The sequence below is a fragment of the Lepisosteus platostomus genome, chromosome 4, assembly GCF_059453375.1.
Source record: "Lepisosteus platostomus isolate fLepPlt1 chromosome 4, fLepPlt1.hap1, whole genome shotgun sequence".
Lineage (NCBI taxonomy): Eukaryota > Metazoa > Chordata > Actinopteri > Semionotiformes > Lepisosteidae > Lepisosteus > Lepisosteus platostomus.
The window spans coordinates 18909131-19053309 of NC_142614.1; the positions used below are offsets into that span (position 1 = coordinate 18909131).

Consider the following 144179-nt stretch of genomic DNA (forward strand, 5'->3'; position numbering starts at 1 on the left):
ATTTATGAAAAGGGAAATACTAAATTTACAGTCTCCTTCTCATATCTCCCCTCTTCCTTCACAAAAACACAGAAACTAAAGGAAAAAGAGACAGGTACAAATATAAAAGGAGTTGCAGTAAAATACTAATTATACTAAACAGTCTCTAGAAAGCAAATAAAAGGTGAAAGGCCAGTGCTATCAGGTTTCATCTGAATAGGATACTGGTGACAGATCGAAATGTATTGTGTAGAAGGGAGGCTCAAAAAAAGCCTGACATAAATGACATAAACTAGTAAATAGTGCAGAAATAGTGCAGAAAGGCCGAAATTGAGTTAAATACATTGTTTTGGCTGTGGAGCCTTGAGAAAGATAAAGTATAATGAGCTGGGGTATGGTAAAAAGAAAACTGAAGGGTAAAAATGGGTGGATAATGGGTAAAAGCATAATTTAGTGAAAATATGAGGGACAGATGACAGGGAAAATATTTGTGGTACCCAGCGGTCACGCCAACCAGCCATTAGAGAGCAGTAGCGCTCAAGAGAAACAGGAGTATCAGATACCCAAAGTGTACATTGCAAATGCTTGGTTTCATTTTTAGTAGTTTCAGATTGTTCTAATGTAATTTGAGTATCGTACAACTATCTCAGAAAAATTCTCGGAGCTTCTAGAAACGTTTATTATTTTACGGACAAAAGTTACCTCATATAGGAGAACTCATACATACTTGATTCATAAAAAACTGTTGTTGTTTTTTCAGGGGAAATAAGTAGATACTAATTCAAAATCCATTGAATATACAGCATGTAACACTGAGTACAGTGTTTATTAATCATTATTATTTACATTAATACAGCCTTTTTCATCTCAAAGGATCCCAATGGGACATATGATATATGGGAGGAGGGCACTGAATAGCATCTAACACCTGGGAAAAGTCTGTAATCCCTTTCACAGTACGTTTTAAATACAGTAAAATACTTTTCTAAATTATAGTAATGACAAAATACTTTGCAATATTATTATTGTAAGGTGTTACGGGAGGTGCAGTGTCTTCATTAATACTAAATTAAAACAGCAATGAAGAGGTGTAAAACCAAAGTGACCAATTAAATATTCATATATCAAATGAAGTTTAATTAGACGACAGCACTTGAAATAAACAGACTAATCTTAAAATTTAATGAATAAATTTCGGAAATTAAGCAAATAAACTAAAGGCTTATACGCGAAAACATTAAATATTTCATTTTTTGTTTAAACGAGAACTTAAAACGTAGCTGTATGTGTTTCTTACAGTTTCTTATATTAAACTTTTCCCTAACAAAAGAAGAACTCCAAAACTACATTTTGAAAGCAAAGAGTCAGCGGCTCGAGTGTGCAGCTGAAATACCCGTACTAATCAATTCTAGAATAACCATTAAGTTTTTAAGTTAAGACACATTTTAACATACTTAGACAATTACAATGCAGCACCCAGTATTGTGCTACAGTTCACGCTGCCCTTACGTTTCGTATCCATCGGTACCTCCTCTAGAAGGTGGGCTCAGGGCTCTGACGCACTGTTAGGCGTTGCTGCAGCTCCAGTCTCTCGGCGCAGCTACAGCTGCAGTCGGTGAAGCTAAGGCGGAGGGACTCAGCAAGGGAGGAACACGGTACATGTGTTACTTTGGTCGGATCATTTCGTAAATCTGCTAAAAACTGGACGGAATGTGAATGTCGTGGTACCGGAGGACGCGCTGGCGGTGCCAGGCGACCTGCCTGCCGTATTCAGTGGACTGTTCAGGTTAATTCTCCTCATTCATTGAGGTAGGCTTTTTTTCTGTTCTCCATGGCGCAGATGAAAAGGATGCGAATATTCTTGTTTTTGCCCTGTTCATATCATTTTATGATAGAAAAGCGAGGCGTTATTGCCGCTCGTAATGCCTTTGTTTCAATGACGATAAATGTGTAGAAGACTCGAATTGGGAAGGAACTGGGACAAGTAATCATGCTGCCAGGATAATAGATGACTACTCTCAATGAAAACAAGGAGGAGGGGTCTTAGTGAAACCATGGCTGAGAAGGAGAACAATCTGAAAACAGCCAGGTTGTGGAGAGATGCTGCTCTGCGCTCCAGGAAGCTGAGAAGCAACCTGCGCCAGCTGACCCTGAGCACCAATAACAACCAGAAGATCACTCTTCCAGAGAACATCAATGAGATAGAAGTCCTCAATCTTGGCAACAACTCTTTGCAGGAGCTGCCAGATGGACTGGGGGCCACACTTACCAACCTGCGCATTCTGATATTAAGGAGGAATAAATTTACCTATGTTCCTTCAGCTGTTTTTGAGCTCAGGCACCTGACGGAGCTGGATCTAAGTCACAATTGCTTGGGTCACTTTTCTGAGGAAATACATTGCTTGAATAGCCTGAAAAAGCTGTGCATCAGTCACAACAAAATCAAATCTCTGCCAATGCAGATAGGCATGTTACATTGCTTAGAGGAGCTGGATATTAGTTTTAATGAGCTGCGCGAGCTCCCTTGCTCTTTTTCCCAGCTGAAAAAGCTCAGAACACTGGATGCAGACCACAACAAACTCACTCACTTCCCAGAGGAAATTCTGTCACACAATGACCTTGAAGAGTTGGACTGTTCAGGCAACAGGTTTGAGGGATTGCCAGGTGGAATTATGATGCTTCAGTCCATCAAAATCTTGTGGCTGAGTAGCACAAGAATTTCCACTTTGCCTGAGACATTCTGCAATCTGAGAAATTTGGAAAGCCTAATGCTGGACAATAATTCTTTGAAAGCTTTACCACAGGCCTTTGGAAAAATGCAAAGACTGAAAATGCTGAATCTTTCTTCCAACTCCTTTGAAGAGTTCCCTCTGGTTATTCTTGAGATCTCTGGTTTGGAGGAACTGTACTTGAGCAGAAACAGACTGACGCTTGTTCCAGAAGATATAGGCAAGCTATGCAAACTTGCCAATTTGTGGCTGGACAATAATAAAATTACGTACTTACCTGATTCCATAGTGGAGCTTGGGCAACTAGAAGAGCTGGTATTACAGGGTAACCAAATTGCCATCCTTCCTGACAACTTTGGAAAACTCTCCAAGGTTAATATATGGAAAATTAAAGACAACCCGCTCGTGCAGCCTCCTTATGAGGTGTGCATGAAAGGCATCCCTTATATAGCGGCCTATCAGAAAGAACTTGCACATTCCCAACCTGCTGTGAAGCCGAGGTTAAAGCTGGTTCTGATGGGGCTAAAGGATGCTGGGAAGACTTATCTGAGACAATGCCTCATTACAAAGCCCCAGGACATGACTGTTGGAAATGGAAATAAAGGGATTGACGTGACAAACTGGACAGCAGATGCTGAACGGAGCCTAACCTTTATTGTGTATGATTTGTCCGGAGCGCAAAGCTATGATCTGATAAAGCCGTTTTTTCTTTCTCCAGGTGCTTTGTACATTCTTGTTGTCAACTTGAAAACATATGTATCCAGGCATTTTAATACTTGTGTGGGGTACTTCTTGCATCTTCTTAGTGCCAAAGTCCCACACGGTGTTGTGTGCATTGTAGGGACTCACACCGATTTGTGCGACGAGGTGGAAATTGAAGAAAAATGCCTGGATATCCACCGGCAGATTGCCCTCCAAGAAAAAAGAGACACGGAGTTCTTACAAGGCCTGGTGGAAAAGGTTGACGAAGCTCTCAACCAGGACTATGACATGAGGAATTCTAGCCCCCATGTGTTTTACTATGGGGTCTCTGACAGAAACCTTCGGCGCAAGAAAGCGCAGCTGCAGTATCTACTTAACCACCGTCTCCAGATCCTCTCCCCAGTCTTCTGTGTCAGTTGTGTCCGAGACCTTCGAAACACACAGAGGCTGAAGGAGAAGCTCATGTCAGTCGCCGAACATCGGGAAATCTTCCCCAACCTGCACCGGATCCTTCCGAAGTCCTGGCAGATGCTGGAGGAGTTGCACTTTAAACCCCAAGATCTCTGGCTGTCCTGGTGGGACTCCGCCAGGCTGGGACTGCAAGCTGGACTTACAGAGGATCGTCTGCAAAGTGCTCTCTCTTACCTGCACGAGAGTGGAAAGCTGCTCTACTTTGAAGACAGCTTGAGCCTCAAGGAGTATGTCTTCCACAACCTCCCAAAGTTCATCGACATCCTCAATGTCTTCTTCCAGAGGGACGCTGTTATGCTCCTGGAGAAGCTACTCTGTGAATCTGTTGGGGACCAGATGAGAGCCACCCAGCTCCACCACTATGTGGAAGGGTTCCTTCTTCATGGCCTCCTGCCTTCACACATCATCCGGCTGCTCCTGAAGCCCCATATACGGACTCAGCAGGACCTGCACCTCATCCTTGAGCTACTTGAGAAGATAGGCCTCTGTTACTGCATAAACAAGCCTAAGTGCAAGCCTCTGAATGGTGCCACCATGTGGTACATGTTCCCTAGCTATGTTAAAAATGAGGTGCCACATGCAGAAGCCTGGATCAATGGAGGGTCTGGTGTTTCTGGTCAGCTGTTTTCAGTGGAGCAGCTGCAGATTGAGTACAGCTTTCCATTTCTTTTCCCCCCTGGCCTTTTTGCCAGGTACAGCGTACGGATCAACACCCATGTGGTGCAACGCTCGGATGGCAAGTACCAGATATTTGCCTATCGGGGAAAAGTCCCTGTTGTGGTCAGCTACCGGCCTTCTCGGAGCAGGCTGCAGGCAGAAACCTTGTCCATTGCCAGTCATGCCTCTTTGCCAAATATCTGGACAGCTTGGCAAGCTATAACCCCTTTAGTGGAAGAGTTGAATGTCCTTCTCCAGGAATGGCCAGGCCTTTACTACACTGTGCATGTCCTCTGTTCCAAGTGCCTTAAAAGAGGGTCACCTAATCCCCACACTTTCCCAGGTAGGTCTGATTGGCAAAGTCTGTGCAGTTATTTGTGTTTTATTGCAATTTGTTTCTGTTCATTACGCAAGGAAATTAATTAAATTCATAGAAGTAATCAGAAAATGTCAAGCCTTTTCATTGTCAGTGCTCAGCTTTATTATGGAAATCACAGTATTTTGCAGCCTGGACCCTCTAATGCAACACACTTCATAGCAGTCTTTAGCTTGGTCACGTCCGTTTATGAGTATGTGCCCATTTGGAAATGAAGCTTGACAGTGTAGCCATGATTAGTCTGTTTGCTTAGCTGAAATCAGTGTCTCTACTCAGCGTTGAAAGGATTATGTCTAGCATTACAGGCAAGCATATTGCATAGGTACTAAGTGTTACACTGTGCCATGAGAGGATGCTCATATCTGACACTTCCAGGACATTCAGACTGAGAGAGAAACAGATAAATCTGGCAGAGAAGGCTGTTTTTTTTTCTGTGTGCCTGACATATTCACTGGCACACATCTGGCTTCTGTCCTTTAATACAAATTTTCTCAAGACTGGTGTCTAACACAAATGATGAAAAACATAAGGCAACATAGGAAGTAAAAGTTAAGGTGAAATTTAAAATGTTGTAGTTTTGTCTATGTATTATAGCCTTAAAGGTTCTTGAGGTGTTTTACATTGCACTGCAGGAATGTTTATGGTAATTTGAGATACTAGCACTAATAATAATACTTCTAATACTGCTGTTACTACTGTTGAAATTAAATTTTCTTTGGCCAGGCATTACATAAACATAAGAATTCTTCATTAATTCTAGTGGAGTATTTCTTGCACAATAATAAGGTTGCTTAATTTGAAGGGCGTAAGAAATGTACTGTAAGTGAGCATTTTAAAAGTCAGCAATGATATTTTGGTCAGTACATTTAAAAAGTGCCTACACCTGAAGATGGCTTAACAGCCTAAACATTATATATATATTTTTTATTTTTACTGTTCTGTATGAAAAGAATCTTTACCTATTCCTTTACATAACTTTACATTGAAACAAACCCTCACATTCATATTTGTCAACACATTTCAAGAAAACACCATATTTTAAAATTACAGTTATAGGTATATATTTAGTTGAATAAAACATATAATTACTTGAATTTACTTGGTACTTGGTGTTCCAGTCTGAACTATACTAAAGGGAAAATTGTTACATACATAGAGTACATGAGCTTCTCTTCCAAAAGTAGGCTGTTTGAAGTTTGCTTGTGGTACATTTGTTCGCAGTATACACTTGGGGTTCCACTCAAGGGTGGCGGGAGTGTGGGACAAGCTCCACAGCCATGTTGTTCAAACTGGAAACCCTGGTTCTTTTGAAGAAATGGCTGGATGAGATCATTTCAATTAGCTTTTAAAAAAAAAAAACAACAACAAATGAGCTGTCTGAACCAAATGGCCTTTGCTCATTAGTGAACGATCAGATGGTTGTATTTACTGACATTACTTACAGTATGTGCCGGTGTTGATACATTACTCTTTAGAACTCTGCTTGGAACAGCCTTGATAAGGGTGAGCAGATCACATAGTATTGCTCTGTTGTGCTCCCCACAAGGCTCTTTATTTACCATAAGGGAGGTTTCATAATAGAGAGTACTGGAAATCATCAGGGCACAAACTGAAGAGATTGCACAAACAATAGATTCAGGTGGTTTCTGGTCATATATTTGAAAAAGAATTTTGCTCACAAATGATATCCAGCATAACTATTATTCTAATGGATTTTACATATGAGAGATGGAGTGTTTTTTATCCAGCAGTCATTGAAGGTGAGAATTAGGAAGACAGTACTGTGAATGTGCTAACCATGCTGCAACAGCAGGAGAGCTCAGGCACAGAACTTCAGTCTGCTGGGCTTCCTTGGTGCTGCAAGAATTTTCAAACTCCTTGTGAGTTGTCTCCACACTAAGGACAACTAAGAACCTTGGTTGAAGTTGGAATGCTTGGTGCCTTAAGAATGAGTCTCTTAAGGCAATGCTTAGTTGTGTGTCTGTTGTTGACAGTTTAAAAGACTTTGTGTCAGAGTTTTCACTGTTCAGCTCCAAGCAATGCCCGCCCTGCTTGTATACTCTTAAGTAAAATCTTTGTGATTTTGAAGCAGACTTCAAAGCCTTTAAAGACACAGAACCATACTCCTGACTGGAACCCAGTTATATATCATCACTGCTATTTGAAAACATCTTTACAGTTGCAAGACATTAAGCATTTAGATATTATTTGGATGTGTAAATTAATAGGTAGTGTTATTTTGTCTTGTCACTATACAAGGCAAAGCAGCAGGATATAATGCTATACAGTGTTTGTCTGTTTGGCTAAAGATATGCATACAATTTTTTCCTTTGTTGTTCTAGTTATGATGTCATGGCCAGTGTCATAATGCAGATGCTATTCCAGAAAGCCTTGGTAAGATGATATCTGTTTCAGGAAGCTGCACAGGCTGACGTGTCTCCCAGGGTGGAGAGTGGAGCACTTCAGTCGGGTGTTCCCTGGGGTTATTGTGAGAAAGGCAGGAATAATTGGTCTGTTCTGGCACAGGCATATAGTCTTTCATTTCACTCAGAAATCCTAGAGTCCTAGGAGTTTAATACAGTAAACTCCCTATAAAAGAGGACCTGACATAACACAAGTCCTCAGTGAAGCTACAAATCAGTGAAGGTTTGTATTTAAGTAAAAATACTAATAGATGCATTAACATAATAGGTTATATGTTGGGTTAATAAAGGTATCCTAGGCCTGATACTGACAGTGGCTGGCAGTCCTAGATGGACTTGGCTTAACCTAAGACATACTGTAAGCTTGCACTAATTACTCCAGTCCAGCTGCTTTTCTGACTGGAACATTACCAGCTCTAACTTGGCAGTGAAACGCATGTTGCCATGGGGACCTCTTGAATTTTGCCTGCTGATAAGAGTTCTAACAGCATACGACAGGCCAGAGACTGTTGAAACATAATTGTTGCCAATAGAAACACAATCAGCACAATGAAAGTATGCAATTATGAAAATAGGCAAATATTTTGAAACATTGCGATAAAATAAAACTAGTTATGGCAATCAATATTTGTTGCCTCACAACAAAAGCTAAACATAACATAACCTTCCAACCTAATGATTAAATTATATTTTATTGTTCTAATCTAATTATTTTTTTTAACAGTTGAAGACTCCTTTTGATTGATCTTACAGTAACAGTCTAATTCATTTTATTGTATATATTGGTTTTTTTTACACCTTTGGATAACTAGGTTTTGGGTTTGGGCTGTTCTGTGATCCATTTGCCAGAAAATGGAACCACACCGAAATAAGCTTTTTTCAGAGTACTTTCTTTAGTTTTACAAAGAGCTTTTCACCTTGCCTTAGTTCAGACACCAAAGGCTGTAATGAGCAATGACCAGGACTAATGGAACAAGTAGAGTTCTGGTTTCAGAAAATGGTGGAGAAAACTATTGTCATACTGCAAAGGTTGAAACTGCTTATTGCATCCTGAATGAACTGTAGAAAAGGAAAGCATTGACTACAAACTAATCAACTTTGCTCTGAGAGTCAAAACACATTTTAAACCTCTGGCTCTTGTGTACCACTGTTTTTTAATACTTTTTTTAGCTGTGGTGCAAAACATTCCAGTTTTTTTGTAATATTACATAAAATTAAGCAAAAAAGGTGAATGTCTAGCAAAGTACAGAAGTAAATCTAAATTGGAACAAAATAATCAATTTGAAACTCCTGACTTTTTGTGTTTCACTGCGAGGTGTAAACAATTTTCTTTTGTTACTGGACAAAATACTGAACTGGCATTTTAAACTATTAAAACCCTGGTTTGTGGGTGCGAGGTACATCATTCCGATTGTTTCAGTAAAATGCCTGCTTTGTCTTTTAGAGAAGTACCTACTAGAGAAATACCTACTGTACTGTATTGGCATACTGGGACTTTAAAGATAATTGACGAGATTGCACAGTTAGAAGGAAACCTTTATGTAACCAAATGAGTTAATTGACAACACATTCTCCTTTACTTTGTACAGAACAACATTTTACTGGAGCATTTTTATCAATGTACCTTGCTCAAGGGTACAGCAGCAGTAATGTACCTAGGAATTGAACCAGCAACCCCCAGTAACAAATCCAGAGCCTTAACTGCATTTTTAATAGACTTGCTGTACTGAATCTCTTTGCCTTTTGTGATGTTGCTTGTACATGTGAAATACTTTAACAATGCTCACTTACATCAAGAGATTGTTTTAATTATTTTGTTAACCCTGTAATTTCAGTGCAGTGAACTGTTATGCAGTTGCACTCATTTATGATGCATAAACCCTCCTGTAATTGTTTCATTTTTTCAAGTTCCAAATTCTCCTGATAAATTATACAATGTCCTCTTTTATATAATTTAAAACTTTCTTTGAAAATTTGCTCCTTTGATAGAGGAGGTGTTAGTGTGCATTTGCACAAGTAATGTTTCAGTGATGTGCATGGATGTTCTGTATTTTGAAACTTAAACTTCAGAACTGAATCTGTTGGCTACTTTCCATCTCTCTGAGGTCATGACATTCCAAACTCCTTCACTCTCTGTCTCTCTGTAATACTGTGCTGAAAAGCCTGACTAGTGTGGGCCATAGCTTTGAGAGTCTTTGTGGATTAGTTCATGTCCGGCTCCCTGTCTGGTTGAAGTCAATTGGAATAATACAGTTTGCAAGAAAGCTTTAACTTCTAAGCTGAAAAGAGCTGTGCAATGTATCTGTCTGTACCGCTGAAACTAAGGAAAAAATGGTGTTTCCCATTTGGACACCAACGATATACAGTAGATCGAAGAGGAATTCTGAATTATGTGATGAGGAAGTCAAGAAATCTAAAACATGTAAAAAGTTCCTAATGAAATATATGTAGGCTCAAAAAAAGTTAAGTTAAAATTGCAAACAGTGCACAAAACTATTGTCATAAGGAATAATATTTTTTGCTGTAGAGCAGATGTTATAGGTACATTCTGTATACTGATTTGCATTTGTCAACAGGGCTGACCAACAGGAGTTCTACAGTAATTGTCACATGCTAGTAGTGTGTGTGGCCACCTTTAGAAGGAATGCAAGCTGTATACACATGAATTAAGTTGCAGAGACTGACCAATGTGAGGTCCCAGTATGTCATTATAGCATTGTGCAGCCAGGCTGCCATCAGTCACTACAAGGGGAGATCTGTGGCTATGAACACTCTGTCAAATTAGTGGTAGGGCACTGACTTAGTCCAGGACTAATTAGTCCAGTTGGTTCTTTTCTGTGGATGTTCCCAAGCAGGGTGCTGTTGTGTCTTATGTCTGCTGTGTTTCTGGGTTAGGCACCAGTAGTAACTATGACCCTCAGCAAGACAAACCAGTTTCTGCAAAAGGATGGATGGAAAAGCCTGCAAGGAATTTCATTTTTAAGGTGAATTTGTGCTCTCTTTTCCCTAGAGCTCTCATTTAATTTACAGTAAGACAAGACTGAGGTCGGTTAATGTCCATTTTGCAGTCTGGTTCGTCTTCCAATGTGTCATCCAAGAAGAGGTTCATTTATTAAGTCTGAAGAATAAAAAATGACAGCTGGCTAAGAAAGAGGCTGGTTAGTTTACTTTAATAATAGGTTTTTTGAAGTGGAAAAAGCTGTCTATTCCCAGAAATGATGCTGAGTTTTTGTAATATTTTTGTGTCTGTAAGTGAAAAAATGTTTTCTGGTAGTTCATGTAGTGTTTAAAACCACGGAATAGCTGCAGTTGTGATGAAGTTCCCAAATGGCCTATACAGTATACATTTTCCCCTTTTTTCCTTATTCAAATATACATAAAGGGCCTGCAAAGAGATAGTCAAGGTCTAGGGCATGCAGAGTAATATCATAGAATAAGCCTTGCTAATTACAAGCTGATGGGAGAGATTGTCAGTAGAAGTCACACTGAGCGAGAGTCACATTACATTAAAGGTCAGGTCTGTAGGCAGCAAAATCCACTCTTTGCACTCATTCCCCTTTCTCCTAATTAGCCTAGTTGACATCATTTGTGTGTTTTTAGCCTTGGCCTCATGTGGCCTGCGTAGGAAATCCCCCCCCACCCCCCCTTGTCAGCAGTCTTTACTGAAAAACCCCCAACTGAATCAATTAGGATAAAAATACAAGTGTAATCTCCATATGAGAAGCTCCAGACTGGGTGATTATCCACTGTGGGCTTTGGAAAATGTGAATAAAAATTCTGCTATAGGTCAGATTGATGGATTTTATTGCAAAAATGTAATAATAATGTATTTCTGAACACATTCTGCTACTCAGAAGAAACAACAAGCAATGTTTTTTTGTTGTGCCTCTGTGTTTTGAGAGTGGTATGTCTCTACAATGGACTAACGTCCTGTCAGGGTGTATCCTGCTTGCAGGCTCTGGCTCCCCTGGGACCCTGAGTTGGAAGAAGCAGTTAGAAATTGGATAGATGGATGGATCTTGATGGGTTTTCTTTGGCCTCTCGGTGTACAGGGTCTGTGTCTGTGTGTCTAAGCTGTTGTTTCACAAGTATAGTCACTCTCTTTTCAGGCAGCTCATTTTACAGTGACAGTGCATGTATTTTCATAATAGAATTGCATCATTTGTGAAACTAAAAAAAATGTTGTGCAGTAATTTTACATTAAACGATTCTGAGCAGGGACTTCAATACTGTGTAGATCCACTCAGTTTCCATGTCTTACAATACGACAATTCTGCTGAAGCAGTGAAACTGACATTTCTGGGATCTCTTTTATTTTGGCTGAGACACCAGCTTAGGCATTTGTTCAGTGAAGTCAAACTATTTCAAGCAGCGCATTTTTAAAACAGTGGTCTGTTACCACGGCAATGCAGTCTCTCTATGAAACATTTTCAGCTTTACGCTCTTTGGATACATGAAGTAAACATAAATAAAAAATGTCTATCAATATTACAGCCAGAGGCTAAATAAAAACTTTCCTCAAAACAACACTTCTTAAAAAGAATACATTAATGCATTGAAAGTAGAACCCTTACTGGAAGACTGATTTATACTATTTCTGTAAAAAGTGTGATTTCCAATCTCATGTATCAACAACATGTAGAACCCCCTGCTGTTAAAAGTGTAGAAAGTGATCTGTAGGTTATATAACTGGTATTTTTTTAGAATTAAGCAGTGAAAGCACACCATTCATTTAATCTAGTACAAGTCACAGTCAGATGTGGCATGTTGCTACTGTATAGTAGTATGGCATGAGCTAAATTGAAAATGCTTTTTTTTTAATTACCAGACCATACAATCCCTTTTATGGCACATTTCTTGTCTGTGGGATTTAAACATTTCCTTCAGCTTTGATTTACATGTTTTCTGTCTTTCCTGTCCTCATTGTTTTGCATGTAGTCAAATTGTCAACTGAATTAGTGAATTACAACAGATGAAGCAGTTGCCGAAGTGACCATAATTATGTGAAGCAAAAGCACTTCCACAGCGCGTGTTGCAGCTGAATGCATTCACTGAGGGGCCATTCCTTGTCAGCTACCCTGACTGTATTCCAGAAGCCTCACACCTCACAACCTCACCATTTCAAACGCACCAGAGTTGCATATGAATCAGGCAGACCTGTGTTGAATGAAATTCATCAGCTCAGGGTAGTGGGGGATAACAGTGTGCTCTGACCATAGTTCGAGTGGGGGTTGGTAGAGTTGTCTCTCTGGTGTGTTCTAGGTTAGCGAGTGGAATGTTTGGAATGGAAACTGACCCGAACGTGCTCTACCCCCACCAGCTGCAAGCCTTTTCTTATTTTAGTTGACATATCTTGTTCAGAAATGGAAAAGTGCCATGCTGGACTGTCTTGGATCTCTTATTTTAAGGAATAGAGTACACAATTTTGTCTCTTCTCAAATCTCTTCTGACTCTCTTGGTACTGTTAGTTGGGTTAAAATGTGATTAATGGCAATTTAAAAAATCTAATGCTCTGCAGAGTAAGAAATGTCTTATTAAAATATACTTCATACGTAATCAAAGTTACATTTTTCTGAATTATATCCACATTAATGTTAAAATAATGTAAATCAGCCTTTGTTCCTTTCAATTCTTTTTTTATTTGGTCTTTTTGGTAATTTACTGCTTCCTTAAATGTTTTTCCATTTACTATGTATTCAATGAAGGTTATGAAGACAAAGTGCTTTCCATAAAATAGAACAACTGTTCTTTATTTGCACAGTGGGGGATCTGGTGTCAAGATTGCTGTTGTTGAGTATGAGCAGCTAATGACACCTGCAGTAAGAAACCTGTATGTGTGTTGCCATGGGAACAGGGCCTGTCTGTGCTTTGAAAATGAAGGCCTTGTGTTGGCAGCATATTGTCTCTGTGTGTCTGGAAGTGTTTCACAGAAAAATACACCTTGCTCTGGGTTTTTCTCCTTTATCTCATGTCTTTTTTTATAGGTTGAACTACTTAAAGCTGTACATTTTTAATAAATTGCTTCAATACTCATTCTGAGTGTAAACAGTATTACAAACCTGCTTGGCTAGGGAACAGGTTTAGATAATTATTAGTTTAAATAGTCCTGAAAGTACCAGATTTCTTTTTACATTTCTTCTCTTCCAGATTCTGATTAGGTCAGGTTTTACTTCATTTAAGCAAACTGACCACATATGATCTCCCAGAGATGAATAAAAGGAAAGGAAATCTTCCACTTCAATGTTCTTTGAGCATACTCTTGCTTAAATGTTTTCAAGATTTTTACTGTGCTATTTGTTGTTTTAAAAAGAAGATCTCTTACTAATAATCCATGAGTTACAGTGGTGTGAAAAAGTGTTTGCCCCCTTCCTGATTTCTTATTTTTTTGCATGTTTGTCACACTGAAATGTTTCGGTTCATCAAACAAATTGAAATATTAGACAAAGACAACACAAGTAAACACAGAATGCAGTTTTTAAATGAAGGTTTTTATTATTAAGGGAAAAAAAATCCAAACCTACATGGCCCTGTGTGAAAAAGTGATTGCCCCCTAAACCTAATAACTGGTTGGGCCACCCTTAGCAGCAACAACTGCAATCAAGAGTTTGCGATAACTGGCAATGAGTCTTTTACAGCGTTGTGGAGGAATTTTGGCCCACTCATCTTTGAAGAATTGTAGTAATTCAGCCACATTGGAGGGTTTTCAAGCCTTAACCGCTTTTTTAAGGTCATGCCACAACATCTCAATTGGATTCAGGTCAGGAACTAGGCCACTCCAAAGTCTTCATTTTTTTTTTTCTTAAGCCATTCAGAGGTGGACTTGCTGGTGTGTTTTGGATCATTGTCCTGCTGCAGAACCCAAGTGTGCTTCGGCTTGAGGTCACGAACAGATGGCCGGACATTCTCCTTCAGGATTTTTTGGTAGGCAAAAAAATAAGAAATCAGGAAGGGGGCAAACACTTTTTCACACCACTGTATATGGGGCTATAGGCAAGCCTCACTGGTATTCTGGATTCCTATTCATTACTAAAGTCATGTCAACACTTGGAGTTGGATTTTGTTTGTGCGTCTGCAGACATGAGGAAAATTAAACTGCTTACTTGCAGACACTCTATTGAATGGTTGTTTGGGTCTTCTTCATTGGCTTCTAACTGTCAGACATGAGTAAACAGCCTCAGTGGTCTGACATTTTTGTGTTGGTCTGGCAAAGTGCTGAGCTGGGATCTGTGGCTCTCACTGGCAGTCTGATTCTTTTCTTTGTTCCACTGAAAGCTGCTGTAGACTGTATTTAATTATATTGACAAAATGAGACATTTAACACTGCATGTTAGCTCGGTGTAATTAAGTGCATTATCCCTAATGTACTGTATGTATCTGAAATAAATAAAAATGTCCAGGGTTTACCTTTCAATGGGAACAGCTTGGATCCATATTTCATCTCCTTGAAAACGTATCAGATGTTGTTTTACCCTGATTTACAGTACCTCCTCAGAATGGATGTTATGCCATCACAATAATCTTTACAGTTCTGAGCCTTTGAAAATTTAAAAGCCTTTTAAATTAATTTAAAAGTTAGGAGGAGTAGGGCTGATATTTTCTGGATTGGATTAATTTTAATTAAAGCAGAACCGTATTAAAGTCTTATAAAACTTAGGAACGACAGGTGTAGTTGTAATGTCCCTACAGTATGTCAGCTCACCATGCCTGTTGGAATTGATTTACAAAAAGTGCAGTAGGTTCTTTCTTTCTCATTCTCTTCTAAAGTGCATACACAAAGGAAATGCTAAGCTTTTTTTAGGAAGATACATTGTTTGGCGTTGTCTTCTGTACTACATCCCCTACCAGACTGTACTACATTCCCTACCAAAAGGATAAATGTCACGATAAGAACATAAGAAAGGTTACAAAGTGAGGTCCGTTGACTTACTTAAGGGAGCTACCAATATTTTTATGTGAACTCCAGTCTGTAGGCATTAGCTTTTTGCCAAGAAGAATAAAAATTGCATTGACTGAGTTGTTTGGCTATTAACACACCATGTACAGTATAACATCTAGTGTTCACTCTACATCCTGATCATTGTTTTATTTCTGTGTGAAACTTTGCTTAAAATAAGGTCTTAGCTGCATTGGAAATTGACTGAAGAGAAAAATGTACAGGAATGAATAGGGTGGTATTTAAGCCTGGTTATTAGAGGAGTGGAAGAGAAAGTTAATATCAGGGTGCACAGAATGGTATAAAAATAATCTTCATTCAGCCGCATTGGAAAGGGCTGAACTGCAGACATTATGTTACCCTGAGCTGAATGGAAGTCCACTTCCAGCCTTCTCTAATATGTACAGTAATATCTATAATCTATTGAAATTGCCTTTAATTAGCAGCATTAATGTGGGATAAGATTGGTACGCAGAACTGTATTATAGAGTGGACTGACTGCAATTGAAAGTGAATTGGTTGTCATAAGCTAATGGACTGGTTGGGCAAAATGTCTGTGCACAGAACTGCTGATTTCTTACAGTTTGATAAAATCTCCACAGCCAGTGATGAGGCCATTTCCAGATTTAGGTTGGCTGTGCCAAATTCCTGACCTAAACTCCACTGAAATGTGTAATGAGCTTGATAGGTACATGGGATAGTATGCTAAAAAATCTCAGAGAATGTGAAATTGTGATGGCTAACAAATGGAGATAATGTAACGATAAAGATAGACTAGCATGCCAGCAAAGCATTGTTTTATATAGATTCTTACTTTCCAAATTATATACCTCTTGCAACGTTTCCCTTTTACATGAGGGGACAGATTGTACACAGAACAAACAAATTACTTTGCTTGTTAGTGTGCTTGAGGTTTCATCTGATAGGCTGGATAATGCATGAAAATCTGAATCATTTGGAAATCTGGTGGTTGCCTTTTGCCTCTGTGAATTTAGCTTCTGAATTCTACAGTAGGTGCTGAACATCACTGAGCTCAGCAGACAAAGCATAAAAATAAGACAGGATGGCTATAATATCTGTGCTTTAATTTGAGTACTTTTAGTACCTGAAGACTTTGTTTAATCCAACAGATTTGTTTGAAGTGCAACATTAATTTTCTTCTCATTACTGTTTGGCACTTTCGTTTCCAGTATTGTAAGTTTTTACTCTCTGTGATATTTGTGGTTAAAAGGCAGAACATGAAAGGATAACATATTACGTTTTTTGCACATTAAACACAATTTTGACTTTGCAAACTACTTACTAACAGTCACAAAGAACAGTTCATTTCTGTCATCAGATATCAATGACAGTAAAGAAAGTTCACCACTAAAATAATTTTTAAGGACTTTCGAACCTTGAAGTTATTTTTATTTTCATTTTATTCAGATATAGAAAACAATAACAATTTCTCTCTATACATTACATTTTTTTCCAAATTTAACTCAAGAAGGTTCTTGTATCCTCCCATAAAACAAAATTAGGATCATATTGCCATGTATAAACTTCTTCTGATGTTTTAAGTAAATAATACTATCAATACATAATAATGTTTATGTTGATGTATATATGTGTGATATAGCTAGCTTTCTTTTCCACAGTAATTATGGCTGATATAGCAAGATTGTGGGTGTTTATTGACATTATGTTGTGTTAGAAACTGTCGTTTAAATACTGAATTTCAACCAGTGCAAAGCACGGACTCTGATCTTAAAATAAATGTTGACGCCAATGTGGGAGGCCAGATCACAACTGGCTGAATAGGATAGCTTAATTTCTTTTTTATGCTAATCATTAACTCTCCCTTTCTTTCCCCAGATGGCTTTGGTTTTACTTGAAGCTACATCTCTACCGGACATAATTTATTTCTTTTTATAGCAGCAGCCTAATTTGAGCCTCAAAGCCATAGATTTTTTTGTTATTATCTATTTTGAATAATATACCGAGTTTCAAAGGAAACATTAACTGCAACAGATTAAAATGGGTATTATAAAGATATTGGCAATCTTTTTTGTAGCTGGTGCATTGACATTATATTGAAGAGAAATGACATAGGTAAATTCATATGCTGATTAACATCTGCCGTGTGTGTGTGTGTGGCCACTGTTGGAAGTAAGAAAGCCATTGTTTTACAAGCAGCATGAGGGCATGTGTTGTTCAGCTGGAATCTTGCCATGTTAGAATGAGCCTATAGGAAGGGCAGCATATGAGGTCCCAAGACTTGATCGATGTAGCATCATGCAGTCAGGTTACCATCACTGAATAAGTCCAGCCCCCAGCATCCTGATGGCACAGTTCTCTGGAGAAGAGAGCCATACTGTTTGCTTTCTGTGTTTTTCTCCATTCTAGAGATTCACCTCATCACTGTATGCAGCAGTCACTTCAGTGCATCACTATCACTTATGAATGATCATTCTGCCATTCGTAATAAACATTGATGGAATATTAATGGAAAAGTAAAGCATAGTAAGTAATGTAAAGCCACTTGAAGCCATCTGTAAGCATAAGAGGTAGCATTGTACCTGCCAGAGTAGTCGTTAGGGATGTGGACTCATAACTGGAAGGTTATGGGTTTTTGTTCCTAATTGTTTACCTTTGATTAATGTTCTTTACCCTAGCTGGTCTTGTCCACACAGCTGAGTGATTAGGTTCCACCTTACAATGGATAAGTTGTCCATCCAGGGGAGTCTCACAAACTCTTATTGCACTTAATGCTACAGAAACTCAGTTGTACTCAATGCCGATGAGCCTCTAGGATGATTGTGGTATTTATGCAACTATTTAAAAGTCTGAAAGGCCTCTTAATGGAAATATATGTTTGTCAGTTTCCATGTGTGACCATGTTGTGTTTGCATTTATACATATGGAAATACCTTGGTGTTTCAGACGTATCATTGCGGAGAACACTTTGTTGCTTGTGCAGTGTCCAGTTTGTTCTAGCAAATGCTTTCTCTGGAGGTTCTTGGAGTGCCATTGCTTTGTAAAAATTGAGGAGAGAACCTGACAGACAAAGCCATTTACAGATTTATAAATTGGGTAAACAAAAGAAAAAAAAAGCAAAACCATAACAGGATTTAAAAACACAGAATAACTTGGTGTATTATAAGTTTCATTTTTAAGCATCGGAAAAAAAAGATCCATTATTGCTTTTATTAATTTGCTGTTCTCAGACTGCTGACTAGTATCTGGCATTTTCATAATAGTTTAATGAAAGGCTGTTGGACTAATACACTTGGTTAAATAGTTGCTTCCTTCCTTATTACTCAAGTGCTGTAATACAAGTATTTGATCAGTCCCCGTTTTCCAGGGAACCATTCAGGTTGATCACTCAACTGTCTCACTTAGTCTGCAGTCTCGGTTTGTTAATTTTCACTGTTGGCATGTATTCTCAGATGTCTGTGATGGTGTAAACTCCCAATTGTCAGCAAAGCGCACCTGTCGGAGAACAATGTGGATATGATGAGTTTAAATGCAACCTCTTAGTATCTCATTTCTAAATTGCTTGAAATGTTAAGTACTTTTTATGGGAAAAAATGTTTTGATTAATTTCTGATTATAATCTAGCTGTGTTTTTTGAAGAAATGATATTCTTCAGTTTTTGGATTAGGGGGTTCCTTGTCCCCCACTCCCGAGTCTAGTTTTCTGACAGGGTTAGAAAAGAAAGTACCTTTTTATGAATGTGAGTCAGGCTTTTGGAAATGTAGGATTTGGTCTTGTAGCACAAGGCTCACAACATCTATTTTAGATGTAAGAAGAACATTATTATATAGGTGAATCAGAAATACTTTTCCCCCAAGCTCCTTCTGGTTTGTTGTAAGCAGTTCTTATCTAGCCTATGCTTTCTGCCTGGTTCTTTTCCAAAATGGGTATCCCCAGGTTTTTACCCAAATGTTAACAGCATCTCATGACAAACATTTTGTTGTAGAGGCCTGTCAGTGAACTGTAACATTTTTGAAAGGTCAAAATTAGAAGTCTGTAAGGGTTTGACATTGTGGAGGGAAGAGATAAGAAGCTTGAGGTTTAAGAAAGAAGAAATGGGTACTTTTTTCTATTGCAATTTTTCAAGCTGTCTGAGTGAATGTGTTTCTACTATTTAGGTATTTGGCAGGGTGGCCACTAACTGAGAAATTTATATTAAGAACTAAATCATTAGGTGCTGAGGCAAAAAAGCTTTGTAAAAGCTGTGTAAAAATCCTTGAATTCTTTGAATGAGGTGATGATGGTAGTGGTGGTACAGTATGCAGATGTAGAAGAAAATCAGTTTGGCAGTTGATACTTACCTCCAGGGAGCATTAAAGGGATAGACTGAGATACTCAGGGATAACTCTCAATTTGCATTTTACTTCTTATCTGATTTCTGTATCACAGACTTGTGTACTGATGTATTCTATATTGTCAGTATGTGTTTTCTTCCAGAAATTGGGATGATGGTAAAATCTTATGTGGCATCCTCCACTCTAATGCTTAATTTAAAATTGTTCACAGTGTGTATATTTGAACAGTTGAGCACCCTAGCACGGCTACCTACTGCAGACCACACACATTGATAAAAAAGCTAATGAAACAACACAGTGGCTCATTCAATTTGCAACATCTTGTGTTGGAAGAAGCCTGCATTCCTTGTGTCAGAGGATGCTTTTCTGTGCAGTTAAGATGACTGTGGCAGGCCCATGCAAAACCTGACCTGCTGTTATCCTTACTTTTTGTGATGCTGGCCACTACTTTACCAACATCTTTTTCTGTCTCTGGATCTTTCCCATTCTATCAGCTGTGGATTAGCGAAGCTGCCTTTGTAATCCTTTTAGCAGCTAACCAAGGATTTGCATTGCTGTAACAAGTGAATAGCAGGTGACTTACAGTGAAGGAAGCTCAAAACTCTGGCTGCCACAAAATGCCAAGGTCTGTGAGACTGGGCGAAGGGGGAGGGAGTGAGCTGCACTGTTGCAATTCTTTCAAGAAATTATTTAAGAAGTTCAAGAAATTATTTGTGCACTACTACATACTGTATAAGAGGGAACACAGTTCATTTGTCACTGAAATATAGCACCCACCTAGGTTATAGTGTGGAAGCCATTGTACTTCAAAAGCCCCGCTACACAGCTGATTACTACACATATTGAAATAAGAAGGACTATTAAGAGTGACAGATTGTGCAAGCCCGAGATGAAAGTCGATCAGACACCATGGTTAACATCCCTGCATTTTGAGTAATGCCATGGGGTCTTTAATGATCTGTAATGATCAGTTAGAACCTCCTTTTCACATCTTCTCTGAAGGATGGCACTTTGGAAACTGCATCGCCTTTCATCATACTGAAACATTGGTTTGGAAATTCTGGCCCAGAGGGAAAAGTGCCACCTACCACCTGGTTTTCCTTAGAAATCTCTCAACCTGGTACTGATTAGACCCAGCTTTACATAGCTTCTGAGGATCTGACTAGAGGCTACAAAACTGTAATTCTGCTACCAAATACATAACAGTTTTACAGCTCCACCTAACAGCAGTTACACCCAGTGAAACACCCTGATATAGAATAATTTAGTCCTTTTACCTTCTTTATACAGTTCCATGCAAATGTTTGGGATACTTCTATTTGTTGGGCCACATTTTTTTGTTTTATTATACTCTTATTTCTCCACCCTTTCCCCCTTGGTGCTTAAAATAATAAGTCAGTAGATTGGTGCCAGCAGCTTTTAAAACTGCTCCAGTAATGGCTAAAAATTGTAATTTTGGCTTTGGATAATCCAAATCATTTTCTGCTCATTTTTGCCTTTTCTTGTGCAGTGCGAGTAAATCGTCTTACTCTAAAGACACTTTGCAGCTTTAATCAGGCTTTAGACAATTATATAGCAATGTAATTGTTCTTGCTAAAGTTACTAATGAACTCCTTATGGCTGCTGATTTATTCTTTTAGATTTCTGCATTGAATTTGATACATTAAATTATGACATTGTGGTTACTCAGGAAGTGTTAGGCAGCTGTGATCCTAGACTTAAATTTATTAAGTCTTAACTTGCTCGATACTGGGCCCTCTGTTATTTAGTATTTACATGTTTCTTATTGGTCAAATACTAAAATCAAATGGTCTAAATGATCATTTCTATGAAGATTATACTAAAATCATGTCCCTTCTAAATCTGGTACTAAGGTACAGTAGCTGTTCAGAAATCTAATTATGTTTGTCATATAAGAACTTGGCACAATTCTTTTGTATCTTAATTGTGAGACTAAAGTTATGAAGTCTGAAACCTCTCCTCAGTTAGAAATACTACAATCTTAACCTTGACATCTGATGGCACTATGTTTGAGTTTCATTCCAAAATAAAGAATAGGTGGGTTATCTTTGAACCTGGATTGACTTTTGAGTCTCGGAACAGAATATTGTAAAGAATTTGTTTTTCCATCTTGGCAGTGAGTTGCCAGTCTGCGCCCTATGCTGTCTGTGTCTGCTGTGGAAAAACTGGTTCATGCTTGTATTTATTCAAGGATTGATGATTGTAACGCCCTACTTGATGGAGTCTCTAAAACTACACATAACAATTCTGCACATATTGCAACTCCAACTCTAACAAAGCTAGAATCCAACTAGGGTATGCGCAAGTGATCACATTACATATGTCTTAGAGTCCCTGCACTGGCTTCCTGTCAGGTTTTGAGGTACTTACAGAATAGTTCTACTTGAGGTCAAGGCTCTGTATGGTATGGGTTCTCAGTGTGTTGCCAATATATTATCTGTCTAGTTCCCTCCATGTGATTTCTCTCAGATCATTCAGGCTTATTATGAGTTCAGCTGCTTGTTCTGCACACAACGGGTGATGAGGCCTTTGGCTGCAATGTCCCAGAGCTCTGGAACACCATCCCGACAAATATTAGGGACTCAGCCAGATCAGGTGCTTTTAAATCTAGCTTGAAAACTTTCTTTTTGGACAGGACTTTTTGGCATTGTTTCACTTTTTGTATATGCTTTGCTTTCAGTTTTGTAATTTTCATTATGTATTATGGTAAAATGTGCCTTTTATTTTTATTTTATTTTTATTTATCTTTGATTTGATTGCTTATATAGTTTATATCAAACATACGTTTATTATTATTGTTATTGTTTCTGTAGTCATTATGTTTTGAATTAAATTTATTTGCGATATTAATACCTTATGGGGTGAGAGAATAGCTTTACAACTCCCATGTTTCCAAAATGCAATAAAAGCATATTTATGCCAGGTCGCTGAAGTCAGTCTTTTGCTGTTTGTTTAAGTTGCAGATTTTAGGCTATTTGTAGATTTTCTAAACTTGTATTTTTATGAAAGCTGCTCAAGAAATTAAGAGAAAATTAAATGGTTGTTGCTTGGTATATTTAGATACAATAGAAAGGCTGGCTAATAATAAGATTTTAATTACTAGCTATAGGCAGTTCTTTGGAGACATATTGTCACTGCTGGAAATAGATCAGTGTGTGTAGTTGTACCTGCAGATCTTCTCAGTCCTCTGTGGAACACAAAGTTTATTTGCACTTTTAGTCCTTTTAAAAAATAGAACCATATAACAGGATTTTTTACTGCTGTTTTCATTCCTGTGTAATATCTCCATTGATATTGTTTGTCAGTAAGAATTATTTCAGTCAAAGTGTTCTCTCTTTAGCCGAGTACGGTATTTATATTTGAGTACAGTGGTACCTACAGTGCAGAATTTGGCTTTATCCTTGTTTTCAAGGCACATTGTCAAAATATTTTGACGTCTCGGCAGGGTACCTCCTCATTTTTTTTTGCTGCAGACAGAGTGAACACAATGGGGCTTAAGGCTTAATAACATTTGTTCTTGGTAATGATCTCCTGTTGACAGATAAATTCTCTTTACTTGTTTATGTTCACCAGGAGACCAGGAAGAACAATGATCCATGCTTGTTTCAGAGTGCCACATTCCAGATATGTACGTGTTAGGACCTGTGAGTTTCAAGGCCTTGTGTTACATGACAGAAGCAAAAACAGTAGATACTCGTCTCTTTCCTTAAAGGAAGAATAACATGAATGTTTTATGATGAGAGCAGGCCATTCAGGACACCAGAGATTGTGGGTGGATTTCGGTCTTCCAACCTGGTGTAATTACTCCAAAAATGGTTGAAGTGATATCCAAAAATGAAAACATTAAGAAATGTGAAATGGATTTAATGATCCTTAGTCATGCAAAAAAAATCAAACAAATATATTTTGGCTCAGAAACTGGCATTGGGTTTAGAATAAAACATACTTTTGTAGTATCATGATAGAATTGATCATAAATTAAATGCAACTACATTCTTACTATCAGTAGAATGCATGCATTACCTTGAAATGCTTTGATGGCATCCGAACAGTGGGTTGTGTACATGTCTGATAAGCTCTTAGTTAATGTATCTGTTTTCCGTATTTTTTGTATCTTATTTTTTACATTGATTGTGACTGTGGTTCCGTTCTTTGCTCAGGACGTAGGAGTTGCTGCTGAGATGATTAGTGAAAGATAAAGGTAATATCATGACGTGGCAAATGTGCCAATAATGAACTATGCGATAGTTAAACTGGGTTCTTCAGAGTACATGGGAAGGGCAGATTCTCTCATCACTCGTCATGGTAATCAAATCTGAGCTTTAGTTAAAAACAAATGCACAGAGAATTGCAAAGTACACATTTAATAAAATGTGAACCAGATGCAAACATTTGAAAAATTCTCGTGTTATGATATTTCAGTCAAATTAGATGGAAAACACTGCTTAACCAAAGAAAGAGTGGCTATCATAGGACAACAAACAAAGCAATGTTTTAGCGATCAGTCTATGAGTTCAGTGAGTTTGTAATGCTAGTTTCCATAACAACAGTGACTCCCTGTTTTCCAAAAGTCACTAATCAACCTTAATTGAGCATATCCTGTAAGCAACCATTATGTAGGAGAAAAGTTGTTTTTCCTTATTTGTAGCTATAGTTTGGAATTTTTTTTAGATAAAAAATTAAGCACTGTCATTTTGCACCTGTAGCTTTAGATGAAAGCCGTTGAATTCATATCCCATAGTCTGTGAAACCTTAGGCATTAGGCTTGTGAGATTTCCTGATGCCATCACTGACAATGACTTGTATTCCTCTGGACACCTATGATTGTCAAACTGCTGCTTTGTCTCTTTTCTTGCACTGGAAATAGGGAGTGACTGTCAGTTTCACTTAGTAGACACGCTACTCTGTGACCTTTTGGTCTCATTTCTGTTTACTTTTATGTCATAACAGTTGAGTTTTTATTACGTTTATCATAAGAGTGATAAATGGGAAGTAGGTGGGTTTCTGCATTACAATGGCTTCTGTGAGGGCTACAGAGCTCAGGGATAATTATAGACTTGTGTAAATACTTCAATTGCAACATAATTTGCATGCCGGATCCTAAAGATATTTTTAATTAAAGAATGCTACTAAAAATCTCTCTGAGCCAAAATTCCTTTCAGAAACTACAGGCATTGTTACTGGTGTTTTTGTAGCCCCTTGTGGGAGAATAATTATGTTGGACATGTGATTGCCTATGTTGAGCTTCTTTGACAAAAGCAGTGCTGAAATTGAAAACAATAGAGAGCCAACATTTCATTTCAATGATTACCTTTCAAAAATCTGTGATTTAAATATGGGTCATGGTACACCATTTCAGTTATATTCTAGATTTGTTCAGCATAGTTTAGGAATGTAATGATATTAGTAATGTAGAGATCTCATCAAATTATATATAGTTGATCATTCATAGAAATCGATTTTGTTCAAAGTCTTTACAGTACATTTGCTTTATAAATTTAAAAAAATACTTTTTAAAGCTGCATTTTATTGGTTATCATCCATTACAGAACTTACTTAGCTGTCGTAGAATCAAAGCAGATGCTATGCATATGTGTAACAGTACTGGAATAGTATTTCTATAATAAAACAATCAATACCTGTTGCTTCTGGTACAAAACAGACAAATGTTATTTCTATGGATATAAAAAGCTATTACTTTTCCCGGTTATACAGAGACAGATAGGATTTTCAAACCTTTACCAGGAATCAGCAAGGGGACTGAATTAATGTGGATCTGTGTGAATTGAAGCTTCTTGTAGAGAATGTATATGGTGAAATACTGTTTGAGCAGAACATTGTGAATCTACATTTTCATTACCAGATATCCCATTAGTAGTGACTTTGTACAGACTTTGAGCCTCTAAAAACATCCTTTCTTTTGATTAGCCATACAGGACATTGGAAAGATCACTAAAAGAAGCAGACAGATTTGTCAGCCTAACTGGAAGTATAAATTTCTTCTAAAGCATTTTATATAATACTGCTTAGAACATCCAAACCATGGTTAAAGAAAAACTTAATTGAACTCTTATATACTGAGAGTGTAGCTAGAAGTGCCAAGAACATTGATAACCTAATTTAGCCCATTTCTGGGTAATAATCAAGGCCTACTTCACCCATGACACTCTCTTCTTACGTACAGCACAGGCCAGAAAACACCATCAGAGGGAAGGAAGCCTGGAACTAATCATCTTCTTGCTGGAAAAAGCAGCTAAGGAATTACAAAAAGCCATGAACTTGGAGAAAAAATTGAATCTGTTTTAGCTTTTTTAATTCTTCATGTCAGACTTTTCCTTTCTAAAAAGGAACTATCAAACAAACTGTGGAATAAATGCATGTTTTCTTCCTGACATCATGAAAATCCCTTTGAAGTGCTGGTGTGGTTATCTAAGTTTGCTTTGTTACCAGCTCCGACCCACTTCTTTCAGAGAAACCATTACTTTTCAAGGGCATGCTGGCCTGTTTCCAGGGTATTCCTGCATGCTGAAACTTACCATTGTAGCTGTAGTCGGTTACAAGGCTGAAAGCAGGAAAAAAGGAAATGAAAATTCATTATTTTAAGTAGAGCTGTTTGTTGAATTCTCAGTGGTTTTCAAGTGCCTCATTTTGATAACATTCTTGAAAAAGTGCAATACATCCAATAAAGATAAAGAACAGTCCTCTTTATTATTCAATAATCGATTGAGAAAGGATTTGGGGTTAAATTTACCAGGGAATTTAACATCACTGTGACACTCTTAGAATTTTAATTTTGGTTTTTTAAAAACATTTTGTTTATTTTTTTGTGTGCCCTTCATTTCATATTATTTGATTTTTTTGTTAACTGGCTGTCCCTAGCTTTCTAATACAGATTCCCCCCCCCCCAAAAAAAAAAATCATCACTATTATAGACATAAAGTAAAACTATCTTATTTTATAGGGGAGAGAATATTATAGTATTTCAATCCTAAAAGACCTTAAAGCATGATCTAATCCTATTGCTGGCTGCAGAATAACAGGGTTCTGAATGAGAAGTCTGTATGAGATTATCATCTTTCTTTCTTTGCTTTTTGCTATAACAGCCTCAAAACTTCTTTTCAGTTTCAATCTGGTACATTACTGGACAAATTGAAAACGTGGAGCATATTTTTAAACTCTATTACTTATTAGTGAAAGAATTCCTAGACAAAAACATGTCTGAAAGTATTTGTATTCAGTGTGTTTGTCAAACTAATTGCCCTTTTCTTTTATGGAAACTTTGCAAAGGGAATTTTAAGTAGGATTTTTTCAGAAACGTTACTGTTGAAGTATTGCTTCAGATGCTTTTCATAATGTGTGAAATGTTTAGGTCGAGTTCAAGCCACAGGAATTCTATGAATCAGAAATTCAAATGAGGTGACCAATGATGCATATGACGTCCTGTAATACTTTACTTTTGTCACACTGCATGCTTCCATGTTCATTACCTTGTGGATAGCTGATGTTTTACCAGTAAATTAGATAGAATCCAGCACATTCCAATGAGGAATTGTATGATTTGAACACTAAAGAAGTACACCCATTCCTTGATTTATTAACGTCTGGTTTACAGATTTTCGCTAGAGCGAAGCACGCATTTTCATACCCAGTTTATGCAGTTGCAATGACATGCTCACAATGAAGATCTGCTCTTTGTAGCTACTGTAAGTGGAAAATGCCATCCTCAGACCAAGACCTCTGTCTGCAGCCTCCAACAACACAGTTCTTCAGCTCCTTTGCCATCTTAGAATTTCTGTTTATATTGTTAACTTCTACCTGGGATACTTAATTATCATAAACAAGCAAGTGTTTATACATTGATGATTTATTGCTCTGTTAGAGTAAAAATAAATAATATTGGGTTATATTCTATATATCGACAACAAAACGGAAGACTTGATATGGAAAGTAATGGGAGTTTCATTTACACATTTCAGAATTTGCATTCATAAATCAAGAGATAGGTGTCCTCAATTCCATGTTTAACAAAAGAACTATTTATTAACTTGCAGAATGTATGACCAATATCCGTAGTATGTATGTTGGAATTTCTGGCTCTAAGATGTAAATAAATTATTGTATATAATCACTAGAACTATATAACTCTAAGACTAAGAGACAATTCAAATTATTCTAGAACTGTAGTACACAAAGTATATTCTGTCTTTCTAGTCAGAAAAAAGTAAGTCCCTTCCCTTTTTTGCTGGCAGGATCCACAGCACACATTCTTATTCTTCTTCTCTCTCTCCCCTTTTTAGGAATAATCCAGTGCTCAAGTATGCTGCCTGGTTTATAGAATAGTCAATCGCACAATAACTTCTGTAGTGAAGAATTCAACAATTCTCCTATAGTGTTTCTGTGTGTACACCATCCTAGAAATACCAGTACCAAAGTCTGCTATGAATTATGAGTCTAAAAGCTTTGAAAGGAATGTAGTTATTTCTGTACTGCTTTGTAAATGCGAGAGCTCCACTAAATACATACTGTACAGCATCTGTTAGTAACTGTGATTGCATTTATGTACTGGTCTTTTCTGAGCTTCCCTAAGAATCATTGTTAGATAATTCTTGTAGGAGATTCCTTTTTAGAATATTCAATTTAGCCTTGTCAGCAGTAGTGTACGTATGCTCACCAATCAGGCCACCTGTTTTGATTTATTTCCTTAATTACTAGGCCATGGCCTTGATTTAAAAGACTATCAGAATTACTTCGTGACAATACAGTACTGGAGTCAGTTATTCATTACGTTTATGTTTGGGATTACACTCTTGAACTTTAAACAAATCAGTGTATTACTTGAAAGTATGAATACTTATGGATATTTATGAACTATTTTATCAATTGCAATAGTTGCTAAGATAATGCACATTATAACTTAATTAATTTGCTGGCAGAGATCACTTACTGCTAAAAATGTAATTGTGTGCTATAACCTTAATGCTGAAAATAGAATGTGTCCACTTGGAAACCTGCTCATTTCTCCAATGCCCTCAGGGGACCAGTGTCTCATCCAGGGACAGTGCAGTCATGTGCTCTCAGTCCTTATACCCTCTTTTTCCAGGAGAGGTTTCTCAGCTTGGCCCAAACCTTACCAGCACTGGCAGCCTACTAATTTTGGGACAGGTTTTATGTCTCATTAAAAATATGCAGACTTCATAAGATCAGGGACTGTGATGCACATTTTTACAATGAAGAAGGTTGTTGTGACAACAGCCTCGTGTACGGTCATCATCGTTGTTTCCTGGCACTGTGTCTAGCATTAATAACTGGTGGTCTGTGAATCATTATTTCAAAGCCTGGCTGTAAATGGAGACACTACGAGAGCACGTTGTACTGTGTCTAAGTGCTCCAAATGATATAGTGATATTCTAAAACAGAGTTTCTTCCTAAGGACACTTGTAACTGATGTGGATATATAAAGAGTTTACCTATCTTACTTTATAACAAGTATTATAAAGTACTTACTCCGTCTCTTTATAATGCAGCATATTGAAAAGTTGTAACATTTTTATACGCATCACTCAGAAGATTATTATTATCGTTGTTTGTTTAGCAGCTGCCTTTAGCCAAGGCAACCTACTTTACATTCAAAACTATAACTGTGAATACTAGAACTATAAACAAAAGACACTCATAAATTCATAAGTTGAGAAAAAACTAAATTCATAAATTGAGAAGATTAAACCAAACTTTAAACAATACCATACAAGAGACACAAATCGTTTCGTTTCAACATTGTGAGGAATCATTAGTTCTAAAAGTAGAGTCCCTATGAAAGGGACATTTAAGGTACAGAAATAAGGGTAATGTTCTTCACTGCTGAATCTTAGGATCTGTAGTTGCATTCTGAACCCAAGAAGGTGCTGGAAGGGGTCAGAGATGGTACAAAAGAAGAACAGCCAAGTGAGCAGCAGAAGAAGATGAAGCGAGAGGAGAAGAGGCATAAGGAGAGATGAGACAGTAGAGTTTAGATTAGGACGCACAGGGATAGAGACAGTGGCAGGTAAGGACAAGGATCTGAAATCTGATGTGAGCAGATAGGCAGAGTTTTGTATGAACTGAAGGAACCAGGGTGAGATACAGCTAACCCCCGAGATATCAGGAGGAAAGTAAAATGAAATTATTTGAACAGAAATAGAAAACTTCTTTGAGTAGGACATCATTGTATAATAAACACAAATTCACACATTATTTGTGGAAGTATTAATTAAACTTCCTGATTAATAGTGTCACACACAGTATTTAAAAAGTTTCACATTTATTCTTCTTGAAACTAACTTGTTTGACATAGCTCGGAGATTTCTCAGGTATGAGGACCTTTAAGGACTGAGGTACAAACAGCTGTCGCTTATTACTTTTAGTACTATAATCCCTGTTTTGACCAACACAGCATGGTTCAAGGGCTGGTTTGTCTTTGCAGCACTATTAACAGAAATCCTTCTTATCAGCAGAGAACATTATGATTTATATTTCTCTTATGTAACCTTTATTATATGGCTGGAAAGGTTTCTTCAGATCAGTGAGGTTAATCTAGGTTGGATTAATGAGATCCTCTAAAGACTCACGAAAAGCTGTTATTCTGGCTATGTTTGGATTTGGTACTGGAAATGTCACAATTAATGTTGTTTTACATTTTCAAATGCTCTCTAATTGCCATACGTTGTCCTCTCTATAGTCCATTGTGCATTTTCTAGCCTACATTAGAGTGTGTCTTTAGGATAATGCTTGCTATTGGCAGGTTTTTAAAGGCGATTATATCAGGCAAGACTAAGATAAAGCAATGAGGATAATAGGAACCTAAAGGGTACTAATTGCAATTCCAGGATTTTTTTTCAAGAGGTTATATACAGTTTATTTCATTTTTGACTTGAGTGAGTATTATTCTTGATTATTATTCATAAATTGCATTTGTAGTTTGTAAAAGTAAAAATAGACTTACTGTAATTTGCTGTATGTAGGTGATTATGACAACACTGTTATGTGCTTTGTAAACATGGGCATTTAACTGTGGCATGCCATGATCGAGCTTTTGTCAACATAATAGTAATGTTGGATATGGTTGTTCTCTTCTTCTGCTCTTCTTTTCACTTTGACTTATTTTTTTTATTAAACGTGGAAAATGGGACACTAGTACTGAGATTCATCTTAAGAACTGAAAGGATGTAAACTTACTAGTAATTATTTCTTGAAAATTACTGCAAATGTTCATGCTTACTATATACTTACAGCAAATCATTCAGGTGCTGTATATTTGTCACATCCAAGCACTAGGTTTTGCTTCGTCTGTGTTAATGAGGAAAGAAAATGAAATGGTTCTGCAACAGAAAAATGTGTTTGTTATGATTTGCATAAAGGAAAAGGGGTTAGTCTAAATTAGTCTATTGTGAACAATGATTTGCCAGAGAAATAGCAAATGTGCAATATAGGCCTATCTTAAAAAAATGATGTAGTCCTATTTTGTTGAAAATAGAGTTTATGCAAAGGTGAAAAAAGTGTAGACTTTGTACTGGCGCAAAAACATTTACAGGCATATCCTGGAAACAGCAGTTAATAAAATAAACAATAACCGAATAAAAAAATAATTTACCCTAGAAATTGTTAATTGTTAATTGTTTTAGCTATAGAGGAAAATAATGTTTTTCATATTTTTTCTCTCAAATGCCCTGTGTGCTTAACAGCTCTGGAATTTCAACGACTGACTTTCTACTGCAATGTAGACTTATAGTTTTCTTATTACTGTACATTGTTTGTAATGGAGCTCTGGTTACTTTTAAAAGTTCCACAAGAGAAGGTACAATACGTCATACAAACTTCATAAGCCTTGCAGACCCTGCAGACTATTTCAAGATTCAAGAGCTTGGTAGTTCTTGGATGTCTGATGTTAAGGCATAAAACTTCTGAAACTCACAATGGAGGCTCTCCTTTTCCAGCTGGACATCCTGAAAATGTCTGCCTGCTGGCGACAGATTGGAAAGCCTGCCTGCCTGTGGGTCATGCTCTGGCTTTTCCTCATGGGCTGGCTTTACTGAGGCTGTGGCCTCTGAAATCACCCATGGAGTTTCCTCTGTGCTGTCAGGGTGCACTCTGACTAAGACCTCAGAGCTGAAGGCTTGACTGATTAGAGGAGAGTGTCACCTCCATCCCCCTGGCATGACTCTGACTTAGGGTCAGTGACCTTGAATCCTATTCTTACTTCTCCCTGTGTTTCTCTTGCTGCACCTTCAAAGGAGAAGTGACTGGTGTTACCTTGAATAAAAGATGTTCCTCCTCATGTTAAAGTGACTTGGCTTCAGCCTCAACTTTTTTTATAATGGAATTAATATGATTAAGTTTGCCAGACTGCCTTTGATTTGAAATTTTTTACATGCCAGAAAGCGGTTTGTATTTACCCATCCATCCATTTTCATAAAGCTCTACTCCTGATAAGAGGTCCAGCAAACCAGAACTTATACTACAATCACAAGGTCCAAGGTTGGAGCTGAGGGCAGGACTGCTCTCCTCTTGGACACGATTTAGATGTTGATTTAACCGATAAACCTAGACAGCATCTCTTTGAGAGATGGGAAAAGGCCAGAGCACCTGGTGAATGATGATCTTGGAACTGCAAGGCAGCAGATGCAATAGCCTCAACACTTTGCTCACTTTATCTATAAGAAGGAACAAGACCTCTTTCAAAGCTAGTGGCTCGAGCTGTTTGCTCGCTGTGGGCATAACAAGACTTACAGGCACCAAGGTGGGTGGTTTTATTTTGCAACTGATTTTGCCTGCAGCAAAAACCCAGAGTTGTAGCTGGCAGTGAGGGGCACCTGGGGCTGGTTCACCATGAATAACTGCTTGGGAAAGACTCCAAATGTCTTGACCACAAATAATGACCCACCCAACACACCCCACCCTGCCTCCCACTTCACAAACAGCACCCCTACCCCTTCAGGCAGAGGGCACCCATAAAATGTTGTGTGAAATGGCACCCCTACTTGAGAGGTACATATGCATTTATATTTGTACACCAGAAAGGGTCATTTTTACTCCATGTACACAAGAACATTAGTCAACATTTGCCTGTATCCACTACATTATTTTTAAACCATCCACAGCAATACTTGGTACTGGATAGCAAATTTAATGTGCATCGTGTTCTACACACAAAAGTATCTATATGCTATTTCTTATTCAAAGTATCCTAAAAGGACAAGATCAGTACAGATGGCCAGCTAGAACATGCTCTTGATTTTAATTGATCTTTACTTTATTCTTCCATTGTCCATTGGTTATGTAAACTGCTGTGGACTCCTTGAAGACTTGAATTGTAAAAGTGGGTTGCTACTCTACTTGTGCTTCATATTAAAAGCTTCTGCACTGAAAATGTCCCTGTGCCTTTTCCAGAAAACCACACTCTGTAACTGTAGCACCTTTGGGAATTTCAGATGTGTGAGCTTTTAGCTGTCTCCGCTTGCTGCGGTAGGAAGAGCTAATTTTAGGGCTACTTCCTTTCTTGTCTGTCGGTTCTGCAGTGAGTTAGGCCAGCTTCTCCAGTTCTTTCATTTATTAAGTTCAACAGAACTAGGGAACAGAAGGAAAAGTGTGTGTGTGAGAGCTGAGTGTAAAGAAATTCTGAGCAAAACGAGATGTTGTTTTGCAGTGAATTGTTTTTTTTTTTATTTTCAGGTTTTCCCGACCTTTTTGGACTTTTTAAAGGTTCATTAACATTTTTACATACTATAAAGGGCTGCACAGTGATTAGCATTGCAGCACTGGGGCTGGGTTTAATTCTGCATGGAGTTTGCATGTTCTCTGACCACTTGGAGTAAAGTCATACAGTTTTCTCCCACAGTCCAAAGACATGGATGGATCTTTGCCCGTTATGCGTTCCGGCACCCTGTTGCTGTTACCATAACATTTGGTTTTTACGGGACATGGTTGTTAGCCTTGTGCCCAACCTCCAACATGGAGGACCTGGTGCCCGACGTGGGACACAAACCACTACCCTGAGATTATGAGTCTCATGCTCTACCAACAGAGCTAGCCGGGGCACCTGCAAAGACATACTGGTAGGTCAATTGGCTTTTGCGAAAACTGACTCTGGTGTGAGTGTGTGTATGTGTGTATGTGTGTGGCTGTGTCTGCCCTGCAATGGATTGGAGTCTTGCCTAGGTTGTACTCCACCTTGCACCTATTGCTTCCCAGGACAGGCTTCCCTGTGTCCCTGTATTGTGTAAAGTGGTTAGAAAATGGGTGGATGAACATACTATAAGCTTGCAGTAGGTTGTTAAACTGCCAAAATTCTATTGGTAGTACATTGGGGTGACTTCCAGCAGAAATGCAATTGAGGCTTCTATGATGCTGAAATCTGAGCTTTACTGGCACTGTGGTTTCTGTTGAAGTTATAGACATGCTTTATCATCAACCAAAACCTGAAGCACTGTTTTGCAGCCCATCTTGTGCCATGAGAGGTTTGCCAATGTATGGATTGTAATTATTGTGCTGTAGCGGCCAACGTAAACATTGAGAACTCACCTAAGGGTATAAATTTAAGTAGTTTGGATTCTTCAGAAGTTGGATGAATCTGGCGTAATAGGGAATGTCTTCACTTTTTTGTTTAATTTCACTCTCTGAAAGTACTGTATAGAATATGAAGTTGGTTACTTAATAAAACTTTGATTACAGTCCTTGTTTAATTTTAAATGCCATTGTTTTAATCAATTGAAATGTAATAATATACCTAATAATATTTCTATATGGTAAAATGTACTGAATTGAAGCTTGATTTAATTGAATCCCATGCTTCCTAGTAATCTACTTTCTTTGAAAGAAATATCCAAACTAGATCTCCTTCAAAACTTCACAAATATGTGTGTTTCTCCAGTCATAGTTACCCATGCCTCACTGATGAGCTCTAGCAAGGTAGAAGCTTATTAAATCTTATTTATATTCAAGCTGATGATTCATAGCAGCCTGTTTTATTTGACAGAAACACCCACCATATTCTGTAAAATCTCTTTCAAAACAAAATGTACAACAAATGCTTTGTGAAAAGTACAGACCGTATCCTACAAAATTACCAAGACTGCTACGACAGGAACACCTACAGTATGTTCAGCCAATTATAATTAAAACAACTTTTTTTTTAATTGAACAACTGCATTGTAGCTGAGGGGTTTTGTTAATGTTGCCTTTCAATTTAAATCACAGATTGGCATAGAAAAATCTTCAGGCTTCTCTACCTAGGCTACTGATAAACCGCAAACATCTAAACTTGCAGGTGCTCCTTAGAGGATTGCCTTTTTCAATCTGTGGGCTTTAACAGCCTGCCTGTGGCCTAGCCATGTTCACCAGGCCTTACACTGAGGTTTCTATGGTAACCCCATTCGCCAAGCCGACACACATCTGTTTTCATCACCACTGACTTCTGCTGCTTAAGAGCCACCCAGTGCAGTGACTGGTTGAATTATGGCACAAAGACCTCAAGCTACAGTACAAGTCTTACAAGCTGCCCATGTTAGATATGGGTTGAATAAACTGTTATTCACAGAGGATTATCCTAATTAATAATGTTCTTAAAATTACTGACTCTGGATAAAGATGGTTGTTTTTGGGGTGGTTATAGTTATGTGATCTATTTTTTTCCATCCATTTCTACATATAAATTTGTGTTGATATCCTGTATTTTTAATTATTATTCCTATATGTGCTGTGGTCTACATGGAAAACAATAGCAGATTACTGGGATCAGTTTCTTTTAATTGTTATATTATTGTGCAGGTATTTGATTGTATTGAAGTGGTAACACTTTGTACTTTTCTGTGTGACACTGACACTCTCTACTGCAGTCGCACGTAGTGCACTACAGGCACCCCTCACTAATAAAGCGATTAATGTAAGAGTCAAGTAAAACAATTTATGTTGAAATAGCAAAAATATGTAAGTGAACACCCCCTCACACACTCTTTAGGACACTTTTAAGGCCAATCCATCTGCTGAATGAATGAGCCTGTGAAATACAACAATCGTTCTGTTAATAATTTTCATTCCCTAAGTAGATTCCAGTGCAGGGTCTTTTGAGTGGAAATCAGACAGCTGTTGGGAAATCTTGTTAGGTTATATAAGTTGATTGCGCAGCATCTTGCTGTGTACCACTCAGAGAAATAGGCACTAAGCTGTGTGCATGTTTGTGTGTGTGTGGGAGGTGGTGGGGAGAGGAGGTCCCCATCATTCCTGGAGGGGTCCAGGTTCTCCCCTCTTTGGACTGATGAACGCTGAGGTGACCTGGGCTGTATCAGTCAGGGTTGTATCGAAAAAGATAATTCACCTCCCACCTTCTCCTTCTCCTCACCAATCCAACAGGCCAGCAGTCAGCTGTGCTTAACACTCTGTCCTGCTAATCCCCCAGATGAACTAATGCCTTCAGCACGCAGCAGATGCTCAGACCCAGGTTGTAGCTCATTTAGTAGTTGTGGCTCTTACCACAGCAGCCCCGCCTGACCCGTTAGCCCGTGTCTTCATTGTGACTTCAGGAGGCTGAGGTTCCTAGCAGTGTCTTCCATGGAGGTCCTCTGGATCGGTACTCCTTTATCCATGGTGACTACAGTATCTCAGACTGCCTTGGAGAAAAAGAAAACGGAAAGGAAAGTGTTCCCTTCAACGGTCCACCCCCATCCCCTAAAAAAGTGACTGAATGTCAGTATTTTAGTAAGATGATTTAAAATTGTGATTGAGATTACTTTGTAAGTTTTAAGTAGTATTTCAATAGTAGAAATCAGTGGTTAGTTATTTTCGGAAAAGTCTTAAATAATTAGGCAAGCACCCCTGGGCCATTTGACATGGTATTAATTTTTGTGAGTTTTATGTTCTTGAAGTATGTGTCATATTTATGCCAGGGTATTTTTTAATTAAGGCTAAGGAAGATTCATAACTAAGTGAATTCAAAGGTTAATCCAAGACAATGGAAGATTACTCCTGTTGTCTGTCTTTCTGGAGAGAAATGACTGAGAATTAATACATAACGGAAGCCCGTTCAACAGGGCTCTGTCTGTCTAGTCCCAAGAATGAATCTGTATCACAACCCAAATGTGTCAAAAAAGCTCCTTAAATCAGGTGTTTGTAGCTTGAGATGAGAGAATGAGTAACCACAGTCACTGGAGCTGTATTTCATTGTTGTACATAAACTGATGTGTCCTTTAGGATTTAACTGAGACAATCTGTTTTCTCTGCAAGTTCCCCTGGACAGATCACATTGGTGCCATTCCCATGTTACATGAATCATGTAGTTCATGTGTAACAAATGTATGTTAAAGTACTCGATTTTTAAAATATATTTCACACATTCAGAAGACATACTTGGTGCTGCATGTGAAAAACAAACTGAAAAATGAAAGCCAAATATTTAGCTACCTGAGACTGTACAGACTTGTCAACAGTTATCAACAAAACAATGTTGACACTTATTGCTTTTAAACCATTTAATGTAGCTTACTTTGAAGTATGGGCATTTGAAAGTAGTCCCTGCCAAAGCAAACTAAGTTGTCAGACAGAGTTTATAACGTGGCCCATCCCTTTGAAAACCCCTATATTAGAGGGAAAAGTTCACTTCTGACAGATTGGTAGAGCTGAATATTGCTAAATGAAAGTACTGCAGCCGATGTATTCTCCAAGTATGACAGTGCAATAACAGTCTAATATTGAAAGTTGTAATTGCCTTCAGTGCAGCATAATATAACTTTTGCTATCATAGTTACATACTGTAGTATCATCTGAATTCGTTTTATAACATTAAGTTTTTTTCACCTTAACTCAGAACAACATAGCAAGCAGCTTTTGAAAACTTACAATTCTTTGTGCTTTTGTTGTTTTGTTTTGTTTTTTTTTGTTTTTTTTTGGGGGGGGGGTTCTGCCTTCCAGAGCTTGGACAGTATAAAGCAAAGGGAGTTTGACCAGAACACTGATGGAAAGAGGAAAAATGAAAGCGTCTTTTTTCTCTCTTTTGTTCTGTGTATGAAGGGGGGGAGTTGCTTAGACTGACAGGGACTTGACTTTGATCTTCAGAGCATGGCTAATCACCTAGCGAAACACTAAAGAAATCCAGTCCACTGGACTCTCAACACAGCTTGGGAGGGTGATGAATGGAATGACTGTGCTTGTACTGCAGTTCGAGTTGGTTAGGCTTGTGGCCAGATTGTCTCTTCAGCTTTTCTTTTGTGGCCTTTCGAAATTGTTTTGATAACACCTGCACAGTGTTTGATCAACCTCACTTGCTTAAAGATCTCACTATGTTAAAATATCTAATGTTTCAATCATTTAACTGTCATCAAGAGATTGAAAAGAGTTTTGCCATTAGAAAAAGAGACCAACCCATTGTTTAACAGGCCTTGCCAGAGTCTACTTCATGGAATCATCTGGTTTCTTCTTTTTCTTCCTTTGGTATTGTAAACTGACTATTCTGAATTAAGAATGAAATCAATTAAGTATCCTGTCAACCACCAAAGTTTTACAGCCTTTGACCGCAACATACATTTTACAGGTAGACTTGCTTTGATGCAGTAAGCTGCGTTAGCTTCTTTTACATTGATGTACATCAATTCTGTTACATCTCCATTACATCCTACACTTTGCCCTGCAGGGACATCTCTCACTGAGGCTTAGAAAAAGACCTTCACAAAAGACCTTCAAAAAGACCTTCACATTTGTAGGGCCTTTTTCACACTGTTGGAAATTACGAAATATACGTTTTTAATGCTGTTTTTAAGTGGTTACGTTTTTAAATGCAGTTTAGTTTGGTAAAACTGAGAGTCAAGCAAGAGTTTAACTCTGCATGGTTTACACGCAAGAAGGATGGCATTGTTTTTACAATGTAGTGACTAACCAGAAGCAATGACGAGATTGAGTATCAAATCTTGCCACACCCAAAATCCTCCATTGTGAAACATTTTGATAGAAGGTATTATATTCTTTAAAATCATATTAAACATCATACTGTACTTAATATTATCCTTCATAACCATTCCCCTAATCTTCTAGGTAAAAGAAAAATCCCTATAACAAATGATACAATCTTTCTTTTATTGGAATAATAAAATAATAAATAATAATAATTGGAATTTATTGGAAGCCTAAGTGTGATTCTGAAAAACTGGCTTAATGGGCGGAGAGGTGGTGCCTGTGGCTGGAAGGTTGCTGGTTCAAATCCCGCAGCCGGCAGAGGAATCCTATTCCGTTGGGCTCCTGAGCAAGGCCCTTAACCCCAACTGCTCCAGGGGCACTGTACAATGGCAGACCCTGCGGTCTGACCCCAGGCTCTCTCCCTATCTGTGTGTCTGTGTGTCTCATGGAGAGCAAGCTGGGGTATGCGAAAAGTCAATTCCTAATGCAAGAAATTGTAACGGCTTAATAAAGTGATGTTGTTGTTGTTGTTGTTGTTATTATTATTATTATTATTAATGTACAGTATATAGAAAGGAGGAGCACTGATGGGCTGGTTTGGTTTGTCATAACTACTGATGTAACTGATGACGTCTGAAGGTTCCAGTGACGTTTTGCTTACTTCTGTTGAATCAAATATCTTCCATACTTACTGTATTTGGGGATGCTCTACCTTGCAGCAATGTATAATGACCCAAAACATACAGCCAGTGCAACCAATGAGTGACTTTCCCGATTTAATTATGTATTATACATGCTGAAGAAACCACTGAAGAACACCTAAAGACCAGGAAAGAACTCATATTGGCTGTAGCAAAGCATCTCAGATGATTACAGTGTTTGGTGAGCTCAGTGGGTCACAGACTTGAGGCAGTTATTGCCCCAGAGTATTACTGTATGCAATCAGCTGTATGGTTTTTACACTCTGAAATGAAAAGTGAATTTGTCCCAATACTGCATAATTAAATACCTATGATGATTACAAAGTCTTTTTGTTCTAATATATGCATGGAACTGCACAAAAAATGGAAAAGATATCATATTATACTTAGCATTCATATTCATCTAGTAATCACAAACTGTGTTAATACACATGGATTAATGATAAATGATAAAACCACATGCATTTATCAAATGTTGGACAGACCAGAAGCAAAAAATGATAATTTATATTTTCTTTTGTTTCCTGTTAATTTCACTCTCCTGATGCCAGATTAAACGTTTAAGCAAACACAAAGAAAGCACGTTCTGTAACAACCCCAGCTGAACTGAATGAATTGTTGCAGGCTGTGGTTGTGATGTGCGATTGGTTTCTGATGCTTTGCTAAGATTCTATGTTCTCAGATGAGATCTTGCACCCTGCACTCATTACACCCCTCCTGTACTGGATCGTACATTTCAGCAGTTTTCCCTGTGGGGACTGGTGTCAGTGTCCAAGCACTTTCTTTTACAAGCGAAAGTATCAGTTTCCTTTACCATGCAGAAAGGTCAGTTCTCATATGCCAGACCTATTTATATCTAGAGAGTACATTCTAGTTTCACCTTTTGCAGCAGAATACATTTCAGAGGTGTTAGAGGGTGTTATAGGTGTCCTTTGTCCATCTTTCTGAGGGACGCATTCAGCATGGCAGTTTGCCAGGGTTTTCTCACTGGTTGGGATGATCCGAGCCAAAGCACAACCCTAATTTGCTTTTCCTGCACACTTCCTCCCGGCAGCCTCCCTAGAAGTTGTTTTTTTTTTCCTTAGTTATTTTTGTGTGGAATTCAGCAAGCAAAGCAAAAACTGTAAATCTGCAAATCAGGCAGAATAGGTGAAGTGAACCTTGGTTACTCTCCAGGGCTGGTTGGGAAGTAGGCAGAACCAGTGCATCAGACAATTTTTTTTTTGCCTCTCGTAGATCTGTAGAAAGAAGCTGGTAATAAGTTTGCTATCTCATATGGTTTGTGTAGCCAGAGATGTTTTGCTTTTCCTTCTTCTAACAGAAAACCTGCGCCTTGTCCTTTAAAGCAGCGTTTAGACGGTAGCTGTTAGCAAACGGTGATTATCTGCTTCTTGGAATTTTTTAAGTGTGCTTGTAGATCAACGTGAAAGCACAGAATGTCCCAGAAAATGAAGGCTCAAGCACCTGCACTTGCTCTCTTTCTGTTTCTGTCATTTGGGAAAAGAAAGGACCAGGATGTGAATTAAAGCCCTGGAGCATTGCTTTTGTTCACAACTGGGGCTCACATCGAAGGAAGGAAGTCAGCAGTTGAAACCATGGATGCCATTGTTTGGTCAGCATGTCTCAGCAGAGAATAGACTGACCTTGGAGTTGTATTTTTTGCAGAAGACGGTGCAAATTCTGTTAGGGGTTCCTTAAGGCAGGAAGTCTGCTGTCAACATGAGCTAGAACTAGGATTTTTGTTTTCAAAATCACAAAGGCAGCAAAGTAAAAATATGTCTTTCCTTTTATGGCATTGATTGCTCTCCTGGAATAAGGAATGTGAGGTCATGTTGGTGCATTGTTCAGCTGGAATGAAGGAATGTAGTACATTGTAATACCTGGTAGCAAGTTAAAAAACAAAATTAATTATTGATTCTTGCTTTGATGCTTGAGCTAGTTATTGTCTGTCTGGAAAATCACCAGAGTTTTATATCTCAAATGGAAATCACTGTTTACACATGGAGAATATTCCAGTCCCTTTGCAAATCTGGCCTCTATGAGCAAGTGGCAGGAAAGAAGCCCTTACTGAAAAAGATTAATCTTCAATCACATATGAGATACATGGCAGTCATGAAGAAGAGGGTTTTATGGTGAGACAAAAATTAAGCTTTTTGGTCTTAATGCAAAGTGTTATTTCTTGGTGCAAACCCAACACAGCACATAACCCTGTCGCATCATTCTAGATATCAAGCATCTTGTAATGTAGAATATGGGATGCTACACTTTAGAGTGAACAGAGTGATAAGAAGCATCTGAAACTGAATGAGCACAGTACAGACGAAACCAAGAGGAAAACCTGCTTGAATTGCCCGAGAATCTTAGCAGGATAATGATCAAAACGTTTGACAGAAAGTTAGACCCCTTGTTACAGCCTGTTTGAATGTCCAGGAGTGGCTGAGTCACAGCCTTGACTTGAATCCATTAGAAATGGAGGGATTTTGCTGGACGAATGTGCAGACTTTGCATTACCTCTCTAAAAGACTGAGAGCAGTAATTCCAAAGGTGTTTCAATCAAGTATTGACTTTAAAGGCTGAATTCTTAAAAAGTCAGTGAAAATTCACTTTTTATTTTCATTTCAGGTTTTGCTCACATTCAGCAACCTTGATATATAAGTATTCAGTTTGATTATCATATTTTTGAATAAAACGTTTTAGTTTTAAATATAAATTATATACATCATCACAATTTCATAATATTGGTAGGAGGAGAATACCTTTTACAACACCTGTTGTGGCTGTTGAAGAATATAATATTCTGAAAATACTGACATAAAAAATTCCTGTGATGCACTTTTGTAAGCAAGAATCTTCAGGTGCTCAAAGGGCTGATGGGAAGTCAAATTATGAGCACAGTTAAGCAGTTTGAAAGTGATATTTCTTCTGCCTTAGGAGTACTTTAAAGTTATTCAGGACCTGACAACTAGACCATTTTAAATTTACAAAGACAATCTACCTATAGAAGCATGGAAGCTATTGACATTCTAAATATAATTTCATGACCATCACCTTCATTCCAAAACAAAATGTATTTCATGTGTACCTACCTATTCCGTCACAAAAGGGACTGTATCATAGGAAATCTTCATCCTTGAGTTTAAATATTCAGTCTACATTCCCTATACCTTCCACTACGCACCATATTTGCAAAATCCAAATGTTGAAGTGGAGATCTCCCTGAATTTTGATGTAATTTTCCTGACCTCACCCTGCACAGCCTTGCATGGTTTCTTTCTTTCTATGTTTACTCTCTGCTTTGTTGTTGATTAAACATTAATCCGTTTTGTATTGTGTGGTCTAGACGCCTTTGTCCAATTGCCATTCAAACGCAGGGATATCCAATGTCAGGAAAGTCCTTCTGCTGAGGCAGGGAGCAACTGGAAGGTCAACAGCCCAGATGCGTTTTGCGATGTAGAGGACAGATGTTTTAAAAGTTGTCACATGTTGTGTAGTTATCTTGGCAATCTGATTCAGCATAAATAAATACACTTTGCTTGATTTCCTCGGAAACCCCCAAAAGAAGAGAAGATCATATATATCACTTGTTTTGTAAATCAGCCAATTGCAGCCACTGTATCCTCTGCATTAATGCATTCCTCCTCTGGCTTCTTTCATATACGGTACTGTGGCCAAGGAAGCATATCTGCATCATTACAGTACAAAGCCTTTGTTAAAATCTTATAGAGAATAGCCTTAACTCATTAGCTACTCTCTCTCCAGTATCACTACAGATATCTAAAAGCTTGATCAGCATCGGATTTCACAACAGTTTTTTGAAGGCACCATATCTGGGGGGAGCCTCTGATAGGGATGTGTCAAAAATAATTGCCTCAGCCCTTGTTATGGCCCAGAAGGTAACTAATGGACCCTGTGAGGCCTTGAAAATCAAGCTAAAAGAGATATCAAGATAAAAGAGGTTCCAAGAGGAAAAGAAATAGAGTATATGTGTGAGATATCCAGTTACCGTTTCCAGGTTTCAGGAAAAACAGAAAAGATAATTGGTTGAATATATTACTGTGTCTATTGTATCATTTGTTTAGAGAATAAATTCATATGCAACCTTTGCATGAGCTTGAGTTTATATAAAACATTATAGTGCTCCAGATCGAAAAAAGATTAACAGAATATAGATTTACAACTAACTGAAAGACGGCATCAAGAAAACTGCAGGCTTTACAAGCCCTGTAAAAGCAGAGCAGGCTGTGTCTCCTGGCCTTTTGTGCAGTGTTAACTTGCAGTGCCTTAGAATCCAGGACCTTTTCTTCCAAAGCACAATAGTTTTTCTTGTCCTGTCTAAACCAAGCCAACTGTCTGCGTTGTTGCATGCTGCACCAAGCGAAGCTGAAAATACAGTACAGCGAAGTTCATCCTGCTCTGAATGGACCGTTTTCTACGGTGGAGTGCATCTTCTGTGAAACCATTCATCTGTGCCAGGGTGGAGAGAGATTAGATTTCCAGGCACTGCATAAATAATAAAACTGCTGAGTTATAAAGTTTTCTTGTGTTAGAACAAAGATTTGGCAGATACCTGTCCCTTGTTAGTACAGAGATGTAAATTACGGGTAAGTGATGAGACACTTGATGCTAATATACAGTGCATACAGTGCAAATGTATTCATGCCTTTCCAATAATGTGTCTTTTTTGTTTTAATTACAGATGATGTATAGATACTTTTTAAAGTGAATATTTTTAATCACAACTTTATGGTTCAAACGGAATACTTTTTCAGCTTGCTGTAAAAGATACAAACACTCGTTGTTTGCAGTGAGGCCTAGTTTTTCTAAAGTTCTCTGTGCATTTGATGCTTGTGAAAAAAACTCTCTGTACTGATAATGTGCTTATTGAATCACCTGTAATGGTCTTTCACTTTAATTTTGGCCCTGGACTAGTTTCCAACAGGCTACAGCATCAGTCAAACTGAAGAGCACAGCTCTGGGATTAATAACAAACAGCTTTGGGGCAGTCATTTTCAAAGATATTTTTTGATTTACACTGTTTCTTTTTTTAAGCTGTTTGACAGAAACCTGGGGGTTCACCCTCTGTCTTCAGAATTTAGCATCCTCTAGAGGCACAGTTTGATTATTTGAAATAAATTTAATTTAGTTGTGAAGCATACAATGAAAACATTAAAGCTATTTGAGATTGTTGAATCCTTAGGGCCTAAAATCAATTTCAGCAAAGTGGTGAAAACTGAATATCTGTGAATATCACAAAAAAGATTACACATTTTTACTGTGCATTCTTGATGAGCTTTCTAAGTTCAAAACATATTGACTATGTAAATAGCACAGTTGTACAGTTGTAATTCAGTTGTATGTCTACTTCCCAAACACATTTAGTGAAACTTGAATTGCAAATTGTCTACTTTGTGCTGAACAGAATGCAATACAAGTACATTTATTTTTATGCGAATCCTAGATATTTGAAAGGTTTTCTAAAGTACTTTTCTGCCTTATGGAAAAAGTCACAATAAAAACACTTTGAAAGCTTTCTTGTATTAAGAACAGTATTGTGTCAGGGTTTTGGAAAGTACATTCTACAGTTGGTGACAGCGTAGTTGTGGTAGCCTGTGTTATGAACTGAACACAGCATGTAAGATGCTGTTATTTTATGATTTGGCTGTAGTTAATGTCTTTTCATCTTAGGATAGTTACAGTATGTGATGTTCCATCTGAGTGGCTTGTGTAAATAGCTTAAGGGCAGAGCCAGGAAATTGCCCACCCTAAGTAAACTAGTCATGAACAGTCTCAAGCTAACATGTGAAACTCTCTCACGAACCATGACTCCCTTTTGAACAAAATACACAGTGTACTCCTAAAACTCTCTCTTCTAGTGTTACTCTGTGTAATACTGATAACCTCTTTTTCCTTTAAAGTTTAAAGAAACAAGAAAAAAGGCAATTGTTCATTGCAATGAGAATGGTATTTTGGCGCCCCCAAGTGAGCTCTCTGAGAATAATAACTAACTGTAGATTTTTTTTTCTCTGTAATGTACATTGTAAGAATTCACACTCACTATACAGCCTTGAAAAAATAATTTAAGATTTCTATTAAAATGGTTTATATTCCTAATGTTATTTTAAAATAGGTGCATATGGCATAGAGATAATATGTATCCAGTAGAACACCCAACCACAAGCTGTGAGAAATAAAAATGTCATTACGTGAGTATTGATCACATCACACTTCTAGCTCAGTCATGACAGATTTGAATGAAAACTCATCTTAAATCTTCAGCACATGGGGGTATTGATACTGATCTGTTCAGTTTTAAAACATTGACTCATCCTGAGTGTGTCAAAGCAACACAAAGCAATTGACCATTTCTGATGGAACAGAAATAGCATACAAAAAACACTGCATCCTTGATGCTTGGGAACAAAATGTATTGTGCTTTTGTTCGATCGAAATACTGTAAATAAGCTCAGAAGGGTGTTCTTTGCCTGATAAAACAATTAATAATACAGCTGAGAAGAATCAGTATTAGATAGGGCTGTGACATGGCATAAGGTTGCATCCTGCTTTGCTTGGCTCTGCTGTCTTTACTAAAGGCAGAGAAAATCGGTTTAAATCACAGTGTCTGGCAGCAGATGTCCCCTGTGAGAAGTAAGACTCTTTAACAATTTGTATTGCTTCAGAATCATTAATCTATAAACTACTATGTCCTAGAGAGTCGTTTGCAAACAGTGAGAAAGTTTATCGGGGGTGTAGCTTGCCATTCTGAGCATACACTGGGAATTCAAAGGGAAGGAATTCTGTAACTAATGACCCCATCTTGCCAGCCTGCAAAAGCAGACTTCATCCTCAGAAAGGATTGGACTGCTAGCCTATAATATGGATTTTGTCCTGTCCCTACTGTACTGTAAATAGTTCTTGAGGGACCGTAGAAATGTTGAGGTCTTGGTGTTTATTATGTGTTTTTCTAATTCTGTTAGTTAAAGTTGCAAAACAATCCTATTGTGCAACTACCTAATGGCCTTCTGTCTAGAGGCGTTTGTTCCGGTAATTGAAACAGTAAAGACAAACACGTAATCCACTGTTTTCATTTTTTAATAGTTTCTGTAAATCAAAGATCCAAGTCCGTATGGTTTTGGGTCTCTTAAAAATGATAAATTCCAAATGCTTTATGTTTCTCAGTGAGAATGCAGTACCCTAAATAGGAAGGGTTTTTATACTGACGTTCCCAGTGTCAATCTCTCATTCCAACTTTGCGCTTTGATAAAATGCAAAAGGTGATTATGTCCAAATCGACTCATTAAGAATTTGCAGTTTAAAATGATTATGCTGTGGTTTCTGGCATGTGGCTCGTATAGAACTTGAAATATTACTATATGCCTTTGATTTATACACATTTCAAATATATAGTGTTTTACTTGAGATATAGTGTTTATCCTAGAATTTAATTTCTTTTTCTTGAGGCCCTCTAATGAAGGTTGGAGTTTTTGCAAGGACATTTTTGTAACATTAAGAAGCACAATCATTCTGAAAAGCTGTGATGTTGTTCATGCTGTGTCGAGCCATTTCTCCTGTCTTTCACATGATAGACAGTTTCAACAAAGATAATAACATCCAGTTTGTGTTAAGTAAAGTGAAGGGCCTACTCCCATCAGGCTGTGCTCTGCGCCTGACCTCTGCTTTTGTCTCTTTGTCTCTCAGGGGAGCTGCTGAGCCAGCCCAGGCCAGAGGGAGTGACGGAGATCATCTGCCCAAAGAACGGATCGGAACGTGTCAATGTGGCTCTGATTTACCCCCCCACCCCCACCGTGATCAGCCCCTGTTTGAAATGAGGGTCCCCCAGCTGCAGCTCCTCCAGCCCCTCGCCACACAGCTGCCCCCCATGTCAACATGTCAGCCCCCTGTCAGCACCGGCATCCCTGCAACCAGCACATCACTGTCAGACCAAAGAACAGCACAGCTCCACTCCATGTAAGAAGACACAGGACAGCTGATCTGGTCTCTTGCCGAGTCGGCTTAACTGTCGGGGATGGGAGTGCATATTGAATTCTGGACTGGATTCCTTTAACTTGTCATTGAAAGTCCAGGATAACCCGAATGGCTATCCTGAGAATTAAGATGAGTGGTGATTCTCTGATGCTCAATAACAAGCATATACAGTAAATTTCACAATGTTTTCAGTTTCAAAAACGCATGTAAAACAAAACTCATGACATGTTATACTTGTAGTTAGAAATCAATACTTGGCTTACAGTTAAACACCTTTAAAGAGGAAAGACAAGTTATTTTCTGGAGAAATCTCCTTTTTAGCAGTCTTGAGCAGATAAACATTGCAGGTTAAAATGGTGTTTCTGCTTAAGTTTGCATGGAAGAATTTTTTTCTACTGTACTTAACTATTTTTCATATTACATGGATTTGCAATGAAATATATTATTTTTTTTAAATTGTGGCTGGTTGTGTTTCTGTACAACACTTTGTGCTTTGGCAGTAATGGAATTGTCCATTTTCCTTTGAATATGAGCAAGAGCTTACACACGCCAATGTCAGTTGGGAGAGTGGCACACAATATAGATTTTGTAACTTATTTTGCTTTTCCTTTCTTAAAAGGGTATCAGAATGGCCAGCCTTATGGATGCCTACGTATTATGCAAAAGGACAACAACAAAACAAACAAGACTGGGAAGCTGACAATCCACGAGCGAGTATCGGGCTCTGGTGGAAGCATGGACCCTCACCTCTGTTTCAAGCCAGACCAGCTGGACAATTCTTGCTGCTTTTCCGGCCTCACGGTCATCACAACTGTTGTCCCATAATGTTGCTCTACAACAACCAGGCCGAATAAACAGTGAGGCAGAAAGAGGAAGATGCAGTTGGGTGTATGTTATTTTTCCTGTGGCTTCTCAGGGATTAAGTATGTAACAGAAGCGCACTTGAAAGCCATATTTACTCTCCCAACATGGTTGTCTTAATGTGAAAGTGAGCAGATCATTCACTGAAACAAAAGCAGCCGGGGGTGGTGATGGTGATAGTGAAGAAGGGGTTCTTTTCCAGGAAATAATGTAAAAAAAGAAGAGAACAACAACAGTGGGCCTGTCCTACTGCAGCAGTTCTGAAGGACATACTGCGATGTACAGAACTGCAGATACCAGCGAGGTGGGAAGTTCTTAAGAGGGCTGGGATCAGAATGTCAAAAGATTTAGTTCAGGAAGTCTGAACTAAAGGACAGATTTAAAACGTCAGTTGGTTTTTTAAGAGTTTGTAAAACGGTCTCCTGATCCACAAAGCAAATCCTGCTTTTCCCTTACCATATTGTAGTCAACAATCCTGCAGGCTGCATTCCCAAACTCCAGGGCTAAATCTGTGGGGCTTTAGCAGCCAGGTTCATCACATACTCTAATTGTCCTGTTAATTCTGGTGTGAGGCAGGACTAATCAATATGCACTGGCGTCATGGATCTGAGAAATCATGTTGAATTTCTATATAATATATTTAATCTCTAATAATGTCCTCATGATTCTTGATATCAATTCTCAAGCCAATCCTGCTATTGTCTGCAGACAACAGCCTTGATAGAGGAGCACAGCAGCTGTTTCAGCTGATTCAAAAAACATTCAAGGGAAGCGATAGAGGGGAAATCGAACAAATAAGTAGCACACTCTAAAGTAAATATTTTAGCAGGACAGAATTTGGTATCCTATTGTATTTGCCCTTGACACTGCACTTCACATGCCTTTTAAATTGTTCACTCCATTGACAGCATTTTATCTAGGAGCTTCCTTTTCCTGTGACACCTTACCGAATGTTAGTTCATGAGTTCTTGTCTGAAGGATTCTTTTTAATTCGATAAGTGTCCTGTTGTTGTAATGCTCCTTGCATTTGTTAAGTATTTGCTGCTTCGGGATTATCAGGATTATCAGCCCAGACGTCCAGGATAGGCCTTGGGGCTCACAGAGAAGAGGGGAAGATGATGTGGTCGCATACTCTGAAACGTGTTCCATGGCCACCTCCAGTTCCTTTTCAAGCTCCTGGTGGCAGACAGGTCATGGAAGTCACTGTTGTGTAACTGCCTCAGTTAGCTAGTGGCACAGTCTGGATACAAACCAGTGAACTCTAGTGTCTAACCAAGAATAGCCTCAATGGCATCCTTACTGGCTGATCCACGAAGAGCCCCACCATTGCTCTCATTTATACCCTTGGTTTTTCCTTTAGCGTCTGCAGATTCAGGACAATCTGTGTGACTGTTGTTACTCTTCTGTCTCATCTCTTACATTTGCTGTGGTGTCACCAACCTGCTAATAAAGTCAAGGTCAGGAAGAAGTACATTAGTTGGGCAACAATTTTGAAGTACAGAACCACTCACCTGAAGTAATGAGTGAACAATCCACACAACTCCACCCTCCCCCACCATTATTCTGTCAGGGGATGCTTCTGTTCTGTGTTTTAAAAAACGTCACCTTTCACCTTTCAAGGACAAATGTGGGCAGTTGTGATTTCATTGCCTGTCGAACTGCTCTCTTTTCAGCTTGCCACCATAATGGAAAGAAGCTAAAGGGTTACTGAGTGCAGAAGGGCTGGGCTCAGTCTGGATGTTGATTGCCTGGTTCCTGTGGTTCATTATGATTTCCTTTCCCCTCTTCTCTACAAATGTGCTGCCCACTGTAAGCACCTGTTTTTGGAAAGATTGTCATAACTAACTTACTTTCCTTTCGCTGTGTGTTTTCTCCTGTGCTCTTGCTGTGCAGTGACTGTAACACATCCACTCCACTATGACAGGAAATTGAAAAATGCTTAATTGGACCTTTAATAAAGAATTTACCGCCGTCAGTTACAATACTGTCAGAGTCTGATAAAGGGCAGTGAAAGCATAATAAAACCATAGGAAAATGAAATGCAAATAAGGTAGTGTTCCCTCGTGCAGAGGAAAGCTCCAGTAAGTGTAATATTATCCTTACATCTACTATAATTGACATTTTTTTACAAACAGGGGCAAAAAAATGTTGCAGATTGAACCTGAACCAACATACAGACATCTTAAACATATCATGTTCCTGGGGAATGCACAGGTTTATCTTTAAATAGATTTTTCATTTTCTTTCTTGTTGCTTTGTGTATCAGTGTGAATCAGTATTTTATGCAACAGTGGACTATTGCATGAAACACCGTTCGAAGTTTCACTATTTCCCTCAGGTGCTTCTTGTGTTTATAAGATTAACACAAAGCGGCACAACGCATTGAATCTCTAATTTAAGAAATAGGTAATGTTAACATAATTTCATATTTGTGGTGTTTTATGCAACCAGTCCCAAGGGCCTAAAAGTGCAAAAAGATTAATGCGTTAATGAAAGCAACAATACTGAGGCTATTTATTTTCCTTTATTTTGTTGCTGAGATGTTTTATTCTTTAATTAATTAAGCTTTTATTTTTTGTACCTGTTTTTTCTTTAGTCTGTGTTCACAGAGAAACAAACATCTACTTTGTCCTAGGCTAGTAGATTTTTTTTCTAATCATTTCTTTCCCAAGAGGGAAGTAAACTTGTAAACAGTATGTAAAGTCAGGAAAAACTGTAAAATTTGTATGTAATATCTTTATTTTTTTAAAAAACCTGATTGACACATTTAAATCCAGCTGTATTCAACTTCATTAAGCATTAGTAACCATACAATGTTATGCATGGGTGACCAGCTCAGACGCAATTTTGTATATTGCTATTTTTATAGCTGGGGAGGTCGTTTCACTACAGTTACTCTGAAACAAAAATGAGCACCAAATCCAAATAAATATTTGCCTTTCATTCTCCCCGTTCTGTTTTACTGTGTATCATCACTGACTGATAAACAAATCTGACATGTCTCTACCTTGAACAAACTTTTGGTTGGTTTATTTTATTCATTTTCCTTGACCTTCAGCTGACAAATAAGGTAATTTGCAGAGTGCTATGCACAATTTGTGTGTGAGCTGCAATGTTTTTAGACCAATTCTTAAAATCTCAATTTTTGAAGTAGTAGGCTCATATGCTCTTCTTAAAAAGTTGTATTGGCATTATTGATATTATTTCAATTTTTAATTCCAATTTTCTTTAATTCCATTGATACTAAAATATTCCTTTCCAGCTTTAATTTTTAGATGACCTGAATTTCTTGAATTGAACACCAGGGATATATCAAGAAATCAGACACCACTGTTTATTAACAGAACACTTTTTCCTGGTACAGTAGGTGCCCATAGCAAAAAGGATCCTATTCCAGAAGCACAGGGCGCAAGGCCAGACTGCACTCAAGACAGGATGGCAGTCCATCACAGGACACACTCATGCATGCAAGGCCAATTGAGGGACACCAATTAAATTATTGGGTGTGTCTTTAGGAGGTGGGAGGAAACCGGGCACCTGTTAAAAACTGTTATTTTATTTCGTATCTTTGTCATTTCCTAATTTATGTCTTCGGTGCAGTTTTAGCACACTCGTTATATGTCCTAAATGAGCTCTGGGGAACATTAATTGACAATACTATGAAAAACAACTTTCTAAAGTATATTTATACTGAGGGTCTCTAACTTCAGTAAAAAGGCCTACGCTATCTCTCTGTGACGGGATGGTGTACCATTCAGGGTGCATCCTGCTTTGTGCCTACTGCTTGCAACAGGCCAGTGTCTTCAAATGTCTGTAATAACATTCCCATAAACTTCAATAATTAATTCATCAAACTCTATAGACTCTAATTGCGTTCTGATGATGGGTAAGAGTTTATAAATTAATGGACAATACATTTGCCCAATAAAGTGCAAATGAAAGTTTAAAGCAAAGTTAACTGAAATAAAAGTTTGCCAAATTTTTTATTTTTGTGTTCACTCAGAAATGTTCATCAAACATTAAATATTGTCTGCAAGCAAATGAGAACATTTACTCAAATCAGGTCAGAATCAGACTCATTACCAAACTGTTGACCAATTTAAGAAAGTCATTTTGCATTCATAGGTGTGCAATGTCCTTTGCTCCCCATTTCTAACACACTGTTCAAGCGATCATTTCTTGATACCTGGAAGAGGTAAATCATATGAGGGAGGCTGCAGCTTTGTCTTTCAGGTCAGGTAAGTCTCAATGCAGGAATTCTGCCAGCCTGCTAGACTCCATTAACAGTGCTGAGAAGGTACACCACTGGATTGGGGCCATGAGGATTACTTTAATTAGATAGACCAATATAAAATAGCTAATCGCACATACCTGCCTCTCTTGACCTTCATAATTCTTAATCTGCGTCGAGATATTTTCTCTGGAGTTTAGCTGACAATTACTAGGAAGTGGTGAAAATATTCAAAAGGACATTAATATATTAATATTCACATACATTTCACAGAAATCATGTTCAAAGTTCTTTAAATAACATGGCTGGGCATTCTCAAATTCTCTCTTATAGAATATCCATTTTTGTGTGGGACATTATGGGTATATTACATACCTGTCAGTCCTGCAAGTCAAATTTTAATTGTCTTCTTTATAATTTTACCAAATATGGATATCTAAATGAGACTTCTTGAACTGTTTTAATCTACAAAATAATATAGCCAGCTTTAAATTAAATAACAAACTTTATCATTTGTAATCAAATTTTATTCACAAGTTACCAAGAAAGCCAAGGTAAATGTTACATTAAATTCTTATTATTATATTTTCGTTGTGGGTGACACTGTGACTTAAAGGATGCTTGAAGCAATTCTGAGATTGCTATACTGCCGCCTGTTGGTGGAAATCATTCATAGTCACAGTACAGTGTGTGTAGTACTTGTATGTCATTTGGTTTGTTAAAAATGATTGTTTCTACTTTTATCTTAACATTGTTTTTAAAAACATATATCATAAATTGATTAAATATTTTATGTATATCCTAATGCAGGGTATGTGAATTTTATTTTTTCATCACACCATAATTGTCTAGCTAGATGTTTATCTTTTTATTTTTAAAATTTTATTTTGATTTCAATGTTAGGTACTACAGTTGTAACATATTTCAAAACCACTGGAAAAAAACATTTTTTCCCTCAAACTGCCTAATGAGTTGGCATATTCAATAAAAAAAAGCTTTTAGTGAAACTAAAAACACAAGAAACGGAGACTCTTGCATTATTATGTATGAAACATTTTCCTAGATATTTTCACAATGTACAATACCTTGAATATTCCTGTAGTACAAAAAAGTACAAGGCAGTAACAAAGGCAAACAAAATGTAAGGATATATATAGTAGATTTAAAAGCACAGAACATAAATCAAGAGTTATTTTGATAAAATTCTCCAATGAATTGGTATCAATTAAGTGTCATTCTGAAAATTGTGTACGATTATGGTCACCACATTATAAACAATATTTGCTTGTCTGGAAGTATTACGGAGCAGAGAAACCTGATATGTTCCCAGGCTTGAAAGAATATCATACACTGACAGACAAAAAGAACTGAACCTTTTATGTATTGAACAGAAAAGACTCTGAGGTGACCTGATTTAAGTATTCAAAATCCTCAAAGGTGCTGACAAAGTCAACCCAATGGGCTTCTTCAGAATCAACAGTGGAAATGGATATATAGGATGTATATTTAAAACTGAAAACAGGAGACACTTCTTTGAATTACTCATTACAAAGGATTGTGGACAAAGTAAGGAAAGCCTACGAACAACGAAACAAAGTAAATGGGCCAAATGATCTCCTCTCATTGTAACATTATATTGTAATTATATTGTAATCATTATATTGTAATGAAATTCTCAGACATACATCAGTTTTTTTTACAATAGTTATTAAACACAAATTTCTGTAACAATATTACACAGCACAATAACAATAAAAACCTTGATCTTCTTTTTTTATTTACTGTACTGTACGTCCAAGTGAGACTTGAAATACTATACAGCAGGTATCATTTGGAAGAACATTGTTTACTGTACTTCAGTTACACATCAGCAACATAATATAAAGTATCAGTTTTTTAACTGTCTTTAAATTGTAGTTGACAAGGCATTTCTGCAAATGAATACAATATACTGACTTACTGTACATTACCAGCCCTGATCTAACCCAAACATTTGAAAAATAAGACCTAAGGCACAGCCAAAATCCAAGAAAAGCATGAGAGCCTCCTTTTGGATGTATTACATTTAGGCAATACCAAAAATACAAAACAACTATTAATGGAGATAAAATAACCTCTGACCATCTTTTATTCATTTTTCACTAATATTGTTGGAGACAGACTAATAGCAATAGATTAGGGGAGTCAATATGTGATTCGTTATGGTGGGTGTCATACTATCATATTTATTACTCAATGGTGAGACAGGTTTCTTGTCCAGTGTATTTACAGTAAATGTTAGAAGACTAAATGCATGGCAAAATTACAGATTAATGTTCTAAAATTCTGTAAAACCTTGTTTATTATCAACATTATGGAATAAGGCTCTGTAATGCTAAAACATTTAATTTGCAGTGACGTATTCACTGGGGAGCTAAATCATGTATTTACCAGAGAAGCCAGTTCTTTAATTATCTCCCACACTATGCAGGGCTTATTCAACATGAAAGGAAGTCCGAACCCCATGACTTAAATTCCTACTTTACAAGTTGTTGCTGTGAAGCTAGTATCTGACACTCATTAATGGAAAGCCTGGAGGACTTTAGGTAAGTGTACAAGTAACTGTGAGAATTTCTCTTGTATATTTCAGAAAGGAATTATTTTACAATATTGGGTACGACACCACAAAAACTGATCGCTATGATAACCCTTTCTTTATTTCACAGCAGATACTATATGTAAAATTTAGTGATTAACTACTGTAATTTGATTTAATAAATGTAAACAGAATTCTGATAACTATAAATTAACTATAAATATCTACAAAATCATGTTTATGCAAATTAAGTAACTTTAAATTAGTACAGGATAATTTACTTCATTCAGGAATGAAGACTTTATGTTTAGTTTTCTTTTGAAACTATGTACAATATATTAGCCAAAACACAATTATAAATGAGATAAATCATTTTTTCCATCTAGTCAGTATGGTTGCTGGGAACTGATTGATTCAAGGTTCCCATCCAGCCATTTCTCGAAAGGGAGTCAGCTTCAGCAACATGGCTGGGTAAGTGATTTCATACTCCCACAACCTAATTGAACATAAACAAAACTGAGCAATAGAAACTAAGTTTATACCCCTTTATCTTTTCAATGATAAGGCAATGACATAGGTATGCCAAATGTCATACCTTTAAGGTTATTTATTCTTTTAAGCTTTTGAGTATGAGCATGCAGGAGGACTATCCAGGACAGATTAATAATGCAGAATGTACAGTGTGAGTCAGGCAGGCCCCAGTTGCCATGGCAACAACAACAAACTCCTTTCTAAGTGAACAAGTGTGACTCATTAAGCAGGCCAGAGATTGACACTGTTTATCAAATTTGATTTCTTTTGCTAAGACAAACTAGATTTATTTTTTTCCTGCTACTGTTTTTTGTGGAAATTGGAGGGGTATTTGAAGAAAACGGTTACTTCCACTTGGTTCTCTTCAGGAAATGCAGCTCAAGGGTCTATGATGCCGATCTCTTCAGGAGCAACTGGGCATGTGGGAGTAGGGGTTGACAGCTCTATAAAATGGGCGCCCGAAGGATACAGACAGGATGCCGAGCTTTCCCCAAGGAACTGTGATTCTTATTTGGAGAGGTATGTAAAGCTACAGTTTTTGAAAACAAAACTCTTGCACTCATTTAGCCATTTAAAAATACTGGTGCAGACTGACTGAAAAAGAACCTCTAATTTAAGTACGAAACTGTACTCTGTCCATCTGCCTTAGAATACTGTGTAAATGGAAAGCTTTTATGAAGGGTGCCATCTCAGTTTAAATTGATAAAGGGGAAAATGTTACAATTAATGTAAATACAGGAATTGTTTAAATATTAATAATTCCATTTAAATGTCACTTCAAATGCAGAAAAATACAACCAGAGATGAGGATATAAAATTTATAAAGAATATATCAAATTATTCTCAAATTATTTTCAAGACATTGAAAACACTGGGAAAATGATACTGACATATTCGCAGTTTGAGGTTATGAATGCTTGAACCTAAAGGGGAATTTTAAGATTTGTTTAATATTATCTGACATAAAATTCTAGTGTACAAAAATGTCTCTGGTTCTTAATCTATACTTTGATTCATCTGTAATCGTCACTGCTACTTACAAGGATTAGTTGGTTATGAATATATATCAATATTTCTTGAATTCCAGTCACAAAAATCAAGGTGCCAGCACTTTCTCTATCAAAACAAGCTTTTTTTAACTAAACAGAAGTTCAAACATCCACCTACATACAGTAACAATACATACAATAATCAGTCCTAGCTACCAAAAAATACCACACTGGCATGGTGATTAGCATTGCTGGTTATAGCTTCAGGGTCCAGGGTTCAGTTTTGGCTTTGTGTATATGTGGTTGTGCGTATTTGCTACATGTTTATATTCTCTAGGTTTTCCAGTTTTCTCCCACCTGCAAAAGAGATTCAAGCTACATTTGGCTGGCTATTTTAAATTGTGCGATTCTCCACAGCCCTGTGAAGGACTGGAGTCCTGTCACAGGGAAGAGCAGCTGTGTCCTCTCAGCCTAGCCTAGCGACCTGTGCTTCCAGGACAGGCTCCTTTTTGGCACAACTTTCACCAAGTTAAGCAGCTTTCTGAAGATTCAGCAGGAGCAAGGAGATACATAAACCCACTAGCACTCTATACAAGAAATATTTTTTCATGCAAATCTGTTTTGTGTTTAGAACAGGAAACTATGTTACAGAAATAGTGCAGTAATTTATTCACATTTTTATCTTTTTTCAGGTATTTAGAAACTCACGCCAGTGCCAGAAAAAGAAACAACAGTGACAAAGCTGTGGTAAGTGAATCTAGGATTGTTTATGCTTAAATGGATTAGGAATAAACTGTATACCTGCTGATAAATGTTGAATTTCTACCAATATATAAATACGTAGTGTCTTACTCCTGCAGACGACAGAAAGGTTTTTTCTGTTTCTATCTTTCTGATCTCTGACTTTGTTAGAAAGGCTTCTGAAACATTAACTGGATGAGTTTGAATTATTTCCTTGAGTAGCTGATGCAAGAATGCAACATTTTCTTCAAAGTAATTCGCTAATTTCTGATTTTAAAAAGGCGTAGTGTATATTATTGTATGTCGTATACAGTAAATGCGTTTTCATGCCCTAGTGTCAGATGTTTTCTCATTTAACACTACATACAAATAGTAGTATTCGTGATAAGACTGTTAAAGATCCCCCTTTGATGATGGTGTGGCTGGGGGGTCTAGCATTAAATTCGGAAACCAAAGTCTATCGTTAGTCCTGTCATTAAGAAGTCATTAACCGCCTTCTTTTTACCCGCGTCCCGACACAAAGCGGGCGAAGTTGTTAACAAAGTTATCGTAACCTAATGTATACCCAAAGGGAGTATTAAACAATACGCTCTCCCTAAACGTTTTGGATCTTCTCAGATTGTCAGCACTCACTATTACAAAGAACACTGGAGATCTTTTTATGAGACAATCGCTGACTGATCAGAAACTGCTTTTATAGAGAACTGGTGATTCCGACGGCAACCAATTCATTGATTACGATGATTGACAATGCAAGGATTGCACTTCTTTGACTGGGGTAACTCCGCCCCCTGGCGACTCAACCCTGTCTCTAGTCACACGCTCTGCTACGAGCACCATAAAACATGACGGTCAGCATTCAATTAAAAAAAAATAGCTTGCCGAAGAACAAGCAGATTTAAATTTCTTTAAACCACTTTTTAAACAGCTATTCTGAAGGAAATAGTAACTAAAGAACATGTGTAATCACTTATTATGATTTTATTATTTAATAGAGTTTCTTCAAAATAGCACGTATACAAAAATTATTAATGAAGAGTGCATACACATTGTGCTCAACCTTTCTAGCAGCCCGATAATCCTTGGCTGTACAATTTACCATTGGAATTTACACCTGTCAAAAGCAAAAAAAATATTATTTTAATAATTTTCTTTCTTTAAGGCTTATGTGTTGAATGTCAGCTTTCAAACACCGTATTTATCTTATAAAAAGGTTATATGTCTGAGTCTCATTTTCTGAGAAATGCTGGTTTAAATGAGTCTCTAAAGTTATTGGTTGTAATGCAGTCATCTTGGGATTTTTCCAACATTCCATGTTTTTATATATAAACATACACTAAGGGTACAAAACATTAGGGACAACTGCTCTTTCCTTCAAACAGACTGCATGGTGAATTCAGGTGAAAGCTATGATCCCTAATTGATTCCACCTGTTAAATCCACTTCATTCTGTGTATATGAAGGGGAGGAGACAGGTTAAAGAAGGTTTTTTAAGGCTTGAAACAAGTGAGATATGGATTGTGTATGTGAGGGAGAATGGGCAAGAGAAAGATTTAAGTGCCTTTGACCGCATATGATGGTAGGTGCCAGGTGTGTTGGTTTGAGTGTGTCAAGAACTGCAACACTACTGGGTTTTTTAGGCTCACCTGTGTCCTGTGTATATCTGGAGTAGTCTACCACGCAAAAGACATCCAGCCAACGGCAGACCAGGGGTTGGAAATGGCTCATTGATGAAAGAGGTGAAAGGAGACTGACACGAATTATGTACATAAGCACAACCCATCACACCTTGACATGAATTGGGTATGGCAGCTGATGACTTTACAGAGCTCCACATCTTCCAGCAAAAAACAAGAAACCCCTGTTGCAGTGGGCTAAGGAACGAAAACATTGGACACTGGAGGATTGGGAAAAACATTGCCTATTCTGATGAATCAATGAATGAATCAGCTGGAGCAGAGATCCACTACCAGCCAACTCACTACAACTGTGGGAAGCACTGGAGTCAGCATGGGCCAGCATTTATGTGGAACACTTTCAACACCTTGTGGAGTTCATGCCCTGATATTGAGGCTGTTCTGAGGGCTAAAGTGGGTGCGACACAATATTAGGAAGGCATCCCTAATGTTTTGTACGCTCGGTGTACAGTATATGATGCATTTCATGTTTTTCCTCTGTTCTCATATTTGATCATGAGCAAAAATATAAACATACTGTATAGGCCATAGTATATAATAATTTAAAGGCTGAGTCTTATGGGTTTATTGTTGTGTCAATTTACTTTTTTACTCATTCTTACAAGTGAGGAGAGTTACTGTAGTGTGAGAATAATCCCTCATTTGATTTACCAGCCTAAAGATCTTTCTGTGTGAAATGGGTTAGAGCAGGGCTCTCCAATCCTCATCTTGGAAGGCTGGTATGTGCTCAAGATGATTTTATATCTATATTTTGTGTTCTCATTTTCCCCCCTTTGAAACAGATAATCACACACCAGAATTCACACAGCCTTAATTCTGGTGCTGCTGGTGAGGAAATGAACACTGACAGAAAGGGTAAGACCCCTCAAAACTATGGAGTAGCGAGAGCTTTAGACAAAATTTTGACAATTAAATAATCCAGAAAATCCAGATAATCCAGAAAAAATATGCACAAAAATGATGCACAATGAGGATTTACAGATTATGTATTAAACGTTATCACATTCAATAATATTATTCTGTCTGTGGTGTGACTAACTGTTCCCACTCTCACACTGTAGCAAAGTATCTTCATTTTTTATCTAAGGCAGATATGTTTAAACCATACTTTCAATAATATTAACATATATTTTTTGCAAAAAATGACCCCCCGCCCCTTACCTCCAGAGAACAGAAGAAAGCAATTTCTGTCCTGAGTGGCTCCCCTTTAGCAAGATGGCAAGATGAAAAACTAGTAATATTTATATTTTCTGCATCTGCCAAAAATGTAGAGTAATTTAAGTGTTCATGCACTGGCCCTTTTAAGTTGCTGCAATGTGTGCAGCTTTGGTATTCCAGCTGCCTAATTTTAAAATGTCATTAATCATACATGCATCAAGAAATAACCAGATTAATTATGCCACTATGAGATAGATTGCTAGCACCATATTTCACTACTTTTAAAATATAAACATTAAATATTATATGCACTATAGTGATTATAAACCTCACAGACATTTTATTTAATGCTATACATCTAACAACTGTTGGCAAAAGGTTGCAAAATTTTGATAAAACAAAATCCACTGCAAATGGATTGGGATTAAAGGAAATTAAGATGAAGAGAATGCCTGTAACATCATTTAAAATTTAAATAATTATTTCTAAAACTGTGAGACACCAAAATAGAGCTAGCAAAATTACAACCTTTAGTCAAAAGCAGGAAAGACTCATTCAATATTGTGAATGAACCTAGCAGAACCTGAGATATATAGTCCAGAGAATGTACAGTAGCTAGAAGAATAAGAAAACTGCAAATCTCAACTGCAATTTATTGAGCACTTCTTAAACTACTAGTTTTGCTAAGAAAACTTTATATTTGGAAGAGACATAATCACTTTGTTACATATTCATAGTTGTATACTGTAAGTACTGAGGATTGCTGTAACACTTAAATTATGAGAGTTCTAGATTAGTGCTATTCTTTCCTTGTACCTAAAAAATCAACAGCTATATCTGTACTTTAGATTTTCTAATACTCATAAGGTATCCTGTGTATGTATTTAAATTGTTTTGGTGTGGTCATGAGAACAGCACATATTTTATTTTCTTTCTTTTTTTTATTGTTTCACAGGCCACAACGATAAAACTGTTACAGATCAGAAGAATGGCAAAAGTGATGGTGATGTCTCAGGAAATGACCCTAGTAAAACAGCATCAAACAAATCATCAGCCTGTAATATTTTATAAGGACATTAACTTCATGTCATAAACTTTCGCTGGTAAATGGATGCTCTTCCCAGGGAAAAAGATCTGTTCCCTTTATGTTGCATATACAATGCTCTATATATAATACTATAACTATTTGAATATATACAGTATTACACAAGTAATTACACAAATTCTTAATAGTCATTGTATTATATTTACCATAGATGTACCAAAATAACTTGCCTATGAATATTAAAAACGTTATTTGTATGGCATATTTAGTTTTCCATCCTAAAATTCTGTTTATAAATTTAGGAATTAATTTTCAATCCAAATTTCTAAATGGATTTTATTTTATTAGATACAAGGCAAACATGACATAAATAAACACATTTTTAATTATGCTAAATAATCTTCTTTTTTGCATACCGCTGGTAAGTTATTAAATTCTTTATTTGAAAAAATACGCAATTCTACTATTTTCTGAAAGTGTCAGAAATGCTTTTTCTTGGGTGATTTAGTCGTCTATGCTTATTATCTGATCAAACTGTGATATTAAGTAAATAGTTATGCACACCACTTTTTCTTCCTTTATACAGTACATCATTAATTTGAATTATGAAAGCAAACTAATACTAATAATAAGCTTTATTGCCAGCAGCCAGCAGCAATATCACCCTGCAACTCACAACTGGCAACCCACTGAAGCTAAGCAGGTGTGAGCCTGGTCAGTACCTGGATAGGAGACCTCCTGGGAAAAACTAAGGTTGCTGCTGGAAGAGGTGTTAGTGGGGCCAGCAGGGGGTGCTCACCCTGTGGCCCATGTGGGTCCTAATGCCCCAGTATAGTGATGGAGACACTATACTGTAAACAGGTGCCGTCCTTCGGATGAGACAGAAAACTGAGGTCCTGACTTGACTCTCTGTGGTCAAATCCCAGGGCGTCTCTCAAAAAGAGTAGGGGTGTAACCCCGGCGTCCTGTCCAAATTTCCCATTGGCCCTTACCAATCATGGCCTCTTAATAATCCCCCTCTATGAATTGGCTTCATTACTCTGCTCTCCTCCCCACTGATAGCTGGTGTGTGGTGAGCATTCTGGCACACTATGGCTGCTGTCGCATCATCCAGGTGGGGCTGCACATTGGTGGTGGTGGAGGGGAGTCCCCATTACCTGTAAAGCGCTTTGAGTGGAGTGTCCAGAAAAGCACTATATAAGTGTAAGCAATTATTATTATTATTATTATTATTATTATTATTATTATTTATTTTATATAGCACCTTAAATGTAGCTTCTCAAAGCACTTATGTGAAAAAAAACATTTAATAAAGTTAGGAGATAAAATTAGCACAAATACATGCAGTAGAAGATGCAATAAGCAGATACAAACATCAATTGAGTAAAAAGTGAGATGGGGAGTAAGAAGATAATCTGGGTTCTGAGGTGCCAGGCACAGTAGGTGATACTACAGAATTACTTACAGAATGGAGATATGTGAAACAGCTGTTGAAAACAGTAACATATCAACTCAGATTGTTATAGTCTTCTATCAGCCATAAAAAGCCACAGCTAATCTTACTTCTGAAGCATTGCAGAAATTACTGTATAATTGCAAAACCTTGGATCTAAAAAGTACAACCGTTGTAGCTACACAAACATGGTTTCTGCAAGATAATTGAGAACATGCAGTCTAGTTCCCTCAGCAAAGTCATTAATTTAGGACTACAAGCATGAAAGACCTGATACCCAAACAAAGCAAAATAATAGGGGACCAGAAATAACACTAAGTCTGCCTGGATGACCAGGAAACATTATTGGACCCCTAGAGGTTTTTTTTTCCTTACTAAGGTGTTTTTGGTTCCTCTCCTCCGTTGTCTTCTGGTCTTTTCTGTTCTGTATTTATAAAATGTATGGTCACTTGCATTGTTAAGCGCCTTGGGGCAACCTTGTTGTGAAAGGTGCTATATAGAAATAAATTGAATTGAATTGAATTATCGGTCTGTTTAATCCACCTGCACAGGGTCTGAGGAAGCTGGTAATTATGACTAATCAAGTAAATACTCAATTTGGAACAAACCTCCAGGACTAGGATTTGTCAATCATAGCCCAGAACTAGAAGAGACACTATACTGTAAATAAGCGCTGTCCTTCGGATGAGACGTAAAACCGAGGTCCTGACTCTCTGTGGTCATTAAAAATCCCAGGGTGTTTCTCGAAAAGAGTAGGAAACCCCGTCCTGGCCAAATTTCCCATGCCTCCTAATAATCCCCCTCTATGAATTGTCTACATTACTTTGTTCTCCCCCCCCCCCTTCGACGGCAGGCGGAGCGACGCGCCGGTTGGAGTATTGAACCCTGCTGGACCCGGTTGGACCCTGCTGATGCGGGATTAACGCTAGGAAAGAGAGAGAGCCCAGAACTAGGAGAAGAAATTGAGGACTAGTTACAACTTGCCGATTTTGATATTGCAATTTCTTATTGTTTCAAGGAACAAGACTCACATTTTCTGCAAGCAGATGATGTCTGATTGGATTGAAAAATAGTGTTGGCACATCTAGGTCATACAGCACAAGAAAATAGTCTATCTCACAATGTAGATGCCATAGTGGCTTGGTAATGTAAAAGCACTACTGTGGATTTGCATTTATGGACAAATTGTTGGAACAAACCTGAAATTAAATATAATTCTTCCAGAGACATAAGGGTGAGATATTTTTAATGTCCCGTACCCTTGAATGCAGAAAATCATAATAATACTCTTTGGTGTGTCCAAAAAACTGGCATATTCCAAAGATTGAATGTTTGAATGAGAACAGGATATCCCACTGAATATTTATATCCAACAGTTTGTATTTACGAAGGTTGTCCAACCAGAACTTATGAGTAACGAGGGAATGAAGAGGAACATTTCTAAACCAAACTTCTTAATTTTTAAAATGCAAAGAATTACGAGAACAGAAACTTTCAGGCAATTAGGAATGATAGAACAGTAACTACTTTTAACAATGATAAAAGATGAAACAGGAATAAAGAATAACTCTTACAACCAGGCCCAATATCGTAAAATATATGTCTGATAAAACAAGAATATAAAAGATAAAAGTAATTATTTAGATTAAAATATATTTACAGGTTTGAATTGAAATGCTGTTAGATTTCATAGTCATTAAAACATTGTCTTTTTTCCGTTTGAAAATAATCGATAGTGGAGTTTTGTTCGCTTAAGAACCATGGTCACTTCTTGTGTGGATCTGATAATTATATCCTGACACGAAATAATAGCATTTGTTGCAGTACACCACTGTCTAAGAAAGCAGTGATAGCTTCATGATTCTCGTTTCGGCATTTCATCTCGCGATATCACACGAGTCCATTTGTGCTTCCGGGGCACGTTGTCTTTCCTCTTCCCTGTCGCGGACTGACAAGAGTAGGTCATGATAGAGAATATGGGCGCTGCGAAGATAGCTAAAATCTGTCTTAAATCTTAGGCATCGTGCTTCTGAAACTAAAATATAACAATGCTGTGTGTTATACAGTAGTAGAGGATGTTTTTACTGTTGATATGTGGATTATTAAGAGATGTTTACATTAAACTCCCAGTCTTAGCACCAGAACGATACAATGGCTGACTGCCGCCTACATTTTGCGCTGACCAGTTCAGCCTTATTGTACGGAAATAAGCAAAACACTGATTTGATGTTCAGTACATGTGAGGAGAAATATTAATCATTTGAAAAACTTGACGAATGGTCTAAAGAACGCTGATTTCTTAATCTGATAAACGGTGATCTTCATTCATAATCCTCTATATAGAGTGCAAGGCCTGCATCGGTCTCTGTAACGTGGAACATGTTTCTCCTCCGGCTGTTGTTCATGGAGTAATTTTGCTTGCTTTGAATACGTTTATAATTTATCCATTTTCCTGTTTGTTTGTTTTTTTTACAGCGAAGTTGTCAGAATGGTCCGCTATTCTCTTGATCCCGAGAACCCAACTAAATGTAAGTTTTAACGTTGGAACTGTCCGCGCCATCACCTTGCCCTGTGATCTTGTTTTAATTCAGTTGGTCTTCATGCTTTGTCGTCTTACCGGTGTTTCTTTCCCAACAGCATGCAAAGCCAGGGGATCCAATCTGCGGGTCCACTTCAAGGTAACGATTTATTCTTGTGTGAAAGACCCTTGGTTCTTATTTTAAGGCAAGTGAGCGGTTCTGTTTTATACTATAAATAGATACCAAAAGGGGAGCTCTTATTTTTCGAAAAGCAGATGTTTTCGAATGTAATGTTATTTCGTACAGTTTGCCTAACGTATGAAAAAACAGCGTGGAAGGCGTTTTAAGAATAAATGTTGCAGTTGTTGATCCAGGGTGATTGTCTGAAATCAACCCACGTGTATTTGGTTTCTGAGACCAGCGAAGATATTTGCATACAATAAAAGAACAGGTTTAGTTTTCTATGTTAGGCTGCCACTGTTACACTACTAAATGAAAATATTAGGCGTGTCTGTGAAATATAGATAAAACACTGCATTGGTTTGTATATTAACTGTTAAAGACTACTATATCACCTGTAGGAAAATAACTTACGGAGTTGTTGATGTTAGTATACGTCTTATTTACCAATGCATGAGAGAGCTGCCTGTTTAGTGTATTTTACGTCATTACTAAACGAGTCTGTGTTATATTTCAACTTAGATTAATTACTAAAACATTAACAACCAAACAATAAAAGCCCTCAGCACATGGTTTTGAAAGGAACGGGGTCACAAGCCAAGAAAGTGATTTACATGCAATGATCAATCCACATGCTCTGTGGCTGTAAATATGGTTATCGGTAAGGCCATTTGGGCATGGTTAAGCAGAGAAAATAACCCTACCTGAGATAGGCAATATTGTGGTATTGGCTTCAAAACGGTGTTTAGATACATGTTACTCAAATGTAGGAGCCACTCTGTTTTCTCTCAGTGTCTTGGTCTGTGTAGTTATGACCTGGATTATCTACCTGTGGCTGTCTCAGTGACCTGGTACTTCCTGTTCCCTGGTCCAGCACTCTGAAAAGCAGTAGTGTAGATCTCTTGCCTTTCTGGAGGGGGCCTGTGGTGGTTATGAAACTGCATACATGCACTTAGACCACTTTAGGTGACCCTGGTGGTATTCTGTCCAGCTGATTTAGGTTTTAAGTGATTTTTTTTTTTTTACTGCTGCAGGGCATTCTTGTTCCCTGCTACACATTAATTAGTGAAAAATACAACACTTCTGCCTAGTCCTGAAAATCAGCCCAGCTTTAGAGTTTTGAATCATTTTATATCGGAAAATTAAACTTAAAAGTTTCATCACATCTTAATGTCTGAAATTGACTCTGGGATATTTGAACACTTGCTTTTAATATTCTTTTACCTAAAGCAAATCATGTTGAAGGAAAATTGATGAGCTTCTAAAACTAAGGAAATGCACAATTTAGTACTTTCACCATATGAACATATGTGATCATTATTTTATCTTATTTTGACAAACTATATATGGCTTAGTAGTTCAGGTGGGTAGCTGCGTCAGTATTCTTAGGCTGCAAAGGAACAAATAAAGGTTTATTCCATGCTGAAAAGAGAAGAAAGGAAACGCAACGTTTCAGCTGTGAAGCCTTTTTCGGGTGTATATTTGTCTTGTCCTAATATGAAAAAAAATTATGGCAAAATATAATAGTCTAAGTATTTAGATGTAGTAAAATGGTAGTATCGAAAATAAAGGCTGGTGTTGAATTTTGCTGTGATGATCAAACTTAGGAGACCTTTGGAATTCAATATGACAAAACCAAATTATAATCTGAGCAATTTTTAACCACCATGCTTGATGCAGATGTGCCCCTCAGGGAAACGGCTCAGTCAGATCTCATGTAATGCAGCTCTGCCTTCTTGTGTAACGTGCTCTGTCCTAGAACACCCGTGAGACTGCTCAGGCCATCAAAGGCATGCACATCCGCAAGGCTACCAAGTACCTGAAGGATGTCGTTGTGAAGCGCCAGTGCGTCCCCTTCCGTCGGTACAACGGGGGAGTTGGCCGGTGTGCCCAGGTGAGTTTCTGGATGGGAGTGAGAGGGTCACTGTGAATGGAATGCGTTTGCTTTCCCACGGTAATCACTTTTCAGCCCTTTAACATGGCGAGCTCTGCGGCAGCTTACAGGCCAGTGAACCACTTGTAGGTATGATGCAGCTCTCAGTTGCAGCACCCCCAGGTCAGCTAGAGTAATGTGAAACTTTGAAATACCAGATCTTGCTCTATTTGACGCTGTCTGTTATGTGTTAATAGCTACCTCAAATCGGAAACGCAATTATAATGCTTCATACACTCACTATGCAAGATGTTAGTATTATAGTTCCCTTTTATGGCAATTGCCAGACCAACCATTTCCACTCTTCAGTAGTTCTGAATAAAGTCTCCTTGATTGCTCATGGGAAAACTTGTGCAGAAACATGGGTTTTGTGATCATTAATGTGCTCTGGCCATGGTTTGGTTTGTATGCTGCTTATCATGAGAACTGCGATTGAATGGCACACTGAATAGTGTAAGATTTGGTATTTAAATTGTTTCCCATTGGCTTGGCATAACTTGGGCAATTATTGCAGGTGGCCTATGATATTTCTATGGGAACTCAGTTATAACCCCCACTTGGTGTACTCGAGCCTGTTCTATGCCAGATTACTAGTATAAACACACTTAGTATGATGAATGAAAATAGAGAAACCCTTCCCAGCTCCATTTCAGTATTCCTTTTTAACCATTTTCCAAAATGTCCTTTTTGCAGCAAACTTAACTTTTTGTCTTCCCCTTTAAGGTTACTCTCCCCTCAGACCTCCCACTACGTCCCCATATGCCCTTTCTTTTTCACTTGTTACAGCATTTGAGCCCACTCCCAGCCCCGCATTTTGGGATCGGCCCATAAGATAAACTTCCCTTGCCAAAGGAATGAAAGGAAGAGACTTGATTAGGTAGCATGCTGTAAAAGGTATTGCCTTATCCATCCCTCACGTAGTTCTCCCTCTTCATGTACTCTGGTACGTCTTTAATAGTTTAGTGTGTTAGGCACAACTGGGGTCTTGTGCTGCCCATTGTATATACAAAATGTCTTGTTTTTGGATATGCTTTTTGCATGCGTGTTACACAGTTGCAAGCAACGGTTGCAGTGATGACCATCTTAGGACACCTTTGGATTTAAGCATGAAAACAACCTTTTTATCTCTGAGCAACCGTTCCATTGTGTAACTTGGGCACATATTGGTATCTTGCTTTTGTCAAACTAAAAAGCTCAGTTTCACATTTATCCTTTTTTTACTGAGCAAAGGAAAATGATATTGGTGTATTAATTAACATTTTTCTGAATTAGGCTAAGCAGTGGGACTGGACACAGGGCCGTTGGCCAAAGAAGAGTGCTGAGTTCCTTCTCCACATGCTTAAGAATGCCGAGAGTAATGCTGAGCTCAAGGTAATTAGTCTCTCAAGGTTTAGACTTCAAATGCTTAAAAGTGGTTTAGGTGGCAGTGGTCTGATGTGAACAACCTGAATAGACACCATTGGGAGATTGCAGTTTATATATGACAGATATATTACATCTGAAAGATTTCTAGATGGTAGTGATTACAAATGGATTTACCATCGCTGTCTTAAAAACAAACTAGTTATAAGCCCTTGGTCAGTGTTGCAGGAATGCATCCTCCAATGTTGTGTTAGTGGCTATGTGTTATAGTGTTGTAAAGTTACTCATAAACTAAGGCAAAATGTTTAAATCTTAGAACAATGATGTGTTTGCACAGTTCTACTTAGGAAGTTGCTGAAGTATGGCAGGTTTTCCTGTTGAGATTCAGCTGAACATGTGCACTGTCTTTTTTATGATCCAATGCAGAATGTAGTACAGTGTGCATGGGTCATACCTCAATTCTTTTACTGTATGTGATTGTGTCATGGCAGGTTTTATACAATCGGTATAAATCAGTTTTGTGTACAGAACTTGAATGAAAGCTATAGCCATCGCGTGTAGCCAAATACTGTTATTTCCTGCAATAGGTTATTAAGTTGTCTATTCTGTTGTAAAAATGTTTAGTTTTTCATTTGTGTTTAGAATCAGCTTGTATTCATTATAAAATGTGACATTCATTTTAAGATTCTAGAAAAAGCCATAATTGCGATGATGACTTCTTAGGACACCTTTGGAAATACCATGAAAAAAAATTCTAAACCCTGAGCAATTATGGTAAATATTGTGATGATAGTGTAAGTTACACAACTTGTTGCAGCCATTGGGTTTGCAGTTTTTTCTTGAAGCTAATTTATTTCTGTTATAAATGCTGCATGTGAACACTTAACAGCAGTGTAAAGTGCAGCTGAAAGGGCCCGAGTAAAAGCAGTTTTGCTCAAGGTGGTGTCTTGCTTTAATGCGCCTGCCTCCGAGTAGAAACTCAGCCTTGACATTCTATGAAATTCTGCTCGGAGCTGAAACAGTTTGCTCCCTGGGTGTAGGGCCTCGACGTGGATTCTCTGGTGATCGAGCACATCCAAGTCAACAAAGCTCCCAAGATGCGCAGGCGTACCTACCGTGCTCACGGCCGCATCAACCCCTACATGAGCTCCCCTTGCCACATTGAGATGATCCTCACAGAGAAGGAGCAGATCGTACCCAAACCAGAAGAGGAGGTTGCTCAGAAGAAGAAGGTAACATTTGGCAATTAAAAGTCCTTTGGATCTGCTATGTTCAGGTTGCAGACCTGTGTCAGGTTTAGTCATACAATATTAAGCCTATTAAGTAATTTCTTTGGGAGGTACAGAGAAAGGGTGTTAAATAGGCTGAGAATTGATTTAATTCAGCTTGCCATCTCTTGACGAGAGAGAAATGGTGAGCCATCATTGGCTTGGGAAGTAAGCAAAAAAGACTAATTACATACTGAGCATCAAAATCGCTGTAGGCATGCACATTTTTAGGTCAATTATACAGATTTCACATATTTTGATTGTTTTTTGTTACATAACCACCAAATCGCCTCATTTCACTTCAGTTCACCTTGGGTTTCACCCATGAAAACCTCTACTGCCTGCAAAGATCCACAACCTAAATGTACAGTCCTACGTTGAATAAAATCCTGGCACCTCACTTGCTGTTTCCTGTGGGCTGTCCTGGATTTTGCAACATTCCAGCAGGATGATGAGTCCTTGTGCTGCTTACGTTTTAGCAGCTTTTTGTGAGATGAGAATGGGGTGTATGCTGTGGTGCCCTAGTTGCTCGACTTGAGTCCCTTCAAACCTTTATAAGATGAGCTAGGGGTGATTTCTTTAAACTGTAGTTGCCACACAAAGTAGACAGCTTAATGGTTATTTTACAGGACTTATTAGTGTTGAGCGTGTTATAGAAAGTGATGTCATCCCCTTTAGAAAACCAGACTGCTTAAAATATTCCTGAGGTAGTGTTGCAGTTAGTCACTTTGTAGCCCTGAGCCCACAAGTAACTAATCAGATCCCAGCAATCAGACAGCACAGCTGCTTCTGTCTTACTTTTACTCCTTCCTGGACTAATGCAGCCTGGTGCAGAGTACATCCATTATACAGCTTGAATTGTTTCCAGTGGTAGCCATATGCCATTAGCCAGCGACTTTCACAGTGGATTCCCTATGGAGCAGCACTATTGATCTCAAATGGTAATCAGCATAACTAATTTACTTGTGTAATTTCTGTTCACTAAAATGTAAGTTTGTCTGCTACAACACATCATTTTCCTGGTAGCTGAATTTGTTGTAGTTAAAAGGTTTCTTTGATGCTCTGTATGTAAGTTTTTTTTTTCCTCATACTTTAAATTGGAATAAATGTTTAGAGATTTTGCACTCCCTTCTTGATCGTAATCAGAAGGAGACCAGGATAGAGACTGCAGGATATTGTGAGCAAAAGGAAAGGGAGGGCAGGTCAGGCTCTTAAAGTGTTAATGGACATTTTACATGGGGCAGTGTTCTAAGCGGTTGGCTATTGAACTTCTCAAAATCTAATTTTTTTTACTTATTTGAAGTAGTAAATACAAAGCATATCTGTTAGGGTCTAACAGAAGGATGCTAGACCAGTTAAGCTTGTAGTGATTGCTTATAGTATTGCTGTAGTTTTAAAAGTGTCAGTGACAGTTGGAAAACTGTTATTGACAGTTTCATTAAAGGCTTTTTTGGTGTTTTACAAAATTGTTAGCTGATGGTTGCAATGATGACTTCTTAGGACACCTTTGGAGAAACCATGAAAAAAAAAGTTTATTCTGAGCAACCAAGATCTACATGTGCAGAGTCTGGGCAGGTACCTTCTCTCCAGTTACACTGTTATCTTCTGCAAACCTTTCTAAGAAATCATAAGCAAGTGTGAAGTACAAAACCTTTGCTGTTTGGCTTGCTGCAGTACAGGTTTCTTTCCTCCAAGCTAGATTCCCAGTCCTGGTCACGGAAGGGGTGGTGTGCCAGTTTCCTGGGTCTCTTCAAAGCACTAATACCTGAAGTGCTGAGATGAGCTTTTAAATTGGTCCAGTTAAGATGACAATAAGATGGTTTAGACTGAGCTCAAATGAAACCTGACAGTGGTCCTCCCAGACTCGATTAATTGCAGAAAGTGCAATGTTGAACTATACCCTGAGCTGATGTTGACTATTTTTGTTCTTTCAGGTTTCCCAGAAGAAGCTGAAAAAGCAGAAGCTCATGGCTCGAGAGTAAATGTATTTTTAATAAAGACAAAATCCAGCACAAATCTGTGGGCTGTCATTTACATTATTTACACCTATTGAGATTGATTAAAATGTTTGGGGTGGTTCATAACATGGAGGGGAGGCTCAAGGCCATGTGTGAAACCAGTTATAATTCCAGTCGGTGGAAGGAAGATCTGATTTTTCCGTTGCACACTCGGCATTGCATGAATTCTAGATCCACATTCTGTAAATAGTTGCAGAACTTATGCAATTTCAAGCATTTAACACCTGATGATACTGTCTGTTAAGACATGTTCTTGTGGGACTTCTTGGGTTTTTCAGACAGTTGTAGTTTTTAACAGCTCTGTGTTATAAAACTGGTGCTTTGGGATGCTGTGGTCAAAGGAAAGAATAAAGGTTTTTCTTCAGTGCTGACCTCAGCATTTTTAATCTGCTCCTTCATGTGAGTGGTGCACTACAAGTCTGCAGATTACCTCTGGTATGAATAGGGTGACGCAGTGGGACTGTGAAATGACATGCCAAGTGACTTAACTGTTGGTGTCTAAAGCAGCATTCATTCAGTGTCGGATGTCATTGATGCGTCACTTTTCTACAGGATTTTGCCAAACAACATTCCAAAGCAAAATATTTCTTCTACTTGTACATATTAAGTGAAATGTTTTACATGGTAAAGAGAGACCAGAAATGTTCTGGTCCTGGCGGGCCAGTGTATCTGCAGGATCTCTCCTGTCTGGCTCATCAGGTATTAAATGATGCCATAGTTGTCTTAGTCTGAATAATGTTCTCAGAGGTCTGCCTGCATTTGCTTTGGAAAATATGTGTAACAGTAGAATGATCCAAGATGCCCTTGACTTCATGTGATGAAGTTTTACGAGTTTAACATCCATTTTCTTGGAAGATTTTAACACCTGCATCATCACCCCAAAAGTGTCATGCAATGGTCGGTTGGCTTAATTTTTTAAAGCTAATTGAATGGGTAGGTGCCATTTTGCTTATAAACCTCCAGAACACATTCAAAGTCCTGAATTCATGAAACATTTCAACAAGACAGTACTAGACTAAGACTAAACAAGCTTGTGTAATGGCTTACTGTGCATGTTGAGTGTCTTGGCTGTTTAGCATTTTAAAATATTGTATAAGATTCTACAAATATATCCTGACTACATCCTATGATGTCTCTTGACTAGATTAAAAACTGGTCAACACCTTTGTCTTCTCTAAACATGTATTAGTGCAATCCCTCATTGCTGGGGTATCTAAATCCACATTGAACAAACTGCACTGGCCAGAATCCTGACCAGGTCTAGTGCAAGTCATCACATTACTCTTTTCCTGGAGTCCTGACACTGGCTTCCTATCAGGTTGTGTCACTTTCTAAATCTTAAAGCTGACTTATAAGTCTCTAAATGACTTGGTAATTCAGTACCTGTCTGATTCTTTATCTTCCTGACTGGTCTCCTGTTTGTCCCCCTTCTCTCATCTACATGCACTGGAATTCGGTTCCCATGGAAATCGGAGTCACCTTCCTGAGCGCTTTCAAATCCAGACTTAAGACCTTCTTTAGGAAGTCTTTTACTTGATGTCTGCCCCTTAACATCTCCCTTATCCAAAACCATTGTTTTTTTTATTGTACTATTTTATCTTATCTTTTGTTCTTACTATAAATGCTTTGAGAATCTAATTTTAAAGTCGCTATATAAAATAAAGTATATTATTACCATTATAATGCAATGCAATTGTTGATCAGATTCTTACCCTCAGGTAAAGTGGGAATTTAAATAACTGTCCTAAATCTTTAACGTGAGACCCAACCTGTTTTTATTTTGTGTAAATCGGCCACTTTTTTTGAGGAACGATTTCTAGTTTGCCTGCAGCTCTTGGACGTTTATACCGTGTTACTCCACAAGATGTCGCTCCTGTACAGGTTACAGTGTTGCGGTGAGAGGCGTTGTGTACTGTTCTTGAGACACCTAGGTCAAGTTTAGGAACGTGACCATGTGTATTCCTACGGCTATTGCTATTATTACTTTAAATGGAACTCTAGGATGGTTCGGTCTTCATTGTTTTTCTTTTTTACAGAATGCTGAATGAGCGTTGTTAAATTAATAATGTTAAATGTATGCTGATACGGTTTTACATCCACTGCTGACCAGAATTCATTTATACAGATTTTTTATTCTATAACTTATTCAGTTGATGATTTTTTGCACATCCAAAACATAACTTAAGCAGTTTGCTCATTTAAGGGTATTTTTAAGTCAAAACAGTTTCCATCATTCTACAACTGATAAGTTGATAAGAATATAATAATAATAATTTAAATTATTAAAATATATTTTTTTATTTTTCGTGAAATTAGTTATTTTATTGTGCGAATCTGAGAAACTATTAACGAGTTTAGTTGATTAATGAAGCTTGAATGTAGTAAAAACAGACTTGAAACGATTGTTTTGAGTTGGGGGCGAGGGAATAATATTAATTTTAAAATTAGCCTTTCTCAACGACATCTTTGTGTGTCGACAAGCTCCTAGGGAAATACGTTTTCGCGTATTAAATATAATCAGGTTAGACCATAACCCAAAACTGTCATCTTAAATTAAAAATATGGGATGTACACTGTGTTCTGCTGAATAAAATATCTGAATCAAGTACAAAGCCTAATTCGGATATAGTCTTGTTCAACGTATTTTAACCTGTCATCGACAACTAGTACTATTGAAAGGAAATGATGAGAAAAACGTAGATCCAAATATTATACCGTAATAAACCAGTAATGAATTGCAAAACAACAATATAAATCAAGATCTAAAATTTATATAGTCCTTCAAAGATTTTGGAGATTTCTTGTAATAATTTACATACATAAAAAAACGTAAAGAACAAATAATAATTATTAAACTATTATTAATATACGGAAAATGATGTCATCCGCACTTGAACATCGCCGCGAAAACGTATTCTCTAAATATTATTACCATTAAAGAATGGCAATTTAAAGAATCAGTTTGCTGTTATAAACCTAACTATGGTTTGTTTTCATTAAGCTTTTGCCGTCGTCCACAATTGATATCAAAAGCTAGAAAGTGACATATCTTTTAGCTTTCTGATTGAACAGTTTGTAAAATCTGGAATTAGCGAATCCTGTTTTAAAAAGGACACGCATGGTAAAATTTCCGCCACGTAAAAGCTTTATGAATACGGGCCTGTGACTCACACCAGTTCATCATCTATGGCGTTGCTTTTTGTGCTTGTTCAGCGGACAGCAAGTTCATTTGACCTAATCTTTGACAACTATTTGGAACCAAATTCATAGAAAGTCTGGAAACTGTTCAGGGCGATGTATTTAACCAAAGCAGGGGAAGAGGGAATGGGCTGCTAAATTAAATACTATCAAAAGAATCGTCTTTTTTCGTCTCTGACAAATGAAGGCAGATGTTCTTTTATTTGTCAAAATAGATCCCAGATTGACTAGATTGATTTTGTCCCCCTTTTTTTACGTGTTTAACCAGCCAGTCCAATTGCAACTCTTTTAATATGCAAACGAGCGCCCTGAAATGAGCCAATAAGAGCGGCTCCTAAAATCATTTGGTCCTTAAGGATTACACGCAAGCAACGTCACTGGAGATGTCACCCAATAGGAATAGAAACTCCCCCCTCGACTTTCTGAGTGACATTCCCAAAGTTTTGACTTTTGCGGCAAAAGCAAGTAGAAAGTGATGAAAATGTTTTATTACAGTCAGGACCTCCGTGTGCAGTGGCCAAAAAAGGATTTTCTTTTATTTATAGAGGTTTAAGCGTTTTAAAACACCTGCCTTTACCTTTGAAGTAAGGAAGCAAGGAGCGTTGGATATGTCTTCAAGTCGAAAGCCGTGTGCGCAAGTATTACCCGATTAAAGAAAGGAGATCGGACTCCGTCACTTGTAGGGATGCCTAAAAAAGTCGTGGTTACAACAAATACTGGACTTCTGGGACGTGAAAAAAACACGGGAGGAATTTGTTTTTTAATTTAGACTTAAACGTGTTTTAAACTACATGAGAAGGTTTGGATTTTTTTTGCTCCAAGTTGAAACAGTACTTAACATTCAGATTATGCTCTCTGTATATTGCCTGATATATATTTATTCGTGAAGGACCATTTAACTTGAATATATATATATAATTATTGCTGTTGAATAAGTACAGGAATAGGTAATTTTTTAATTTAATTTCGACCTGAGTTTTAAATATTTTTTCGGTTATGTTAGCCGTGGGGCAGATGGATGGCACCCGTCAGAGCGCTTTCCTCTTGAGTACCCCTCCTTTAGCAGCTCTGCATAGCATGACCGAAATGAAGACCCCACTTTACCCAGCTTATCCGCTGACATCCAACGGACCTGCCTCATCGCCCTCCCCGTCTGCCACCTCCCCGAACCCGGGAGGCATCCCCGTGTCTTCCCCGGGGATCAAATCTTCAGCTGCACTCTCTTCTCTCGGATCACCCCAGCAGTATTCGGTCGCCACCCCCCACGGAATAAACGACATCCTCAGCCGTCCCTCGATCGTCTGTAGCGGAGCTGCAGGGGCTGCGGCTGCGGCGGCCGCGACATCCTCCGCCGGGATTCTCACAGGACTGCCCCGGTTCAGCAGCCTGAGCCCCCCACCGCCTCCTGGACTATACTTCAGCCCCAGTGCCGCGGCCGCAGTGGCGGTGGCTCGCTATCCCAAACCCTTAACAGATCTCCCGGGCAGAACCCCTATATTTTGGCCGGGGGTCATGCAGAGCGCACCTTGGAGGGATGCCAGATTTGCTTGCTCACCTCGTAAGTTGAACATGTTCTACCCATTTTAGATTGCAATTTACAAATTGTTAATTCTAGGTTAAATAATAGATACCGCTGTATAATTACTAAAGCTAGTATCAATAATGATGATTATTGTTAAGCAGTTTATTTTCTCACGTTATTACATTACTGTTAGGACAACAGCGATAAAGTCAGTCCTGCTTCATGCTTAAGTGAATTTACATCATTCAGAGGATTGAACATGTACTACATTTAAACAGTAGCCTATTGCTACAATATTAATAAGTGTGTAATAAAATAGCAATTGCTGTTGCTTTCGCTGCGGCAATATTTATATTTAGATGTGTTAACTGCTATGCAAGCTGTCACTTACTGTGTACTGTCAAACTACAGGGGTATGTTTAAATCGATCTTTTCACTGACGAAAATCGAGTTAGGCATTTATATCATCATTCTTCAAAGAATCTTAAATAGTTTGTAATGCAGTAGTCAAATTCTCTTACTAAAACATAGCAACGGAAACGAACTAAAAGGGCCCTTTTAATATCTTGATATATTTCCTTAACAAAGTAGGACTGTTGAATAACTCAAGTCGTATTTTTTCCTTTTCAGATCAGAGTTCTGTACTGCTTGACAAAGACGGAAAGAGAAAGCACACAAGACCCACGTTTTCCGGCCAGCAAATTTTTGCACTAGAAAAGACTTTCGAACAAACGAAATATTTAGCTGGGCCTGAGAGAGCGAGGCTGGCCTATTCATTGGGGATGACAGAAAGTCAAGTGAAGGTGAGATTATCTTGTCAAACATTAGATAAGAGAATGAAGATCACACATTACTGAGATTAAAAACACAATCCGCTTTGGTACCCCACACACATATATCCGTCTTTCAGGTCACTCGGCCTTTTTCCTGTGGAATAGCTTTTATTAAAGTTTACGCACGTTTTCAGAAATACTGTCGTTTATTGTTCAATCTAAATGCTTTAGGTTTAGTTGATAGGAAATTAGAAACTGAGTTCATTCGATCAAAAGAAATTCGTTTAAAAGTAAACGATACGACGATGCTACTTCTAAAACTCATATTTTAAGGATCAGCGTGTGGCTGATTTCCGTTTAAAAAAAGCTGCAGTTTTCGAGCACAACCAGCACTGAGCACTTTTCGAATTACCCGACGCACTGTTTTTAAACGCTTGTGAATGACAGTTTTGTTAAAGGTGTTATTAATAATGTTCTGGCACGTCTTGACCAAATTTTGTAGTACGAATTGAAACAAGATGCAATGTGTCGTTAATATTCAGTCAGTATTATGATTTTAACTCCACTCTTGTCGCAAATCGGATTGAAGGCTCTACGTTTGTAAAACAAACATGTAAATAAAAATGATTATCTCTATAGCACTTGTCGTGGTAATGTCAGACTAAAAAGGTCGTTTCCTACATTACGCAACACGTGTTGAAAGGTTATAAAAGCTTAGTATGTTGATTAAAAAAAGGAATACCATGTTTTTATAACACTAGGAGAATTTTAACTAAGACTATTTAATGTAGTCATATGTACACTGCAGTATTTACACCATACGTACTTAACATTCCCGGAGACCACAATATCAAATTATAACAGCACTTCTTTTTTTTGCCCCAAAGCTACCATTCTTGCTATTCCATAGCTCACGTAAAATGCATAAAGGAAATGTGCTTATTTACATATTCTTCAGGTTTGGTTCCAAAACAGGAGGACGAAGTGGAGGAAAAGACACGCGGCAGAGATGGCCACGGCGAAGAAGAAGCAGGACTCGGAAACAGAGAGACTGAAGGGAGCCTCGGAAAACGAGGACGATGATGACGAATATAACAAGCCCTTAGATCCCAACTCAGACGACGAAAAAATAACTCAGTTACTTAAAAAACACAAACCTAACCCTTCTCTGCACATCCACACGTCCGAAAACGAGAGTTCGTAGAACGAAAAAAGTAGAATATAATTTTTAAGACAAGGAAACCTAGCACTAAACTGTTGTTCTGAGCAGCGGCCTATTTTCTTCAAATCAAGATGAGTACAGTATTTTTATTGTGTTTGACGAACAGGAGGAAGAAGGACTTTAATACATTGGGAAGAAGCTTTACACGATTTAGTTCAATCTCAGAAGCGGTCGCCCGGGATGGCGATCCAAGCGTTGTGATTATCGCACTGCAGATAACTGTGGCTGGACTGAGGGACCTGCGGGGATACTTGTAAATAACAGCGTGAGTTGTACTAAATAGAAATGATATTACTGTGAATATTTATGTGTAAAATATTTTGTATAGAACACCACAACGACAAAATTATTCTCATTTAACCGCTTTCTTTCATGATCGTTAAAATTTGGTTTCTGGTGGTTTTGTGAATTGCGATGACAACAGGTTTTTATTGTTTCCTGAACAACTTTTCACCGTAAGAAACGGCAGTTTAAATAGTCTGAATTTCATTAGCCTTTCTTTCTCGGCTGTGGCTTCAACACTTTTATGACTCCTTCGCTTCCAGTATATTGTTCTCTCCACGAATAGTATTAAAATAATTTATTAAGAATTTTAAGAATAAGAAATGCCCCACGGGTCTTAAAAAAAGGTTAAAGCCCCATTTAAAACGAAGAAATAAAGGTAAACCAGTTGAATTACAAAAAAGAAGTTCCGATTTAACATGCAAATAAAGAAAATAGCTGTGTTTAAATTAAAATACATTTGTAATATAATGAGTAGAAAGTGTTTTGTCTCCCCAGTGTTTACGCTAATTAAAATGTTTGGATTTTAGGATTTTCACACTTAATTTATATAATGCTTACGTTTGTAACTGTCCGAATCTCGCAGAAAATGTGTATTGCAGGTTCATATGTATTGCACTTTTATTAAAAAAACAATAAAACGAAAATGAAAGTTTTTTTTCTTCTGCATGTTGTTAAGAAGACTTTTTCACAACCAAGCAAATGATTTAAAGAAGAAAATGTTGCAGAAATGTTTCTTTCTCGAAGAAAGCGCCACACCCCATCTTCCCTGATGACATAAAGATAAGCAACTTCCGATAGAATTCACTAAGAACCTTTGATTTCTTCTTTTCATAATTCACAAGTGAAGCTTTGATACTAGCGAAATGGAAAATTGGAAAACACACAGAAGTTCTATAAACCTTCCTTTTTATCGCACTGATACAGTATCAAGCTACGACGAGTTGTTTTTAGATCGGGGATGGTGGAGGTGGGGGGGGATCTGGAAATGAAGTTCTTACGGTTTTTATAATATTTATTTCACTAAACCATTGAAGGAGAACTTCTCAAGCCTTAGAAGCAAACTTCATCTTACCTGTTTAATGACAAGACTAGTACCGTCTATCTGCTTCAGGTTTTGCTATCGTGCCCCTTCTGAATATCTTCTGAATCTGGGGTTTATTTGACTGATTTTAAAATATAATCTTGAAGGAAAAGAATTCTGAGGACCATGAGTCTCCGATAGCTTTTCTTAAAAAAATCTGAGTCACTGTAGACTTTTATATGGAAACGTAGTATACATTATACAAAATAGATAGAGTTTAGGTGTAAACTCTTCTATTGCTTTAGTAAATTTGCAACATCAGTGATAATAGTAGTGTTATGTATTCTGTCATTTAATTTTTAAATGATTTTCAAAATTTCTTGGTGTTTATTATCTTCAAATCATTAGCTTCCCATACACTTGTCGTAGAACGTTAACGTCAAATATCCAATATATTATAAATAATATATATATGTGTCATCTTTGATAAATACATTGAAAGATCTTAAGTTAAAGTTACAACCTGAGTGGCAAAATTGTTCTGGCTGCAAATAAAATATTTTTTGAATAGCTCATAATAAATTTAGATTGCAAAGGGCATAAAATTACTTCTATCAGTGACTATATGTCTAGAGACTTCCGAGATTAGATCAGCATGTTCTTTCAAAATTGAAAACCACTCAGCCAGCCCACCGAACTAGTAAATATTTAATTAATCAGATGTGAATTTAAAAGATGTAACACTTTCACCGGATGCACAGCAGAGTCGTAGTGTTAGAAATTGTTCATCAGTTTTCTGAAGGTGCACTGTGCACCCTGCTGGTAGAGGAATAATAAATTGTTTCCGTTAATCAAAAACCGCGTTTACATTGCGTCTCTGAATTAGTCTTTAGAAACAATATTACTAAATAACATTATGCAATACAGTTTAAGACAGGCCGACGTTGTTTCATTCATTAAAAATAAATTAATTCAATCTTTGCGTTACGCTCTGAGGCTTGTAATTCGTTGCGATTTTAATTAATTGTAAGTGACTTTCTCAATTCAACGGCTTAATTGGTTTTGCTTTTTAATAACATTTTATTTTGGAACATTTCAAATTTGATACTGATTTAGTATACTCGCCGACATATGCTGTCCTAAACAATTGTAGTTTTGTCACGATTATCAGACAATTGTTAGAACTATGGCAGATAGTGCATTAGAAACACGCAAGTTTTCTTTAAAAAATTACCCGTCGTATATGCAAAAAAAAAAGCACATGAACTTATTTGATTAGCTCTCAGTTACACAGTCTGTCATTAATGAATGTAAACATTCCACGAGTTTCACATCTTGATGATGATTGTTGATTTCTGCGGAAATGTCAAATATTGTATTGTTATCCTTTATCAAGTGTGTTGCAAATAGATTATTCCGTTTTGTTGTTCATGTGGTAGAATGCGCTATACAATCAATGGCATGCAAAATATATTTCTAATGAATATTCATTATATGGAGCAGAACCTTACAAAATAAATTATCAAACGAAATATATGCAGCCCATACTGTTGTTCGTGAAACTTTTCTTATTGTTCTTTTATTTTGTGAGGCTTATTGGATAGAACACCATTCTGTTTATCTTGTTGAAGAGTCATATTCGCAAACCACTAGAATGACAGACTTTAACTTGTAAATAATAGTTACAATGGCCTTTTCCTACAACTCGTAAACTACAACTCCTAGTCCATATTTAAAAGCCTTATATCCATTGCACATACAAGAGCGTGCAATCCCACTAACGAGACAGTACAACGAATACAGTATCCCCTGTATCACTAACTGCTTTTATAAGAATTACATCAGTAGGCTATGCACCGCGGAGTTATCGGGCTTTTCTTTTACAATTCTTACTAAAGCTTATAGCGCACTTGTGCAGACTCCGCGGGAGACATTTTAATAAGAGCCGGATTAATAAATGTATTGGATGCACCACAATCATTAGTAACTCATGCAGACAGTACTTTCTGAAGGATGGCGGGGCCTCCTTACCATGAGTCATTACAAAGGTTTAAATCGCGCCTCTCACGGAGGTTTAAGGAAGGCGAGCGGAGCACCAGTAGAGGATGCTGTTTGTTATTGAGGTTGGAGATACTGGGCAGGGCTGCTTGCTTTCAGTCCAAGTAAGCTGACAGCACTGTATTGATTAAGTAGAAAATCCCGTATTGTTCAGTTCCTTGTCTAGTAAGTGTGTTCATTACACGCTAATTTAGGTCAACAGACGCAAAGGTAGACGAGTGAAGGAGCTTCTGGTTTCACAAGAGCAACGCAAATATCCTTTTCTGTATTGAGAAATATAGGCTATATATATATTTGTATTCGTCTTTAGTTATCGAAAATTCCCACCGTTACATACTGTATGTTGTGTCAAATTACAAAGATTATTTTAAAACAGAGATCTCTTATAAGCTTCCCGAGCAGTTGTTTAATGAACTAAAAAAATCGTTTGTGATGGACTTTTATGGAATTCCGTGAATGACGTAGACACGTCCTTTTATTTTCTTATAAGTCACCTATTATAGTCTTTTAGGGTGAAACATTCCTGAATTTCTCCTCTTGATTATATTTTATGCCTCTCGAAACTCTTTTGCTTAATACCTTAAATGAATTATAAAATTGTTCAAATATTTGTAATATATAAATGATACATTAAAAGTAAATATTTATGGGTGTTTTTTATACAGTACACATATCCAACATAGATCTAAATAAGCCTATTAGTGTCCATCACATCTGGTCTTTATGGATTGTAAAAATGTATGGATTATAAATAAGATCTACGAAAAACAAAGTGATGAGAGTTTATAAAAATATTGTTTATATTATTTTATTTAATATAAGCTTGTTTTGTTTGCAGTTCGTTTTACTTTTTAGACGTTTGCGGCACCTTGCGCGCTTACTGTATTAAACATTTGTGTTCAATCTTAAAACATACATTTTTTAACGTTAATCCATATTCAATGATTTGACATCCTTAAAAATTGATTATCACACGTGGTTTAATAATACACAAAGAAAGAATATATCACATACAACATAAATACATATTTTTGTAAATCGGTATATGCATGTTCTGTTGTAGTGCAGTATGAACCTTTAAGTTTATTTTCGTCACTTTTTGTTGTACGATTTGTTCACAACATACTGTACACATACAGTCTGCAGAATTGCGTAACTGACTATAACATTCAAATGCTTTTATCCTCTATCAGCGTTCGGCGAGGTAAGTGCAATTCCATTAAAACGATCAATTCAGCAAACTTGACATTTGTCCCCTTAAATTAGGACATGTATAGGAATTAATTAGATTGCTTATCCGTTGTTACACAAAATAGTATTTAGAAGTCGTATCATTGCCTATAACAATAAAAGTGTTGTCCTTTTAACGAAATAATTAAAATACGCATGTCTGCTGTCCAGTAGCAAATACTCAAGGTTTAAGAAAAATAAAATCGATAAAAATGAATGAGACATTTACTAGCTTCATTACGATAGTACTGTAATAGGAATTATTTGAGCGGTTATAATCCTCTCAAATAATTACCAGTACAGTATTATTATCCTCATATTTATAAGGGATTAGGAAATGAGAAATAGTCTGAAGAAAATAATAAATCATTCCCTGAATAATCTTACTGTGACAGCAACTTAAAATGTTGAGTTAACAGAAATGATCTAAATTGTTTAATTACTGTGTCGTTGTTTCCACACCTGTACATCATACACTAGAACACTAGACTGTCCTCAGGAAAGACAGTTGACGGTGAAGGGTTAGTTTTGTAATAAGACAACAAAACTGAATTCACTGTTCTAAATTGCTTAAAACAGAAAGAAAATCAAATCGCTTTTACGCTGATGCCTTAGCTTCGCTAGAAGTGAACTTTACTGTTGTGGGACGAGCTTGTCTGGAGAATGAAAAAAATAAATACACCCCTGGAGATAAAGTAACAGTTAACTGGTGAAGAAAAAGGCCAATACTCGTGAAACTGTAGGCCTGTGCCCAAAATGTACGGTTTCTTTTAGGCTGATGTACAAATTCTGGTGAGAAGGGTAAGTGAAAGCTAAAAGATCAGAAAATATATACCGTTACAAATTCCTTAAAGAAAGGTTAAGTCAATGCTGTATTGATCAACATTTGTGCTGTTCGTCCCAATAATAAATAATGTGCTTTAAGTCCCAAAAATTGAAATCGCTTTAACGTACTTGATATACTGTATCACATATAGGTAATCGTAGTATAGGTAATCGTAGACCCCAGATTTGAAAGAATATGTATGTAACAGTAAGCAATCATATACAGCAAAGCATCGAAACGCTTCGAAAGGTGCTAAGCACCGCCTGCAGCTCGTTTACACATTGTGAGATGCAGCACTGTAAGTTAGGCTCCAGCCTTTATCTGACACAACATCCGCGGAGGAAAAGTCCTAGGAAGTCGGTCTACTGGATCCCCTTTCCAGCGAAATTAATGCTCTGTGATAAAGAAAATGATCAGATTCCTATCTCTTTGCTTTTGGTGGGCTATTGGGACACTAGCCTCCCTTTTCGAACCAGGGACAACTAGACAGATGTTCCGCCTCCAATGTGCGGGATTTCTTATAATTTACTTCTTCCGACTACTAAAGCTTCTTGGTCTTGACAAAAGAGCAAATAGTTCTAAGTGTAATACTTGTATAATTATTCATAATGCATTTCATGTGAATTGTATTGGATGCATCATTAAGCAGTAGGCAAAGCCGTTCCTTTGTCAAATGCCTTTTAAAGATCACATAGATCTGTCACCACTAAGGATACTCTGAAAACACGTGGAACACCGACTGTTCGTAATTGTGACTGTCCGGGAACAAATCTTCGATCACCCACTGGCCCACATGATATTTCCTTTACAAAGACAACTCAAACTTGTGCATTTGGCGCAAACGATCCGAGGTTAACACATAGGAAGAACAAGACTACTGTATAAAAAGAAAGGTCTGCTATCATTACATTTTTACCTCAGAGTCTTTAAACACTTCGTTTAAATAGAGAATTTACATTCATGAACGAGATAGCCGAGTGGGCTTTTCTTGCCGTTAACAATTTATAAGAAAACTGAATAAGTATTCCTATGCATATGTTGCAATAGAAGCCCACCACAATTTCATTTTCATTATTTATTTCGTTTACATGTGCATTCAATTTTAAAGAAGCGCATTTTAAAATTACTCTCATACAGTACATCAGTAATATTGACCTGTGCCAAACAGAAAATTTCAAATAATTCCTAACTGAAGACCAAGTTATTAATTAATATAAAGTTATAAATACGTTTTTTAAAAGTATCCAATTATTCAAAACCACTCTTGGAAAACATGAACAAAGCCAGAGCCTCCACAGATCTGGAGACTGACATACGTAGAATTTTAGTCCAGGAGAAAACAGAAAAGATGACTAGCCACTCCATTATTATTAAATTGAGTGCGGCTGTAGCCACACTCAATGTAACCGTTTCAGATGGGAGTGATATGAGACGATGTCATGTTAGACTGCAAGAAGTGATAGCTCCTCAATATAACTGGCATCAAGCTGCCTGTGGGGTCAATCCGGTCTTCCACTTGTGATTCTAGCAACCTCGGGTTTCAATTTGTTTTTAATGCCTTCTCTGTAATACCATTTTACACCAACATCACATAACTGCTTTAGTCTGTCTGCCAGGCAAATTGATTTTGGATTACAAATTAAACACCAGTACCCAGTTAATGCACCTATTGTGAAAAAAAGCATCAGAAAAAGCTATGCTTACCTTGAAATTAGTGTAATTTCAATTTAAGTTTAGAAGAAGTGCAGTTAATCCAGCGGTGGACAACAGTTTACATTAATAATTTAATCACTAATGGACTGTAAGAACACTGCAAGAGGTTAAAAGATATTGACAGTCATTTTATAGCTGTCATTATTTCGGTCATTAATGAATACAGACAATCAAGTATACAACTTAATTCCAATACTCAATATGATTTTTTAAAATTACATTTTAAAAATACAATCACACGCACATATATAATTCTTCTTTAGAAACAATGGTGACTAAATCAAACTTTAATCATGATCAGAGAATGTATTGATCGGATGCGGCTAGAATTAATTAAATTCATTCCTGAGTGATAAATCATTTTAATAAGCACATAAATAAACATTTTAAAAGGGCAGAATAATCAAATAAAAATATAAGCTTTTTTGTGTGAAAGTTTTGAATGATTTCAGTACTGCATATTCAGGTCTGGTATTATTTTAGTTACACCCAATTAATTTGCAGTTTGACTAAATTATCTAATTTCACAGTCAATGAGCAGACAACCATTAAATATCAGTATTTCTCAGGCTTCTGAATGACATGGCACAGCAAGCAATGGTCATCGCTTTTTTCTCACTCCTCACAGGGTAACTACACTTACCCATAATACTCTGCCTGTAACGTCTAGCTTGTGCCCGAGAAATCTCACCTTTAGAGACTGGGAGGCTAGCTAGGTACCCCACACTTATCTCCCCCCAAAATCTTAAAACTTGTTATCATTACCAATTGGCAGCATTACTGCAGCATTGTGCTCACATTGAACTGAATTTAGAAACAGAGAAACTTCTTGAATATTAGGAGATTATCCAGACAGGACATTATCCTGAGCTCTAATTTGTATTGTAAAATACATGTTTTTTTGGCACACAGAAATAAAAAATGATGAAGTATAACTGATATTTCTGCAAATAAAAAGAAGTGTTTCTAACATCAATACTGTTAGCCGCAGCTCACTTTAACGTGACAAGTTTCTATGTTCTTTATAGTATAAGGGCAGAAAATAATAGTTTTGTCAGAGTTCAAGATTACAGAACTGTTTCCTGAGATTTAAAGAACTTCTCTGTTTTTTTTTGAAACCATACTACCACCATATAGACATGCTGTTGTGGAAGACCTTTGTTTCTTGTGAATATAACTAATGAAACGTTTCACTTTACAGACCCCTCCCAAATAATCTGTTAAATTCGCTCATATACAGACCTGTCAAAAACTGAGCACAGTGTTTAGAAAAAATAGTTTTGGAGTGTGGGAGAAGATGAGTCCAGGTGTTACATAATCCAAAGAAATATTTTAAATGCCACATGGCATTTCTGGGCCAGTCAATAGTAATAATAGTAATAAAAATCATTGATAATAGCTCTGTTTCCAAGAGTGCTTAGAAGTGGAGGTTACAAATCATCAGTTAATAGGTTGAAAGAACATGCTGGAACACAGAAAAAGAAGTTCGGAAATGTTAGGCTGAAGAAATATGTGCTTAAATGGATTTTGAAGACTGAAAGGGAGGCTTGTACTGTCTCAGTTAGAGCATTGCACAGTTAAGGCAAATTTCTGTACAAATTCCCATCTGTCTGTGTATGACGCATTGTAATGGAGACACTGAGCAAGTTAAATGTTAAAATGGGAAACTGTAGGGAGCTGGGAGAAGGATTTGGGAGACTGCGAGTCAAAGAGTTGCAATGGAAGACTTGAACAAAAGTGATATTTGTCTGGGGCTTAGATATGATTGAGTTCAGTGGAGTTTTGAACATAAAGAAGATTGCTCATAGTGCACTCTGAAGCTCCAGTAAAGCAGCGCATTACAATAGTTCAATCTGTAGAAAATAGAGGTTTTGGAAGTATTACTCTGCGTCTGATTAGGGTAGAATTTACAAACCATTAATGTACATGAAAAAAGTATCCATGTTGTGCAATATGGGTTCAAGAGGAATGACAGCAGCCGAAAGCTTGGGAGAAATTAGAATAGTTTATTGGGATGTGGAGATTTGGCGTAACCCGCTTGGCTGAGGGCCAACCTCCCGGCCGTTGAACGGGGAGGATAGGACCCCCATGTGACCAATTGGGTAGCTGCAAAGGTGGAGAGGGGGTGGAGGATGGATGCAGAAAACGAACGAGGAAGAGGAGAGGGTGACGTTTGATATACCTGTATATGGAGACCGGTTGCCTACGTCAGGATTAGTGAGAATTGCAGCAGCTGTGTCGAATGAGCGTGGCTGCCTTCATTCCTCCCAAACTTTCATTAAAAACTCCATTAGTGGCCCCACAAGCATCACCTACATCTTGTTATTGTTTAGCTGCAACAAAATGAATGTTGGTGATAAGCAGCCTGTAAGAGCAGTGATAGCTAGATTTGTGTTTGCCCTAGTCGGCATGTACATACAGTACAGTATGAGTATCATGGGGACAGATGATCTGGCCAAGTGGTGACAAGAAGATTCTAAAGAGATGAGAACCCAGAATTGAGCCTTGTGGAACACCATAAGACATTAATTACGTGTTAGCAGCTGTTCGTCCTATTGTCCCAAATTGCTTTAATTAAAAAAAGAAGCTATACTAATAATGAGAAACCTCAGCATAGGTGTCTAAGTGATTAAGGGGGACAGCCTGATTAATGTGTCACGGGTATTTGGGGCTAGCAGAACAAGAACAGAACACATGCCTGCTGCCTACATTGATTACTATGCCGGGCATGTTTGTTATATTTTAGTAGGTGTTTTCTACTGTACTCATGTCCATTTTGTCATGAGTATGTCAGATTGCTTTTCACACAATTTTCCACTTTTGATTCACTGAAACTGGAATAAATGGTTTTTATTTTTAGAAAAAGGTAAACATTAACAAAAAGTATACAGTATATACAAGTATATATAAATGTTTTCTTGAAGTACGTCTTTCTGTTTTAAAACATAGTAGTGCTGAAAACATATTTGTGAATGCTTGGTGTTCACAGAATTATTTTGGAAGCACTGAATCATTATATGTTGCATATAATTTAGAGGTTTTGAAAGGAGTTCCATTTAATGATTTGCATATGTTTTTTTGCGAGAAATACACCGTCTAAATAAAGCCCCTCTGCATTTCTTTGAAAAAAAAAAATGCTTTTGTAAATTCCGAGGAGGCTTTCTTCCTTTGCTTGATTCACAGAGCACAATGTTTTCAGGTTGGGGATAAAGGAGTCATCAGTGTGCTACCTCTGTCCTCAACATCAGTTACAAACCTCAGGGAGGAGTGGGAGCATCTGCTGAGTGACTGTACTGGTTCCACAGTACCAACTACTGCTAGTCTGGAACAAAGCCACACGAGCCCAGATGCTGTCGGGCTGATGGGTCATTCCAATCAAAAACTCATCCAGGTTGGCAAGGTTAATTATTCAAAAATAACCAAATGAGCAGACAACCCTCTTAAACTGATTAATAGTGTCATCTATACATGTTTACCTATCATCTGTACTGTATATGTTTATTTCTGATCAGGTTGGTTTCAGAGAGTTCACAATTTCCTTCTTCCGTCTGGTCTGTTTTTTTAAAAAACTTTTCTCCGAAGTAGTTTTTCAAAGGTATTAATGTATAACAGCAAGTATTTACGTCTGTTTCTTCAAGACCTTTGGGTGTTTCAGCTTTTTTATGTGATTTACTTACTACCTGTATCAAGAAACCCTTCCCAGGGGACTAAAATCCTTTCTTTAATGAAATTCCCTAGAATATTCCAATGATAATATAATTATAGTGAACCTACTGCTCCAATCTTGAGGATGAGGTGTGTACAGACTCTGAGTGGACAATATACAGCTCAGCTTTTGCAGAATGAAGAAGGATTTTTATAATGTGTCATTGATTGGTTGATTGTGAGAACAGTTTTGCATTAAATACCAACACTGTCCTAAATGTACTTCCATGAAAATGTTAAAGATGTATTAAAGTTTGACTTTATTTGTCTCGATTTTATGTAGAATTTACTGAAAGCTCCAAATAGAAGGATACATAGATTAACTCATAATTTCTTAGGCTTCTTCTTTTTTCTTCATTTTGCTTTAGGGATCAGATTATCATTTTACTAGTTTTGACTTTTACAAGATTTTTATTTGTAGATGTGACACTTAAGCCGTTAATGTACAGTATAATGAACATACGTACAAAAGGCTGATCAGTTGATTTCTTCTCATAAAGAAGTGTTAGTTATGGTGCCTCTATTGTCTTCATATTGTCCTTTCCTGAAGCAGCTCTTTTAACATAAGGATCTTGTAGAGGTGTTCAGTCAAAATCTATGAATTGTTAAAGATACCCAAGTAAGGTTTTCTTCCAGATTTCATAGAACTACTGTATTTTGCAGTTTCATTGCTTTAGAAGTACAATATCATCTGCTTCATGTGTCCTTTCTCATTGATCAGCATTTGTGGTAATGATGAGTTGGCAGAAAGTGAACACAATGAAAATGTTGAGACCTATGGAATAATTAATGGGTTTTAATAAAGAATCCTAGTTCATTACTCTTGCTGTAAAGGGGAAATTAGTGATTTGCAGGCTCATAAGAAAAATACAGAAGAGACCCGATATAACGGAGCATCTAGTTTTAAGACTGATATCAGCAGCAAAGGTGTTATGTCATAGACACTACAAAAATATTACATTTATGTTCAGTTCCATTAACACTGCATGGCTTTTACAGGGTACTTTATACTATACAGTATACATAGCATTTGATTATGAAGGTACAAAATTCAGTTGCGGATATAAGTATCAACACCCTCTGTAGGGAATTCACTTGTGGCTCTTAACCACCATTTGTTAGGATGAATGAGTGATGAATAAATGTAAAAAACATACCTATGGTACTGAGAATGGTTAGACAATTTACACACAAACTAGTGATTCGATTTGCTTTATTTTAACCAAAATGTACAGCATTCAGTACGCAGCATGTTTCTTTTAAATTTTGCTTCAATTCATTGTCGTACCTTTCCTTCTCCTTTTGTCACAAAAGTATTGTGAATAGAGTTCAGCACACAAAGCTTTGTGTAAAGAAGCCCAGTGTGCATCCGTTCAGGCTGTTTGCATGTTTTGATGCAGGGCTCCTAGTTTCCCATGTCTGTTTAGAGGTGATTGAGAATCTGTGATAAATCACACCTCTATCGAGCAGAGACCAGTAGTGCATTGGTTTCCAGCTACCTTTTCTAAACAAGTCTGTGACAGGCTTTCTGTTGCCTGTGTATGAACAGAGATTACAGGCAAGGCCATATGTCATGAAAGGCTATGACAGAGAGGCCCCAACACAGGCATGGACCCTGGCTGCCTTCTTATCTCTTTCTCACCCATTTCAACATTTCTGATAAAGCAACCCAGCTTAATTAAAAATGGAAGCTGAGTAAATTGACAACACTGGGTGTTCTCTTAAGATGTAATATTAACCAGGTTATGTTTAAGTAAACTTTGTTCTTCCAAATAATTGACCAATTAACTACTTCTGTAACTGGAGAAGACCTGCCACCACCACACTTAAGCAACATTTTTTCTAGGGGTCAACAATGTGTTTATGATAATCTTCTGGTACTAAGTGAGTATATGCAGCATAGGAGGAAATAAAGAAGATGGTGGTAGGTCTTAAATCTTAATATTAAGACACATTTGAATGTGTACTGTATTGGGGATGAAGTCTAAGGTGATAAATAAGTATATTTATGGATATATAATAATAATTACTTATATAGCACTTTTCTGGAAACTCCGCTCAAAGCTCCACCACCACCAACATGCAGCACCCATCTGGATGATGCGACGGCAGCCATAGTGCACCGGAACACTCACCACACATCAGCTATCAGTGGGGAGGAGAACAGAGTAATGAAGCCAATTCATAGATGTGGATTATTAGGAGGCCATGATTGGTAAAGGCCAATGGGAAATTTGGGCAGGACATCAGGGTTATACCCCTACTTTTTTCGGGAACCACCCTAGGATTTTTAATGACCACAGAGAGTCAGGACCTCAGTTTTACATCTCATCCGGAGGACGGCGCCTTTTTACAGTATAGCGTCCCCGTCACTATACTGGGGCATTAGGACCCACAGAGACCACAATGGACTGCAGGGTGAGTGCCCCCTGCTGGCCCCACTAACAACTTTTTCCCAGGAGGTCACCCATCCAGGTACTGACCAGGCTTACACCTGTTTAGCTTCAGTGAGTTGCCAGTGGTGAATTGCAGGGTCATATGGCTGCTGGCTTGATTTAATTATATACTGTACATAATCACAAGAATATACAATCATATTCAGAGAGAAACAGGATAAAAATTATATAACAACAAAATAAAATATTTTAAAATGAAATAATGGAATAGAAACTAAAATAAAAGAGAATATTTTTAATCTAATTTTCAAAAATTTCCAGAAGGACATTTTTATGTGTCTATGATAAATCACATTAAAAATCATATATTATCCAAACTTTACACAACAGTAGCCATACAATATAGGACCTACTATCTATCTACCAATCACCCGTCCTAATCCAGATTGCCAACATAATTCATTGTCTATGTTAGTGGTGAGTGTTTGGGATGTTCAGCTCACTGTTTTAAGGTGATAGTCTTTTCCAATGGTGCTTAACCTCTGTCGTCTGTAAACTGAAAGTTTGTAGTAATAGAATCTAAAAGCATATATAGTAACACTATAAGGCTATTTTAAACTTGTTTTAATGCCTTACTAAGTTTCTTTTTCAGTTAGTAACATTAGCAATTTATTTTAACTTTCTCCAAAAAAGTGCAATAAACTTTGCATGGTTGAATTTTTGTTTGGTTGGTTTTATTATAGTGACCTGCTGTTTCTTCACAGATGATTGAAACTGTAGTATTCACTATGTATAAAAGTTTAAAGAAGCACAGTAACAAATGAGAGTTTGAGTTTTTTTATGGAATCAATTGGATTCAGCCCAATTATACTGCAAGATTTAGACAGGAAACGAAATATTTTCCTTGGCCTCAATTTCCATTCCCTGAGAGACTCAAGCTTTCATACAAATACAAAGAGCAAAGAAGAGAAAAATGACAAAAAAAAAAACAGTGTGGCTGGTTGTTAGAAACTTACTGAGGCAGAAATCTCACCTGGACATTTTTTGACTGATGACTGCGCATAGCAGCCTGCTTCACCAGCACATTTACAGATAAGTAAAACCTCCCGTTTCCTTTCCTAAAAAAATTGCATTATTGAGCTTGAAGTAACCTAATGGGTTAAATGTCAATCCATTTTAGCTTTTATATAAGAAATCCAGTTGTTCAGAACTAAAGAGATTCAGTACCCTGTCTGTATGACATAGTTTTGAAGCTGGACAACTATTTTTGTCACTGTTCTTTGAACTTTTTTCCAGGGCAACAGTATCTCTTTTAAAACTTGGTAACCCAATTTTGAATAAAAATGTCCTCTTCAGTTCTGGGATGTAGACTGGGTGAATCTTTGACTAGAAGAGGAAGAAATCGCAGTCCTGCCCATTCCTCATTCCCTCCCGCCAGAGAAGTTACCAACTCACTTCAACGTATTGGAGACAAGGGATCAGTGTAGAACTGTGGCACTGTCATGTAATGAATGTTTTAAAGATAATGGTAAAGAATTTTTCAGCTGGAATAGGCTAACGCAATGTTCCTAATTGCACAATTTGACAGCTAACTACACTAGAATCAGTTCTATGAATAGTAATCTATGGCACATGTCTTTTCGTGTGATTCTTGAGAAATCCTCCAGAAGTTACTTTTCCTAATTAGGGAGCTTACTCAGAAAAGTCAGTAGCTCAGCAGTGGGTTAGCAGTCTTCAGATCAATTACTCAGAGAGTGCTAGGTAGTATAATTAAGGAAGCATACAGAGAGAAGAATGGGAGTGGGGAACAGCAGCAGTCTAGGAAGAACATGACATATTTAAGAAAACAAGTAAAGGTTTATTCCATGCTGAAAAGTGAAGAAAGGACCCCAATGTTTTGGCTGTTGCCTTCTGCGTTGTGTTTCCTTTCTTCTCTTTTCTTTGCAGCCTACACACGCTGAGGCAGCTAGCCACTTGAACTACTTCAACATATTTAAGAGAACTCCAATGAATCTCTGAATAAAGCTCAGACCAGTGGACACAAGTGGAAACAACAGGAAAGCACTTTTCAAACTGAGAACAGGAAGGGTTGTGGGGGTCTGGCACAAACTACCCAGCCATTCTATCAAAGTTAAGTCCTTGGTTTCTTTCAAAGGCATGTTCTTTTTATTTGCAACCTTTCGTGTTTCTTTTTGGATAATTCTAGTGTCATTGGATTACATAGCATTTTTAATATTTACATAAATATATGTGTATAGCATCTTGCTGTAGTTTTTACATTTTAAATTGCATGGTTTGCAAAGCATTTATAACATAAGACCAATGACACCAGAAACAGGTGTGCAGAGGAATTTCCAACTAGCGCTCCAAGTGTAGGTAAGAGATGTACATTTTTCTTAACATTACATTTTCGTCTTACACTTTCGTCTTCTCTACTTTTTTATAAAGTGGTGCACTATTGTAATGCGTCCTTGACTGTGATATAATTGAGTTATCACAAAAAAAAAGAATCTGCATGAAAAAGGCAAGACCTCATGATGATGGCTATTATTATGATCAAAGTTGGTTGTGGCTGTTGTGGCCTTTTTACTCCCATTGAAAGCTCAGACTGTCAGTCAAAAACATCATATCATTCCTCTAACACCAGAGCACTTTTACTGAAGGAAGGGAGAATAATGACCAAATGAGGACCTTCAGTAGACTCTGCCTGTAAAAAAGGCCTCATCTCTTGAGTCTTTTGTTCAGAATTTTATTAGCAGTAGCTGCTCTAAAATAACCTGTTAACACGTACCACAGTGCGGCAATAATAACCTCTTCAATCATATTTTAAAAGTCACGTCAAGCCGGCCTGTATAATTCATCTCTATGCAAATACACCAGTGTCAGCCCATTAGTGTATTGCTAAGGAGGTTTTATTAAAATGCATTCTTCTCTCCTTTTTTTTTATTCTGGACCAATAAAACATGAGCCCTATTGCCCAAGAATTATAGCAACTATTAGAGTAACATATGGACAGCATGCACTCTGAAAATAAAAACCAACAGATAAAGTGGTAGGGTCACAGCAGGGTGCAAACACTTAGTAAAATGGCAGTGAAGTAATAGATTTCTCCTCACTGCCTAAGGGAGGCTGTGGCCGTCATAGAAATCAAAGCTGTATTATATATTCATTTGGCCTTATCTCATAGAACTGGATAAATGTATTGGTAACCAAAAAGTTATTGGCACTGTTCATGCTAACATCTGTTTAATTGACGATTGAATGAAAAAACACTCTTCTGAATTTATTGAGAAATACAGTGTCGGTATTTTTATGAGAATCTCCTTTTTTAAGAACATAAAAAACTTAAATGTTACTTTGCTCCTTTGCCCGCTAGTAGTTTATTGATCTGAATATATTGTGAAGTTGCTCATATTTCGCATGATGCTGTCAGAGAAGGGCATAGTTTTCTTTATACTGAGAGATTTTGTGATGTGAGCTAAATGCTGTAGCAATAGTCAAATCTTATACTATTCTCTAATTGACTTCCAATTTCTTTATTTCTCCTTCTGATCTAAAAACAGATTTACTCATAGTTATCTCTCTTGAAGCCCTACATTCTGAAGGGGTAATTTCCTACAGTATATCTCTTAAAACGATAGCAAGTATATTGTAATTTCTGTTGTAACACCTACAAATTACACAATCCCTATCATGCTGCTTAGGGATACTGTAAGATTAGTTTCCTGAGGTATGGTGGTTGTTTCAGTGTTTTTTTCCATTTGTTTCATATTTGCATATTTCAGTAGGAAAAGTACAGCAAATCTAGCAGCTCTTGAGCCAAACCTTGGTAAAACCACTTTGTTGATCTGTTCCAAAAAATGTTGCCAGGACAGGACATGAGGTCAACCTCAGCATTTATGTATTAGACCTAATTTCACTATAATTACAAATATATAGGTGTAATCCTTAATCCTAATTCTGTTTCCTGAGTCCATTGTGTAGTCCATCCAGTAAGAGTAGGGATATGTACTGCCCATGGAGTACCATCTCCTTGTGACACCCAAGGATTTCCCAATACGTTAAGCAAATCTCCAATTATCTTAATCAATCAGATGACCAACATCATTTATCTCGGATGGCAAGAAATTTCATGTGCATTATCCTTCCATTAATGCAAAATATTTGTGATTTGAAAAAAAATGCATTAAACCAATCAGCACAAACCACTGTGCTCAATTCATTGGAAAATTGTAATTCCTGCTATGAAGACAATATGTTTTCACACCTCAGCTTAGGGGGCCAGCAATTGAAGTCTAATGTCTCAGTCTAGCCTTTGTAAAGAGAAAGGAACAAGCTGCTTTGATTAAATGTCACTTACTTGAATATCTACTACCTTTCCAATGAATCTGATCCACTTAGATTTTAACGTGTGGGTTTTGTGTCAGGAGAGGAGTCAGGAGAAAGAATATTTGAGCATTGGGCACCATGAGACAGAGAGAGAGAGGCCCAAAGCACCATCTTCAGCCTCAGCATGGTAATTGAGCAGATCTATTAACTTGTTACACCAGATTTGTTTAAAGAGACTATTACACAGTCGTTTAATCAATTTGTTACACTGGAGGTCCTGACTTTCGGAAGCACTCGCTGTATGATTCGTTAATGACTGAATTCATTTGGTTTAATAAAACCAATATTTCGGGAAAAAAAGAGTGGGTGTGGGAGAAATTAAATGTTCACAGGGCAAAATGCTCCTGGTGTCTCCTCTGATTATCTGTCTTTTTATGGTTTATCAAAGTCAGCGGATTCTGCCATGGTTCTGTGATCAGGGAATTTTTCTTTTTTATAGCATCATTAATTTAACGCGGATCATTAGTTCCCTATACACATCCGTGTTTTGACAAATGTAACCCGTGAATAATGTACATAATGTGCGGCAGCCTGAATGCATCACATGATAAACAGGGACTGCCCTCATATATTACAAAAATATATTTCAGGAATGTCTCTGCCAGTCAGTCACTCCATTAGACAGACAGCTCACTTAATAGAGAGTTGGTGACACATGCAGTCATTGACAGGGTTTTAATGTGGATGGCAGAGCATTTTGCAAAACAGTATTAAATATTACACCTGTGAAAAATGTTGAAAAGTGAACATCCACTATAAATGGTGTTATCACTGCTCAGAGGGGGAGACGTATTGAAGACTGTGAGTATGGCTGAATCTTCTCAGAAAACAAATCCTGTTTGTTGACATTCCCTTTTAAAAAAACATAACGCTATTGTAATACATGTGTTATTTCCTTTTGTTCTGTGATGTTGTTAAAAATTTGTTGAAATCTCCAGTGATTAAAAACACTGTTTTAATTACAGTGTAAGCTTGGCAGCTTGGCATAATTTGTCACAGTTCTTTTGAAGAATCAAATATTTCTATACTCTACAGAGGCATGCTAAGGATCTATTATTTGTATGTAACCGTTAATTCTCATTTTATTTTGCTTTGTTTGATGTCTTGTGTAGCTGTTTCTGCTATCAGTGTCACTTTCTAGGAATTTTCAGGGACTCATCCTAAACAAATTAATTTTAAATAAAATAAATACATTGAAATACCTAATCTGTCTAGAATGGAATGTTATACAGTATGTTGGATTAAAACTATTCTACATTGCGGTCCATTCTTAAACTTCAAAACGAAGTACTAAAATGTATCTTGAATTTTAAAGTTTAAAGAATAGACATCTGTCTTTCATCAGTAACCAGAGCAATACCCTGGTTTGGCTCCAAACCCATCACAGGGAACAGACACGGAAGCAGATTAATCAGGCTTCTAATATTGTTTCTCTGATTTTGCAGAGATTGTTTCTCTGCATTTGATTAGTCAATTGCATCACTATATTAAAATACATTAGTATTATTAAACATGCATTTTGTTATTTTTTTGTATTCACTGTATGACAAAGATATGCCAAAGAGACTCATACTTAAATAGGCATGTGGAATCAAATTTTATATTAACATGCATACCCATTTTCAATTAAATAAGTTGCACCAGCTTTTTAATTGCATTCAACATAAATTAGTGGAACAGAGCCTATCCATAACAATTTTTAATGTAAGCCCTGAACATACACCATGTACAAAGCCTATCTATAGCGATACTCATGAAGTCTATCGTTTGGTATTCTCAATCTGGATGCATATACTACTAACATTCTGGGGGCTCAAATGTACAGTATCCTTATCACTCTTTTCACTGTTTTTTATTAATTTTCTGAAAAAAATAGAGATATGTATGTATATATGTACAGTATATACCATATTTGTATAAATAAATAAAAATAAATAAATAAATATATTATATGGTTTCATATGGTTTCACAGTAAAACTGTTAAGTATTGATAAGACTGAAATACAGATGTGCTAATGATGGAACATCGTTTTGCAGATTGGTCTAAAACAAACCCTACTCAAGTATGCATTTGATAAGGCAGGAGCTTGACCCTTCTGAGCCTGAATTATATTCTTTGGGACTAACTGTATGACACATCCATTGGTTTCATGCAAAAGACAGCGATGAAAAGACTTGGATACATTTAAGTGATTTCAACTCTACTGTCAAATGCAGAGACCATTGTCATGTGGGCTCTCAGCCAACGTGTGCTGTTTTTTAAGCACAATGCAGTCCTGAAATTGTCAAAATACAGCAAATAAATGTGTGGCCTGATCAATGAATCCTCAAATATGTTAATACTTTCATGAGCTTGCTTCTAAACATCATGCTTGCACAACACTACTTGACTGCAAAGCCACATCTCTGCTTCAAGGCTACAATCACTATGACTGATTTTCTTTTTATATTCCCTAATTTGAAAACAAAGATTGTCAATCAACTGGGCTCGGTACTGTCTGTCTCTGATTCTCCCAGTGTTGGTGATGGAGCGATAACAGGAGAATAGGAGTCGTTTCTTTACCCAAAGGCTTGTGGGTGTATGGAACAAGCTTCCTAGCTGCCTGCTGATGAGGTTGATACCCTTGCTTCTTCTAAGAAATATCAGGATGAGATCTTTGGAATACTAACTACTACTTTGTACTTTGGAGCTGCTAACAAGCAAATGAGCTAAATGGTCCAAATGGTCCCTCTTCGTTTGTAACCTTTGTTATGTTCTTCTGTTTTTCTGTATGGAATGGACAATCTATTGGTTTTGATCCATCGTAATAATGCTGATACAGAATCTATTCAATCACGGATGTAACATTAAACAAAAAAACGTTGCTGTAGGAATACAAGAAATTGTAGAGACAAAGGGAAAAAGGTATTTCTGCACAGGTGGTGTGATTCAAGTTCAAGTTCAAGTTCATATTATGACATTGAAATAGAAAGTACAAGGATTACAGATGTTTTATTGAAACTCCCTTATGTATGTACTGTACACATCTTAAAGATGGAACAATAAGAGAATGTAGAAATAGGGAACAAAGGCCCACACTACAAAAATGACTTTTTCTAAAAACTTAAAAACATACAGTCATAAAAGACAGGAGATTTTTCAAGCTAGTCCAGTACTAACATACAAAATATTTATTATGTCCTGATAATATCTGAAAATCAGTTGGTCCTACTATGTCCTGTATAGCATATTTATACATATTCTCCTTTTGCAGGGGAATATATAGGAGGGTGGACTTAAGTGCATTGGGATGACCTCTTGGCTTTTTTCGTGGTGCCACCCTTGACAATTACACAGGGCCCTGCTCAAGACATTCTTCAAGGTCATAGGTTAAAGGTTAAATGGCTCACCTTAGGTTACTTACTCTAATAATGCGAAAGGTTAATTAAATCACTGGACAGCAAAATATAAAGAATTCATTTTAAACAGTAACTTTAAACTGCAAGACTAATCTAATAGATGTTTTGATTTTACTGCCAGACCATTTTTTCCCTTATTTAATAGATGGTTAATGCATATGAGCACAGTGCACATGATGGGATGCTGCCTCTGAATTTACATAATCAATAGAAGAGGAGCTCAAGTTCAGCGGGTTATGAACTTCTTCCTACCTCTGCATTCTTCATCTAATTATTTATTGCTATTATTCGTTCCTCAGTCTGACCACATGACTTCTAAAAGTGTTAGGATGAGATGAGCAGATGTGCATGGTATTAGCAGTTAATGTATCTTTCTGTCGCCTGTGCACACCAATGTCAAAGTTCTCCTTGAAATAACATAGCATGGCCAAGCACAGGTGCACTGTTCTTCTTCTCAGTGTAGTTCATCACCAGCCCATCATGACCCAACACAGTAGGAGGTAGGTGTCATAATGTGTTACTTAACCTCTAACCCCTTCACTGCATGGATACCTGCCAAGCTTGAGTCACTTATTTATCTGAAGGCATATTTTATTATACATATTTGTGTGTCTATGTACTGTATAAAGGGAGAGAATGAGAGACAAAGAACAATAGACAGGAATGAGGTTTATGAGAGAGTAAGTACAAAATGAAAGACCTAAAAGCTGCAATATTAGTTTAAACTCTTGATTCTGTATTGATTGCATTAACCATGGACCAATGAAAGAAAGAAAAACTGTTTATATTTTATTACGCTGCCTCATTTTCTCATAATCAAAGATAAGAGATTAAAAATGCTTGATGAGTGCATACAGAATGTTTTATATATAATAATACCGTAAATGGTTTTGTAGAGCTGGTATTTGTATTTTTCTCAGCCTGGTTTAGAAAATGTGAACAAATCTACCATAGATGAAGACAACTTTCACTTCTTTCCTATCTGAAGGAATAGAACCTGTGATGAGAAAAAAACACCTTCTGACACCTCTTTGTGACAAAAGTTTGAAAATGTGTCTTGCTGTTTATTGTAAATTTCATGACATATAAGATTTCACGAGGAATGACAACGCCCAAGATCAAAGTGTAACGAAGTATTGCAGCGCGAATGTTTGGCTTAACCTGCTTGGCTGAGGGCCGACCTCCTGGCCATAGGACAAGGAGGCCAGGTCCCCCATGCAAGGTAACCAAGGGGTCGCTGCAGAGGTGAAGTTGGGGTGGAGGTGGGATGCAAAAGTCGCACGGAAGGGAGACAGATATCGCATTTGGTATTTATAGTGTTCGGTGGAGGAAGGACGAAGGGAGTGATTGCTAATCGCTGACGGCTGGGAATGGTTGAGCGTGGTTATTATCATCCCTCCTGAACTTTAGTTAAATAAACTCCATTTCACGAGGAATGACAACGCCCAAGATCGAAGCATAATGAACTGTTGCGGAGCGAATCTTTGGCTTAACCCACTTGGCTGAGGGCTGACCTCCTGGCCATAGAACAAGGAGGCCAGGACCCCCCAAAAGAACCAAGTGGGACTCCAAACCACCAATGCAGAATTTGGAAGAGCTTGAAGAAGGAGAGAAGGCGTGATCTGTGGCGCATGGATTGTTGGAGTGGTAGGGCAGTCGGAGTGCCTGTCTGCGTTCTGTATAGGTTTACTGTAGGGGAGTCACTTCTGTTGGCCTAGGCGAGTCACTTATTATAGGTATGCGTTGAGGCACTGACGGAAGGGAATTCGAATGAACGCGGGGTCTAAATGATGAGGAACCGTGTAGGCTCTTTGTGGATGGGAAAGGAAAATCGCTGCTATCATTGGATTGGATTAGTGGTGCCGGCGTTATCTGGATGGGTACGGGCCCATGTTTGTGATTGTGTCCCCCAAAAGCAGCAGTGGAAATTGAAGACTCCTGCGCTTGATTCGCACGGTGATTGGGAGGAGAGATGGAGGTAGACAGTAGCGACTTGGCTTTTATAGCTGTTATAGCTTTGATGAGGGTTTCCTGGACAGACAGAGTTTTCGAAGGAAATGTGGAGGCTTGTAGACCTTATGGCAAGTGACACCTTTGCTATCGGACGATAAATTAAGTATAAGGAGCTAACTGCTGGGACTATTATGGACTCTGGAACTGGATGGCGAGCATTGATGGCCTTATGACAGATCCATGGGGGCACTGTGGAGAGGAAAACAAAAACTCCCCTTGGGAAAAAATAAACCTCTGGGGGTCCCAGCCCATGGATGACCCCCCTCTGGGCAGCTAGGCATTTTTTGGATAGCTCCAGACTCCGGCTGTGGTACTGTAGCTCATGGAATTTACATGTGTGGATGTAACGTGAAGTGAGAGCAGTACTAGATCAGAGAAGTAGCGGTGCGGAGTGGAGAAATGATCCCGGTGCTGAATTTGACGTTGAAGATAGGGATTTGTCAAGGGGCGATTGTTGAGTAGGCAGAGGTAGGAGGCTGGGCGGACCCGGGGCTGAGATGTGGTGGTGGAAGCCTGGGAGGATATGAGGAAGAGAAATGGGCCTGGGGTTGGATCAGATGCCGGGGATAAAACACGCATGAGATGGGGGAATGAGGTGAGGGACTTACCTGTGCGGATGTCGAAGGAGGTGGCTTTGGTAGCAACAGAGGACAGAAGGGATGAGACTGGGGCTGAACAGGGGAAGAGGGATAAAGGGGCGACGAGACAGGGACGCAAAACGTAGGGCGATTGGCAAGAAAAATTAACTTGGAGCCCGAACTGACAGGGATGAAATGGGGACATGGGAAGAAGGACTTACCTGTCGGTGAGGTGGAACCTGTGGCGGAAAGGGCGAGAGAAAAAACATGAAGTCGAGGCTGAGACGCGAGACATGGGACTTACCTGTATGGAAGTTAAAGAGGTGGTCCAGTAGTGGTGGGGGTGAACAGACTAGACTCGTGACAGCTATGGACTGGGCTGGAGGTAGGACGCTGGACAGACCCGGGGCCAAGGAGATGGCCGCAGTAGCAGCAGAAATGAAACTAATAGATCTGGGGCTGAATCGAAGGCTGGGATAGGGAAAATGAGACGTGGATTTTGAAAACGCACGCTTCCAAGACGCAGACCTGACTCCGTGAACGGTTCTGTCTGAGCCTGGGAGAAATGCAGAAGCGTGGCAGCCTGGAATGTGTTTTGTTTTTATAAAATGGAACACCAGGGGATCAGGACAATGAGATGAGGACACGAGACATAAGGGTTGGGTTGGACAGAACATGAATAGGACAGGGACGCGAGACGTGGGACAACTGCTGACTGGGCCAGATATAGGAAGCCAGACAGGCCCAGGGCCGAGGAGGTGGCCACAGTAGCAGCAGAAACGGGCTGAATTGAACGCCAGGGATTTGCAAACATGGAAGTGAGCGTGCATTTGCCAAGAGCAACCCGTTTTGTGTTAATAGGAAAAGTATCTGGATGTGAGGTGTTTTGAATGGATGGGTTGGGAACGGCGGGTCCTGGTCTTGGGAAAGGCATGGCCGTTTATGCAGGGCCTGTGAGGACGATGATGCATGCGAGGGCCTGCGAGGGCGTGCGAGGGAGTTTAGAGAGGAGGCTGGGTATAGAGTGGGGTGCGGGCCCAATCAGCATTCTTCCAGTGTTCGCTCTGGGGAAGGATGCAGTGGTGGCTGTTATGAGTGACGAGGAGGGCTCCCTGGGGAAGTTGTGTAAGATGGAGGCCGAGGACGATGGCCGGGTGGGAGACAATGAGCTGGAGCGCCTCTCCCTGGATTCGTATGCTTCCAACGATGGATCTGAAGAGGATGGCTACCCAAGGGTGTGCTTGGACTTGGACGCCATTGACAACAGGTTTGCAGCATCGGACTGCCGTTGCCCGGTGAGGCGAGACGCAGACAAATGTGTAGCGGGATGAAACAACGGAAGACGAGGGGCGCAGGCATAGACAGCTTAGCTTCTTTTTCTCTTTCGTTCTTGTGTATTCACAATTTAATTGTGTTTCATTCTTTCTTCTCTTTCCTCCCCTTTTTTTGCAAAAGCGGTCATTTTTAAATGGCTGCGAACCCTTTCGTTGAGGAACCCGTGTAAAACTGGGTTAATGTTTAATGTCCCGGAAATGATGAGAAACTGACTGGCTGTCTCTGCTCTGTAGCTACTGCAGTGCAAGTTCTAGCATGGGCTGAAGAACGGCTGCGCGGGTGACGTCAGCAGAGGGCGCCAGAAAATTTGGAAGCGTTTCTTTTAACTGGACTGTAGCAAGCCTTCAGATCACGGCGTCAGGTCTGTAATCGTGGGAGAAACCGGAGAAAAGGAGGAGCTGATATGCACGACTGCAGTGGTAATGTTTACGTATAAGGCAGGGGCTGCTTGGAGAATTCGCCACGGAAGAAGGAGAGCTGGATTTGTGGTGAGGCGGGGTCAATAATTGCAGAATGTGGACTTCAGCGAGGAGTTGAATCTTGAGGGAGCTGGCCGGAGATGAGCGCTGCTGGTAGGAAGGCAGGGGATGGAGGGGCTGGGGCACTGGAATGAGAAGCAGGAGGAACGGGCTGGTCGAGGAGTGTAGGGGAATCCTCTGTGCTGACAAAGGTTCTTTGTCAGAGCAGAAAAGTTACAGGTCCGAAGGAGGTCGAAACCCAAGAGAAAAAGCATGGGCTTGTGCAATGCGAAAAGACGCACCCTAGTATGCAAAAGTCACACGCGAGGAAGAGAGATATCGCATTTGGTATTTATAGTGTTCAGTGGAGGAAGGATGAAGGGAGTGATTGCTAATCGCTGACGGCTGGAAATGGTTGAGCATGGTTGTTGTCATCCCTCCCGAACTTTAGTTAAATAAACTCCATTTCAGAATTTTTTTCTTACGAAACACATAATGAAATGCTTTAAAAGATAATTAAATACTGAAGAAAGATGAGGCAAGTACCCATCTCAAGAGCACAACAACAGTGCTCCACATGGGATTTGATCCAACAACTTACTAAGGTATAAGTCCAGAGCCATGACCATGATACCGCTCTACACCACTCCACACTGTGGAGCAGTGTGTGTGTGGGGCACTCCTAACATTCTGCAATAATCACTCCAAACCATATGAAATGGAGAGAGCTGAAAGGTAGTAAATTATCTCTGCACAAATACCTTTCAATTTTTTTGAGGAGGTACCAGTCACCAGGAGTAGGTTAGTGATTATTTTGCAGATGTTCTTGAAATGAGCACCTTATAACACAGAATATAGTGGCACACATGGAAAGAGTATGTTTCCATTGACAAGTCCATATGGTTACCTTTGGGCTTCAGTGGCCCACCTCATCATCTGGAATTGTAACAAATGAAAACTGCAGAACAAATGGAACAGAAAGCAGAGAAGGTCCAAGAAGAAATTCATTCTAATTTTCAAGTCCACTGAACAAACTTTTCCAAAGACAAAGCCAAAATAGTTCTAGACTGGTTTTTGTTATGTGTTTTGAAACAAGTGGGTTAGAAGGGAAGAGACAACGCTGAATGTTGGGTTGTGCTGAAGTGCATTACCTCCAAAGACACAATGGGTGAGCACACGATGCTTACCTCCTGTTTTTTCATTTTGTTTTTTACAAGAGGTAGTAAAGCACACATCGATGCCCTTGGCTGTTAAACTCTAAAGAGCCTCAATAAAACACCTCAGGCATCTCTTTGCCAGTAAAAAATGAAAATCCATTTAACCCAAAGGAGGTATAACATGTCTGAAGTCAGTAAATAAACTAACCAAGGAGGAGACATTTGAAACAAAGACATGGTTAGATCAATGTTTCAAACAACAATACCAAGGTCACAGAAAAAGGTGAGGTTTCAGGCTATTCAGAATGTTTCTTACTTTTGCTCTTATCAATGTTTAACTAGTCCTATCTGAAGTTCTTTAAGCTTTAGAAGTTAATGTTAAAATCGAGAAAATCATTGCCGGTTTTATCTGGTAGTGTAGTATACACTTTGAATGTATAGTATTACACAAAGGTATTAGATATTTTGCATTGTTCTCCTCTTTCCACTTTTCCAACATAATTGCAAAGCTCGATTCTATTGTTATCTTCTACTGAGATTGTAGCCTTTTTGTTTTAAGATGACTGTTAGCCCTGGTAGATTTGTATTTAGTAGTACAGTAAATAATCTTTTATTTTTATGGAGGTGTGGAGACAAATTAAACAATGTTAATGTAAAGGAACACCATGCTTGTCAGCAATATTTGATTAGTAAATATGATGGATTAACTCCTAAGAAACTTTGTGTCAACTGCTCATGTACACTTTAATTTGAATTCTTGAGATCACTTGTTTTAAAAAATTCTGATGAATGTAAAATAAAGAAATTGATCTTTCTATCCCTAATTAAACTGTATAAATGACAGTTAAAAAGTTATTCTAATCGTCAAAAACAGTAGTGTTTAAGTAATTTGTTTATGTTAATAACACACATATTGTAATTATAGGTTATTTCTGACTTTTAAACAGTTTCATATACAGAGAGACACAAATGTTTTTTTGCAATTTAGCAGTGTGAAATGGTGACAACAAAGTTAATATTTGTATTCTTTTAAATAATTGTGACACCCTAAAAACACCCCATAACTCTGAAAGGTGTTAATTGTAAGATAAATGAAAGTTTTAGAGAATGTTGAAAAGGATTTTCTCTGTTTGAAAATGTTGTAGTGTCTCAAGGTGACCACCTGTTCCAGTTGGAGATTCTAACCTTAATATTTTGCAGGACATGTTTATGTTGTCTTTCTCTCTGCTACACGAGTGACTATCAGGGATATTGTAGCCAGAATCTGGATTAAATTTTATTCAGCATTTAAAAACTTAGAGATAAACAGCAAAACCAAAACATTGTTATTTGCTTAACTTCCAAATTAAACCTTAAACAGAATAAAATAAAGCAGTCAAAGATGGAAAGCAAATAAAATCAAGATGAAAGTACTGGAGTTCGTCTTTAATTATCTTTATGAATTAATGTGGTGTTACCACCAGCATTAAAAAAAAACCTTTCTGACGAAACAAAGCTGTAAATGTTCTTGTATACGCGGCTTTATGTGCAATCCTGTGTTTTATTGCCCCAAGAAGCTGAGGATTTAACTAAGGAACCGAGATTTCAAGTGACTTGCACTAGACTAAAGTGCTCCGCAAAAAGGAGCCCATGCAATGCTCTGGGGACTTGTGAACTTGATTCAATCAGAGCGTTCTCGAATATTGAGCTGGAAATCAACTCTGTCCCAAATTACTCCATTAATAAAAACCAATAGCAATTTTTTTTCGGCATCTAAAAATCGAGGCACCGTCTTTAGCTCTGGTACACAGAGTGTTACTTAACACAGCAAATGAAATACTGGCTGCAGCCTAGTTACATCTGTATATGTGAGAGGAATGGGTAGCAGTTTGCTGTCAGTAATAAGCGCTCACATTTGCCTCTTCTATTTGGGCATATTAATAGAAGAGTTCAGCTGTGCAGGACTGAACTGTACACAACTGTCTGTTCTTCACAAATGTATTTTTCTCACAACAACAACACCGCATCCATCACCTATCAGTTTTAAATCACCATCAATATGTAATTAGCTATTCATTTTTTGTGAACAGTACACAAACAGCAATACACGAACACAAACAAGACACAAACTTATCAAAAACCGAAACTACAGAATGCCACCTTCCCCCTTCTTATTCCTCCCCCAAAATGGCTAACCCCACTTAAAAAGCCCATAGCTGCTACAGCAATAGAGATAAAATATAGAAAAATATAAATAAAAACTAAAATGATTTAATTAAGGCAAACTGATGAATTTCACAATTTAATTGTATTTCTGCACCATAGATATGAGCTGAGGAAAGTTTCAAAAATAAAATGTCCAAAAACAAAAAGGCAATATGATTTTATTTCTAAGCACTTGCATTAAACTCAAAGCTCTATGACACGCCTGCATAAAACACAACAAAAACAGCAAATTGGCCAAACCAAGAGAAAACAATATTATATATTACAAGCTTTGGTAAAAATGTGAGTTCTAAAAATCTGACTGACATCTGTTCTCTGCCTTGTACTCTTAATATGTTAATAGTTTTCAATTTGCTTTCTAAATATAAATTTTATATTTCATGTTCCAAAAAAGGGATTTTTTTAAACATAGGAAATAGAGGTTTCATTGAGAAGAAGATTTACTTCTTTATCTTTTGTTTTTATTAATATTTTTTCTAAATCTAATTTAATTAAAGATCTTCAGACTCTACATTCAGTATATGTACAGTTCGACAGCTTTCATGACCAAAGCATTGCTGATTTTAATTTCTAATATTTTCTCAGTTAAAATGATTTGTTGACATTTAGAAAAGCAGCTGTGTAGAAATATATTTCTAATTCAAAAATCCCAAACAAAGGTTTCAGTCAGCTCATTTTTTTTCTATATAAACAGAAGTTTTGTTCTGGGTTGTCTCGGTGAAGCCTGGAATTAAAGATTACGATTTTTTTTCCCTCTATCAAAGGGCTATAAATTCTAGAATGTATTGTGTGGATTCTGTGGATTAAGGCAGGAAGCTGTGATGAGCTATTAAAACAAAATATTTATAACTGAAAAAATAATGGTATAATAATTTGCTTTCTTTTACAATTTGTATTAAAAGAAAACACATTAAAGTGATATATATGCATATAATTATGTATGCACAATGCCTAATGTGACTCTCTCTAAGCTAATATTAATTACATTGTTTTTGTTAGGTGAAGGAGAATCAATATTTCATTTAATAAAACTATGCAAAATCTCAAAGAGAAAAAACGCATAATTTTCTATAAACCTTAAAAGCAGTGTCCTGCTGTGACCTCCTGGTAACACTGCTCAGAATTTACAGTACATTTTGAAACACTCCAAGAATGTTTCCCTCTAAGCTGCTAGTGCCTTCCTCACCTTCCAACTCTAGCTACAGAGTATGGGACGACACAACTAAAGGGGCATTAACACCCCATCGCGACACTGCTAAACAAACCCTCAGCCCTGACTAGCATGGGAAAAGAGTATTATAGACCTAAAGTGAATTGACTGGGAAAACAGCACACAATTTGCTCCTTGTTAGATTTCCCTCTGTCTCAGGCCCATCTGCATGAACCTGACAATTTTCTATCATGTATAAGAATTTTCCCAGGCAGGATTAAGTACATAAAGGACATCCCTGGCGAATAGTGCCATAAGTCATGCAAACACAAGCCTGCCTTGTCCCACTCTCCAGCTCTTCCCCTTGCCCTTTTGTACATAAACCGTGTCTATGCTGAGCGAGTGACCGGGACCATCCGACCTGCACCAGAAACCTGACAGCTAACATCAAATTGCTCCTTACTGGAAGATACAAATGACAGAGAGGAGGTGCTGGAACTGTTGATTTGTGGAGAGCATTCTACTTACTCCTAACTCCACGACGAAAAGCTCCACAGTCTCAGCCCTCTAGTTAACCCAATAAAGACTTGTTTTTAATGGGATGCATAGTAAAAGTTAATTTTAGTTAATAGAACCCAATAAAAATATTAATACTAATGTACGTAGGGATGAAAAATGCAGAAGCTTATCTTGAAACCGGTTTTTGAGTCGAAATCTATTTGCATTCCTGCATATACAGTATTTATCTGTGTATTTACAGACAGTAGGTCTGATTAAAAGAACCACCAACACCGCAACAACAACAGCAACATGGAAGAAATGATTTCAGTTAATACAAAAATCATTTTAATCTTACAAAAAATATTGCATAGGCCATGTAAATGACGATGGATACAGTGTGTAAAGTGAGGGGAAACTAGAACTGTCAAACAAAGCCCCACTCCGACATGGTACAGGTCTTGTGTAGCAGTAAGGCCGCTATGAATATGGTGAAGGAATGAGTTGCAAAGAAGTCGAATAAAATATATGAGTTACAGCTAAACAAATCCATGGCCCACTTTTTATATGCTTTCGACTGTACCTGGGAAGACAGCTCCTAATGTTGCATTCATGCTTGTTATGCGGTGCTAAATGTCATGATGTGATCTTTATAGTTTTGTGACAATTGTTTCCTAAAGGACAATTGGGATTGCAGGTATGATACTATAGCCAAGGGTCTCTGTCGATTAGAGCAGCAGCCTGTATTTGCTGTCTGGAGCCCTTTTGCCTTCTTGCAGTTGTCTGTTTGTTGTAAAGAATCACAAAAGGGCTCCTGTGTAATCCTATAATGTGGAAAAGCAGCAATTTGTCACACTGCAGTGGTCCTTGCTGTTAACTGGGTTATTGCCCTCCTGCTCTCTGGTATCCATCAGTCAAAGACTGCATGGACTCTTTGTACCTAACCTTCAGAAGCACCAGGGCACTCACTTTAAAATTAACATTAAACCTGCCATCAAACAGCTTTCTTCACTTTACAAGAAGGGTCAATGTGCACTCGTCATAGGGATTCACTTGCTGTCCATTATCTAACTTTCGATGCTAAGCAAAAATAAAGAAGACATTGTTACACTCTGGTTTATTGGCAGCTTTTGTTTCTCTAGCAAAACTGATACTCTTAGCTTTACGTTATTTGTACTGAAAGAAATCTTTACAAATGTCAAAAAAAATTTAGTCACTCATCAGTGATTGTTTAATTGATTCTACTCATGTGCTGAGGTGTTGGACGTGTGACAGTCTTCTGTTTCAGAGTTAGCGCTCACAGAAAATCACTTGTACATCAAGCGCAAACTTCAGTTTGGCAAAACCTGGCAAAATTTCCTGTGTAAATGGAAGAAGTGAAGGACAGTGGAAAGATAATTGGCTTTTATTCATGCTTGCTGATATAGTGAGTAAAATCAATAAGTGATGAAAGTGTCAGGATCAGACATTTTACTTCTTATGCATTCAATATGAACTCAACAAGAAATCAAATGCTGTTAAGGATAATATGACACTTGAACTTCTCCCAGATTATGAAGTGTGACATATTACTGTATTTCCACTGTGGGAAACTCTCAGAGTAAAGACACCTGCTTGTAAAGACAATTAGACAAGAAATATTCAGCATACGACTGTAGATTAAAGTCTAGCAAATTCTTCAAAAGAAGCGATCTGGTGGTGACCATAGCACATTTTAAATGATTAGTTTTAAATGATGTATTGACAAAGGCTGGAATTCTTGCATCCATTCAAATTTCTTGTTTAGTAGTTTAGTAGCTACAGTACAGTAAGTGAAACTATCACTTATTTTCAGTCACTTCTTGGAAGAAACCAGAGTTTTGGCCCTGATCACCCCGACAGGAAAGCTGTTCCAGATACTCCCTTTTTACTCTTTTTAACTTAATTACTCTTTGTGTAAACTTGCTTTTCCTATTCACCACCTGAAATGAATTATGTCTTAGATTATAATTGAAACCACATGTTCTTGTTTCACATGAAACAGTCTCCCAGAATGAACCTTTCTATACTTCTTGGGATTTTAGGTATTTGGATCAAATCTTTTCATCCTCCTTGAAGGGGCTAATCTCCGTAAGCGTTTCTGCACATGACATGCCAGTCTTCTTGGTCTTCATCCTGCTCTAAGTTTATGATAGCTTTTATGTAGTATTGTTATCAAAACTCCACAGCTTTCATACTCAAGCACTCTGTTGGGCAATTGTTGTTCTCAGTTGTAAGAGACAATCTTTTAACCTGCAGGCATCCCAGAACAGTTCAAAACAAAATTTTATTTTTCTCAACACAATTACTTAACATTTTATTGGAACATTTCTTAGTTTTGTCTCCCTTGTCTCGTGAAACATGCACAGAATAAATTAAAAGGATTTTGCAGCCCCTCTTAGAATGACCTGATTGTAAGAGTTATAACTTAAGAAACAAAAAAACAGAGACTGAAACTCAAGAGTATTTTGATAAATACAACTAAAGTTTGGATTTGTGTTCTGAAATGGTTAAATAACACAATGAAACACCGACTGAAAACACCACTGAAAATATTACAAAAGTTAAAAATAGTCTACTGTACATATGGCAGATACAATTTATGCTTTATCTTTGATTCACAGTAAATGTGTGACCTTAAGGACTTGATAAATGTGATTAATGTGTCCTCTCTGTCATCAACACCCAATGCATCTCTGAATGGACAGTGGTTTAGTTCACATGTTTCTTCTTCAAAGTTAATTAATTTCTCACTGACGGGTTAACAAAATAGTATGGATGTCCTGAAATTTATCACAAACGACTTTTCATTCCTGGTCTAGGTGAACAGTATGAGTGCTCTCAGGCCAGTTGGCAAAGCTGCACAATGATTCAATATACAGATAAGAAAAACCACTTTAGAATAGTAAAGAAAAACCTACAGTTCTGAGCCCCATCAAGAAAAAGCAAATAACCTCCCCAAAAACCAAAAGAATCCTAACAAACCTCAAAACAACAACAAAAAAACAGCAATTCCCTAAAGTAGTTCACATCACAAAAAACCTGAAAAAAATTAACCTGAAAAAAACCCACAACCAGCTTTTGTCCATCCACTATCTCCCCACAGTTACAGCAACAGCAGACTCCTCTTGCATCCATGCTGGACTAATGGGCAACCAGATCTGTCTGGCATTTTGTTCTATGACCCTAAGCATGCTGGGATACTATTTGTTTAATTAATTCACGAGCCACACCTATATGGAAACCATTGCTTTCAGTGTTTTTGCTGTCCCTCATTCACCCAGGTGCTTCCAGTTTTAAGAACCACAAGTTTTTAAAGTGATCTCAAAACATAAAAAGAAGTTTATGTCTATGCTGTACTAAAGTTAACTATCTGTTCCAGTAAGGCAGCATGCGACCTAAAATGGCTAGGTGATTTTGGATCATCCTGCATGTTACTAACATTTGTATCGCTACACAGAACCACAGACTTAGCCCTTTTTAACTACTGTTATTGTTTTTCCCATCTTCTGCTTCCATAACCCTTTATTTTTCTGCACTTTCAAAATACTGTGAAAAAAATCCATTTCAGTCCAGAATCAAAATGAGGAAGACCTCCTTAGGAATATTAATAACAAAAATAAAAAAATAGGACACAGGCTGTATTTTAATTTGTGTAATTGGATTAGCACGCCAACTTCTAGAGAGATGAAGAATTTCTAATATACAGATAAATAAATTATAATGATAATAGGATACAGAGGCCCAGTCCAGAAGTCCTCAAGGCGCAATTTAATAGAATTAGCAGCTTGAGGATCAATCAGTCTTCCTTCCTGCATTGCAATAAATTTTCACAAAATTATACAATCAGAAACTTTAATTACAATAATGTAGGCGTTTTAAATCTGTAGCATACTAAGTGCATAATATGTTGGCATATTCTGTTTTTCCACGTAATTGATTGGCAATATTTGGAAAACAAATGAGTTTTTGAAGATATCTTCAAACGGTACAGTCAATATCCTGAGAGTTTTATCCATCTAGCACAGAAAAAGGAATAAGACTCTGAAAGGTTATTTAGAAATACTTACTTTTCATAATAAACAATTATTTTCAGCTGGAAATTAAATGACTGCGAGGAGTGACTAACACAGAGAATAAACAAAGAAATCATGATACATATATGGTTTTGTGTCAACACAAATGTTAGAGCACTTTGGAACAAGTATAGGGAAAAGGAGCAAAATCAGTGAGCTCGATGCAAGCTTTAAGAACATTTAATCATGACCTTAAATAATTCATTTTAATGTAGTTCCTGTGTTTGTGCAGACTTCGCTCCTCTCACCCCCTCTCTAAAAGCATGCTGTCTAGATTGAATGATGTTTCTGTGTGTCCTGCAATGGACTGGCATGTTCTTTACTTCTGGGACAGACTTGGGGTTTCCATGACCTCTACCAGGAAATAGAATCTTTCTCATAATGGGGGATGTTTTTCAAACTTGAATGCATTTGGTAAGCGCATAAACCGAGAGCTCCTCACGTTTTGCTGAAGAATACACATGTGCTGCTTTAAATGTTATGTATTTCAATTTTCTTATCTTTTAAAGTCATTAGAAAATGCAGTGTATTGTTTCATAGATACTTTTTTTCAAAAATTGAATAATAATCATACTGTGTTTTAATCTTCACAGTTTCTGAAGTCATGCATTGAATGCAATTTCTGCTGTGATACAGAGAGTAGGCTGATGACTGAAGTTAGTGATTCATGGATGAGTTATTTATGAAAGAATGTCACTGTTATATATGTAGTGATACAGGAAGAATTATACTGTATATAGAATTATATATAAAAATCAATATCACTAGGGAAGGAATCTGCATTTAATGTTATAGCCTTTTCTGACGGCTAAGCATCAGTTCCCTTTATAAGTAGGTGATGTATTTTGAGAAACAGCGTAAAATCCATTTTAATTTAACAAACTAGCACTTTCTTGTTCCAACAATTATCTCTTTAAGTATATGAAAATATGTTAAATTAGCTGATTAGGATTTTGTAATGGACATATCAAGTTGAAATTGCCAATTTGAACTAACTGCAGTGTCTAATGGCTAATTTCCTATTAGTCCCTTTTCACTTAAACATAAGATGCATTGGTCCCGATTCAGCCACTATAAAGATAACAACGGACTTTCCATTCTTAGTATTGAATGTGACATCATTCCAATGTGATTCTCTACTATTCTTTAGAAAAACAACTATAGTAAAAAAATATTGGTTCTAATCACATTTTACACATACTTATAGTAGATATATCTTCATAAATTCATTTGGCTGAGGTCAATCTGACTCCATTTCATGTTGTTCAAATGAATTAGAATAATAATCATGTATTTCTCGTAATATTAATTTAAGCATTGTTCATGTTTTGATTTAACACGCATCTCTGCTTCAGAACAAAAACCAGAAGATAAAACAGTTTTTTTCTTTCACGTGCCAACAAAAGAAGAGTTGTCAAATAATTGCTTTTTATTAATTTAATGGATTATTTGTTCATTAGATATTAATCATGCTGCCCCATCTGGATCGCACTGGTGTGACTACGCAAGAACAGTGATTCTGATCTCAATTAGATTATGTCTCTCTTCTTTCCCTCCCCATAAATCATTCCCCCAAAGTGAAATTAACAGTTACTGAAGCGCATTAATAATCTGCGGCAGACATTGGAAAATGCATTAGCTGGAACCTCCCATCCCTCTGACTGTTAAGCACATCATTTTGTTTATGAAATATAAACATTCCATGGAAGGGTTGCTGCATGTTCCAAGCCCAGAGCTCTGACAGGTAAAATGATGGTACACCACTGCTAGCAAGCCAGCCACCCAGCCGGTCCAGTACAAAATGTTACAAGGCACGGTGCACTCCCTGGAGTTCAACAAGAAACACCACTTTCCTATTTATGGTTTGAACGAACCGTCCAATGGAAAAACAAATACAAATTAATGAACCATTCATTTTCAAGAGGAAAATAATGTCTTTTTTCTTAGACCAGTACCTGGACAAACCTTTTTTTAAATCCAAAGCATAAAAAGGTTAATGTCATATTGTGCCTTGTGTGTGCCTAAGCTTGTTTTACTGAAATGTAGTTTCTAGATAATACTTCAGTGGCAAAGGGTGTATTAGAACTTTAGCAAAGACTAGTTTAGAAAAACTGATTACAACTGGGTATCTTTGTGAATAACCTTATTATTGAGGTTTTGCATAATACCCACACTGAATCTCAATATTGTTAGTATTTATATTTTTGAAATGAAGTCATCTTGAAGTGCTGATCAGTTGCATTTGTGAACTTTATGTAGTGGGGAGTCTGTGTAGCAGACAGAAAAAACAAACTTCATCTCCGAACAAAACATTCTGTATACTACAAGTCTGCTATAAAGGTGGCAGGATAGTAAATTCAGTCACTCTGTTGCCCAGCCCCAAGGATATATAAATTCAAATATAAGCACAACTTTAGAAGGTAGCGGTATGCTCAAAGTATATTCTCTTAGGCAAAAGGAGGGTTAACTAATTTCACATTTGCAAATACTTGAGAGCAAACCTTTGCGCAGTGAGGTAGACAGGGGGTGTCTACAAATCTCCCTGCTGACGGGCCTGTCATGAGCAGCATGGTGGCAGTGTTATTTCACCAGGGGTGACAGATTGTGAGGTATGGAGAGTAATTCAGACTATTACCCAGGTGAAGGCATGGTAGCTCAATGATATATGAAGACCACTTAAACCCATTGTATCTTGTACATCACATCTTTGATAGATTAGAACTGTGACATTAAAATGGAAATGGCTTCTCAGAGTCTTGACGGGGGAGCTCGGGTTTACCTCTGACCTCCCTCAGAGGCTGCTGGCTGACCGAATTATCAGTCAGAGAAGAAATATCTGTGAGGGACGGAGCTGGGGAGAAATAGTAGGGTCCCAAGGGGGAGGAGGGATGTGTATCTGCAGGAAAAAGTAAGAGACATGACGTGAACCAGTGCTGAACATGGTGAAACTCTCCTACAACATTCTGCAACTTCACCCAGCGATTATGGGAGAGACTATGAGCTGCTTGTTGTCTTTTTGAAATTGATCTTGCTAGACATTCTGTTGGCTGTATTCCCAAACACAGGTGCTCATTTAAGGATCTCTAAAGGAGATGCAAACCGGAAGGCTGCTCACAAGAGAATTCTTTCAGAAATTTGTACACCCCTCATTCTCTCATTGAGGCTCCCATTTTATGTGTATTCAATGCTTGTAAAATCTCTCATCCACTTTAGGGGAATAATCACTGCAAATATTCTGAAAACAAGCAGAAACAAATGAACACATTCTATGTAGTATGGTGTTATATAGGTTATATTATTTAACAAAATTGTTTTTAATTGAGAAACCTTTAATCACACTCAAGTACATATCGTACACACGTTCTCCACAGGTCTAAAAATGTACACTAACATTCATGTACAACTTCCCATAATTTTATACATGGATATATTACAAAACAAATTCATTGAAAGTTGTCCTCAGTCTGCAGCTCACATCTTCTGATTTCACTGCCAGCCATCCAGCCGAGTCCTGATTGAAAAAACTGTTATCTTAGATGGGTCCCTTGCACGTCCTTGCCTTCCAGCTTCATTTCAGAAACATTAATTTGATACAGCTGTAAATGAGAGCGCCACTGCTATCCCCTGGACTCGGGAGCAGCTGGCTCTGTAGCCTTACGTGGCGCGCTCACTGCTCCCTGGTGCAATCTGTGAGCTCCAGTTCTTTCACTTAACAAGTCCTTTCAATTCTGGAGTTTGAATGCCGAACAAGGCAGGCAGGCAGTCAGGCAGATTAAGGGCTGAGTGGCAGCGGTGCTGACGAGGGGTCCTGGCAGGAGAAATTTCCCCAGGAATTCCCTGAGCTTCTCTTCCCTCTCACATCTGTCAGGCGAGCCAAAGGAGGCCTTGTTCTCTTCAGATTGTTTTCACCAATGACCTGACACCACCATCTATAATTAATTACATAATTTACATTAGACTATTGACTAAACAAATACATAAATCACGGGCATGAGTCAATAGATGCAGACATATTTAATCATGTTCTAAATAATGATTACTGTTCCCATAATGCAATAATTATTTTCAGCAGCTGACTTGAATTAATCTTCTGTCACCGTGCCATCGGAAAGACAGGAAAAGAGAGAGAGAGAGAGGGAGGGAGCCATGTAAATGAAAAACACCTTGTTTAGGAGCCTCGTTACAAACGACAGTGATAAAGAGTGTGCTGTGTGGACCAGTGGCAACAGGGGTAATGTCTTTATGTACACTGACAGGTAAAAAAGGCTGTCAAAAATGTAACTGATATTTGCTGTTTTGTTTATCAGCCTGCTGCCTCAGAACACAAAAGCTTACACAGATTGCCTGTCTTACTACTTCTTCATCTTGCCCTGGAACAGTGGGGGGAATTACAACAATGTTTATTCCACCTAGTATACTGATAATGAAACCCCTTTAAAAAGGATAGTAGAAGGAAGCACTGCAGTACCAAACCAAATATTTCAACACAAATAAATCTTTGAAGAGCATACCATTTAAAAAAATTACCTGGGCACTTTCTTAAAACAGATACTTTTGTTTACAACAGATACACTTACCACATGTTCTGAATGTGATAGATAATAAATGCTATTTACACTCCTATTGGTCACATGTTTACTCAAGTATTGTCAGATTTTGCTGATTCAAAAAGCAAAAGTCAACCAGTGCTTTCAACTACCCATCAAGTAGTTTGAATAATTTATGAAATATTAAAGTATAGTGGACAGGAACTAACACGATACCAGCATATTTTCTGGAAAAGAACCAATCAGACAGAGACAAGATCATTACAATAAGTCCACAGAATTGTCATTTCTCTTGCTGAAGAACATCTCCCAAAAGGCAAAGCGAACTTAATTTTAATTTTTATAACTTTTAAATTACAGCAACATCAAACCCTACTGAGTATTCCTGAACTTGTCAAAGATCCAGCTTCATGATAATATGCTTGTAGTAATTTTCACTAATGGACCCAAAGCAGACCCTTTGAAGTCCAGAAAAGATTCTGAGAGATGGCAGATGGGATTCTGGGAGATGTTCTTCAACAAGAACAAGGGCCTCCCCAATAGATTTTAGTGCCATTCTAATGATGCTGTAGTATGAGCCTTGACAGGAATGGATGTCCTAAGAGTTGGCAAAAGCCTTGCTGAGGCTTACAAAAAAATTAACTCTTAACATTAGGAAGAACAAAATTCTCCATCAACAAGTTTCACAAGCACACATGCCAGCACCACAATATGGAATCATGATTGTCTGGAAAACATAGAGCACTTTCTTACATTGGGTTATGTTTTTCACAGAAGGCTAAATGAATATATCAGCACTGGCTGAAATCTGAAAGAACAGCTTTTGGTCCCCTGAGGAAGCAAGCCTTTGAGGAAGGTGAAATCAAAACTGAAACAAAAATTATATTCTACAGTGGAATCATCCGAGTAAAGCAGCGTTTTTTCAGACTTGTATTCTACTGAATTTACTTTGATTGTTTAACTGACATGACATATTGATCAACTGGACACATTGAACACTTTTCTCCAAACAACCTATAATGGTTTTAAATCCAATGCATATTTTTACCATAACCAATAAAGGCCATGAGGTTTTTGTATTACAAATCACTGTGTATACAGCTTCTGTGGGTTCATAGAAATTTGAATTTGAAAGATCTAGGCTAAAGTCAACACTAATACCTATTCCTTATATGCCCATTTCAATCTTTGACTTTATATTTGTTGTTTCTGTTTGTTGAGATCTCATAAGTATGCCAATTATGTTATTATTATTGGTAACGTAGCTAGCTAAATAGGACCAACAACAGGCAATAATGCCAAATGCGTACAATGAGACACAGTGATGGTCAGAAAAGAATCAATGTTGTAGGGAAATGCAAAGAGCAATTCTTCTAATAAGTCTTAATGAAATGCAGAAATGGGAAGACATGCACATCATAAGATTTTATGTGTTATATCTCATTAACATTACATAGGAATCAAATTATTCCCACAATTAAGAAAAAAATAGTATTCTGTGTTTCAATGTAAAATGTACTGCATTGTTGAAGGAAAGAAAACACCTGAAATTAATAGTTTTATGGAAAATGTCCTTTATCAGAAGGTAACTACAAAGGGTCAGTCCAGACACAGATTAACAGATTATATAACTTCATATTATTCAATTATGTTGTGCAATTAGATAATATATTAAATTACACAATCTGTGTTTTTTTAAATCACATTTCCAGTTAAAATAAAAAAACAAATCCAAGCACATTACTCACTTCATAAATACACCAAGACAATCACAGCATCAAATATTATATAAAACTTCAAAATTAAACTATTAAGACCTGGTTATTCTTATAAACCTTGGTGTTTTGATAGCTTTATATATTAATTAATTTGATATTGGGAAAAGTGTTTCTTATCTTTTTCACTTTTTAGAGGTAAATTGAATTTTGCCATAACTATTAAACTGATTCATAAAAATAATAATGAAGAGACTGCAATAATTATATATGAATACACAGAGTTGTACTATACCTAGATGATACAGAGATGCAATCTGTCTGATAAAGTCATATTCTCTTGACACAATCTTTATACTGTCCAAACCTCAAAGGAATATCTCTCCCAAACCACAGATGAGAAGACAATAGTTTCAAGTCTTGTAATTGAGAAAGGTCAGGGGTTAATGACTTGGTGTTTACTGTCTCTCCTAGACTCTGATAAGGGAATCTTTTCCCCCCATTTTTCTCTGTCACAATGGAACAGCTCAGCGTAGCAACCAGCCATATGGAATGTGACTTCACATCACTGCCAGAGAACAAACACCCAAGTTTTACGGTGAGAACTACTAATATTTATTCATGATAAAGAGAAAGTAGTCAATTGTTGGCACTGGCTACTTCATTTACATGCCATTATGGACTGTTGGCTCCAGTTTTGGATGAGTGTCTATCATTGACAACATGAGCTTCGTTTTCATTTCTTTTGAACTGCATTTTACATTCTGGCATGACAGTTTACATGTCTTCATAGTAATTTTTTTTACTTCTTTGTTTTAAACTTCATCTAAGGATTGGATAGCATTATGTTTGCACAGAGAGTTAACAAAAAACAGAGAAAGACTGCACTCTTTAGTCTCCAGATGCCTAATTAGCTTTTATAGTGTTAAATTGTATTATATATATTATATTAACACCTGTGATATCATACAAGTTATATAATATAAGTATATATATAATATACTTATATGACACTTCTATAACACATAATGTATACGTTTATATAAGAATAACATATAACTTATATTACTTGTTAAACACTTATTGTATATAACACACATAATGTATGACAGTTCTTCAAATGTCACATCTGAAAAAGAAACATTGTCTATTTTCTTTTCCTTTCAGCCTGGAATAAACTTTCACCTGTTCCTTTGCAGCCAATGCTGGCTTAATTAGCATATATTTTTATACCAGGAACATTTTTCTTGATCACATTAATTTGGTCATTTAGAAATGAACGACTCATCCTACACACAAAAGTTGATATAAATGATTCGGACAACTTGTAGGGTAGGTAATTTCCATATTCAGGCCTTGGTCCAGAGCTTGTTTCCATGGTGTTAAGTGAACAGAGATCATATCACGTGCCTTTCTCCAGAAGATGCTGGTCCCCATTCATACCGCTGGTTGGATTAGACTAGAGTAAGTGGGGTAAAGTACCACACTCAAAGTCCAAAAGCAGCGTCTTTAGCAGGACAGGAGACTTCAACCAGCCTTTCACAAGCCCAGAGGCTTATCCTCTAAGTTACACTGGCCAAATAGATAGCTTGTAGCTGGTATTATATTGACAGTAATATTTTATCTTATTTAGGTATTTGTTTTATAGAGTAAATCTAAACTATGTCTAAGATGTGAGGTGTTTTAGGACATAATGTTAACTCAATGTGCCTTGGTGTGTAGTGAGCTGGGACATGTATGTCTTTATAATGCATTCTATTGCTACAATTTTACTATTATTAGTTGATATGGATGCTGCTTTTCCCCAAAGTGACTTACATTTTTACCCATTTATACACTTGAGCATTTTACGATTGCGGTGCCCCATCTGAAATTTGAGAACACGAGCTTACGGTTATTTGTCCAGTGACCCAGTGCTGGCCACAAGCAGGCCAGTTATTTAATTTGTTTTGACAGTCCCCTTTATTTTCAGCATTGCATGTAAATAAGGATTAGGCTTTGGCAGTTCTGGCATGAACAAAACTTCATTCGGAACACAAATCTTCCAAAAACACCAAGGCACTGTTGAAACCCTGGCTCTAATGAGAGACATTCAATCACAGCTGTTAAACAGGGATCCAAGCAGTAGATAAGTGAGAGGGCTGCCTGGCAATCTGGCTTCTGCACAGCATGGGAACTGACAGGCAGGTACTCCAACAGGGGAAAAAGTGGAATGGTCCTTGCTACGGATCATAATTTACACCTGTGTTCAGGAGGCTGTTAATTTCACACTTAACAGTGGGAGACAGTTAAAGAGTGTTTAAAATCCATTAAGTTCAACTACCTACATCCTTTCCCATCACTGCATTTTCACTCAGATTTGCCAGAAGCTGAATTACGGCCTCCTTTTCCTGGACATTCCTGAAATTAATATTGGCAATAAATGCAACTGTATGCGTATATTGCCACAACAAGCTCTCTTTATGTGACTTCAGATATATAGTCTTAAAGACTTTTTATTTATTTTTATGCATCAAATGACAATTTATTAAGCCAAGGACTGTCCATTAATTATTGACCCTCTAGTACGGGAATGTTAAACCTGTGGCCCTTCTCATCCACTGCATCCCAGAATTTTGCTAGCAAAACTCCAACCCTACAGTTGGAGCAGATTGGAAGGCATGCAATTTGAGTATGTATGTTCCAGAGCCATTTTTGAAGGTTTATTTCACGACTACAAAAAAATCAAATTTGTGAATATAGATGAAATTAGATTTAAAATTTAGTGTTCACTAAATTCAGTCTTTTTTTTCTGATAACCCGAGGAAAGGCTGTGTTATGTAAAATCCAATTTGAAACTGCACTTAGTTCCCTCTATAGTTATTTTAAGACAAAAAATTGAAAACATGGCTTATATTCAAAGATACATTTGCCTCATTTATTACTTATTAAGGTACTTAGTTCTTCTATTCAAAGGCTTTTAACTTAAAATATTTCACTCAAACTCATTTTACATTTGCTTGGCTTTTCTACTTCCTTGTCTGAAGGAATACAAAGTCAGAGGTTTGAATCTTGGCTTTAATTGATCAAATCCCATACAATTATTAATAGCAATAACAATACAATTTTCTTTAGAAGCGCTTTTCAAGAAACGCAGAGCACTAATATTCTGTCCCATTTTCTGAATGGAAGATATACTTCCTGCCTTTTGTTTTCTTCTTTTCTCACACTGTAATATCTTTCTCAAGCAAACGTTAGTGACTGTGAGACTGTTTATGCTTCTCAAACCTTAAACTCAGTGGCATTGAACACATTCAGCAAATGGGGCCATCATTCAATGTGACCTTCTGCGCATTTTACTGAATACTGTCGTGTGTTCTGTGCAGAGCTCCAAAGTGGTTTAGTGATGCAGGCTAGTGTCCACTGAGGGTTCAAGTTGTGACCACCAATCTCATTTCAGATGTGACCTCAGTAAGATCTGAAGCTGGGTTTTCAAAGGTCAAAGGTTAGAGTTGCTGATGAATTAGCCTCTGTTGCTTTCAAATCCCCAACATTTTTTAATTCAGTTGAACAAATAAAACTGCAAAGAGTAATTTTCGAATATGAATAATGTACTCTAGATCCATTCTTTTGTAGTGTAAAGACTCAAAAAACAAATCAAGCTTTTTCGTCACGTTTTTGTTATACACTCCTTTTTCAAGCAAAAGTCCTATTTCAAGTTAAGTCTAGCATCTTCTTGATGTAAATGCAATGGCAGCCTAGGGATAAAATTGCTTCTTTACTGTTCTTTTGCAAATCAGCTACTCAGTCTGCCTTGTAAAAAGCAAACGAATGAAATTGTGGCACCGATGGGTCAGCTATTTAAAAGGGGTCCACAGACTCCAACTACGGAAAAAAGAAAGACAGAGACAAGATCCCCATCATCAATTTTCTCACTAGGCAACTCACCAAGCCTCAGAAATCAAATTAAACATTAACGCTTCTATTTATGTGGTGTGGCAGAACTGTAATATGTGCGTCCTTAATGAGCCGAACTTTATTTACACCTCAAACAGAGGGTTTCCTTCTTTAGGCTTAACAGGCTTAAGTAGTTAAATTGCCTACTTCCTGGTAAAATTTATTGCCATTTAAACATGACAAAGGGCCATTGGGGTGGTCATTACAATAATCTATCATGTCTACAACTGCTGGTATCCAGCTTAGTGTTAAATTCAATCTCAGAAGGGTCAACAGAATTTTTTTTCCACCGAATGCTTTCTTCCTGACTGTCATCAATTTACTTTTGTCAACAAAAGGGCATTACTGGTGAAGGAGACCGAACATCCCCAAAGACGTGTGGCAAACAGAGCCCACCTCTCTGACCTGCAGCTGTCCAACTGGCAGGTCACGTTTGTATGCCTGAGCAGAAGGGCACCATGAGGAGAGGCAGGCACAATGTTTTTGTTTTTTTCCACAGTAGAATGAATAGTGTGTAAAAATTCCTCAGGTCCTAAAACCACATGATTCTTTGGGAAAGCCATGTTCTTGGGAATCCAAAATGTGGTTACCTGTTCGGACTGACCTCTTTCAGTATTGATAATGGTATCCCATCATACACAGTTTTCCTTATCATACCTTAATAACCATAATCATAAGTTTTGACGTATTATCTCAATGTTAATCAAGCTAAATAATCTAAATAGTGAAGATTTTTCAGAACTATTGCGTTTTACATCATTTTACATTAGAACTGTATTGTGTATGTACACATTAACTCATTCTCTAACTTCTGGTATTGCCTTATAACAGTACAGCTGGTCCTTACACTGCACTGGGAATCAAGCCAAGCTCAGTTTTTAAATGGTTCTATATACTCTATACCTCAGGTACAAGGGACAGCGAAACCTTATCATTTCAAGCCAAAACTCTGTAGCTTTGTTAAATTTTCAAGGACATTTGCATACTGTCTTCTTTTATTTATCTACTTAAGTGAGGACATGACAAACCACACTTCTTGGGTTTGGGTCTTTCTCATACTAGGCCAAATAGTAATATAGTAAACAATGCGAGTGAATCTTTAGCTTAATAAATCTCTTGTAGATTGCTTACAATTGTCTATTATTTTGGTGAAAAATAGCTAGGAGCACTTCTGTCAAATACTTATTTTTTAGATGAGTAACAACCAAAGTTTTCTTACAGTACGTTACACCAGGTGAAGTGGTCATTCTAATTTACTTGTGGTGCTGTAGGGAATTGCACAGCATATAAAACTAATTTCATATGGCCTGATTGTCTGGAAATGCACAGGAGTTGCAGCAAAATTCATGTAGGTTTTCCAGAGTTGAAATACAATGCATATCAAACAAAAAAAACAATAAACAATATTATTAATGAATGAGATGAATACTAGCTGCATTTGAAATGATACAGAAAAATGTGTTTTTATGGCTAATGGAGGGATAATATTAAGTCATATTTCAGGAATTGTAGCTGGTACTTTTGGATGATACATATTTCTTGTGGTTTGCAAGTTACTTCAGCACATCTCTCCTCCTTACATCACTGATTAATTACAGATAAAAGCTTCCAGAGTGCTGCATTCTGCTTGCTGAAGGATCAATGCAGATGTGGGCAGCAGAGCAGGGCAACATCACAAAGGAGTCTGTTGTGTGTGCAGGAACGTGTGTATGCAAAAGAATCATCATTCCGCAGGGAGACTGATGCTGGTGTACAGGCTTAGTACATTTACAACATCACTGTGTTGAAACAAATGCTATTTTATTACTGGAAAAACTGAACTGGGTTGCTGTTTAATTGAGTTTCCATCAAAATTGAATTGACTTTTCATCTTGATTTCATCTGAGTTTAGCGGTCTTCAGAGACCCTTTGTGATATGCGAAAGAGCAATAGAAAATGGCAAGACAGAATATAGGACATTAGCTGTGTAGCATGATGAAGTGTACTCCCTTGATAAAACACATCAGCAGCTAACCCATTGAAGCTGTCTTCTCAGAAGCATATACCGATGTGCAATGAAAATACAAGACATTTTCCGTTAATAAGTCTTTGGGCATAGACAATGTTATTTACATTTTAAATAGTGAGCAGATAGTTTGTTGTTTGTGTAAGTAGTCTTGTTCCTTAGGATAACAAAACACTGAACGCATGTAATGGGATTTCATAAATACATCAGGTGCTCAGTGTTCGGTATATGAGTGGAATTAAAATTGCCCATAGGAGATTATGAGTCTGTACACACAGCCATTCAAAAAGACATGATTTTAATTACTGCTAGTAAAGCAAAAGAAAGGTCCGTGCTCCACTTGAGTAATGCAGATTGCTGTTAGCATGATTGAATGTGATCTTTTGGTGAGAGAATGAAATGTTCTGCTTCAGCAATCAGCAGACGCCCAGAGAAACCAGGATACTGCATCTTTGAAGGAGAGGCCACATCAGAAGTTAAAGGGTCACCACACTGGCTTAGGACTGCGATATTCACTTGTCTGTCACTATGATATTGATTGACAGACTTCTAGGAAGACATTGGGGGTGGAGACATCATAGAGATTACTGTGCTCTTGCCTTGTTTATGCCAGCTGGTGGGTGTGGGAAGTGGGCTGGGATGGGGAGGAATCTGCTTTAACATAAGAGCACCTTTGTAGCACACTGAGGGCAACCTTTCTGCATGATGCCCTTGAGCCAACAGCTTTTCTGGTCTTGCAAACCAATTTGGAAGAGTCCAGTTTCAACATACCATCCTTTCAATATACCATCCTACTACCCCCAAATGTTCAATGTGACTCAAGTATGGAAAGTAGGGTATCCAAGGCATAACTGTCACACTCTCATCTCCAAGAAAGCTGTTTGTGTACCAGCAGCAGAAGGACTTTAATTGTCTGGATGGAATATTGTTATGACAGGAGTAGTCATGTCATGAAGTGGCCAACAATCAGTGAAGTGGAGTTCTGCAATGACTCCTGTCCAGAGCATCACCATAGACCTCCCAATTGGTACAACATTTGCTGATGTCCATCAGAGTGGTCTACACAAAGCTGTGATCCTCAATGATTTGGCTCCATTGCTGGCAAGTCCATACAATCCATTACTATAGCATGAGTATTCTTCTCTTGCATTTGCAGTCTTGGTTTTCACCATTCTTTCAACAGGTCAGATCATCTCATCACTTATTATCTCTCTCACTAATAAGATAATTAGTTCTTATCCAACAACCAAAATCACTTGAGTATCTTTATCAGTCATGAACAATCAATTATGAATGATGAATTGTGGTAAAAACATTGAATTGATATCCAAAATCCATAACCTGTATCTTTCTAAGAATGTATACATACAGTTTACTGCAAGAAGAAGTAATGTTACTTTTGATACCCAGAATATTTATATATCTGTAAAATATGTTTTTGCAAATATAAATGCTGCTACACTAACATAAAATGCCTCATCTGCTTTTGTATTCTTTATTGCAGGTGCTGAAACATTCAGTAAAATAAGGTAAGGTTAAGCACAACTGACCATATTGAATTCCAGTGTGTTACGTCTTGTTTACACGGGCTGTTTAAATAATGCCAGATCCCCTTTATTACTTAACAGGTACAATGTCTCTTTGCTAATTTAGAGAGGAATATAGTGTTGTACTTTTTCAAAATACTATCCTTGATCAACCAACAAGCACCACAGCACCAAACAAATACGCAGAGACAAATTATTATGGAAAATGAAATCAATGTTCTCTATTTCAGTGTCAGCACATTGAAGTAATTGGAGGCATTATCACATCATATCCAGATATCCTAAAATACACAACATATTCAGACACAGTGGTGTTATATCAGGGGACCCTACAGAGTTTGACATTCTTAAGGGGCCCATGAATCAGGGAAAAATAATATTTTGGTACGTGAAAGTAAAAAGCAAATCTCTCCTCAAAATAGATGTAATATAATTATTGAAAGTGCTTTGTACAACTAATGAAATTAGTTCCCCTGCCTATTTTTTGTTAAAAATAAAATGTCAGTCTATACATTTATCTGTCATACATCATTTAAAAATCACACCATCCAAAGTTACAATAAAAATAACTGTGCTAATTAGCCCTAAACCACAATATGTATCCTTACATTATGAAGGTTTATTGGATGATATACTGTATATATATATATTGAGTTCAGATCATTTGTAGAGGAAATGTAATTTGTAAGAAATTTGAAAAAATACAATTGTATATTAAATCCATTTAAAATATCTCAAAAAGTAATTAATTCAGCCTAAGCAATGGCATCCCAACTCTGTAAAATGCACGCCGCTCCATTCTGCCCAAACAAAATCAAAATACTTTGGTATTTGGCGAGAAGGTAAAGGGTAAAATTTCTCAACTGAGCTTACATGGATTAAAAGCTATACTCTAAATGTATAAATTTCTAAAACGATCCTTAACATCTCTGTGTCTGTAGAGACATTAAGCAAATGTGGAAAATGACTAAGCTGTCTTGATGAATATTTCTTTCCTGGGAATCAGTTAAGGGTTTTAGATTTCTTGCTATTTCATGCCCACGTTCATCGAAAATTGCATGTAGGACTTATTTAAATCTTTGCAAATTATAGCTTTGAAATCCCAGTCTGATGCCGCTACTGGTAACCATGGTGTTATGAGGATCAAACATAAATTCATACCCTTCTTATGGGTAATGATCTGATATAAAATAAAATATTGAATACAGCCAGAATTGATGCTCATGGTGATGTTATACATGAAAGAAAAACCGTGTGGACAAAGTTTTCAAAAAGGGATTAAAAATTAAATTGAATGTACCAAGGCTGTGGGTCTAAAAAGATAGTATTTTGAGCACATTACACTATAGCAAACAGTGTAATTGAGTATGCAAATTGAAACTTCATGATATTGCTTTACTTTTATAACAATTGCATTGAATTTACTTTTCTAACTGAACCTGAAATTTTCAGAATGGCTAAAACAATACACTGAATCCCTGACACTACAATTATAGCTATAAGATGTAATAAATCGGAACCTTTCATATTCATGGGTACATAATTTGGAGAAAATTTTACTTTGTTTTAAATAGACAAATTGGAATATAAAACTGTTTAAATAATAAAGCAGTTAAAATGGTTAAAATATTAATACTTAATGTAATTTACACATGTATGTTGAAATAAAAAGTATTATGTTTTTTTGCAGTTTTAAAAACAAATGTGCAGATGAATGTGCCTGAAGACCTTCAATGAAGTCTGGAGCTATAAAGAAATATCAGTATAGCACTTTATGCCATACCTGCTCTACTTAAGATAAGATGACTTTATTGGTTATATACAATTTTTTGTATTAGGATTTTGTCTTTTTACATACCCAAACTTGCTCTCCATGGGACACACAGGCAGGGAGACCACAGGGTCAGCCATTTATACAGCACCCCTGGAGCAGGTGGAGTTAAGGCCCTTGCTCAGGGACCCAACGGAGTAAGATTCCTCTGCCAGCCACAGGATATGAACTGGCAACCTTCCAGCCACAGGCACAGGTCCTTAGCCACAGAGCCACAGAGCCACCACACCACCCCCCCATGTTTTTGCAAGAAATTCAATATTTTGTTTCTTATATGCTACTTTTTCCTCTGAGTGTCCCAAATATATAAGACCTACAATATTTCTTAAAACATACAGTATATGAATGTTTTGTTAGGTGAGTAATGATATTAATTGCTTAAAAATAAATCGACAGTATCTTTCTACAGTTTTCTAGAGTATTATTTTCTTAAAAACTCACCCTACATAACCTCCGGTGGAATGGGAATAGCAGGAAATGTACAATAATCATCTGAGAACAGTTTGCCGAAAGCATAAATTACAGAGATAAAAAAAGTGAGTGTCCCCTGTTCATTTCCACAGTGGTAGGGTCACAACACGCTTCACAATCAAAGCAGTTTTCAGCAACTTCACAACACAACAAGGACTGAAGAAAGATGACAAGGTTCACCCCAGCTTGCCATTACCAGACGTTTATCAGAATGATGTAATAAGGACAATGAATGCCCTGAGTAAACTTAATTCAATACACTACTTAGTATTTGAAATACATAAATATGTCAAGTAAAAGACCTTTAATAGACCCCTTTATCTGGATAATAGCATAAGTATTATTTCCCTCTCATTAGTACAAAAACTACCCTGGGATCCAACTGCCCATCCTTCATCCATTTAATCTGCATTAGCTTCCTCTTTACCTTGTGTTTAATCTGCTTTCCTTCAAGGTATTTTAAATAAATCAATGGGAATACATGATTGTTTAATGATTTTTGGAAGAGCTGCCTTCGACCTCAGCTGCATGATTTAGAATGACTAATTTTACTTTTTACAATTGATTCCTTGCCGTAGGGGGCTATCCATTCCTGCCAAGGCATGTCCAGAAAGAGAGAGGAAGGAGTGAAAAAGAGAGAGAAACAGAGAGCATGAAGGGGGAAGAAAAAAAAACGAGCATATAAGAAGAAATAATCGAGGTGGGACAAGAGGGATGTTCCTGGTTGATTTTATTTTTATTCTGAAGACGGCCATCGAAAGGTGGAATGGTATTTGTTAGCTTTTCCCGCACAGGCAAATTTCACAGACAAAACAAATACCACTCGAAATTAATAGATGGATTTCAAGGGTCGAAATTGTTATCTTGACAGGCTCTTTTCCATTTTACCAGAATCGAAAATGTTACCCAGGATTGTCATACATTATTGAAACTTGGTTTGTGTAATATCATGACACTGATAACAGCAATTAACATGTTTGGTAATACATTTAAATTTGCTTAAATGTGTTTGTCATTGGCCATTCTGACTATTATAATAAGAACATTTATTTGTGATGCAGAAAAGTAAATATATTTTATTATAAGATTTTTTTTCAAAAACATGAAAACTTTTTTTTATGCAGTCTTCTGTTACATTATTGTATTATTGTATATGGTATAGCCAGCAGCCATATCACCCTGCAGCTCTCAATTGGCTACCCAGTGAAACTAAGCAGGGTTGAGCCTGGCCAATATCTGGATGGGAGACCTCCTGGGAAGCTATGGTTGCTACTGGAAGTGGTATTAGTGGGACCAGCAGGGGGTGTCCACCCTATGGTCTGTGTGGGTCCTAATGCCCTGGTATATTAGTGGGGACACTATACTGTAGTGGGCACCGTCTTTCAAATGTTAAACCGAGGTCCTGACTCTCAATGGTTGTTAAAAATCCCTGGGCATTTCTCGATAAGGGTATGGAGTTATCCTGGTGTCCTGAGCCAAATTCCCCCCCCCTCAGCCTTTATCGTGGCCTCCAAATTGTCCCCATGTATTATTGGCTTGCATTTGCCCTGTGATAGACTGGCACCCTGTCCAGGGTGTACCTTGCCTTGCGCTTGATGCTTGCCAGGTAGGGTCTGGCTTTCGACAACACTGTATGGTATAAAGTGGTTTGGCAAATGACATGACATGTATATTGTATTTCGTGTTAATTCATAGTCTAGAGAAAACTTAAATTAAATTATGATTAATAACTAGTTAAAATGAAAAAACAGGCCACTAGAAAATTTTGTTTTCTTTGCAGTTAAACTGCTTTTTGCTTATCCTTTTCACTGTATTTCAATACATTCAAAAATTAATTAAGAATTAATTCTCAATTTCCACTGTGTTATATAAATAGTACCAGTCACTTGTAGAGAAAGTGTTTCCCGTTGTTGATGGACAGATTAATCACAGAGTGATTAAGTGTATTAAAAGTGATTTACTGTATTAAACAGTATTATTATAGAATGGGTAGAAATGTTTCAGGTACTAGACACAGTCAGGATTAGTTCCCAGTGAGTAATGGTATTTTACCAATTGTACACAGAGAAACAATATATGTTATTTTGAAGCCATTTATGCAAATCAGTAAACAGTTGCTCATTACAGGGATAGCACCCATGGACTGGAGAACTGATAACGGGGTTCCCATCAATAAGAGAGAATAATTAGAACTGAACTAGAGGCTTACATACAATATATCCATTGAAATAGTCTGCACAGAATTAGGGCAGGTCTTAAGGAACAAGGCCCAATGAACTTGTTGGAGTCATTGAGCATGCAGCAACAGTAATGGACATACACAGGGCATATGATATGGCATATTTAGATTTTCAGAAGACTTTTCTCAAACTGCAGACATTCAGGGGACACATGCATATTTGGACTATGAAGAGATTAATAAATAGAAAATCACAGTACACATACTGTAAGGAGTGAATACTCAAACCGGATAATATAATTAGTAGAGTACCACAGGGACCTGCACTAGGACCACTGCTCTATGTGGTGCAATGCAAGGAGTGTCTGGTGTGGGGAGTGGAGCCCCGGATTAAGGAAGACGCGTTGCCGTGGAAACGACACCTGACGTGAATAAGTGAATGAAAAGCAGGTGTAGAAGTGGTTTAAAACTAGCCTGAATAGGTCCTGGAAAAGGGGCAGAGATCCAGCAGGACTTTGGTCTTGCTGTAGCTGTAGCTGTAGCTGTAGCTGTAGCTGTAGCTGTAGCTGTAGCTGTAGCTGTAGCTGTAGCTGTAGCTGTGAGAGAACAAATGCGGAGGCTCTGCTGTGAGACAGCCGGGCTGAAGCATGACAGTAGCGGGTGTGAAACGATGCGATGTTAGAAAATGGTGCCGCCGTGTATGAGCGAACAAAGACTTGATTAACCGCTGTAGAAACCCCGTAAGGGGGTGGAGAATAGCAACAATTCCGGAGGGGATTGTGGACAGGAAAGAGTGAAAACGTCAGTCTGGGAGGCGACTGATAAAAGAAACGGAGCTTTATGAAATCATCGAAAGATTTAAAGAGACAGCATCTTGCTAGGGTGTGAGAGCAGGGCTGTCGTGTCCGCTGTATGAGTGAGTTGTGATTTGATAAATGAGGTAGTGTGGGTGGACCAGAGTGGGTTGTGTGGTAGATGGACCCTCCCCCTGGTAATACAGTGGTATCGGGGAAGTGAGTGGGGGTCTATCTACTGTAGCTACACCCTCTGGGAAATAGTGCAATGGTGGCTGGGCACAGAGGTGTGCTGGCAGCTGCATGGTGTTCACAACCTAAGGGCATGAGAGTGAGATGCCAGAAAGGGTGTGTGTGTGTGTGTGTGTGTGTGTTAGAGAGGGACAGTGTGTTGGGTCTCGGCACTGTGTGTAGTGCGGAAGAGACTCAGTGATGTAGTTAGTATGTGTTTGTGTAACCCAGCCTGGGGGTGTCAGGAGAGGATATCAGGGCTGGACGTGGACCTGGGAGTCTGAGGAACTGGCTGTGTGTGAAACAGTGGCCTAATGGAGTAGGAGCAGGAGGCTCTGTGTTGGGGCCTGGGAGCAGGAGGTTCCTAGCAGTGAGGACAACAGGATGAACTTGGTGAACCTGAGACTCTGAAGTTAAAGGGTCCAGAAGTAATGGAATGTGGAGTCATGTATCCTGTTACCCCAATGAGAGGGTCAGTATGATCACCACTCTTGGGGGAGAGTGTGTGTAAGATAAAGAGAATGGGAGCCTGACCACGCCCAATGCAGTGTCAACTACCCCCATGGCACCACATCTATGAAGTTATAGCAGTGACCCACGTTCTGGTCTGGTATAATTAATTAAAAAGTCAAGTTAGGAGATGATACCAAATTAGGAGGCTTATGAAACAATGCAATAGCAGAAAATGAAATTAAAAAATCTTTAGATTGTAAAGAAATATACTGTAATTAAAATTTTAATCTAATCTTAAAAGACTTCATGTTTATGTTGGCACACTATTTACTTCTTATAGACAATGTGGGAAAGCAACTACAAAGGCAAACAATGTTAGGATATGTAGTTAAAATTGTAGAATATACTGTAAATCAAGGTTGTTAAAATTACACAAAACACAAGTAAAGCCTTATTTAGAATATTGTGTATAATTTCGGTCATGTTTTAGAAAAGATATTGCTGCTCTGGAATTAGAGACGAGATGTCTATACATATAAACAAAACAATCCTTATCCTTCTGCACCCAGTAATATTTTTCCTTTAACTATCCTTTGGCAAGTGGACTGCCTTTCAGAGTTTATTATTGCTTAAAGTGAAATTAAAGTGAGGTTAAATTGCTGTACCTCTTAAAGTTCTGGCTCTTAGCCTGCGCTGTCATCTTTATTTGGCAGCAGGTATCTGGAAGCTGAAATCATCAAGGCTGCTAATTAAAATGTTCCAGACAATTGGCAGAACTAGTACTTGTTCTTGGCACTACTTTTTAGCACATTTCCAGGCCGGAACTGAGTAGCTATGAAGCCATATATTGATCACCTGTTCTGTAATTAGAGATTATTTTAAAAAACTATATGTTACTGAATCCACCGTGACCGAACTTGAGTTAATGTTACTTAATGTTAATACCCTGGTTTTGATATCACTTATGTTAGGCATTTTCATTAACTTAAAGTTACATACAGTATTTAAATATCATTAACACTGATGGTGACCTCACGGTGTTTAGTTGTGTCATCAGGAAATGGTAAAATTAAGTCGTGATGACACTGAGATGCTGATATTGGCCCTGGGACCATTTTTTGCTGTGCTGAGTTGGGATTTCTATAAATCTGACTGACTGTCTTCTGTCCTATAAGACTCTGCTGAGCCAGTGCCTATTTATCTAAAGAGCTTGGATGCCTAAACAGTAGAAAACCATAACAGAAGGTTTTCTTTATAAAATTCATTTTTTCCCATGGTAAAACCAAAGTTGGTGAAAACAATGCATGGCAAAGTACATGTAGATATGGTACTAACCACTAAAGATATGGCAAAGTAAGATAGTTAAGTAAAAAGTATGAAAACTGACGTTGCTACAGAAATTAATCATGGTCTATTACAGCAGTGCCTTGCAAGCTGGTTGAAGACACATTTAAACATTTAACTGTATTCTAGATCAAAGAGCTAAGGTGTGAAAAATAAACTGGGGTGGACATTAAAATAGACGTGTTGGAGTGGCCAGCAATTGTTTTTATGCAGCCATTTTTAATTATGAACAAAAGTTGCTTGTTTGTGAAGGAAATCACAATTTAAAGTCCTGATACGTATGACACTCCCTTCCAGTACACAAGCTCATTTCCAAGCCTTTCTGTCATCATCATCATTGCATCATGTGAACGCAAGCCACAAGAATAATACAGGAGAGGAGACAGTGACATAAAGCCTGTGCACATATTCAGAAAGAGTTACTCCAAGGTTGATAGGTAAGGCTTTGGATGAGAGTGGCACAGTGTCTTTTTTCGTTCCTACCAAGACTTACAGGGGCAATTAAAATGGTGATGTCAAATTTGAAGTATAAGCTCTTATCACGACACAAAACAGTATCCGGTAAAATGTAAAATGCAGCAGTATCAGCCTTCTAAAAACATAATGGCCACAAATTTCAAATACCACAATAAACTTGGCTATCCTGTGCTCTTCTTGTGAGTTCTGATATGAGCTTGAACTTATACATGTAACCAAAATTACTGGCATTTGAAAAGATATTGAACTGTGAAATATTTTGCTAAAGCTACTGTGGTATAACAAGTTTCAAGTTCAATATAATAAAACAATCAATACACAAGTCTGTGTACAGACATTTCCTGTAACGTAAGAACGTCAGAAAGTTTACAAACAACAGGAGGCCATTCAGCCCTTTTGAAATTGGCAACTAATTGATCCAATAATGCCATCCATCCGTGTCTTGAAAAATGTCGGGGCCTCAACAACATGGTTGTTGCAGCTTGTTCCATACTCCCAAAATCTTTTGTGTAACTGCCTCCTGGCTCAGTTTTAAAGGCTCTTTCATGTATTTTCTGCTTGTGCTCTCTGTGTCCACTGAGCACTATCAGTGCCTTTAATAATTCTGAATAGAATAAAAAAATAAATTGGGATGGGAAGAGATTTTTTTTTTCTGGCAATAATTGAGAGTAAATGAATGAAGAGTGATGGATTTTCCCTCCCTTACTCATGTGTTCCATTATTTGCTGGACGGAATAACTTATTTCCTCCCACTGGCCTAGAAAAACATGAGCCTCGAAGGATAGGCTGCCCGTGGACAAACAGGACTTGCACCAATGCTGACAGGCTTTCCTCAGTGTCTTTCTTTGCCACAGTGTTTATCCCTCCTTCATTTCCGTTGCATCTCCTTCACTTAATGAACTATGAAGGTTCATAACAATTACTAGAAATCTCATCATCCTCAGTCTTAAGCTCCCCCTTCCTGTTTCTTCTCTCCATTCCTTTTCTTTCCTTCTCTCTTTCCCTGAGGGCTGGCAGGACCTGGGGCTCTCAGGGGCTGAGTTAAAAGTCTGCACACAGAAGCAGCCCTTTTAAGGCGCCGTGTTTTCATTCATCTTTTCAGCTGTTTAAGTCGGAGGGCAAACCATTTAAAGGAGTTCCCCCTCCACCCGGTCCCTTTTTCCAAAGGGGCCTGCAGGATCCTGTTTACTCAAAGTGTAAACTTATTAAGCCAGTGATGTCAGATTAAAGGAAGAATGGGGCCAAAATCAAAGCCACTAACCGACACATAAAAGGCAATCGCTGGCAACCAATCTGTTCGACTTCCAATGATTTGCACTTTGTGAATAAGGGTCAATCTGCTATTGGCACCCAAATGGTAATGTTCTTATGGGACATAAGCTGCTTTAACAGCTGAATAAGTGAGAGCAAGTCACAAGGCCTCACCTAATCAACCAGCCATGAAGAAAGGCCATGCTATCTGTTGGAGGTAAGCTGGCTAAATTGTGATTAGGGATGATGTACAGTTTGGGAGAGCTTGTAAGAAGGGTGTGGAGGAGTCTCCTGGAACTTTATACTGTACATATCGACCAATTATATTCCTCCCTCTGTGATCCAAAGAAGATTGCATTTTTTTTCAAGCTCATTCAACTTTACCTGGCTCATGTTTGCAGTGTTTTTTATACATTGTAGTTTTGTTTTATTGGACTAAATTGACAATGGATTGTGACTGCCAGTAACAACTTGTTACTGTATATTTGGTATGTGCTCCCCAAGTGGTCATTACACACACTTCATACTGTACATTCCACTTTGAACAAGACATTCAGTTGGTGAAACACAATTCTAAATGATAATAATAATATAATAATTCCTTATATCGGGAAAGTTTTTTTGGATCCAAAGGACTATCCATTCACCTTCTTACCATTTCATCGAATACAGGGAAGCTGAGTCAGAGCCTATTACTTTATATGTGTTAATAATACCTTTTTGTTTAACCTGATGAGTCAGTTGACAACTGTTTTGCATTTAAAGTGACAGCCTGGACAAAGAAGTACACAATAATGATGCATGTAAGATAAAATAGAGAAAAACAATAAAAATAACATCCTGGGTATACGTATAACATAACAGAACTGAGCAATGGTAACACATGCCAGAGTCAGGCAAGGGGAGACAGCCTTGGATATGAAGGATGGGTTCAGCTCCCTCAGCAGAGTGTTCCAGGCACTGAAGAAGGCACCTTAAACTGACTTGCACTAGAAGTCAGTAGCTGTTCTTGGGCAGTTCAGTTCCATACAGGTGCTATATCTTACATTTTGGGATTGTACAGAGAATTGCAATGAACTATTATTAATAGGAAGGTGTTTTTGTCATTAAAAATGTGTAAATTATTTTAAACAAGGGATCCATTCAATTCATCAAGCAAAGAATATTGATTACAATGAAAGGTGTGATAGCAGATGCCACTGGTAAATCTTAAGAATGAATAGTGTATGACATCACCTTTCCCAAGAGATGTTTAAAGGCCATTCTGTGAACTTTATCACCTTATAGGGAACACAAATATTTAAACCAGTGTATGCTTGGAGATATGTGTAAAACAAGATTTGTTTTACAAAGGAAACTAAGCAAAGACTTTACTTTAGCTTATAATTCATCAATATGAGTTTTTAACATTAAAGAACTGTCCAGCCAACAGCTTCATTGTTTAATTTGATGCCGACAACATTTAGTGAAATGGATGTTGTATTCAATATTTTTTAACCATTTTGATATCTGTAATGTTCAATTTACATGTACAAGACAAACATTACATTTAGGCCATGCAATCTAATTTACACAAATAAACTCAAAGATTGAATTCCACAAAACCTTGTGCATTTCACAATGGGCTGTGCTCAAAACCCAATACCACAAAAACTGTTTTTAAATGAGAAACTCTTGGTATTGAATATGATTGCACTAAGTATTGCTTCTTCACATTATTGGGGCTCCAGGTTCAATTCTGGACTGGGTTTGCGATCTGTGTGGAGTTTGAATGTTCTTCCTGTGTACATGTACTGTAGATTTCCCCTGGGTGCTCTGGTGCCTCGCACAGTCCAAAAACATACTGGCAGGTTCATTGTCTTGTGGGGAAAATTGGCCCTGGTGTGAGTGCACATATGTCAGTGTTTGTATCTGTGTCTGCCCTGTGATGGACTGGTGTCCCAGCCAATGAGCACCCTCCCTTGTGCCTGTTGCTTGCTGGGATAGATTCCGGCTTCTTGTGATTCTAAATTGGAAGAAGCATAAGTTCGAGAATGGATGGATGGATGAGTATAATAAATGGATCCCTCATTTTTTTCAGGGAATGGATGAGGGTCAAGTTTTTATGAGTTTCTGCCAGAAGCAGTGAGTCCTGAGATGTTCCAAGTGCCTGCAGTCTCATGGTGGCGTCAGTGAGGGACATGCGTCTCCTCCAATTGGAGCTGCACCTCCTGTAGGTTGTTGTGGTGACCTTGACATCTGTGTGATGTGTGGGCAGGATGGAGGACCTTTCTGCACCTCCTCTTCTAGTGTGGGTAAAGGTGCCCACACTACAGCCAATGCTGTAAACTAAGACGTCAAGATACAACCTGGGGTTCCCAACTGGGTGGGTATAAAAAAATAGTTGCAGGTTCTACATTGTAGAAAAAAAGGTATTTCAGATGTGTTTAGTGATCCATATACTGTATTAAATAATATCCATTTAGTCTATTACTTCCTAACGTATATGGGCATTATTACAATATGTGACATCATGACAGACTACAATTGCAGCTTAGAACATCATAGCAATGGAATTTATGTAGTCATGCCTGATCTGTTAAAATAAAATTCTCTCTATATACAATCAGGAATTTTTAAAACACAATTGTATAAGGAGGACCAAACTTGAGGTTGTTTTCATGATCTGCACTGTGGGTAGCAATGACGTAATTGGAAAAGGTATAGGCAGCACTTTAAAATAACAGGCAATTCAGCTAGATTTGATTTGAATTGTGGGCTTTTGGTGGTCATTTGGTCATTATCTGATCATCTTTCTGATTAACATCATGTATTGCCTGAACCTTTTCTGGCAACTGGCAGACATTATTTTGTATGAATGTTGTATGAATGTTGTTTAACTTGTTTTATCACAGTGCAATGGGAGACAGAAAAGTTTCATGACTTCTCTTTCTGCCCCTTTTCATAACATCGAAGTAAGCAGCCTTGGATAGCTATTTCACTCTTATTAGGGCTCATCAGCATTTCATGGCTAACTATGACCAATTATAAAGCACTATGAATTTTACAACTGCTGTCAGTTTAGCAAGTGCTGGATATTTCTTGCATTTAAAATGTTTCTTGCTGAGAGAATGCAAAAACCTATCATACATGGACACATGTTGTTCAAAGAATGTGACTGTTTCAATAAGGTATGTTTAGCTGGTGTATTAAAATCATTAAAAGTAATAATAGAACACTTGGCTTGTTTCTAATACATTATTAATTATTGTAATACGTTGTATACATTATTCTAATACAATTCATTATCTAATACATGTCGTCTTAAATGAATTTTTAATGCAACAATACAGTGACTCAGTATGGCACAAGTGTTAGAAAAGTGCTCAAAATAAAATAAAGTTTGCATTGAAAAAATAAATATAAAAACTGTAAGATGCAATAATAATGAAATTAACCATAGAGATGGCTAAAATAATAATACATTTTTCATAGAGAGCTACATTGCATTCTTTAACAACAGTTTCAAAATTAACTTAAAGCAATATGGTCTCATTTTAAAATGCTTGTACTGTATAAAGTGCTTCCAATTTCTATTTACAAAGGTCTAGATATATTGTGAAACTGTATGATTTGTACATTCATTGAAATTAAAATTCAAAACAGGTCAACAATAAATTTATCCTACCTCCATTCAAAACCAATATGTCAGTATTGTTAATAAGTCAATGAACAAATTGACTGAAGCTCTTGTTTTGATTGATTCCTTTAACTTTGTAAAAAGGTTGGCAGTTATTTTATCAAATGTTGCGAAGTACTATTTCATGTATGCAAATACAGCAAACCATTACAGGACAAGATTTTTATTAAAATCCTTCTTGGTAAAAGCTGCATTTATTAAGCAGGAATAAATGCTTATAGTGAGGATGATAAAAGTTTTTTATTACAACCCAACCCAGCTATATAAACAAAACATCTTCTCAAAGACTTCAAGCAAACTTCTACAGTTACCTAAACACCAACGATTAAGACTTAGGTCTTACTTCTATCAAACATGTTTTTGGAATTTCTTGATTTCAGTCTTTGAAGTTAAGGTGAAATTATGTGCTTAAAAAGTTAAAAACCACAGCTTCTCTCACCCCATTCCTTAAAAGGCTAACCGGGATTAAAAATGTTGGGATGAGGAATCAAATGAAGAGACCTACTCCCGGTAAAGACGGAAAAGTACAAAACTAAGCTTAGAAAAAAAAAAACTCAGAATAAAAAAAGTTGACTTGTTGAGAATGCAAATCACCCCAATCCCATTTTATGCTAATAAAGAAAAGGAAAACATTTCAATGTATTCCTGTCTTGTAACTGCCTGGCTAAGAGCCTCTAAATCCCTACCATTTACCAAATTAAACTAATTTAAAGTGCTTCCAAAAGCCACATCTGTAGGCTGACGTTTGTCCCTGCCTTTCACTTTGGGCCCCGGGAAACCGTTCTCCATCCCATTGATCCTTGAATAGTCATGCCTGTCAGGGAGCCATATCAACCATTATCATTCTAATTTTACTGCCTTTCTTGGTCCCTAATCTAATTTGCAATGATGCTTAAGCATTTCGCGAGGCCGCAGCACTTTCTTCAGAATTTCAACAAGAGCATTAAAGGCCCCAATTTACATTAATGAAGTGCACATTTAATTAGGGGGGAAAGAGGGGAAATGGAGGGCTCTTGAAGAGCAGCCACGGTTTGATATGATAGGCACTCGGAAGAAGTTATTTGGAACCAAAGGGCTACCTTCTAGAAACATCCCCTAATGCCATCCTAATATTTCCCTGAAGCACTGTGGGCCTGTCTTTTTCAGTGAACCAAGTCATTCTGATGTTCTAGGATGAATTCTACAGAGGTCAGACTTAACTGAAGGTTCTGAAAGAAAGGGAAAAAAATTGCTGTCATTCAATGGTTTCCATGAGTTGTGGCAAATGTTTTTTAGTGTTTGGAAATGAAGTCTAGGTGCTACAACTTGCTCTTTGTTCTGCTTGCAAAGTCTTTCGCTAAGATTTTTTAAAGTTTTTTTTCCTTTTATGGAATTTACCCATCACTTGGCAGAGGTAACCATCTGGTTGTTTTGTTGAAGAACAAAAGATAACAACCAGTTCTTGAAGTTTATATCTTGCTTGTTTCTATTGCTTCCATGCACGAGACAGGTCTCTTCAAAGATGCCTGCAAGTATCTTTCAGTAATACTGAATAATAATAATATTACACTTATATAGCAGTTTTCTGGACACTTCACAGGAAGCACTTTACAGGAAATGGGGATTCCCCTCCACAGCCACCAATGTTTGTCAGCTATCAGTGGGGAGAATGTAACAGCATTACATAGACATACTGTATGTAAGAGCATCTGTATCTTGGATACTGTTTATTGGTCAGTATAACGTGAAACAGGCACCTGAAAGCTGCAGGCACCTCTGAAGGATTTCAGGAAAGCAGTGCAGTCAGAGGGTTAAGTGGACTATGTGGTACACATTAATGACTTATGTTAAAAACAAAAAAGGAGAACTGTAAGAAGAAGCCAGATAACAGGAACAAGTGTTATTGGACATCAAGACAGCCATGGTCATCTTCTCACTTACATTACCTTGAGAAATGAGAAATGAAGCTTTACTTGTATATAAGATGCTGAAACCTCAATTCTGGAGCTGGTGTCCAACAGTGGCTCTAATGTGTTGTAAAAAGTTTACATCTGAATACAGTCCTAATGGGGGGCAATCTCTCCAAATTGAAGCCAGGAGGGTGAAAGGCCATTGAGCTGTCTGTGAAACCCCTGCAGTAAATCACGAATATTGAACATGCTTTGTTGTCCCAGGAGTCATCCATTTACCATCACTACACCCCTCTTTCCTCTGTAAGGAGGAGGTACAGTATACTGTTACCTTCCCAAGCAAAGCCCCACTCCTCCAGGTGCCAACACTTCCAATCACCCCTGGTTCAGCTGGCCAAGCCTGTTCCGCTACAGCATACTTCAACCCAGCTGAGCCTGGCAAAAGAACTACCATGCTTGGGAACACAGGACACTGCTCCTCTCTCACCTACAGGGTTTTTGCGATAGCCTTACACTACCTCACCATTATTCCTGGTTACTATGCAGCCCACACGTCCAGCACCTTTGATTCCCCACAGTACAACATAAACTATTTTGTCAAATATCTCCGCCTTGATGAATCCAACAGGTCTGTATTCCTGTACACCTGGCTCTTACCAATTAGTAAGAACATGTTGTTAAATTCTCATGATTCAAATGTGTTATCTCTTTCTCTCTGTATCCATGTATGATATATTATAGTTGAAGTATGTTACTTCACTTTATATTTTCAATGATCAACCTACTATGCAGTTCATAGTATATAATAGATAAAGAGAGAATAAAGAGTGTACAGATTCTTAAAATAATTAAAAGGAGACATGTCACGGTCTGTTTTGTTTTTAAGTTAAAGTAGAAATCACTTCAAATATTTTCCAGACCAATGCATTTTTCCCTTTAAAATTTCTACGCTATGATGTTTGTGACTTCTTAAAATGAAAAACATACAAATTGTATATTCATCCATCCATTGGTAGGTTTATTGGCTTCTGGGAAAACTGGCCCTGAGCATGTCTATGTGTGCCCTGCTACGGATTGGTTTCCTATACAGGCTGTATCTTGTCTACCACCCGTTGCTTGCTGGGTTGGCCCTGGCTCCCCTGCAACCCTGGATTGGGTAAACTGGTTAGAAAATGAATGGCTGAGAGGAATAACAATCTGGCAACTCTTACAAAAAGCTAAAAAATATCTGAGGATCTCATAACAAAGTGAAATTTGAACATAATATTCTAAAACTAAAATAATCAGATTTACTTTATATAAAAGTACTTTTTATTATAAAAGGTGGGTATTGCAGATTAATTTTAATTTTGAAATACAGAACAGTGGTTTTCTTTAAGTTACTGTGATATTGGTTTTGACAGGAAATAAGAAGAGTACTTATATTTTAGACGCTTTTTTCAAAATGCTTGAATGGCATGAAAGTAGTAAGTCTGCAGCGCTCGAGCAGCAGAGTATAGGCCTTGAGAGAATATTGCTGTCCCTTGTTACCACTATCAGTGCTTCACTTCTTGGTGAGGCTGGGCTCCATCGTGTGCTCACTGAGAAGTGAAAGCCCTTCAGTCGTGCAGTAAACAGACCCATTGTGAGTTTGTTTTGAAAATGTCTGCAGGCTAGACTGACAGGAATTAAGGACAGCCTTCAACCAGAGAGCCCAGGGAAGAGCCAATCTCGACATGAGAATGACAATCCTCACACTGTGGAAAAAACACCCCCTCCCTCCTTTCTTGCAATGGTTCAAAAGTTGGATTTTTCTTTTCTATCTTTTTTGAGGGGAAAGGAGGGGGGGGGGGGGCAGAGTATGGGAGTTGGTTGGAGGTACTGGGCTCTCTTCAAGCGACTACACTGTGCTTCCCAAAAAGGAGGGCCTTTTCGGTTTGGGTGGCACAAAGAAGAAATATATTCATAGTGAGTGGTGGTCTTCAAGCTAAACACTAGGAGGAGGTGGACAGAGCCTTCTCAAACAATCATTGGATTTAATATGAAAAGGCAAAGCTATAAATTCATCTATTTGCTCTTTCCTGACCCCTTGCTTTCACTGCGCTCCACACTGAGCACTCCGGGAAAGACACAATACGATTGCCTGTCACAATATTGAGAAAAATTGAAATGAGGAAGAAAGACCACCAGATGCTTTATTGTCTTTGCCGTTTCCACATAATTAGTCAGGAAGAAAAGCCCTTGGCCTGGTTTCTTTGCAGTGAATGAACTTGAAGATTGCTACACAGCAGTGGGTTTTTATGATTCATTTTCTGTTATCCTGCATACCCCCCCTCCCCTTACACTCCTCAAACCCCTATCTATCTCTTTTCTGTTTTTTTTTAACACTACCAGCTACTTTATCACCATTAGGGCAGCCTGTAGGGTCCTAACACTTAAAACGCAGTGATGCAAAAGTTTAACTGTGCGTGGCAGATGTCCATGAAATTGGTTAACATACAGCACACAATGCTATCTCCAGGCATGCATTGGATCCCCTGCTGACTGTTGGCATCAATTCCATAGCTTTACACAAAGTGTCAGTCTGTATATTTGTACACAGCTGCTGTGTTTGTGACTTCAAGGCAGGCAGAGCATCTGAATCTTGTGTTTGCAATTTCTAGCCACCAATGGCTGGAGGGGGAGGAGATCCACCAGGTGCTTTAATTAAGGTAGTTCAACAATTTAAGATGTACTATGTACTGTATATTGAAAAAGATAATTGTGTTGTGAAGTTAAATAGGTATGGATGAGCTTTTATTCTACTTGATTGTCCTTACTGCACTTACACAATTGGAAAAAGAAAAGATATGGGTGTATGAGCA

The 144179-nt window shown here is 37.7% G+C and overlaps 4 protein-coding genes and 4 non-coding genes across 9 annotated transcripts; all 8 read left to right on the top strand.

Moving 5' to 3' along the window:
* Positions 1 to 1552: 1552 nt before the first annotated feature.
* mfhas1 (multifunctional ROCO family signaling regulator 1) lies at positions 1553 to 51009 on the top strand. Of its 2 annotated transcripts, XR_015935891.1 has the most exons (3): positions 1553 to 4881; positions 46913 to 47182; positions 47820 to 51009. XR_015935891.1 is itself a non-coding variant. In XM_088628849.1 (2 exons), the coding sequence occupies exons 1-2, from the start codon at positions 2001 to 2003 to the stop codon at positions 47041 to 47043; spliced, it is 3012 nt and encodes a 1003-aa protein (XP_088484975.1). In that variant the 5' UTR covers positions 1553 to 2000; the 3' UTR covers positions 47044 to 47656. The 2 variants fall into 2 exon arrangements, 1 of the variants encoding a protein (XP_088484975.1); XM_088628849.1 differs by lacking the exon at positions 47820 to 51009 and having other exon boundaries at positions 46913 to 47656.
* A 4574-nt stretch (positions 51010 to 55583) lies between these two features.
* LOC148672882 (uncharacterized) lies at positions 55584 to 61427 on the top strand. Its single transcript, XM_088628850.1, has 4 exons — positions 55584 to 55917; positions 57080 to 57134; positions 59608 to 59680; positions 60939 to 61427. The coding sequence occupies exons 1-4, from the start codon at positions 55787 to 55789 to the stop codon at positions 61052 to 61054; spliced, it is 375 nt and encodes a 124-aa protein (XP_088484976.1). The 5' UTR covers positions 55584 to 55786; the 3' UTR covers positions 61055 to 61427.
* A 2925-nt stretch (positions 61428 to 64352) lies between these two features.
* On the top strand, positions 64353 to 71759 carry rpl17 (ribosomal protein L17). Its single transcript, XM_088628851.1, has 7 exons — positions 64353 to 64438; positions 64957 to 65009; positions 65119 to 65159; positions 66940 to 67074; positions 68386 to 68484; positions 69516 to 69707; positions 71678 to 71759. Exons 2-7 carry the CDS (start codon positions 64970 to 64972, stop codon positions 71723 to 71725), a joined length of 555 nt encoding a protein of 184 aa, XP_088484977.1. The 5' UTR covers positions 64353 to 64438; positions 64957 to 64969; the 3' UTR covers positions 71726 to 71759.
* Positions 66766 to 66836, top strand: LOC148672884 (small nucleolar RNA SNORD58). Its single transcript, XR_015936237.1, has one exon. It is a non-coding gene; the product is annotated as a small nucleolar RNA SNORD58 (small nucleolar RNA).
* Positions 68180 to 68249, top strand: LOC148672885 (small nucleolar RNA SNORD58). Its single transcript, XR_015936235.1, has one exon. It is a non-coding gene; the product is annotated as a small nucleolar RNA SNORD58 (small nucleolar RNA).
* LOC148672886 (small nucleolar RNA SNORD58) lies at positions 69179 to 69245 on the top strand. The gene has a single exon (XR_015936236.1). It is a non-coding gene; the product is annotated as a small nucleolar RNA SNORD58 (small nucleolar RNA).
* On the top strand, positions 71224 to 71289 carry LOC148672887 (small nucleolar RNA SNORD58). Its single transcript, XR_015936234.1, has one exon. It is a non-coding gene; the product is annotated as a small nucleolar RNA SNORD58 (small nucleolar RNA).
* Positions 71760 to 75335: 3576 nt separating the features above from the next.
* Positions 75336 to 79410, top strand: nkx6-1 (NK6 homeobox 1). The gene is made up of 3 exons (XM_088628852.1): positions 75336 to 76517; positions 77112 to 77284; positions 78213 to 79410. The coding sequence occupies exons 1-3, from the start codon at positions 75956 to 75958 to the stop codon at positions 78456 to 78458; spliced, it is 981 nt and encodes a 326-aa protein (XP_088484978.1). The 5' UTR covers positions 75336 to 75955; the 3' UTR covers positions 78459 to 79410.
* The last annotated feature ends 64769 nt before the right edge of the window (positions 79411 to 144179 follow it).

What these genes read in the sequence shown, in the direction of transcription:
- mfhas1 (XM_088628849.1), top strand. Translation starts at nt 2,001, where the DNA reads ATGAAAACAAGGAGGAGGGGTCTTAGTGAAACCATGGCTGAGAAGGAG. An exon ending in TAATCCCCACACTTTCCCAG is followed by an intron (nt 4,882 to 46,912) that starts GTAGGTCTGATT and finishes TTTGTCTCTCAG; the next exon opens with GGGAGCTGCTGAGCCAGCCC.
- LOC148672882 (XM_088628850.1), top strand. Translation starts at nt 55,787, where the DNA reads ATGATGCCGATCTCTTCAGGAGCAACTGGGCATGTGGGAGTAGGGGTT. An exon ending in TGTGATTCTTATTTGGAGAG is followed by an intron (nt 55,918 to 57,079) that starts GTATGTAAAGCT and finishes ATCTTTTTTCAG; the next exon opens with GTATTTAGAAACTCACGCCA. An exon ending in AATGAACACTGACAGAAAGG is followed by an intron (nt 59,681 to 60,938) that starts GTAAGACCCCTC and finishes ATTGTTTCACAG; the next exon opens with GCCACAACGATAAAACTGTT.
- rpl17 (XM_088628851.1), top strand. Translation starts at nt 64,970, where the DNA reads ATGGTCCGCTATTCTCTTGATCCCGAGAACCCAACTAAAT. An exon ending in ATCTGCGGGTCCACTTCAAG is followed by an intron (nt 65,160 to 66,939) that starts GTAACGATTTAT and finishes GCTCTGTCCTAG; the next exon opens with AACACCCGTGAGACTGCTCA. An exon ending in AGAGTAATGCTGAGCTCAAG is followed by an intron (nt 68,485 to 69,515) that starts GTAATTAGTCTC and finishes CCCTGGGTGTAG; the next exon opens with GGCCTCGACGTGGATTCTCT.
- nkx6-1 (XM_088628852.1), top strand. Translation starts at nt 75,956, where the DNA reads ATGTTAGCCGTGGGGCAGATGGATGGCACCCGTCAGAGCGCTTTCCTC. An exon ending in CAGATTTGCTTGCTCACCTC is followed by an intron (nt 76,518 to 77,111) that starts GTAAGTTGAACA and finishes TTTCCTTTTCAG; the next exon opens with ATCAGAGTTCTGTACTGCTT. An exon ending in TGACAGAAAGTCAAGTGAAG is followed by an intron (nt 77,285 to 78,212) that starts GTGAGATTATCT and finishes CATATTCTTCAG; the next exon opens with GTTTGGTTCCAAAACAGGAG.